Raw genomic sequence first — 141407 nt, 5'->3', positions numbered from 1 at the left:
TTCCTGTCGTTCAGTCTTAACAGTCACTTGGGCTTTTATATATAGAGATCGGCTGTCCCGCCCCTGGTGTGAACTTGGGCCAAGCAGTGCTCCCTTGGCATATGGTGTTAGGAGCCTTGTGTTTCAGGAACTGAAATCTTGTGTCATGGTTTTGTTTCCATTGCAGGTGTCTCCCAAACTCCTCTCAGCTGTGCCACCTGGGAAGGCCACCATGGGGGTGGCGCTTCTAGAATCACTCCTCGACCTGGTGGATAGGTACTGGAGTGGCTGCAAGTCCCTGCATAGCAACGAGGTGTTCCTGGGTGAGTTGGGAAGGGACAATCATCTCATTGGGTAGCATTGTGTTAGTGGGTACTTGTTCTCCCATGGGGTTCTGGGTTCCTCACATGCTGCACCCTCATCAGCTGTCGCTGTGGCTGCACTGCAGGGAGCACCCTGACAGTGTCCTCTCAGTAACTGGGGGCTCCCCTAAGGTGTAGCTTTTGGTTTTCCCAGCCACTGACTCTGGTGTTTGGGGAGATGCCTCGTTGCCTGGTTTTGTTGGAAGTGCCATTCACAGGTATTTGGTTCTGTGGCTATGTTTTCATGTGGGGATTTGGAGAGGTTAAAAAGCTGCTACTGTCTTCTTCGAACTGGTATTTGCCAAGATTTTGATGGAAATTAAACTTTGATGGAAATGACTGAGGTCCAGGAGGATGGCCCCTCCGCTGAGAGGACTTTGGTTTGCTCTCATCTGATGCCTGGGTGCAAGAGCACATTGGGGTCCCATCACCCAGAGTCAGAATGTGAAACAGGGTGCTGCATCCCCAGTGAGACACCTCTCTCCTCCTCAGTCTGTGGTGCCATGTTCAGTGTCCCACTGGGAGTGGGGACCTGCCAGCTCTCTCCTTTCAGGGAGACCCTGGGCCCTGCTTGAAGCTGCCATCCTAGCCACACCAGAGACTCGTGAGCATTTCAGAATCAGGGTGCCCCAAGAATGCTGATCCCATAAATCTATACCCTCTTGGGGTAGCAGCAGGGCTGTTGAAGAGAGTGTGGTGGGCTGCTAGGGCATTCGGCCCAATCATCCTAGTGGTAGCCTTCTCCTGAGGGGTACCTTTTCTCAAGAACAAAACTTTTTTCTGCTCTTTTCTGCCTCTCATGCTTGACTGGATGTAAAACAGCCTGAGTGAAGGTAATGTCAGTGGTACCTTCGTCCCTTTGCCAGTCCCCATGCCTATCTGTGTTTTTAAGGCATGTAGTGTGTGTTATTCAAAATGTATTGAACATATTTTGTTTACACATTCTTTTGGCATAAATGCAATAATAATACTTGATTTTTACTTCTAGCTCAGGCAAGACATGTTTTGTCATCTGTTCAAGATTTTACAGCAACTCAGGACAGTTCGACAACTACGAGTGAAGAAATTAACTACCTGACTCTTGAAAATAAATCTTTACAAAATCACCTTGTTGAACAACAGCAGCAATATAGTGAGAAGATGAGTGAGGTTGTGTCGGAGCTCAATAATACTCGGAAAGAGATGGTGAGCCACACCCTTGCGTTTCCTTTTCACAGATGGGGTAAAAACATTGTTTTGACTTCACAGAATGAGGGGAGATTCTCCATTCTGCACTTCCCCTTAGCTGCTGCCAGGCTATAGCACTGGGCTCCTCTTCCCTTCCAGGATCACAAACCCTCCCCACAGGCTTTCCCCACCTGGGGGGACTCTGGCCTGACTTTGTATCACTCCCAGACCCCACAGCAACAGCAATTTGCAGATGGAAGCATCGCCACTTCTCCCAGCTCTACCTCTTTTGACTGGTTGCCTTCTCTTCTGAGAGAGGGTGAGTGGGAGAGACAAGAGAAGATGAAGCTGGGCTTAAAGTGGGGGGTTTGTGGCCCCATGTTCCCTGGCCCAGGTTCCCCAGACCTCTGAAGAGAGAGGTTCCAGTTAGCTGTGTGATCTAGGGTTCCTGCTCCTGTCCTGCTTGCAATAGTCATAGGACCCCAGGTGTCCTATTGTGCTGGGGTCCAGCCCCAGCAGGTCCAGGGGTCCCCAAAGGTGTGGATGGAGTCGGCGAAGAAGGAATGACAGAGACAGCGTTCAGTTGATCAGCAGCCTAGCCAGGATCTCCAGCCAAGTTCTGGTCAGGATCTCCAGCCAAGTTCTGGTTAGGATCTCCAGCCAGGTTCTGTGTCCATGTTCTCTTGCTAGGTTCTCCAGCCAGGTTCTCCAGGTTCTCCAGCCAGGTTCTGTAGCCATGTTCCCTCGCTAGGTTCTCCAGCCAAGTTCTGTCTCTAGGTTCTTCAGCCAGGTTCTCTCGCTAGGTTCTGTGTCTAGGTTCTGTGTCCAGTTTCTGTCCAGGATCTTGTGCCATGTTCTCTCCAGCAAAGTTCTTCTGTCTCTAGGTTCTGTGTCTAGGTTCTTTGTCCAGTTTCTATCCAGGATCTTTTGCCATGTTCTCTCCAGCGAAGTTCTTCTGTCTCTAGGTTCTGTGTAGGTTCTGTGTCTAGGTTCTGTGTCTAGGTTCTGTGTCCTGTTGTCTTGTTACATCTGTATTTATACCAGTTGATTCCAATCCTATCAATCTCTATTCCAAAGGTTAGGGCGTCTCTTATCTCCATTCCAGGGAGTAAAGATTATGTAGCTTAATTGTGATTGTTCGTAGTTAAAGTGATTAATTACCCGCCTGGCACTTAGTTAAGGGGTTTTATTCCCTCCCTAACTTCAGGGGAAAATCCCTACCTGGGGAAACAACCTTTCTCGGAGAGGTGACCTTGGTTAAAACACATAGTGCCAAGAAGGTGAGCAAACATATTAAGAACAGTATGCCATATATGCCAGGTCCCTTGAAACAGCAAGGATGGACCGGCTCCCGGCACTATTGGACTTGAGGGAATTTCCACCACCAGGTGGCACCAAAGGGCAACAGAGCCAGCACAGCTGGGCCTACTAGCTGAGCCTAAGACTCCTGGCGGTTAGGGATGCCCTTGTCCTTTGTAACATCACCATAAGACCATCACACATAAATGTCTACATTAAAAAAGAAGAAAGATCTCAAATTTACAACCTAAATTTAAACCTTATGGAACTAGAAAAGAAAAACAAAGTAAACCCAAAGTTGACAGAAGGAAGAAAATAAAGATCAGAGCAGAAATAGAAAATAGAAAAGCAATAGAAAAAATCAACAAAACTGAGTTGGGTTTTTGAAAAAATATATATATACAAAATCAACAAACCCCTAGCTAGACTAAGAAAAGTAAAAGAGAAGAATCAAAATCAGAAATGAAAGAGGAGACATTACAATATATGCCTCAGAAATAAGTAAAAATCAGAAAGGACTATTATGAATGATTATATGCAAACACATTAGGTAACCTAGAAGAAATGGGTAAATTCCTAGAAACATGCAACCTACCACGAGTATATCAAGAGGAAATAAAACCTGAACAGACCAATAACAAATAAGGAGACTGAGCAGTAATCAAAAAGCTCCCAAAGAAGAAAAGCCCTGGACCAGATGGCCTCACGGCTGAGTTCTACCAAACATTGAAAGAAGAATTAATACTGAATCTTCTTAAACTCTTCCAAAAAATAGAAATAGAGCTAAAACTCTCACACTCATTTTATGAAGCAGCATCACCTGATTTCAAAGCCAGACAGATACCACAAGAAAGAAAACTACAGGCCAATATGTTTGATGAACACAAGTGTAAAACCCTCAATAAAATACTAGAGAACTGAATTCAGCATTACATCAAGAAGATTATTCACCATGATCAAATGGGATTTTCCCCTGGAATGCAAGGCTGGTTCAACATATGCAAATTAACATACCACATTAACAGACTGAAGGATAAAAACCACACAATCATCTCAATGGATGTAGAAAAAGCATTTGACAAAGTTCAACGTTAATTCATGATTAAGAAAAATAACTTCACAAAATAGGTAGATAAAGAACATATGTATCTACAACATGAATTCAGCCTTTTTTAAAAAAGGAAATCCTGCAACAACATGGATGGACCTCGGGTTAAGTGAAGAAAGTCAGGCAGAGCAAACTGCATGATCTCACTTCTATATGGGATAGTAAAAAGTTGGAGGCTACCTGCCCAGGTGGACCATAAAGGCCTGGGTTCTGCCTGTACTTTTGCTGTGGCGACCATGGGGCCTTCTTGGAGGAGGTAGGGCTTGAGTAGCCAGCCACTACATCTGTTCCCCTCAGCACCAGCGCTGTGGCTCCTATTGAAGCACACCCCTCACCAGCGAACATGGGAAGCACACCCCTCCCCAGGGAACATGGGGAAGGTGGGTGCTCCCTTGTAAGCTGGACTACCCCTTTTCCTGTCCTCTCTGCTGACAGGGAAGATGCATGCTTACAGTCATGTGCCACACGACGACATTTCAGTCAATGCCAGACTGCACATATGACAGTGATTCCATAAGATTATAATGAAGCTGAAAAGTTCCTATCACCTAGTGATGTCATAGCTGCCCTGACGTCATAGCACAAAAGTTGTAAAAATCACCAGGGCTGTGGTGATATGGGCAACGGCTTTAACCAGGGTGTGCCTGCAGGTGACATTGGGGAGCTCCTAAAGGTGGTGCTGTGGGACCGACTACTGAGGAGTTGTTGGAACAGGAACAGGAATGCACAGCTGAAGAAGAAGCAAGAGAAAAGGAAGCTGCAGAAGATGAAGAACCCCCAAGAAAATTCACAGTGCAGGGTTAAGCAGAAGCTTTTACAGACCTCAACAAGCTCCTTAAAAGGTTAGAAAACATGGGCCTCAACACCAAAACTTTTTCAGTAATAGAATGCTCGTGGTGCATTGTCTGCTTACAAGCAAATTATGATGGAAAAAGGAAGCAGGCTGAGCAAACCACCATGGTCATACTTCTACAAAGAGTGATGTCTCAAGTAGAGCCTCAGGCAGGTCCTTCAGGAGGTGTTCCAGAAGAAGGCATTGTTATCGCAGGACATGACAGCTCCATGCCTGTTATTTCCCTGCAGACCGTGTGGGACAAGATGTGGAGGTGGACAACAGTGATCCTGGTGATCCTGACCCTGTGTGGGCCTCATGTGAGAGTTTGTGTCGCAGTTTTTAACAAAAAAGATTAATAAATAAAAAAGTAAAACATTTTTTGCAAAAAGATCTATAGAATAAGGATATTAAAAAAACATTTTTATATAGCTGTATAGTGTGTGTTTTAAGCTAAGTGTTATTATGAGTAAAAAAGTTTTAAAAAATTTAAGTTTATAAAGTAAAACAGTTATAGTAAGTTAAGGTTAATATACTATTTAAGGAAAAGTATTTTTTGTAAATTAGTGTAGCCTAATGTACTGTGTTTATAAAGTCTACAGTTGTGTACAGGAATGTCTTAGGCCATCACTAACCACTCACTCACTGACTCACCACAGCACCTTCCAGTCCTGCAGGCTTGGTTCTGGTAAGTGCCCTACACATGCATACCATGTTTCCTCTTTTTGTAAAATATGTCTTTATTGATTTCAGAGAGGCAGGGAGAGGGAGAGGTAGACACATCAATGATAAGGGAGACTCATTGATTGGCTGCCTCCTGCATGCCCCCCACTGGGGATCGAACCCACAACCCTGGGCATGTGCCCTTGACTGGAATTGAACCTGGGACCCTTTGGTGCACGGAGCCAAACCAGCTAGGGCCCATGTTTTCTCTTTTATACCTTATTTTACTGGGCCTTTTTTGTGTTTAGGTATGTTTAGACCCACAAATACTTACCATATGTTACAATTGCCTGCATTATCCAGTACAGTAACATGCTGTACAGGCTTGTAGCCAGTGTACAGTGGGCTGTCCCATCTTGGTTTGTGTACACAAAATGATGAAATAACGCATTTCTCAGAACATATCTCTGTTGTTATGTGACAAGTGACTGTACAGCTTTTCACACTGTGATTCAGAATTCTGATACGTAAAAGGAAACTACTATCTGGTTATTTCAAAGGATTTTATTTAATTTTCTATGTGCATCTTGTTGAAATTGATTTGTCATTTTAAAATGTATTGTTCTGTGACCATAGGATGACTTGAGGCAACATTTAGACAGATCTTTGGAGGAGAATAGTAGCTTAAAGTCGCTCTTGTGCAGCATGAAAAGAGAAGTAAAAAATGCAGATGCTTCAGCTGCGTTAAACTTGCAGATCACTGGTGAGTTTATGATCTGTTTGGGACCACTACTTGGTGAAATGTACGTGTTCAAACACTCATGAGGCTTATTTGAAATTATTACCAGAATTAAGAACCAGCAAATAATGTAAAATGGGTATTGGAGCCCACACCCTTGGTTAGTCTGAGTTGCCTTGGCTCACGAATGATGCGCATGCTTGCCCACGGCACGCTCAGGTGTACATGGAAGGAGAGCTGTGCCTGAGGGAGAGGCGCCTCCCCTGTGGGCTCCGACAGGTTCTCACTGCTCCAGTCCTTTGACTCCTTAGGAGCTCAGGGATCATCCCGTGGCTGTGGCGCCATGGACCGTGGTGCCAGCCTCTCTGCCCCTGGCGTGTGCAGGGTACTAGCCTTCTGCTCAGCCTTGTCTGTCCCCAGCAGGCGCAGTGGCCTTTCTCCTTGATCGCTGTACCTTCAGACCCAGATCATTTTCATTTTCCTCTCTCCACTTCTTTGATTCTGTTTTGCCATTTTACAAAAGCCCACTCTCAATATCTCAGGTTCAGATACTGGGCTTTAGAATGAGGAGGTGTTGGTGGTATCTGTTTTCCATGGTAACTTTCTCTGGGTGAAATGGGGTCTCTTGAAAGTTTTAATTTCACTGAAGAAGGACAGGTTGAGCATCTTTCCCATTCTCACCTCTCAGGGATCCAAAAGCTTTTATTTAACGATCCAGATAGTAGCTATTTCAAGGCCTTACATGTGGCCTCTGTCCCAAGTACTTACTGTGGCCTTTGTCACATGAATGCAGCCACAGAGAGTTGCTCTGGTCTGTCCTTGCCCGTTGTGTTTACTGGGCTAGTTTATTGAGTGGTAGAGTTGTTTACAGTCTTCTCTTTTTAAAATTCTTCTTAAAGAATAGTAGAGAGAGAGGAAGGGAGAGGGAGAGAAACATCAATGCAAGAGCACAATATGGATCAGCTGCCTCTTGCACGCCTCCCACCAGGGATAGAGCCCACAGTCCTGGCATGTGCCCTTGACCAGGAATCTAACCAGCAGCCTCCTGGTGCACTGGACGATGCCCAACTATCTGAGCCACACTGACTAGGGCTGAATTTTTATTTTAAAACTTCCCCCTTTGTACCTTCTGTTTCTTTGAGATGTCATTGGCATGTTCACTGCTCTTGGGTTCCTTCTAATTCAGCCTTCATTTTGCCTTCTTGCCTGAGCTCAGCCACGCCCTTTCTAACATTGTCTGAGTCTGACTTTAGTTCATTCTGAAACCGTTGTGGTTTTGATGTGTTCTGGGTGTGGCTTTTGTTGTGCTCATACCACAACTTTCGTGGGGTTTGACCTCAGTACGTCTCTATGGTTCATGGTGAAGTGACGTCTGTTCTGAATTTCTAGAAGGAGCGGGGCCGACGCTTCTCTAACTTCACAGGTAAATATGGTGGCCTCATTTGTCCTGGACCCCTCTGTTTCTCGGCAGAATGGCCCTGTTCTAGGAGGGACTAGGCAGGTCAGCCCCAAGGGGTCATGGGTTGCTCCAGCCCCTTCAGACCGCACAGGACACCTCCCGCTCCACCCCTGGGTTCATCACATTAGAGGAGGCTGAACCCCTCATGCCAGCCGTTACCTAGTTAGCCTACGAGGATTTCCCAGGAAAACGGGACACTTGGAGGTGCTCCATCCTCAGGTCAGCTGCCCCACCGCTGAGTGCACCCACCCAGACGTGGATACCATGCAGGGCCGTGGCTGCCTCGTTAGGGGTCTTGAGGCTACCTGGTCACCAGGTGCTATAGTGTTGTCTGTGGGGTTCTGGTCTTGTCATCTAGTTACTCTTGGCGTCAACTAGTGTAGGGTACTGAGCTCTGGCCATGCCACCACTGCCCTCTTCCCAGAGGCTCAGCATGCCCTCCAGGGAGGTTTGGGTGGACACAGATTCTGAGTAAGGTTTTCTTGTCCAAGTGCAGGAGGACGCCCTCCATCGCTGGGGTGATCTTTGTGAGGACCCGCTGTCAGTGTTGGCATCCCTTTGCCATTACCTTCCCGCACTGGCTTTCTCAGTGTCAGTCGTGTGGTTTGCCAGTGGCATGTCTACATGTGGAGTTATTGTGTCCTGGTTATCCTCGGTTTGGATTTAGGAGCCAATAAATAGTAAATTTCTCCCCCGCCCCCTCCTGCCTTGAGAAGGAAACCCAGAGAGAGGCAACACCCTATAGATGGAATACAGGCACATGCTCTGTCATGGCTGGACATGGGGCCAGAGACCTGTGGCCACACTGGGCTTCCAATGGCTGGCAGATGCTTCTCCTGAAAGCCTCAGGTCCTCCCCTTGCCAGAGCTTGATGCTCTGTGGAAAAGAGACCCTGAGGCCCACTTCTGTCATCACTCGACACAGGGGTGGGTTCCTCAGGGATATCTGCAGGGCAGATCCCCGCAGCTTCAGCCCCCAGGAGGGAGCCAGAACTGGGTCCTGGGGTAGACATGGCTGGATGTGTTCACCCCTGCTTTTGAGTTCCTTACAAAAATTGATCTTTTCTAAGCTATATTCTTTTTCTTGTGTCCCAGGTCCAGTTTAAACTCGAATTGTTTTAATGTTCCAAATGTCTAAATGAATTTCACTAAATAATACTACCTATTTTCTTTATCAGGGCTTCAAACAAATGTGAAGAGGCTCTCGGGTGAAATTGTGGAGTTGAAGCAGCACCTTGAACATTACGACAAGGTCCAGGAGCTCACGCAGATGCTGCAGGAGAGCCACAGGTGCGGGCGGGGAGGGGAGTGAGGCGTGGAGCCGAGGCAAGGGAGGGTCCAGGAGCTCACGCAGATGTTGCCTGAGAGCCGCAGGTTCCGGGGTGGGGTGGGGGCGGGGGCTGTGGAGCTGAGCAGTGGAGGGTGCAGGAGCAGCAGCTGCTGGTGGCCAGTGTTCTGGGCCTGCATGTGTTGCTGTGCTGACTTGGCACTTCCATGAGCTTTTCTTTCTGCTGCAGTATTCTGAGAGGTGAGGGGCATGTGCGTGATGGTGAGTGATGATGCGGGTCTGTGTTCCCTGAGAGGTGGGACTAAACTGAGACTAGATGGAGCAGCAGAAGGAAGGAAATGAGACACAGTCACGGTACAGGGAAGTGGCAGGCAAGGCAAGATCACTCCCTGGAGCCCTATGGCCCATCTGGGGCAGGGTGCAGAGCCTCTAAGTGCAGTGGAGTGGGGTTCACCAGGAGGTGTCCACTCTGAGCCTCTGCCGGGCCAGTGGCTGTTTCTGTGGTCTAAGCAAACAGGGCTGCCACCTGCATGGGGGGTGTCAGTGGGGAGACCTGTGTGGAGAAAATGGCCCTGCTTTCGCCCATTTCTTGTGATGCCACAAATGTGCTTGAGTCATTGCTGACCAAGTGAGTAGTGCACTTTGGCAAAATACAACACCACTTTCTTTCTGAAGTCCCCTCTATAATTAAAAATGGTTAACAGTATTTAAAAATGAGGACTTTTCAATTGTACTATTACACTGATACAATGTCAGGATTTTTTAAAGGGTCCTTTATATTTGACTGGGAATTAGAAATACTTCAGTGTGGAGTCTTTTCTAGAATTAGAACATTGTTTTGCTGGCCATAGACTATGACAAGTCTTTTCAGTAAACCATGCATGGCCAGAGCATTGAGGGATCCATCTGTCCATGCTGAGTTGGATCCATTTCATGGATGCCGCCAGTGCTTGCAGGGCAGGTGATGGCTGAGGGGTTGAGTCAGACTTGCCCGCCCCCCTGGTCTGGAGGCAAGGGGCAGATGGGTAGTCGCCAGGAGAGATCAGGAGGGGACAAGTTCGTGGGCCTGGGCATGGCTGGGGCATGTGGGGTCAACAGGCAGGCTTGGCCAGGTGAGAGAGCGCTGCTGGAGAGGACAGCAGCAGAGCCGGGACATGGCTGCCCTGTGTTCTCTCCAGTTCCCTGGTCAGCACCAATGAGCACCTCCTGCAGGAGCTGGGCCAGGTGCGGGCTCAGCACAGGGCCGAGGTGGAGCAGCTACACTGGAGCTACAAGGAGCTCAAGAAGACCATGGCCCTGTTCCCCGTCGGCAGCACCCGCCTCAGTGGCTGCTCCTAAACCTGGCCGTCCTAGTGTGGCGTGCATGTGTGTTTTCTTTTCCTGGTGTAGTTGCTGATGAGAGTTGGTTCTTCTGTTTGCAGTTATCTTGTGATTTCTGAAATGGAATCAAGGCCCACAGTTCAGTTTGCTAAGACATTCTAAAAAGACAGGATTAATCCAGGCCCTTCACACGTTTTGAGACAAAACACTGACATATTTTAAGACAAACAGTTGGTTAATTTTTCATCAAATGTCTTAAGATAAAAAAAATCTTGCGTTTTTCTGCCTAATGTAAAAGAGAACTATGTATGATGATTAAAGAAAATAATTTATTATATAATAAGCAGTTCTTATTTAATAAATGAATACATTGTTCTAAAAAGTGGCTCTTCATAAATTATAACTGATTTTATCATTGAATTATTTTATAAAACAAGCTATGTACCATGGTTGGTGAGCAGAAAAAAGTAAGTTCCAGGACTTAATAAAAGTAATATTTATAGTGTGGGAAACATAAAAAAAAAAAAACGTTTTGTGATATTAACATCCTACAGTACAAATATCTACCCATGCTCTGGCTCTCTTGCTTACAGTGTATTTCTGAAAATTATGTCAGAACAGGCATAAAATTAGATTTTTTAGTTTGAAAACTTTATATCTTATGTAATATTCGCTTTCTTTGATAAAACAAAGTAATTTTTTAGAACAATGTTTAATTGATTGAGGAAGAAGAACGGGCCTCGGAGAAGATGCTGTGTGTAGCTCTGTGGGTCAGGACTCTGGGGAAATCAGGGGGGCATCGAGTCTCCCCCATAGAGGGGTTTCTGGGCTTCAGGTGTCCTTCCATTCACCTGTCCGGTCACGGTTGTGTCCAGAAGCACCAGTTTTTATACTTAGCCAGAAAATGTGTTATACCAAAAGTATGTGGGTGGAATTTCTTGTCATCAGATCATTTTTAAGCTTATTTATTGTTAATGTGGTTAATTACAAAATTTGCTAATGTAAAAATCTCTGACATAGCACAGGGTTGAGTCAGTGGTCACCTAAGTGAGGAGTGAACGGCTCTCTCTTGGGTGAGGGACAGGAGGCTCTCTGCCCTGGAAGTCATGGCTCTGCACCCCCTCCCAGGATCCCTCCCAGGGCCTGTCCCCTGTTAGATGTTGGTGCCCATGTTATTGCCGGTCCAGACCATACACTTTGAGGATAAGAGATCCACCATTTAACACTTTATTTATCACTTTTGACAACAATGTTAACAACAGCGAACACATGAGGAGCATTGTGCAGACAGACATTAGCTGTTTCACTAAAGGTTTGCAGGCCAGGCCTTGACAGCACCCCCAGAGGTGACCCCGAGCCTCGCACTCCGAGGGAGGGGGAGCAGGGCCCTCCCAACCCCACGGATGTTCCTGCTGAATGCCATTGAGACTTTCTGAGGCAGAACACCCATGACATTGACGTGACTGTACCCATCACTCTGATAAAGTGATACACTCAGTACTCCCTAACAATAAGATGGTGTAAAAATATATTGCATGTATATATAAATTTTATTTCCCTTTCCTGAAAAAACTTAGTACAAACTAGTAGTATATGATCACTTTCAAGTTTATTTTAAGTTGTGCAGGTTTCCTTTGTTTGGCTTGGTTTGGTTTTTCAAAAGTCTAAAGGAAGAGAGAGCGTTAACTAAAGCCTCTCCAAACACAGTGACCACTGCCTGCCACGCCACCACCCGGCCACGCTCTCCACGTGCCCACAGACAAAGGCCAGGCCCCTGGACCACCAGATTTCATAGAGTGTTCAGTGGTAAATCAGTGGAAGGAAACTACTCAGGGTAATCATTTCACAGTACAGCTAAATTGTCAACCTGTACTGTATTGAACAGGTGACAACAGGGTGCCCCCATACGGTGTGTGCTGCAGGACAGGGAGTAGCCCGCTTGTGTATAAATACCCAGGAGGGAATGAGCACAAGTGGATCCTCAAGGGCTCACCTGTCAAGGGCCAGATGGTGAATATTTTAGGTTTCATGGGTCATGGCATCTGTGTCAACTCCCCAAGTGCCAATGTCGCTGCAAAAGCAGCCACAGACAGTATATAAGCACACGGGTGTGGCCTGTCCCATTAAAACTATTCACAGAAATAGGCGATTGTACTGGCCCCGGGGGGTGGTGAGCCTCTGCCTGCTGCCATCGTCTCTGTCCACTCAGACGGTCAGACGGCCACGGGCCTGCCCGGAGCTCTCAGCCACTGGGACACAGCGGCGAGGAGCACAGGCAGGCAGCGAGCCATGCCAGTGGAAGGCCTCCGTGGACCTTTCCCCGACGGGTCAGCATCTGCTGTAATTTTCATCTGTCTCAAAACTCAAGCCCGAGAATATTAAAGGTGTAAAAATACTCCAGTATAAATATATATCTTACTATAATATTTTAAAATTATGTAATTTGAACTTCAGTTTTGGTAAAGCTAACTCTATTCCTGACTACTGCCCAGTTGTGTTAAATAGAAATAAATAAGTATTCCGGTATAATCAGTGTTCTCAAATGCACTCCTTCTGTTCTCTGCTGATGTTCAGACACCGTCGCACTGGCCTCCCCTCGGAACGCATCCCGTCTCCCGGGTGTCCTCCCCTCGGAACGCATCCCGTCTCCCGGGTGTCCTCCCCTCGGAACGCATCCTGTCTCCCGGGTGTCCTCCCCTCGGAACGCATCCTGTCTCCCGGGTGTCCTCCCCTCGGAACGCATCCCGTCTCCCGGTGTCCTCCCCTCAGAACGCGGCCTGTCTCCCAGGTGTCCTCCCCTGGGAATGCATCCTGTCTCCTGGGGTGTCCTCCCCTCGGAACACGGCCTGTCTCCCAGGTGTCCTCCCCTGGGAATGCATCCTGTCTCCTGGGGTATCCTCCCCTCGGAACACGGCCTGTCTCCTGGGTGCCTGCTGTGCAGTTTCTTTTGTTCACAGATAGATATTTAATTTCTAAGTGACCATGGTTAGAAGCTGACTGGCATTGCATAAGAACGTGCAGCACAGACACACACTGCCTACGTATTCACAATACTCAGAACCCGGTGGAGGGACATGCATGTGTGTCGGTTTTGTGCAGTGAAGTTGGAGTTGAGAAGCTACACACAGACGCAATGATGCACTCACCAGGCGATTAAAGGGGCAGAACGGCGAATACTGAGTCCGCATGACTTAGCCCTTCTTCCTCCTTCTCTGACAGAGAGGGGTGGGTGGGTTCTCAGAGCTCTACTTTGACCGGAGAACAATGTGTCCTGGCTTGTGCGTGAGCCTGACGCAGCCTGGGGACGGGCAGGGGGCGCAGGGCAACCGCAGCGCCTGTGTGGCCAGCGGGACTGCGGAGCTGTGGACAGACTCCCGGCCCGGCGTGTGGGGAGTCGGGCCCAGGGTGTGGGGCTCTCCCCTGAGCTTGGGTGGGCGGGGACGGGGAGGGCCACCGACGGGGAGCAGCTGTGTGCACTTGATTTCATTCAGAAAACCCAAAAAGAACCTGCTGCTATCAGGGTGAGCAGAGCATTCTGACATTTTCCTCAAGTGGGCCAAGGGTTTCCTGTCAAGTAGCTCACCTCCACCAGCCTGAGGGGGTGGGGGGGTTGGTGCTCCGCGGCCAGGGCTGCCGCAGGGGGCCGTGGGGGGTCCGGTTCTGAGGCGGCACCGTGGGAGAAAGCACGGGCTGCCATGGGGTCGGAGGACAGACTCACGTTGTTTCTTTTGCTCAGACCCCATTTCCCAGGGTGCTCCGGCAGCTGGCCCTCGTCCGAGGCTGGAACCTTCGTGTGGAGCTGTTCTCGCCTGAAGACAACGCTCTGGGACAGGACACCTGTCCTGGTGCCGGCACCTCTCTCCCGGGTCCAGCAGGCAAGGAAGGGCTGAGAAGGGCCTGCACCCATGGCAGGCCCAGGTGACATCTGCCTCGGTGGGCTGTGGCGTGGGCAGCCTTTGCCAGCGTGCATGTGGCCGAGGCCCTGCCAATTCCAGTGTCTGTGACGAGGGGAACGGGGCTGCCCAGGGGCAGGAGAAAAGCAGCCTGACCAGGAGCCCACGGCATGCCCCCATGGCAGTGCCGCCAGGCATGGGGGGAAATGTGGCCACGGAAGAAAACCTCGCCAGCGCTGGAACACAAGGGCTGTGGTTTGTGATCAGCTAATTGTCAAGAAACACTGCACGTTCAGTTGTCTTCAGACACTTTTCCACAGGTTACTCTTGCCTTTGGGTTTCCCCTAAGGCCCAGCCTGGGGGAGGAGGGAGGTGCAGGGTGGGGACTGGCATCTCGCCTGCCTTTGCCCAGCCCGGTCCTGTTTCCTCACTGCAGAGTAGCCTTGCTGGCAGCTTAGGATCCCCAAGTTAGAAACTTTCAAGACAATGGTGAGATTAGCCCTAGAAGTGGCCCTCGGAGCCTGGGCTCCATCCCCTGGGCTCCAATGCCACACGCTGTGAGCTCCCAGGACCTCCGAATGAAGCTGTCCACAGAGGCGGACGGGGGATGGTGAGGGGAGGCCGGTGTGCGAGGGGTCTGGTGGAGACACAGCTGGAGATGCTGGCCCTGGGCCTTCCCCAGCCCCAGCGGTGACCAGCCCGTGTGCTGTGGCGGTGCTGGGCCATGCTTCAGCCGCCCGTGCTGGGCCAGGCCGTGACCAGGAAGAAGTGCAGAGCAGACACTGGCTGTGGAAGCATCTTCTGAGACTGCCGTGGGCTTTTCCCAGGACCGGCTCCAGGACCACATAGCCGGAAGGTGACCCACCAGGCTGTGGCTGCATTTATGCAAATGGAGTGTTCCCTTGTGGCCACTGTGAAAGCGCCCGCCAACCCCAGCATATGTGTGGGCCTTTCGGGGAGGCCCTCCCTGGCCTGGTCTTGTTGTGCAGTTTCCTGCACTCCCAGGTCGGGAGAGTTCAGAGAGGCAAGAATTAACTGCAGAGGCTGGAGCTGCAGAGATTTGTGCTGCACTGTGAGCAAAGGGAGTAGCCACGGTGACTGCTGCCTCGAGGCCCTGATTTCAGAACAGGGATGGGCAGAAGATGCCCCATCACACACCTGTCTGTGGGGGAGCCTCAGGGCCAACAGGGCCAACAGGGAGAGAGAGTCACAGACACAGGATATTCTGATTCTTCCCTGATCCGCTCTGGGAATAAATACACAGTCAGTTTCTTCTGATTTCTTCTTTTCTTTAAAAAGCAAAAGGAAATGACCTGTCCTTAGTGTCCAATTTAAAAACTTCTAACTTCACACTTCAGATCACTTTCCTTTGGTCTCCTGTGGAGCATCCTTTCACGGGCTCACCTTCCTTCGCACACCAGCCTTCGCTCATATGACCGTCCTCGGCACAGACCTGGTTGGTGGGCGTGTGTGTGTAAGCATGTGTGTGTGTGTGGATGTGGGGTGGGGGGGGCATGAGCATGTGTAAGCATGTGTCCATGAGTGCGTGAGTGTGTGTGTGTGTGTGTAAGCATGCACCTGTGTGTCGCACATCTGAACGGAGCCCTCAGAGACGTCCCTGTGTCCTGTTCGAGGTTCACGTCATCTCCCTGGTGCTGCTGGTTAGTGCATTAGTGCATGTTGCCCTCATGGTTCCTGGGCAGGTCTGCTGATCAGGAGGTCAGCATCACCTCTGGCAGGGTCTGTCCCACCTGCTCCTTCAAAACACCCCTTTCACCTGCAAACCAGGTGGCCCGTGTGGTCTGGATCCAGGAAACACTTTGGAAATGACCATCCCTTGGCTTCCCGACGTGGGATGAGGCAGGTGCATTAGAGGAAGGTCAGTGAGTTCAGGGGCTGCACCTGGGGTAGGAGAGGAGCGTGCCGGGGCTCCAGGCAGGAGGAGGTCTGGGAGTCACCCACAGCCCCTCCACCCCAGCGTCTGAGTTCTGCCCCAGTGAGCCCAGGAATGTAAAGAAGTGTGAGGTGATGTGGGGCCAGCAAAGGAGGAAGGCCCTGTCCCCGGGAAACTGGCTACTTGCCCCCCTGCACCTTCTGGTCGTAGGTGCCCGCGTGCTTGTAGCCTGGCACGTAGCCCGACTCGTCCACCAGGTCCACGCGGCCGGCCTTGCCCTTGCCCCTGCCTGATGGGTCGAAGCGCTCCTTGTGGGAGCCTGTGAACTTGGTGGTGTCCGTGAGCCGTGACACGGTGGGCGAGGAGATGGCTTTCTGCGGGAGAGCAGGGAGAGACGTTAACTGCCGTCACGCCACAGGAGAAAGAATGGGTATGTCAGGGAGCCAGTGGGGGAACCAAAGGGGCTAGGCCCGACCACAAGGGGTGCTAATGCTCCTGGAATCCACTCTCAACTTAGCCCGGGGAGGTGGCCTGGGCCGGCCACACTGGGGATTAAGGCTCTCACCCCGACTTTAGGGCACTGCCATCTGTCCCCACGACCCCATGGACCCCATTTCCCGAGGGACCCGCCCAGTGGCCCCGCTCACCGTCACTCCTGAGATGATGGGGGCCTTGCCCTCGATGAGCCTGTGCACCTCTCGCACTGCCTCCTCGCTGCTCTTGTCCTTGAATCTCTTCTTGGAGAGCTCCTCCAGCGCCTCCTTGAACTGCTCGAACGTGATGGTCCGGCAGGACTTGCCCCTGCAGGGAGAGGGGACTTGGGCACCGGACCCAGGACCCAGTGACCTTGGGGAACCCTAACCCTGCCTGGGCATCCACTGACATCGGGGGACCCACACCAGAAAGTGAGCCTAACATTAAAACACAGAACATGCCCTTCCCCCTGCAGTGTTTACCCCCAACAGTCCGTCGCCATTGGCAACAGCAGCAAATATAAATTGTCTTGGAAAAAAGCTTAAAGGAAGCACATCCTTTATGAACAACTGGACATTAAAACAGAGCCGTTGTCTGGTTCTAAATGGGGCATGTGTGTGGCCTCCACTTGGGAGGACTTTCAAAGAAAAGTTAGGGTGAGAAGCCCGTCAGATCCGAACCACAGGGAAGAGGCCTTGGTCCTGGCTGGCAGGCAGTCTTGGGTCATGGTCACCACCCAGGGACAAGAGGGGGCACTCCCAGGATGCCTGGCAAGGTGTGCCCAGGGCCCGCACATCAGGCCCACCACCCAGGACCCTGCTGCCCCCTGCCCAGAGGCCACGCAGCCTGACCAGTGCCAGTCCAGATGAGCAGCACAGGTGAGCCACGGGGCTGGGCAGGGCCTGCGTGCAACCCTTCATCCAGACGCACCGATGACAGCACAGAGTTTCCCATGGGAGGTCAGTCCAACACTCTAACCTGGCTTTTCACCTTTTATCATTTTAACTAAAAAAGCATTTTTGCCATTTTGACTGGATCTTCCCCGATTCAAAATGGCAAACATGTTTTCCACAAAAGAGCAAAGGCTATTCAACGGAGCAAGGATCACCTTTCACCAACTGGACATCCGCGTAAAATAATGAGCTTCGATCTGTGCCTCTCACCATATACCAAGGCTAACTCAACGTGGGTCAGTCTAAACTTATTATAAACCTAAAACTATAGAACTTCTGGGACAACATCTAAGAAAATACGTATGACCTCGGTTAGACAGAGATGTCTTAGAAATGAGACCAGAAAACAGTCCATCCAAAAAAAAGGATGAATTTTATAACTATTCAAAAGACACTGTAATGCAAAGACAAGCCACAGACTGGGAGAAATACTCGCACAACATGTCTGATAAAGGACTGTATTGGAAATATATGAAGAACTCTGAAAACGCAACAAGAAGAAGAAATCCAGTGTAAACAATTGGACAAAATATTTGAACCAGACACTTCACCAAGATCAGTGGGTGGCAAACAAGCACATGGAGAGACCATGTCGTCAGTCCAGGGGAGACGCCACACACCCACAGGGGGCCCCAGTGACTAGAGGACTGTGACGACATCCCCGGTGCTGGGGAGATGCGGGGCTCTGGGGCTCTGGGGCTCCGTCCGACGCAGCCGGTGGGGACACAGCGTGGCGGCCACTGTGGAAGGCTGTCTGGCAGTTTCTTAAAGGTCACACCTATGGCATGACCCTGAGACCCACTCCTGAGTTCTCACTCAAGAGCAATGAAGACAAGCTCATGCATTATTGCCTCCCTACTCACCGTTCTGCTCATAGTCACCAAGACCCAGAAACAGCCCCTGCCCTTCAGCAATGGATGGACAAGCATGCCCCCAGCAAGCACAGGGGTTCCCTCTTACATTACACATGTGTCTGAAGACCGGGCCATGCTGATTGACAGGCCCATGGGCAGGAGACTGCTGATGGGAGGTTGCAGCCCAACCTCACCCTCAGGGAGACCATTCGGGCAGGAGGGATGGGCCCTCAGGCACATTCAGAGCCATGTGACCCGAGGGCGTTTGCATGGACAAGGACCACAGGGCAGGGGCTGGGTAACGTGCTGGACTGGGGTTTCCTTAGACCCACAGTGTTTGGTGGTGGGTTCTGCCCCTCAAAGCTCTCAGATAGCATCCACAGGCACGAAGTCTGTGGGCACGGAGGGCATTCCAGGGAAGCTGCCCTCAGCCTGGGGTGCCTGGAATCGTGTAAACACAGACTCTGGTCTTACTCCTGACCCTGCTGTTGGGTAACCTCTGGGGCCCGAGGGGGCCTGTTTGTCCTGGGCTGTCACAGGCACTCCTGTCTCCTATTCACGGCCTGCCCAGGCTGGCATGTGGACACCAGGCCTGACGGCTGGCCCGGTGACCAGCCGCTAGAGCGCACAGCCCTCTCTGGGCACTGCGGCACCAGGCGCCACCAGGGTGAGTCACTCCGGCCAGGGTGGGGGGATGGCCCACAGGGACTCCCGTCAAAGGGCGCATTCAGATTGGGCTGACACACTGGTCCAGGTCCCTGACTTGGCCGCTGCACCTGGCTGGGCCAGGTGTCCCCCAGGATACCTCTGTGGCCGATAGGTGGGTCTTGGAGCCCTCCCCAGGGAACCTGGTGCCCTACTGCTGAGAGAGTCCCCCGGGAGTTCTACAGTGACAATGCTAGGCGCTTCCCCGGGGACGGGATCACATCACGCTGCAGTCCACACAGAGCGAGCCTGTTCCCAAGTGCACACAGCGGTGTCCCCACAGCCCTCCACCCCCATAGCCCTGCTCAGAGGCTGTTGTTCTGCTGGAAAGCCAGACACGAGGCCCCTGCGTCCCCTGGGCCTCCAGGCCCAACTCAGGGCAAGCAGGGAGGGGCTGGGCGAGCTGCTCCTGAAGGCCACCTAGGGACACGCGGGCCAGTTCAGCCCTCCCAGGACAGACCCAGGCTTGTGTGTCTCCAGGGCCAACACACAGGATGCACCCAGGATGGAGCACCCACTGTGACCCCCATGCCCTCCTTGCCAGCAACTTCGAGTATCAGAGCAAACTGCACTCTCCCAGGCCCTTCTCTGAGGAGCAGCGTCCAGCCTACTGGGCCATTGAGGGTGGAGGGGTGGGAGAGCCAGAGAAAGTGCTGGTTCTCCCAGGCTCCCCTGACCAGCAGCAGCTGGGACCTGGCGGCCTGTCCAGAGAGCAGCCAGGATGCCACTGTGGGCAGGAAGTGGGGTGTCGAGGGGAGATCTAAGGCACTGATGAAGGTCAGAGAGCTGGGAGCCTCGGTAGCATCCCCATCATCCCCTGGGCCAGCGAGATGTGGGGGCACCTGGAGGAGCTGTCTTGGGGGGACGCACCCCTCGGGAAGCCCTGCCTGGAGGATTGCTTACTATGCTCGTGGAGGGCTCTCCTGGCAGACCCTCGCCCTCACCCCTGCCCAGGGCCACTTCCTCCACTGACCACCCTGCCTGCCTGGGCCCCAGCAGGTGCAGAGTCAAGTGCAGGCCCAGCTGATAGCCACTCAAATCGTAGGTCTGGTTGCAGATGGCCCTGACCTGCCTGAAGGGACAGCTGTGACCTGCCCCCCCCCCCCCCCCCCTGCCCACCACATTCAGCTACTTCCCCTAAGGAGGAGAAAACACCTTCAGGGTTCTTCCTAACCCTAACTTCGTGTTTGCCTGGTCCCAGCCTGAGGTAGCTTGGACTTACCCTGGGAGGGGCAGGGCCCAGAGGCCCGGTGGACGCCTTGCACTGCTGCCAGTGGTCACCAGAGGGCCCCACAGAGAAGCACTCCCACCACAGCCACCCTGACACTGGGAGACCCCAACACGAAGCTGAAAGCACAGTGGGAGGGACTGGGTGCACCAACCCCAAAGCCCCAACTGCACCGCCAGCCTGGAGGGAGGGGCAGGGGCTGCCCTTCCTCCCAGAGTGTGGCCATATCAGCTCTCGGTGACACCCCACCCCACACTCGAGCTTTGCTGGGGCTCCTACTATGGGTTCAGCCTGCTCTGGGCTCTGGACACCACTGGATGGCATGTAGGCCCCAGGCCTGAGCTTCTATGCTGAGCCTCTGGGGTGCACACCCACGGCCCAGGAGCCCCTGCTTCAGACAATTGCCGTGTGTCCTCGCTCTGACTGTAGCGTGTGTGGCAAGAATGGGGCAGCTTCCCAAGTCTTCAGTGACAGGGAGCCCCGCCCACCTGCTTCCTTCTAACCTGAGACCCAGATGCCAGACACAGGGGCTGAGCTGCCTCCCTGCACCAGTGTCACGAGAAACGGGTTGTTTTCTCTGCGTGCACACAGCACCCACCAGACAGGCATGTGCATGGGTCAGGAGAGGCTGCAGCAGAGACCCCGCCGTCCTCTGCCCCCTTGGTCTGTCCTCTCCACCTACAGGGTGGGAACCGCATGCCTGACCCCACACATGCATACAGGATGGAAGGGGATGGTGCCGTCCATGGCCCCCCAAATGGGACTGTCAGGGTGACCCTCCTGCTTGTGCATATGAGGTCCTGATTAATTAATCTTTCAGACTGACCATCATCTGTCCTTTGGGGCGTGGAGGATGTCGGAGTCTTTGTCTAGGTAACAATAGTCTTCCATCTAGACCTGGTATAGAGCTGCAAGAAATTTGTTTAAAATTTAACACATAGTAACATCAAAACAAACAGGCACTGCCATGGCGACAGGATCTAAACAAAGGCTGCAGATACCCTGGCTGGCGTCACCGCCCAGAGCCCTGGCAACCACCCCCAAACAGAAGAGCTGCTCTTCTCTACCAAGTCAGCAACTTTGAGGTCTCGGCCCGTCCTGCAGGATCCTGTGACCCTACCCAGGGCACTGTCCACCTCTCCTACCCAGGCACAAGGGCGTGAGTCCCTCCTACTGTAACCTGTGGTATCCAGCAAGCCACCCAAGCAGGGGGTTTCCCGCTCCCTTCTGGGGGCCCCTGTGGCCACCACAAACTGGTCTTCACTGTGTAGTGGCCACAACCCCTCAAGGGCCAGGCCACAGTTACCCATTCTCCCATTCCATGTCCCCCAAAGTGACCTGAGGCAGGGACACCAGGGGACCACGAATAGTCCTGGGCTCTGCAATGGGAGGCCCATCATGCCCAGGAGCTAAGGTCCACGCCTCAACCTTGAGTCCAAGCAGCAGACATCCTGCCTCCCAGGATCAGCATGGGGAGCAGATGGAGTCCTTCCTGGTGCCCACTCACTCCTTGAAGCCAGTGCCCCCCATGTGGGTAATGGGGTGCACATGCCTCCTGCACACAGGGTTTCTGGGCTCGTCCAGGGCAGCTGTCTTCTGAACGAGCCACCACCACACTTGCTACCTCTCCCCCTGCAAGGATATGGGCAGCCTGAGTTCTACCTGTGTGCACCTGCATGTATTGTGCATATGTGGTGTGTGTGCGTGTGTGTGTGTGTGTGTGTGTAAGCGCGCACGCGCACTGTGAGCTCATGTGCACAGGCAGGTCTGTGTACACATATGTGAGCTGTGTGCACATGTGTGTACATGCCTGCATGCAATAGCTTAAAGGCAACTTACTGCAGAAGGAATTAAGAGCGAGGAAAGAAGAATTGTCCCCACCTGCCCCAACACTTTGCATGTCTAGACCAGTGCCATGGGTGTGGGAACCTGTGGCACTCCTTGGTGGGGTGACCTGTCCCTGGACACAACACTCATCTCACCTGCCTCCAGCCCTTCCGTAACATCCCCCCACAGACACAGCTCTCGGGGTTCCTTTGCTCCTGGGTCTGTCCCTCTTTCTCTCCTGGACACACTGGGTTTACAAAGACCAATGCTAAAGGCCTGGGGAACCTGCCCAAGAATTGGACAGAGGGCCCATGCTGGGCCTCATCCCAGGCCCTGCCACAGCTCCTCCTCCTCACCTGGCCCAACTCCTGCTCCACCTCACAGGTTCCCACCTCCTCTTCCCCTCCACACCTGTGCCCTCCTCCTCTTCCTCACCTGCATCCCACCTCCTTACCTGCATCCACCCCTTCCTTCAATTCCTGGCCCCACACCCTCCTCTAACCCTAGGCCTTGAGAAGGCACAGGCTCACAGGAAATGGGTCGTCCACCAGGATCCCATACCCTGTGCTATTATGTTGTTGGGGCTCTGGCCCGACTGTAGTAAATCTGCAATGTTCCTCCACCTGTTCAGGTGAGACTGAGAGGCCGAGACCCTCGACCTGGTGAATGCCAGTCTCCTGTGCTGGTGGTGACTAGGTCCTGATGGCTGGCCCTCAGGGACCACTTGTGGGGACACCTCTACACTGCCCCAGCCAGGCCACCCCGTGCAACCTCCCACTTGGTGGGAATGAGCCAACCCCAGGAGGGCTGTCCCGTGGCTCCATGGTGACTGGCCCGTCTGCCTGGCATGGCTGTCTGGATGGTATGTCAGGCTGGGGAGTTGGGGAGACCTCACCATGATGGAGATACACCAGACATTTCCACAAGCAAAGTGGGGACATGAAGTCATAGGCTCTGGGGGTGCAAAGAAAAACTCTTTTTCACTGCCTCTGTGCTCAGAGGAGGATGGAGGGAGGAAGGAGCCAGGCCATTAGCAGGGAGGGCGCGGGGGCATCTGAGATGAAACATGGCAAGGTCACAGCAACAAATAACTAAAGGATCACACCAGCCTCGATGGACATAGGACAAAAATAAACTGAAATAAAGCCATTTTCTAGCAACAAGTATGACCTGGATAGAGAGGGCTGGATGCTTGATGGCCTTGGGGGTGCTGTTAATTTCCCCACGTGTGCTCATGGGTGCGGAGGGCAGGAGAATATTTTCATGCTCCAGAGATGCCCGGTGGAAAGGGAAGCGGGTGTGTGTAACCTTTCCTGGATACGCTCCCAATGTCCAGCAGAAAGGATGTGTGCAGGAGCACATGTACATGCACACACACACATGTCTCCACAGATGCACAGGTACATACACCTGCATGTACACAGATGTATGTGCATACGAGGAAGCACACTGCTCACAGTCACTGGGCCACAGCTGAAGGCTCAGGTGCTAACTGCTCTGTCACCCACACTCTTCTTCACGTGCCTCATTCCCAAAGGAAAGGGGAGCCCCACAGAGGGGCCGCGGGCAGGGGCAGGCAAGATGCAGGTCAGACCTGGGGGACAGGCTTCAGAGCGGCACCTCTCAGGCTTAGCCCACAGTGGGCCAGGAGCTCTGCCACTGAGACCCCTCCAAGCTCCCGAGGGCAGGGCAGCGCCCCCTCCCCCGGTCCCAGCTAACCCCAAGGCAGCCTGCTCTGGTTCCAATCCCTGGGCATCTGATTCTGGGAAGGGAAGGATCTTGAAGCATCACACTTCCTCACAGCCCGTTAAGATACAAAATCCACCAGCAGACCCTGGATTGCGGCCTGGCTGACCACAGGCCTTGGGGAAGCTGGCTGTGTGGTGAGAGAGCCCAGCTCACTTACTTGATTTTGCTGAATACGATGTCCACGTCGGTGACGGTCACGTTCTTCCCGTCGATCACCTGGCAGTCCTTGCACAGTTTCGACCAGTTCTTGCCATGCATCTCCTTCCCGGTGGCTCTGGTGTCCCCATGCACCGCGAACCGCCGGAAGGCCTCCTCCAGGGCACTGAGCTCCTGGGCCGAGGCGGCCGCCCCCTCGTTGGCACCTTCTGACTCCAGTGACAGCCTCTTAGCTGCTTTGTCCTTGGCAGAGTCCGCTGGGGATTTGGGGGGTGTCTTGTTGGCAGCCTTGGTGGGCTTGGCCTTGCTGTCGGCCATGTTTCTGGTGGAGAAAGGAGAGAAGAAAGGGGTTATTCTGTTTCTTCGGGGCCGCTACCCAAGGCTCCTCCAACTCACTCACAGGACAGGAGGCTGGCAGGCGCCTGGGATGTAGCAGGGCCCCTGGGGCCCCTTGGAGCCGAACCCTGGGCATGAGGGGGCAGAACCCCTGCCCAGGGGCCACAGCAGGATGGTGAGCACTTGTCCTGCTGCTGAACATTACCTGCCCCGCAAGCACCAGCACCCTGACAGCCATTGCTGGGTTAAGGACCCCAAATAGTCAAAGCCATCTGCAATTGGCAGGGCCATGGTAGTGCACCCAGCTCAGACACCTGGGGCTCAGGGCCCCTTCCTTGTCACTCCCCCATCACGGTCTCCTCCCTGGGCCACACCTGCTGGGTGACTCCCCAGAAAGACATCCTTCCTGGGGTCCACAGAGTGATGCCATCCTTGGGGAGGGGGTATCCAGAATTGGCTGCTACCCTCACCTCAGGGCTGAGCCTGCTGCCCCCCTGCGAGTAGGAGAGGGACACCCCAGGGAGTCAGCCAGGTGCAGGGGGGGGGGGGACTGCATGCACTGGAGGAAAGCCACCATTGAGGGTCCTCTGTGTGGGGAGATGGGGAGTCTGCACTGACCTTCCCATGAGGCTCTGCCTCTGTGAGGTGCCAGATCCCCAAAGCTGGGCTGGGTCCCCGGGGGCTCAGAAGATAGGAGCCCGTGCTGCCTCTAGCGGGTTTCATGAGCACAGAACGCAATGCAGCCATGCAGCCTCCCATTGCATCAGGCCACGGCCAGGGCAAGACCCCGAGATGCCCAGCCCCATGTAAGATCCCCATGGGTCCCTGAGGAGTGGCTCATCTCTGTCTACCTCCCTGAGAAAGGTCACTGCTGGGGCTCAATGAGAGGTCAGAACTCGGGACCCACTGGCGCACAACACACAATCCAGGGGTAGTCTGTGCAAGCTTGCTCACAGCTCTGCCATTCACTGAACATCCCCATCAATCTATCTTCTCAACACCCTTTACGACAGAGGAAGATGGGCGACTGGGCATTGTAGGGGGGCCTGGTGGCCCTGCTGAACTCAAGATACTACAGGTTCCCAACAGGAAGAAGTCAAATGCCCTCCGCCATTGGACTGGATGTTCTCAGGGGCCTCGGGGGCTGTGGTCCCACTCTGTCCCCCATCCTCTGTGATGGCGCAAAAAGTGCACCTGCTGCTGAGAGAGATCCTGGACCCCTGGTGATGGAGCACAGCCTGCTCTGGGTGTGAGAGCTGGACAGCACTTCCGGTTTCCCACAGGGCTCAGGGGCGGGGCAGGAGCGCTTTCCCTCCAAGGAATCCAGTGCCAAGGTGAGGAGTCAGGTGGCGGCAGAATTGCTTCCAGGTTTATTACTGACACTATTTCTCTGTCTGAAACAGGAGTTTCTTGAGGGGTCGGCTGAGCATCTCTTCAGCACTCAGTGCCCAGGAAGGAAACATGGCTGAGCAGTTACAAGAAGCATGAGCTGACTTGTGGGAATGTGCACGTGCATTCAACTTGGTCAAAGAGGAAGAAACCTCCTGCGATGCTTCCAGCTCAGTGCATGGTCCAGGAAGCGCCGTATCGTGAGAAGAAAGCACCCCTGAGTGCATTGGGGATCGCTGGCTCTGGTGTTGGAACTGTGGGCATTCTTCTTGTGCTTTTCTGTATTTTGCAACTTTCCTAGCAGCACTATTTTATAGCAAGAACCTGGATGGGGGAAGCCAGGGCTCCTCCCCAAAGTCCCCCCCCCCACCCGCCCCCCAACACACACCCCGCTCAGTGTCTGGGGCTGAGCCAGCCCTCCAGGCAACCAACAGCAAGCCCCACTACCTCCAAGCCATGTGTGGCGGGACTGAGCACCCCACCAATGGCAAGAACAAAACGAATCCCTGTGAAGTGCTCTGAGCACATGCTGAACAGATACACTGATCCTGGAACGCAGAGTGGGCTCTCTGAGAGCCTCAGCCCCCAGGGATCCCGAGGATAAACGACACCAGGGGCGGCCGGGAGGGGGTGAACACCAACCTGCTCAGGCACCGCACATCCCTCGGCCCAACTCGTGCTGGGCACGGGGCTTTAACGAGTCCATGAAAAAGTGAGAGGGATGGAATAAGATGTGAAAAAGTTCTGCTGTCATAGCTTTACTTTCCAGCTGGATACGGGCAATAAAGAGGTAAACAAACATAAATGGTATGACATCAGGTAGTGAGAGGTGCACCGAGGAGAATGAAGGCCGGTAAGAGGGCAATGGTGAGTGTGATTTTAGACGAATTGGAGGGGGAGCCTGAGTGGAGGCTGGATCCGCAGGAAGGCGCCGGCATGTGGCTGCTATGCATGAAGCGTCTGCCACGGATGCTGCCCTGAATCCCACCGGACAGTTGAGGTTGCTCCCAGACGGAAGACCCCACCTGGTCTCCATCTGCTGCCCTGGGCAGCAGAAGAAAGGGGCCCATGCTTTAAAGGTGCTGAAGAAAAGCCCTTTCAGACCATGGCCCCCGGGGTGAGGGGCCGGATGGCTGTGCATAGACGAGCTGGGGGCTCTGCCACACTTGTCAAGCAGGCTGTTGGTGGCAGTCAGGCGGCGAGAATCCACGGCTAACCCTGAGGAGGGCACAGGAGGCCCGCCCAGAGTGGATAGGCAGCACTGGGAGGGGGACCTGGGGGGAGAGTTTGGGAAGAGCAGAAAGACAGGGTCAAGGAGGCCAGGAAAGTCCAGGAAATGAACAGAAGCCTCTAACCTCAGCCCTGGGGGTGGCAGGCCCAGGGCCTTTCTCACCAGGTGGCTGGCGGCTTCAACCTGCCATGCTTCCTTCTGGAGCTGTGGCTGCAGGCGGCGTGCCTCTGCCTTCAATGCCATTTGAGGGCTGTGTCTGTGTGTGTTGATGGGTTGTCACTTAGGATCAGCTCAGAGATGTTTGAAGGGATGGTGGACAGAAGGGCTCTGGAGCAATGACCCAGGTGGGAGGTGGGTGGAGCAGGGCACCTCCCCTCCCCTGCCACACCCTCACTGCCCCTGCTGCCCTCACCCTTGCCAACCATTCAGTCTGTGACCTTGAAGCTGCAGAGGTAACTCGGCCACAAGACCCAAAACACAGCTCTGGTCTGGGTTTCCACTTTGTTTTACTATGAAAATGTGTGATCATAGTAAAATATTTTAAAATTACTTTAACAAAAATAATAGAAGGAGCTAGCCCCTATGTGTGGTGGGGGAAGATCTCCAAGACTATTGTTTGTTGTGTGGAGACGCAGGGCAAGGGAGAGCAGAAATCACGCACCCCACTCTGGGAAAGCCGACTATGGGGACTAGATAGAGAAGCGTTGGAGCTGCTAGGAAGACTGAGGGAGGCTGGGCCTGAGGGGAGGGGTTACATCCTTCTGTTGTTTGAATCGCCCCAGTAAATCCATGTGCTAGTTCCACAATGATCTACACTAATAAAAGAGAAAGATGCAAATTGACCACACCTTCGCGACACCCACCAGCTAATCATGAGTGAGTATGCAAATTAACACAACAAAGTTGATGGGTTAATTTGCATACACAGGTGCTGAGCAGGCGTTCTGCACCACCCCAGCTGCTCTGGGCCTCTGGGCAGCGTGGGAAGGCAGAAAGGCGGCTCTGGGCCGGAGCGTAGGCGGAAAGGCGGCTCCAGAGCGAAGGCGGTGCTGGCAACCAGGGGAAGGAAGGCCCATTCTTGCACGAATCTTCGTGCATCGGGCCTCTAGTGTAATAATAATAAATTTAATTTAAAAAGTAGCCGAGGGCTCCAGCAGAGGTCTACTGGGATACAGGGGTGTCCAGAGAACCCTTCTGTACCAGTGATGACAGCCTGCATGCAGGGGCCTCCCTCCAAGGGCCAGCCTCCAGCATCCCACCTACCTGGCTCCTCTCCTCCCCGCCCCCTTCCCATGGAGGCTGTGGTTCCCCTCTGCTTTCCTGTGCCCACAGTTTCTGGGGAGTGAGGTGAGTCTGAACCCAGGGTGGCATTCCATGCCCATTCCCACCTGTGCCATCCACTTTCCACATAATGAAAACTAAAGTCACTTAGAGGAAGAGGCTGCCAGGAGGTGAAAATGCCAACCCACCGAATGAAGCATACTCTGAGGTGTGGCCTGTATTCTCAAGTGGGTACTGTGTTTCCAGGTGTGTACTCTGCACCCCCAGGTGAGTGTCCTGCCTCTCCAGGTGTGTGTCCTATATGCCCAGATGTGTGCCCTGTATGCCCAGATGTGTGCCCTGTATGCTCAGGTATGTGTCCTGTGTGCCAGATGTGTGTCCTGCATTACCAGGGGAGCTGACCCCTCCCTGGCCAATATTTCCCTTACGGGCACAAGGCAGTGTAGGTAGAAGTGGAGACTGATCAGGTATCACTCCTACTGGCCACAGACATGGCAGCCTCGATGCCCAGCAGGCTCTGTTCCTGTTTTTTCAATGTAAGGATTTTTCAACAGCTCGGGAAAGCCCCAGTGAGTCAAGGTCTGATTTATTTCATGGTCCATGGCCCCTGGCTCCAGGTGAAAACCCAGTCTCTCTCCTGGGCCTCTCTCATCTGCTTCCCTGGAAAGGCCCCCAATTCGTAGGGATGTTGTGTGTGCTTGGGGGGGGTGGAGAGGGAGGAGGAGGAATGCACAGAGGGGCAGGGAGGCCCCTACTTTCCCAGCCAAGAGCTGGGCTCCCTTGGGACCCCTCTCCTGCTGGCCTCGGGGGTCCCTGGGCAGGAGAATGAGAGCTGTGTCCCTCCCCAACCCTGGGCCTTTGACCAACCAGCCCCCACAGGACCCCTCCTGGCAGGGACCACACCAGCAAGCCCCTCAGCAGCTCTGGGCTCTGATGGTGTCAAACAGGATGGCAAGGGGCAGGGAGAAGAGTAGGTGGGAGGCAGGTGAGGTGTGGGAAGCCAGTACGTCCAGTTCTAGGGGAGCCATTAGCCTTCCCCGGATCCTGCTTGAGGCGGGGCAGGCGATGTCCTAGAGGGGTCAGGAGGGAACTGATACACTGGGTGTGGGGCAGACTGTGTTACCGGATTTGCATTTTTAAAGGAGGCTTAGAGAGGGCAGGGCAGTCAAAAGGTGGAATTACAGACCGGAACAGCATGAGATACAGGGGCAGGCGCTGGGTACCCAGAAAGCAGCCACCCAGGAAATAGTCAAACAAAAGCTCCTGGCCAGGTGACCCACCTGAACCTGGGAACACCTGCCCCTGGGTGTCCACCAGGCTCCAGGGGCTGCCTCACCACTGGGTGGGCTGTCTCTCAGATATCACATGGTCTCCCTGGCCCCACACCTCCTCACAGGGTATAGATGCTCTAAAGACGGCCATGACAAGGTCCCAATTTCCAGCATAAACTAGGCCCCATTTCAGAATGACTTTTCCTGAACATGCTTGAGACTTGACAGCCTGAGGCAAAACCTATAGAAAAGGTGACACAGGACACACCAACAACAGGTGATAGTCACAGTTGCCACATAACATTAGCACACAGCACCCCAAACAGGAGGAATGAAAATTTGTGTTAGTGGCATGCCTGCCAAAGGACCCGGTGTTTGTGAGCAGGACCAGGTGTGTCTGTGAGCAGGGCCAGGTGTGCTTATGAGCAGGGCCAGGTGTGTCTGTAGTCAGGGCCCGGTATGTTTGTGAACAAGGCCAGGTGTGTCTGTGCCAGAGGCTAAGACCAACAAGTAGTTAGCATAATTATGCAAGAAGTCCACTGGAAGGCTAATGGACTTTGGTATTCAGCAAGGCCTGAAAATCAGCATAATATTGCCCTGCTTTGGCCAAATGGCTGAAGGCAATCCCCTAAACCAGTGGTCCACAAACTGCGGCTCGTGAGCCACATGCGTCTCTTTGGCCCCTTGAGTGTGACTCTTCCACAACATACCGGCTCTTCCACAAAATACCGACTTCTGTGCATGGGCCATGAAGTTTCATTCGCACTGTACGTGCGCGCCCGCATGTGGTATTTTGTGGAAGAGCCACACTCAAGGGGCCAAAGAGCCGCATATGGCTCATGAGCCGTGGTTTGTTGACTACGACCCTAACCTGATATTGTTTACCATTGATATGCCTGTTTGCTTTGCTAAAGGGCAAATGTGTATTCTAGTAAATAAAAGCAAAGGGGACTGAGAAGTCAGAGAGCCTCTCAGCTAGAGAGTAAGGTCTCCATCTGGCTCCCCATGCCTTCTAAATTTATATTTCTTGTCTAGTGTATCCATTTGTGCACAGCCCCTTCTCCAGACCTTGAACCTTAGCCCCAAATGAATGAATAGTTCACATGTCTGTGAGCAGGGCCAGGTGTGTCTGTGAGCAGGGCCAGGTGTGTCTGTGTGCAGGGCCAGGTGTGTCTGTGAGCAGGGCCAGGTGTGTCTGTGAGCAGGACCAGGTGTGTCTGTGAGCAGGGCCAGGTGTATCTGTGAACAGGGTCAGGTGTGTCTGTGTGCAGGGCCAGGTGTGTCTGTGAGCAGGGCCAGGTGTGTCTGTGAGCAGGGCCAGGTGTGTCTGTGTGCAGGGCCAGGTGTGTCTGTGAACAGGGCCAGGTGTGTCTGTGAGCAGGGCCAGGTGTGTCTGTGTGCAGGGCCAGGTGTATCTGTGAACAGGGCCAGGTGTGTCTGTGAGCAGGGCCAGGTGTGTCTGTGAGCAGGGCCAGGTGTGTCTGTGAGCAGGGCCAGGTGTGTCTGTGCAGGGTCAGGTGTGTGTGAGCAGGGCCAGGTGTGTCTGTGAGCAGGGCCAGGTATGTCTGTGAGCAGGGCCAGGTGTGTATGTGCAGGGCCAGGTGTGTCTGTGAGCAGGGCCAGGTGTGTGTGAGCAGGGCCAGGTGTGGTTTTAAAGGGTGGCAGCAACAGCAGCTGTGCTCTCCTGGTTCCCTTCCTGGACAGAACATGGCTGTGCCCTGAATGTAAAGATGGGTGAGAATCATCTCCACTCTCGCTCCCCCAAGCAATGCCCGCAACTCATTGCTGATGCCCCATGAGCTCCCCTGTCCCCAACCTACACCTTCAGCTGCTGGCAGTTCCTGCGGTCTGACCTGGCCAGTGGAGCTGACCATCTTGCCTTATAACCAGGTGCCTTCTGGCTCCCAAGGCCCCTCACAGCCTGTAGCTCCCTCCTCCCTCCCCTCCGTCCTCGGGTGCCATTGTCTGTGGCCTGCTGGGCATTACCAAGCCAACTGACACACTATCCTCCCCAAGTAGGAGCTGGGTGCACCCAAATGGCTGACCCTTACTGGAGTGAGGGCCTGAGCAAGCTGCATGAACACTGGGCGAGCAGCCAGAGAGCGTGCGGAGTGGGGCAGGGGGCAGGCCAGCAGCATGCATGGGGCTGGGGACTGGCGCCTGCCGTAGGGTTCCCAGAGCTCACACGGGACCATCACACCACCTCATAGTCCCATGGCCCTACCTGGGACTGACCCGCGAGACCCTCCTGATGGCCCCTTTGCCCAGGGAGCCTCTGCCTCACAGACAGCCTCCCCGGGGCCGCCTCTGGGAAATGCTGGGCCTGACCAGCCTCTCCTCCCCAGGAGCCGCATCCTCTGCCCGAGGCCTGCTCTGGGCCCTGATCTCAGGCTCTCAAGGGGGAGCCTACAGAGAGAGCCCTGTGGCCCCAGCCCTGCCCAAGGGCATGTCCGCAGCGGCAGCCACTGTCCTCAGGCTCCATTCTGCCCAACTCAGCCAAACTGCTGGAAACTCAGTCCCACCCTTGAGAGGGACAAAACCCCGCCCCCACCACTAACCTTCCTGAGCTCGGAGCACGTGGTGGAATGAAGACACCTGTGCACTAAGAACCCGCTCTGCGGAGAAACGTCCTGCAGCCAGGGCCACCTGATTCCACCATGAACACAAGAGAAACGTTCTCTGCCAAATCACCAGGTGTAGGTATCTAACTCTGGTGAGACATCACACAATCCTAACTCCGGAACCTTCTGGTGTAACCAGAGTTATTCAGCAATCCCACTGGAGAAGTCCCCTTTTCAAGAGAACAGGACCCTTGTGATTCAGACACCTGTGGGCCTGGATGGGAAGCCACACCTGCTGAGCTCCTGGCGAGGCAGCCGGCCTCCGAGGAGGCTGCTCCCGGCAGTGGCTCTGCTGTCTAAATGCAGGATCTCGGCTTGGGTTCTTGACATTAACCTCTTCCTCTAATGGCACAGCGCCAACCCCCTCGGGTGGGCTGAGTTTCCTGGGATGCACATGTTGCAAGCTCGATTGGGAAATGAGTGGACGGGCCCCACCCACTGTGCTCTGCGGGAATGGGGTGTGTCTCTGAGGCTGGTGACAGATGCCGCCACAAGCCCTGCAGGTAGGAAAGGGCTCCCAGGAGAGTGGGCATCAGAAGGAAGCCGCCCAGGCTCCCTGAGCTCCTGCCTGGGCGTCACTGGTCCTCCACCCCATGGACTTCTGAGGGGTGGGTGTGGTGCCACCCAAATCCTCCGAATCTTTTTATGGTTTCTTTCTCTTTCTTTCTTTCTTTCTTTCTTTCTTTCTTTCTTTCTTTCTTTCTTTCTTTCTTTCTTTCTTCCTTCCTTCCTTCCTTCCTTCCTTCCTTCTTTCCTTCCTTCCTTTTTTTGTTAATCCTCACCTGAGGATATTTTCCCATTGATTTTTAGGGAGAGTGTTAGAGAGAGAGAAAGGGAGAGATAAACATCAATGTGAGAGAAACACATAGATTGGTTGCCTCCTTCACAAGCCCCGACCAGGGCCTGGGCCGGGGAGGAGCCTGCAACCAAAGTATGTGCCCTTGATCGGAAATGAACCTTTGACCCTTTGATCTGCAGGTTGACCCTCTATCCACTGAGCCAAACAGGTTAGGGCTGAATCTCTACACCCACTGGGGGTCTGAGGTACCTCTCACCACCAGGACTAGGAATCAGAGCCCTTGGATCGTCACTGGGACCACTGCTAGGATCCCCAAGGCCCAGGGTCTGTGTGAGAAGCCCCACAGGCCCTGGAAATGCAAGCATTCCTGAGGGTCTGATAAACGGACTCCCGTGCAGACCTCGATGGAGGTCCTGACACTTGCAGGGTTGATCGGCAGCCAGGGAGCAGCTCTGGTGATGGAGCTGAGCTGAGGGCACCTATGGGGAGGCTGTGGGCGCAGGAAGAGCCTTTCCACATGATGCTGGACTCTCAAAGGCAACCAGGGAACTCCAAACAAAGTGTGCAGAAGGAGAAAAAAAAAGTAGAGAGAGCCTGTGCCTCCCTCTCCTCAGAGACCTCCACAGCAGGTGATCCTGGGACCCAGGCACCAAGGACCCAGGAAGGCCCTCCCAGGAGTGCTTCATGGGCACCATTAGGGCCTGGTCCCAGGACACTGATCTGGAGGGAGAGGGTGTTGGGGGGGATAATGGCAAGAGCCCCCAGGTAAATGCCACAACTGCCCCAGAGGCACCGAAGGAGGCTGAGGCCTGGCCAGCAGGTCTAGGGAGGTCTGCTGCTCACGGAGGCAACCCGCCAGGTTCCCACAGGCCCTGACCTCCTGGGTATTCAGATATGTGTGTGTGAGGCCCTCAGCAAAGGCAAGGTCAGGATGGGACAGTAAGTTCAAAAGCCCATAGGGACCTGAGCCGGAGGCAGCTGGTGTCTGTCCACCTCCCCCTTCCACTATCATCCCACCAGAGGCTCAGGCCCCCAGCGTCCAGGTCTAGGAGTGTCAGTGCTGCCCCATGGACAGGGCACCCCCTCCAGTAAACAGCCCAGGGGAACAAAGGCCATCAGAATCCTGTGGACCCCCCCAGGGCCAGCCCAGCCCTGCCCCCACCATCTTCAGCTCTTTATTTGAGTCCATTTGAGTACAACACGGCCCTTTGGCAATTGTTCACATTGCTAATCATAACATGGCCACCCACCCCGCGGTGCCCCGGACACTCGATGTCAATGGCCACTCGTCTACCCGAGGGCCGTCCCAGGCAGCGGGAGCCTCCAAGAGCTGCACAAAGCCGCCTTTCTGAGTCCACAGGCGCCCGCCAAGTGCACGGGGATGGTCTCAGAGCCCCAGCTCGGCGTGGAGAGCAGCCCTGCAACCCAGCTCCCTGCCCTTCACAGTCCTGGTATTGAGCAGCCTGACAGGCTGGGCTGGCTGGACTATGGCTGTGTGAGTGGGATGCAGCTCATGTCCTGTCATGTAGCCTCAGGCTGCTGCCCAGAAGGCCCAAGGGTCCAAGAAGCCTGAGAACTAAATCACACCCCTGCTATTCCCTGTTCACAGGTCAAAGGTAATTTCTCCCGGACACAAGAGAAGAAAGAGCAGAGGAGGCAAGCTTCCCCAGGTCACCCAGCCACCCGAGGGCCGGGGCCCATCCTGTCACTGTGTCCTCACCCTGGGTCCCCCAAGGACCTGGGCAGGACAGGGCTGGGTGGAATGGGGCAGCCACAGGACAGGCTGTGAGCTCTCCAAAAGGAGGCTCATGGGCCAGGAAAACCAGGGAAGGTGGAGTTGTCTTTCCCTACGGCTCAGAAGAATTGGTGTTGCAGAAGCTTCTCCAGCACCATGGGGTTGGTGGTTTCAGGGGGACTCACCTCCCAGGAGCCACACTTTGCTGCAGCCCCCAGAGCCACCCTGGTATCCGTCAGCATGTTTCCTGTGAAACCCAAGCACACAGCTGGCCAGCAGTAGCCAAGGGGAGCGCTGGGCACAGGGGGCTAAGAAAATGAGGGTCTCACAGGTTAGGGAGAGCCCTCCAGGGCGACGTAGCCACCCCACTCTGAGAGGGGCCTCTCAGGGCCCAGGACCGCAGAGCAGCTGGAAGGAAGGTCCCCCAGAACCAACAGGAACAGAAAAGCAAGGAGCTTGCTGCTGCCTGCCCAACTCAGGGACCTGAGGCTTCTGGCCACAGAGACGTGTGTGAAAGGCCCGGAGAAGGCAATGCTATCGGGTGTGGCACAGAGAACCCAGGGCAAGACCCAGCAGAAGGTCCCCGTGCAGTGGATTCCAGAGGCCCTTGGAGGTCACTCCGAGCCAGGATGAGCTCTAAGTAGGGGACTGCCAAAGGACACCTGTCCTCTAAGATACCCACTCTGGCTTCGGGCTGGAGGTATTTGGGCAGGAAATAAAGGTGGGTACACATTCAGGGCGAGGAAAAATACTGGTGAAGCACATGAGACCGGGACCGGAAACATTTAAAATCGGGGCAAAGATAAACATGTGCGCCTGCGGCTGGCCCCTGCCAGGGGGGGCCCTTCCTGAGGGATGAGCTGGGGCCGGAGTCGCTCCCCAGGGCTTCTCCTGCTTTGGAGCTGCCCTGGCCAAACCAACAAGCATGGCAGGCAACTGAGGGCGGGTCATAAAGAACTGGGGTCTGCTCAGGCCAGCGCAGGGACAACAGGGACAACAGGAATGCGCCCAGAAAGGACAGAGGGCCTGCGGGAAAGGGCTGCTGACCAGGTCTGCCTGGTTCTGTGTGTCAGTACCTTTAAGCCTCAAAGATCTCCTGCCCCCAAAAGCAGCCAATGTGGGAAGAGACTGACAGAGCACTGTAGTCAGAAAGGAAGAATGGAGGACTGAGCAGGGCCCACCTGAGGCTGAGACGCTGAGGAACCTGGCGCAGCTGTGAAGTGCAGCACGCCTTAAAGAGAAGTGGGAGTGTTCCCTGCAAACACCATCTTCACCTGGCCAGGCACTGCTCAGCCCAGACAGCACACGGGCCACCCCTCAGAGTCAGCTGGGAACTTGGAAAATACGAATGCTGCACTCCTACTTCCTGAGATGGAACCAGCCAGGCCTTCCAGCCCACAGGGCAGCGAGGAAGAGTGGACAATGAGAAAACCCTTCTTCCTCAATACACCCATGTGCTAACAGGAGAGAGAAAGTAAGCAGCCTGGACCCAGGAAGAGGGAACCCTGGACAGGCCAGCCGTGCACTCAGCCGTTTCTCTGTGGGCACTGGCTGGTGCTGGAGAGCTGAGCACACTGTTCACAGCTGTTCCTGGAGGGACGTGCCGGGTGAGCTGGCAGGAGACCGAATCAGCTCAGCTTCTCAACCCACAACTTGGATTCAGGAGACTCTGGATTGCTAATGCCTTGACATGCCAACAGGACACATATAAAAACTCTCTAGAGAAAGAGATTGCCATCGAGACCATAGAATATTTCTATAAACATGTTTTGATTACAATATCTAGTACACAGTAAAAAAAATAACCAGGCATATGAGGGGGAAAAGTGCAGAACAAATGCAACAGGAACAATCTAGAGGTTCCAATTATTGGCACTTGATCAGATACTGGGGTTGAAGTAACTATGCATGCCATGTGCAAAGATGGAAAATTCCAGCAAAAACTGGGAGCTATAAAAATGTAGATAGCAACTTTGGAAGAGAATATGTTAGAAATTCTAGCACTAAAAAACACAATAACTAAAATTGAGAACTTGATGGATATATTTAACAACAGAGCAGATTCAACACAGCATTAACAAGAACTCATGAATTGGAAATACCCAAGAGAAAACACCTAGATGTGATGTAAACGTGTGTGTGTACAGACATGTATATATGGACAAAAACAACAGAAATAATAAATATAAGCACAAAATTAATAAATTAGAAAATAAATATACACTACAGAGGTCCAACAATATAAAAAGGTTGTGCCTTAAGAGAAAACTCCAGCCATGGCTGTCTTTGTCAGCAGATCCTACCTTATATTGAAAGAAGAAGTAATGTCAATCTTACACAAATTCTTCCAAAGAAGAGTACAAGATGGGACATTCCCAATCATTTTATAAGACTAAAATAATCCTGCTACCAAAACTTAATAAGGGTGTTACAAGTAAAGAATAATTTATGGCCCTGGCCGGGTGGCTCAGTTGGTTGGAGCATCATTCATGCACCAAAAAGCTTGTGTGTTCGATTCCCAGTCAAAGCACATGCCTAGGTTTTGGGTTTGATCCCTGGTTGGGGCTTGTACAGGAGGCAACCAAATGATGTTTATGTCTCACATCAATGTCTCTCTCTCTCTCTCTCTTCTCTCTTTTTCCCTCTTCCCCTCCCTCCCTCCCTTTCTCTCTCTCTAAAAAAATCAACAAACATATCCTCGGTTGAGAATTTTTAAAAAAGAATAATTTATGTCAATATCACTTATGAATGTAAATGCAAAAATCCTAAACAAATATTAACAAACTGAAGCCAGTAATAAATAAAAAGAATCAATACCTTACAATCAGGTCAGGTTTATGCCAGGAATGCAAGGTTGGTTTAACATTAACATCAATCAATATCATTCATCACACTAACAGAATAGAGGATAAAAATCATATTATCTTCTTAATGAATGCAGGAAAAGCATTCAATGGAGTTCAGCATTTATTAACCATAAAAATTCTTAGCAAATTAGAAAAAAAAAGAAATTCCTTAATTTGATACAAACCATCACACTTAACAATAGTGGTCCTGACACAAGGAGAGAAATGAACTGATGAGACAGAATGAAGCCCCAATAGACCCAAGCATATATTGACACATTCAGAATGACAAAGGTGGCCCTGCAGGGAGAAAAAAAAAAAGGGAAAAGAATGATTTTAGTCAGTGGAGATGGGCTGATTGAATGGACACATGAAAAAAAGCACGCTGGGTCCTGACACCATCAGCTCAGGCCTATGGCAGACTGAAGCAGGGAAGGCAGGGTAATGAGGCTGCAAGAAGATAATGCACAAGAGCATCTGATGTCCTCAGGGCAGGGGAAGATTCCTTACCCAGGACACAAGCATCACTACCCCCAAAGGAAAAGCTTATCAAATGGCACCGAGTTAAAATTAAGAACTTCTATTCATCAAAAAATATTATGGGGGGAGTGAAAAAGCAAGCTACAGGGAAGGAGGAATCAGCTATTAATAATGAACATAGGCTCCTCTCAGTCTATGAGGATCCCGGTTCATCAACAGGAAAGAGACAACCGTCTCTAGGACAAGGGCAAGGACTTGGCCCAGCATTCAGTGAGAGCACACCGGATGCCCAATACACGGGGAAAGTGCAAAAAAACCCAAGGCAGATACCACCACACCCTCCAGAATGGCGGACGACTGAAATGGCGGTGATGCCAAGTGCTGGGGGATGAGGAGCAACAGGGAACGGTGGGGCACATGGTTCCAGCTGCCTTGGCAACGTGGACTGCAGGGGGACCTCAGGATAAACGAGGGCCTACACTCGTCACCAACAGAAACGCTCGCACATGTGCTCCAGAGAGCATCACAGGAAGGTCAGGCAGCTTCATTCACAACGGCCAAAAAATGGAAGTGCCCCGCACCCATCAGCCACACCGTGGGTAAATGACGGTGGTGGGCTCCCAGCACGGCACATACACACTGGACACGTGAGACCACACGAGAGAGCCGCTCACACAGCACTGACAGAAATAAGCCAGCACGGAAGAATGTGTTCTCCGTGGCTCCCTAGATATAAAGGTTGAACACAACTACAATGGAAGGTGGTAAAACCACAGCGAAGGCACAGGGGCCCCCAGGAACAAAAGAGCAGCCACCACATCTGGCCTGGGGACAGCTGGGTGCCAGCATCCCAGGGAAGGCAGGGCGGTGATGGGAGGCTCAGATGACCTCCTTCATCCTCCAGCGCCATTCTGTCCACAGCCTGCCCCCGACACAGGCACAGGGGCTTGAGGCCAACCCTGCGCCAGAGGCAGGTGGGACATTTGGCACATGCAGCACCATGGCGGCCACAGATAGACGCCATCACTGTCTTAACTCCTGGTTTGGGATGGGTGTGGAACAGCATTAGAAAACCAGAGCGGGTGGGAAACAGGGAGGGGCCGAGAGTCATCAATTGGACAGTGGTGAGAACCCTGAGGCACGCATGGTGTGTGAAGCACGCTTCCTTAGGGGCACCCTGCAGGCTCCTGGGAGCTCACTCCAGTCAGATGTGAGGGGGCATCTGAGTTAACACCGACTCTGGGGCTAGCCTCCTGGGTGTGAGGCCCACATGCACACACACCCCAGGGAAGCTCAACCTGCCCACCTAGCTCATCCTTTGCCAAGAGGAGATGAGACAGTGGGGAGTGTGAGGCCTAAATGAGGTCACCTAGAGGACGCTGGCTGTTTTGTGACATTCCAGCTAGAGTGAGAGCTCCCCAGGGTGGAGGCCACGCCAGCTTACCTGGCACCTGGCAGGTGCTCAGACATCTGCTGAACAAAAGGGTGCAACAAGGTTACAGGATGAGATCTCGAGAAAAGTGGCCCAGGGCGGGGGAGATCACGCGGAGCCCACACGGGATGCCCCACTTAGCATGCCAAGAAAATTAGAGACTTGGGCCCGACGGAGACAAGCTGGGGACATGTGGAGACACTGAGCCCCAGGAGAAGAGGGCATAAAGGACGCCAGGGGGGTAAGGATGTTTCACAAATCTAATTTAAAAGAGAAAAAGTCACCCAGCTGGTGTGACTCAGTGGTTGACTATCGACCTATGAACCAGGAGGCAGCCACGGTTCAATTCCCAGTTAGGGTACCTGACAGGGTTGTGGGCTTGATCTTCAGTGGGGGGGCGTGGAGGAGGCAGTCAATCAATGACTCTCTCATCGTTGATTTCTCTCTCCCTCTCCCTTCCTCTCTGAAATCAATAAAGATATATATATTTTTTTTAAAGTCAGCGTGAATGTGGTCTTATAAGGATGAGCTCACAGTGCCCACAGCTAAGAAGCTCAGGTCTCCGAGCGTATGGGGGGGTTGCAGAAGACATTTTAGTGTGGTGCAAAAGTCAGAAAGCCATCATTTTCTTATACTTTGTGAAAGATTTTTTTACATTTGCTCTCCAGAGAAGGTCCTGCATTTGGACGTTTAGAGAGTCATTCACAGTCACAACTGAGCTGCCATTACAAGTCTTTGTACAGTAAAGGGAAAATATGGAAGTGAAAACCAGTCTTAATTCCTCTATCAGGAACCGAGATTTGGACACAGTTCCTGGATTTGGATGCTGTGTTCCTGTGGGGAGCTGCCCTTCCTCCATATGCAGTTCCTGGGGGCTGCCAATGGATCAGAGACCCTGCAGCCTCCCCCAGTGACCCCAGCAGGGCCAAGTAAAGCCATTGCCAGGAACTGGCACTTGAAACCTGCCCAGGAGGCTCTGCGGAGGTGAGATGCCATGGTTAGGGATGGCATGGATTATGACACGGTGGCTACCTCCCCACCCAAAGAGGAAGCTGGTCTCCCAGGAGGGGGCTGAACAATGGTGAGGGCTCACATGGGATTTGGAGACCCAGGTAGTGTGGGCCCCACCCAGGCAGCTCCGCTCCTTCCTTCCCACCTGTTACTTAAGCAGTGTCTGTTCTCCTGCCTCGTCCCAGCATCTGCCTGGTCCTGGGTTTGTAGGCTCAGGTGGACTTGGCCCCAGGCCCAAACCACCCGAAGTCCAGGGGACATGTGGAGACACTGTGCCACAGAAGAAGAGTTTCTGGACAGGAGCTCAGGGCCTGGATCTCACAGCCCGGGGAGGACCTGATACTTCAAGGTGCCGCAGGGCCCCTTGCTCAAGATCCCCAGATGGCATCTCTGTGCATGCTCCTCCAGCCTCACCAGCAACATCACCAGCTAAATATAGGCCTGGCTCCAAGTCAGCACAGCCTCTCCCCAGGAAGCCTTTCCTTAAAAAAAAAAATCTTTCAATTACAATTTACTTTCAATATTGCTTTGTTTTGGTTTCACGTGTACAGCATAGTGGCTGGACAATCAATACACTTTACAGAGTGTTCCCCTCGCGACTCCCAGTGCTTCTCAGCCTCTTCCACAGGGAGCAGCTCTGCTGCCCCCCGGGAGGGAAGCCACGAGGACGCGACGGCCCTGAGGACAGTCTGGCTGCTCAAAGGTTTCTCTTAAACCTCCATCAGCGTTGAGTAGCTTTAATTTTCTTTATCAAATGTGTGCATTTTCCACCATTAGCATTTATAACCATGTACATAGTTATTTGTTGCAACTTTAAAGGATCCAGGAAGATCAGCCAAACAACGCAGGAGAGATAAGAATGCAGCACAGCTTCCTCTAATCTCCATCACCTCATCACTCCATAGAGATGCAGATACATTTTTTTTTTATTGTAGCCCTTAAATTGTGGTACCTTTCTGAGTCAGACCCCTTTGGAAACCATGCCCACAGAACCCTCACTGGCATGCATTTGCAGACACTCCCAGCTCCCAGGAAGTTCCCCAGCACCACCTCCCCCCACCACCTCCCATCACTGAGCCCTGTGAGTCCCACTGTGTGATGGGAACAGGGGCTGGTACCAGAGACAGGACCTTGGAATCCAGTTTAAGGCATTGGGAAGCCTTGAGGCCTGATTCACCGCCCACTACACACACCCCATTTCCTGCCTGTTTGCAGCTCTCCCTCCCCAGCCCCATCACTTCATCCCCGGATGTGATCCCTGTGCCCTCAGAGTTCAGGTCAGTTTACTGCTCACTTCCTAAAGGCCAGGGGCTGGTCTAGGCTCTGGGGACAACCCGGCTCCCGCTCCCGCTTGTGCTCTCGGAGAGGGTGGCCGTGGGGAGTGCCTGGAGGCGGTGGCGGCCAGGGTTGCTGGGTCCTTTTATCAGCGTCCCCCAGGGACGCCGCAAGTATCTAATAAATGTCAGGGGAATCAGCCAATGAAATGCGCAGGTGGATGACAGCATAGCCGGCTCGTCCCAAAAGGTGTCGGATCCTCGGAGAACACACGACGCCTATCAAAATAGCAGTCCCAACAGGGAAGCGCGAATTAATCCCCACCCCCACCCCCCCCACCCCCCCCCCGCGTCGCAAGGCTTCTGGACAAAACCGAAACCGCAGAATGAAGGGTTTCTCAGGACTCGCTCTCAAAGGCGGGCACTGGCCGCAGAGGTGCGTGGGAAATGCACCGGCAGCAACCTCTTTATCCTGCGGGTTCGGTGCTCACAGGCGATCAGAAGACGGAATACCCCTTGGGAAGCTTCGATTTGCAGACTGTAGGCCTGACACTTGGCCCGGGAAAGGTGACGTTTGTGCCGGACCCATTGGGCTGGGACCCTGAGAGGGGCAGCGCAGCCCTTGCCGGAATCACGTTCATTCCGGGCCCCTGGACACAAACGGCCGTTCCGTGCTGTAGGGCAGCGGCTTCATTTCAAACCCGTTCAGTCCTAATTTCCCACTGTCTCGTGGGGAGCGGCACCCCAGGCCCGGGCGTCGCTAAACAGCGCTCCTGCGGCTGGACGTGAAGGGCGGGGAGATACACCGCCGCGCGGCGCAGGAAAGAAGGCGCAAGAGGCACCTCCGTGAAGAAAGGCCAAGGGCCTCGCTTGGGGCCCAATTATAAACCTCCTGTGCTGTGCACCGCCAGTCCCTCCCGCCCCTCTCCCGTGCCTCCCTTCCCGCACCCTGCACAGCGCCGACCGCCGCGCAGCCCGGGCGCAGGTGGCGGGCGGCGCAGGCTGGTCCGAGGCCCTGCGTCCCCGAGGGGTGTCCGTCAGCCCGGCGCCCCGGTACCGAGCCCCGCGATCGCTTACCTCGCAGACGCAGGGACTGCTGCCGCGGCGCCTCCGCGACTCGGCCGCGCGCAACCGAGTGCCTGGCGGTGCGCTCGCGCCGCCGCCGCCCGGCCCCGCCCCGGCCCCGCCCCCACTGGTCTGCTCACGCCCCCCCAGCCTCGCTTCGCCGGCTCCACCGCCCCCCCGCCCCGAGCGCCCCACGCCCCCCGCGCGCCCCAGACCCCCACCCAAGCCTACCGCCGGCCCCGTCCACACCCGCCCGAGGTTGCCTCCAGCCTCGCCCCGGCCCCCACCCCAGCCCACCCGGGCGCTCCGGGCCCCGCCCCCGTCCTCCCAAGCCGGGAGAGCGCGCTGGACGCACGGAGGCCGGTCCCAGCGCCGCCTCTGCCTTACAAGGCCGTCTCTGCGCAGGCCACCGGCTCTACGCCCAGGGCCGTGGGAACCTCGCGGGGCAGTGCCCGTAGGGCCCGCAGCCGGGTCTCCGCGCCACCTCCCACCAGGGCGCTGGCGATGGAGGGTGGAGGCGGAGGGAAGATGAATGGGTGCGCAGACGGGCGGCCGAGAGCACTGTCCTCTTCGCTAAGGCGCTCGGGCCAGGAGGGGCCCGGGTTGGCGGGGGGCTCGGACCCCACGGAAGGTGGGAAGGTCAGGGAGCGGGGAGTGGGCCGCGTCCGGAGAATTGAGGAGCGGGCACCCGGGGGAAGGGATGTGCGGCGAGCACCTGGGTGGAGCAGCGAGGCAAGGCAGCAGGTCGTGCCCAGCACCAGCAGCGGCAGCAGCACCATGGGCAGCTGGCTCGCCTTCCCCGGGACAAGCAGCGGCTGCACCACCAGCTCAGCCTCCACTCAGCTGCGGCCTTCCTTCTTCCTATGGACAAAGTGGGTCTCCCCTGGTTGCCTGTGTGAAAAGCGTCACCCTGAAATCCTCTTCCAGTTTCTTTGCCCTCCCCTCCCCTTCCCTCCCCTTCTTTGGGACACCTGCTGCCTGTTCCCCCCACCTGGCCCGTACTGCCCAGGAGAGGGGCAGGTCTGCCTTCAGCAGAAGGTTCTCCAGCCAGGATGACAGGGAGTACTGGCCGGAGTGCTGGGACTTGGGGTGCAGGGGTCTCCCTCCCACCCTCCAGGACCCTCCAGTGGAAGAGGTCTCCTCAGGCTACTGAGAGGCTCAGCCTTCAGCGGGGAGGGTGGCCCTGAGATCACTTCTAGCTTCACTGCTATGGTTCCCTTGGAGCTAGCCAAGGAGCCCCACCCCAGGCTCTGTCTTCACCCTCCTGGCTAAAGACCCCCGCCCCCATCACCCCCCCCCCCCACACACACACACGCTCTGTCCTCTCTCTCCCAGCTGCAGACGCCCTCCCTATAAACACTTCTAGATTCTATCCTCATTCTCCTCAATGAAGATCCCCTGTGCACACATTCCCATCCTCCAGGTGTGTCCTGTCAGCACCTCAGCTGACCCACAAGCTCCGGAAGCAGGAGTCAGCCTGTGGGAGCACAGCTTCCAGGCTCACCGCAGAGTCCAGCCAGGTCAGGGAGCCTGGCAAAGGCGACAGAAGAAGTTGGGGTGCTGAGCCTGAGAAGGGGTGATAGGTGTTGGCTGTCTACCAGACCATGACTGAGAGAACATGGTTTCCTGATGCTCAGGGAGCCATGGTGGCTGCTGCACAGCCCTCACGGTGGTCCTGGGTCCCGACGCCTTCCTCTCGACCCCGCTGGTTTCTACTTCCGCTTAAAACTGGCCCAAGGATGGGCTTCTAATTCTCATTCCCCTGAAAAGTTCCATACCCCAGAGGCCAGGCAAGTCCGAAAACTTAGAGTTGGAGAAACAGGGAGAACTCAAGCAGGTCCCCCGAGGCCCCGCTCTCCGGACTCACGGTTCTGTTCCATTTAGACTGAAGCTGGACTGTGCCGTCTCTGTGTCCACACAGGCCTGGAAGTTATTAACAATGCAGATGAAGAAATGAAAAACACTGCTAGTACGTTCCCATAGTTGTGTAAGCCAGGTGATGGTTTAATTCCATTTTTCAAAGCCAGCACAAGGGCTCTGACATAAATGCAGTGATCTTGCCAGCCTCTTCCTCCATCTTCATGTGCCCCACCCCCCTTTGTCCTCTTCCTGGTGTCTCTTATAACAGCACTCTCACTGGATTTGGGGCCATCGGATAATCTAGGATGATCTCATGTCGAGGTCCCTAATTATATCTGCAGAGACCTTTCTCCAAATGAAGCCACATTCTGAGGTTCTGGTGGGCTGTCACCCAGTACAGATGCTCTTCCTGGCTCTCCGGCAGAGGTCATCTCGACCCAGCAGCCATGGCAGGTCGCCAGTAGATGTCTCCAAGTCCCTCGCTGCCTGCCACTGCCAACCACCCCCCCCCCCCCCCCCGCCCCCAGCCCCTGGCTTCCTGGGCAGGTTTTGTGTCACACAGTGGGGAGCATGCAGGACAACCCTGCACCTGTGTCTCGGGTAGTGGTGGCAAGGGAAGGGTCCCATCTTCCTGACAGCCCTCCGCTGAAACAGCCACCCAGCAGCCAAAGATTTAAAATTACCAAGACTGATTTTAAGTTTACTGCCATTAAAATTAATTTTGATTACTTCCTATAAAACTTTCTAAAGAATGCTGAAGAATTTCTTTATAAGCTACTTAAACTCATAAACTTATCAACGTTACTAACCAACAAGAGTAAGCACATTGTACCAAGTCCATTTTGAATTCACTTTCTTCCTTGAATAACGTAGACATGTTTAGAAAACTATGAATGTCTTTTAAAATATGGTTTCCAAACCGAGTAAGTGCAAGTTCATTAAAATCACATGTAGCCAAAAAAAAAATAAAAAAAAAAATGGAGGAAATAGGTGTTGGCTGTCTACCAGACCATGACTGAGAGAACATGGTTTCCTGATGCTCAGGGAGCCATGGTGGCTGCTGCACAGCCCTCACGGTGGTCCTGGGTCCCGACGCCTCAGCTCTCTTAGAAAGAGTGGAGGCCTTGCAGGCAGAGGGGATTGGTGGGTCTTGGGCGACCCTTCTGGGCACTGGAGTTAAGGGTGGGGAAGGGAAGGGTCTGGGAGATGGGTACACATTGATTTTCTTTCTTTTATTTTAAACACCTTCTTGGGCCAGTCCCCTCCAAGCTTCAGGTCATAAGGCACCATGGTCAGGGGTGACTCTGGAGGAGTGTCTGCTTCAACCTCAATGAGCAGCTGAGCTCCACTCTGGGGCCCAGGGACAGGTTGGTCCTGATCCATCCCTGAGGGGTGTGGAGGGTTAGGGATGTGGAGGCTCACTCGACTGAACCTCCTGGCCCAGCAGAGTCACCTCCTGTTTAGGTTCTGGAAGTTGGTTAGGCTGGAAGGGCACTCATCCTGGGGGCCTGCCCCTCATCTAGCTCCTTCACAATGATGATGGTGGGAGGCGGCACACTCTGGAAGGGCGGCCTGGGGGCTCCTGAGGTGGCACTTTCAGCAGGTGAGTGGCTTAAAAAAAACTGTGGGACATCTACACAATGGAATACTATGCTGCTGTAAAAAAGAAAGAACTCCTACCATTTGCAACAGCATGGATGGAACTGGAGAGCATTATGCTAAGCGAAATAAGCCAGTCAGAGAAAGATAAATATCACATGATCTCAATCATTTGTGGAATAAAATGAATAACATAAACTGATGAACAAAAATAGATCCAGAGACAGGGAAGCATCTAATAGACCCACAAACCTCAGAGGGAAAGCAGGGGAGTGAGAGGGGGTAAGAGATCAACCAAAGGACTTGTATGCATGCATATAAACATAACCAATGGACACAGACACTAGGCAGGGTGAGAGCCTGTGCTGGGGGCAGAAGCGAGCAGGGAGAGGTCAAGGCGGGGGGTGGGGGGGGGGGCGGAGGAGACATGTAATATTTTCAACAATAAATAATTTAAATAAAAAAAAAAAAGTTTGGGCATGGCAGCACCAGCTTGGTAGCAAAACCCTGGGAAGCATCCCGAGGCCCATCCACAGCAGGGGGGCAGGTCAATGTGATGTGGAAGGACATAGCCACAGAAGCAAAAGCAAATGGACTGCAGTGACACAATGTGGACAGTCTTGGCAATTTGGTATCAAGTGAAAAAGGCAATTCCCCAAAGATTCAAACTTTACATACACACAGTATCCCTTCTATTAAAAAAAAAAGGCAACCAATGTATTGCATGTACCTTTTAGAAATATGTGTAATCTAGACTACTAAATTAAAAGGAAAACATGAACATGAAGAACATGGGTAGGGTGCAAGGACTTGGAATGAGGGCCACATCAGCAGATGTAGACCATGTCAGGACCCTGCCTTTTTTTGAGTGGTGGTCCTTCTTCTGTTATCAAAATTAAATAACTAGCCCTGGCTGGGTAGCTCAGTTGGTTAGAGCATAGTCCTGATGCACCAGGTTGCAGGTTCAATCTCTGGCCAGGGCACATACAAGAATCAACCAATGAATGCATAACTAAATGGAACAACAAATCTATGTTGTTGTTTTTTCTCTCTCTCTCTTTCTCCCTCCCTCCCTCTTTCTAAAAAAATTAAACAAACAAACAAACATTAAGTAAACTTACAAAGCATGTCATGCTTAGATCAATGATGAGTCTGTGTACCCAAACCAGGGTTATGATTAATGTAACTCTGTGCACCAAGGTGCAAAGCAAGTGTGTGGTGGAGATGGGGCAGCTACTGTTTACTGAGCGTCACTTTGAGCCGGACACTGGGCGGCCGTGCTCAGGATCACTCAGTGGGTCTTCTCACGCATCCTGCTCTGGGAAGTAGATATTAATACTCCCTTATTTCCTCATGAGGAAATATGGACTCAGAGGTTTAAGAAGCTTACTCAAGGTTATCTAACACCAGCAACACTTTGCCCTACATCCTTTATCACCTAACTGTCCACCCATCACTTTATATTTGATGCACTGCCAAGCTGGAGGCAGATATCAGTACACCTCACAGCAAGCATATGATGCTTCAGTTTTAGCAACAACCATTTTGTACTCTATCTGCTTCCATCTCCACAGTCACACCTCCTACAGTTAAGAAAAATTTTGCCCCTCACTTTTTCTTCCATTCCACACTCACCTTTGTTTCCATTTCAGTAGCATCTCTGAGAACACTGTAACTGCTTAACACATCAAACAAGCAACCCAGAAGTCCTAACCTCAGTTCCCAGGTAGCCTTCGACCCTACTTGCCTCTTACCCTTGCATTGGAGGCTCAGTAACCAACAGTTCTGGCTTACCTTCATCTTTATTGGTGGGGCGCTCTCTGGGCTGACGGGAGTGATGGAGCTCGGATTCGAGCACCTAGACAGCCCCAGAAACTCCTAGGTTCACTCACTCTGCAAGGTTGGAGCAGAAAAAACACACGTATCAACAAAGAAGGCCCTGGCTGTGGGGTCGAGCTCACAGAGGCCGCTGGAGGCTGCCAAGTGCCATACAATTGCCTGGTTACTGTGGTTCTCCTCTTACCTGCATAGTCGCAGGGACAGGCAGCTCCTGGGGGGTTGAGTGCTTGAGAGCTTACTGTACAATAAGCAGGCCCACACCTCGCGTGGAAAGGACCCCGCATGCTTGTCGGAGGGATGGCTCAGAGATGCTCCCACCCACCAACAGAAAATTAGAGCAAGCCACATGGTGGATCTCAGCTGAGAGAAACTCCTTTAAAATTAGACAAGTGGCAGCTTCATATGAGTGACTGATCCTACTCCCCAGTCATATGTTCATTTCATTGGTCAGCACCATGGTTTCTAGGCAACCATTCGTTAATATCCCGTAACATAAACAGACTAGAAAAGAAAAAAATAACTCCCAATAACTTTGTCTGATAACTACCACTAGAGACAGACACTTTCTAAAGTCTAAACAATGTTTTACAATAAAATATGCCCATGATTAACACCCTCTCACTCCACAGACACTCAGTGAGCGGACTCTTGCCTGTTGGTGTGGTTCCGACAGAGGCCTGGCCTGCAAGAACTGAGACCCAATATGCCCAAGGGGCGCTGGATGAACAGCGGTTGAGTTTAGAGGGTGAGAACGCCATATCCACACGCTTAAAACACAGGAAGATGCCTTATAGAACTAGCCTTCTAATGACAAAGGCAGCCTGTGGTCATTGTGCGATCAGGTAGATACTGTGGGGAACCAAGAGTTTATAATCTACATTCGTGTTGTGAGTATATTTCTTGTTACTCAATTTGAGAAGAAGACTTGTAGTGGCTGTATACAGTTTTGTCACAAGGACAAAGTATACTATTTAAAATGTGCGCCTGAATCTGTGTTATGATCTTTATAATGGGCAACTTCCTGCCTTTGTGATATTAGAGGTGAAAAGTCATGTGCACTCTGGGTTGGCCTGTGTGCCTTGCTCTTGGGGCAGAGCTGTCATTGCGAACGTGTTTACTTAGCATCTACTTGACTCCGGAATGAGTAAAGGACAAGCCCTACTTAACCAAACACAACTATAAACCATTGAAAGGGCATCCAGACATAGAATGTTGCAGAAAGACAGAAGAGAAATGAGCACTACTTACATTGGTGCCCGAGTTCAGATGTTAGTCATGAAGAATTGTTATGATTTTTAAGTAAGGTAAGTGCAAAAGCTACATAAATGGCTACTAGTATCAATAATGTTAAATGAAACCAGTTTATTTTTTATTTTGTCATCACAATATTTTTAACTATCTCGTTATATATGAATTATTTAAGCAATTTTAGTTAAGAAAAATACATAGCTTTTTTTCTGAAAGATAAAACAACTCCAGTAAGCTTGTAAACATACCCGTGTGCAGGGAAACTCTATTTCCTGTGAGGGCATATATGATAATTCATAAAATGAAAAATGAAGTAGTTGTTGACATTGAGCTTGTTCTTAAACAAAATTCAAGTCCAGGGAAAGGGTCTCTGGCAGGCGGTAACGTCCTCCCAATCCTTGTGTTATGGTCTGAATTGTGTTCCCTTCAGTTTCATACGTTGAAGTCGTCTCTTCAAATACAGTCGCATTCTAAGTGCTCCGGAGTTACTGCACAAGGGGAACCCCCCAGAAAAGGGAGCAGGGAAAAGGTCACCTTGGGCGAGCGGGCGGGGGCAGAGGGAAGCAGTGAGAGAAGTTTGAACAAGAGTGGGCAGAAGCCCTAGCCGGTTTGGCTCAGCAGATAGAGCATCGGCCTATGGACTGAAGGGTCCCAGGTTTGATTCTGGTCAAAGGCACATGCCTGGGTTGTGGGCTCAGTCCTTAGTAGGCAGTGCACAAGAGGCAGCCAATTAATGATTCTCTCTCATCATTGATGTTTCTCTCTCTCTCCCTTTCTCTCTGAAATCAATTATATATATATATATATATATATATATATATATATATATATATATATATTGATTTTTTTTTTTTAAAGAGGGGGCATGAAGGGTGCTGCCACGTGCATCTGTAGGTCAGGAGGAGAGCCAGGCCAGCAAAGGCACCGGGTTTGGCAAGAAGGAGGTTTTTAGGATTACCAAGAGTAATGATGGGAAGGTAGGCCATGGTGTGGTAGGCTTACAAACTTACCCAAGGGTTCTCATTCCTTTCCCGTATGAGGAAAGGGGGTAAATGATAATTCACAAAATTAAAAAGGAAGTTGTTGACACTGAGTATATCTCACACTAAATTCAAGCCGATACTTAGTTGAGTTTGAGTACTGGTGTCTCAGAATCTCTTGGGTCCTAGAAAAGGACCTCATTGTGGGGACAGCACCTGTCCTCCCGCCTCTTGTGACATGTGTACCTGTGTTTTCTCTTTCGTAAGAAACTGGGAATGGGGTTGCTGGCTCATATGATAAATATGTATTCAGCAAACTGCTTTCTAAAGTGGTGTGGTTTTGCCTTCCCACTAGCTATGTGGGAGACTTCCAGTCTCTCTTCAGCTTCGTCAACACTTGGTACTGCTGGTCTTCTGATTTTATCCTCACTGTCTGTAGTGGTACCTTCTACTGTTCACCGCATCCCCCCAGTGCCCAGTGAGGCCAATCGCCTTTTCACGTGCTTCTTTGCCACCCATAGTTCCACCTTGGTAAACAGCTTGTTCAAATCTTTTGCCAATTTTAAAACCTGGGTCATTTTTCTCATACTTGAGTTTTGAAAGTTCTTTATATTTTTCTGGATACAAGTATATGATTTGCAAATATTTTATTTGTGGCTTCTATTTTTATTTTTAAAATATATTTTTATTTATTTCAGAGAGAAAGGGAGAGGTAGAGCGAGATAGAAACATCAATGATGAGAGAATCATCGATCGGCTGCCTCCTGCACGCCCCCCACTGGGGATCGAGCCTGCAACCCAGGCATGTGCCCTTGGATGGAATAGAACCCAGGACCCTTCAGTTCCCAAGCCGATGCTCTATCCACTGAGCCAAACCAGCTAGGGCTATTTTTATTTTCTTAATGGTGCCCGTTGAGGAGCAAGTGTTTGTAATGTTGATGAGGAGTAGCCCAAGAAATGGGCCTCACAGGGAGTCAGCCCTGCTGGCGGGATCCCAGGCAGAGCAAGTGCAGAAATGATGTAACACAAACATGCACACCACACACACACACACACACACGCACACACACACACTCCGCATCGCACACACAGAGTCATGCCCACACAGAAGCAAAGGACCGTGACTAAGTGGTCCTAGCCACCAGGCCACCAGGAGCCTTGTCCCAGCTCTGGATAAACAGGAAGGATGTGGCACAGGGACATCTGTACCTGTCTGTGGCCATCCTTGTATTTAAAAGGTAAGATTTTTATTCCTCGATGAGGCTTTTGACCTGTTGTGTGTGGCCCCGTCTCATGTAATCAAATGTACCCGTCCTGTTGGACACTGGAAAGGAGAAGAAAGGCCAGGGCAGTTTCCAACCTCCCACTATGACTCACGACCGAGGGCTCCTCCCCAAGGTGTCGGGCTGGGTCCTAACCCAGACCCTGGGGAGGACAGCCACTCCAGCCCACCTGGCCCTTGGGCAGCAGGAGCTCCTCACACTCGCCTGAGGCCTGAGGCCGGATGGGCCCCTGTCCCTGGGGCTGCTGCCCTACCTGCCTCACAGCCATAGTGTGAATGTGGACCGTGGGAGTGCTGTGCACAGCCTGTGGCGGGAGCACCAGGGCACTGAAAGAGCATCTGAGACGCGTTTGTCAATAGAAAAGCAACATCAGTGAGAATGGGTTCTAGCCTGTTTCAGCCATGTGCTTCCGCGGAGGGGCCAAGCTTTCGTTTCTCTTCCCCTAGAAACTAACATGAGAACAGATGGTTTATAATTATTTCTGGAAAGTGAAAAGGGCCACCCACTGAAGCCTATTTGCAGCTCGAGGAGCAGGAGGAGGGGCCCCCAGTGACACCCCCAGCTGCTCGCTCAGGTGGGGGGAGCTCTGTGGAGCAGAACCCCATCCCCTTCCTGGGCAGTCTTGATCGAGTGCTTTTGTTTTTGTTGCCTTTGGGCCTGGCTCTCTTTCCTGATTCACTCGACCTGGCTCTTACTGCATTCTTCCACATTCCCTCCGAACCTGGGTCGCAGTTGGAGGATATAAACGTGCACGTGTGTATATTCTAGTGGAAATATTCATCCTTTTGCGTGGGTTTGCTCGAATGCCATCAAAATCAGCTTTAAAACATGTCCTGTATGTCTCCCAGGGCTCACACTCATTCTGAGTTTCATGTAAAACATTTAGGTCTGACATGATGAAGCGGAGGAGACACAGCCCAGAACTTTAAACCTACCTCACAGGCGAGGAACGTGGAGGCCAGAGTGCAGTGTGCATTAAATGGACGTCCACCGTGCTTCCTCCAACATTAGCGGGGGCAGTTTGTGGAATCCTGCTCTCCCTTCGTATCATCCAGGATGTGTTTTGTGTTATTTTCCGCGGGTGTGGCTTTTCTTCACACCTCTGCAGTGGGCACTCTCCCTGTCCGGCCGTCTTCCCCGGAGATCTCACCCTCACCAGTGTCACTCCCACTCATGTTCTGAGGACTCTTCAGGATGCTCCTGTCTCCAGCTTTAACACGGAGCATCCGATGGCCAACAGCCTTCCCCGTGTCCCCCGCTGCGCCCTCCGAGGGCGTTGGTACCTTGTGGACTTTATCCTCTGGAGTGCGGGCGGCTTCTAGTGACTCACAGAAAAGGCAATGGGACGCCACCTCCACGGCTGGTTAGAGAGGCTGGCTTCCTTCCCCCGCTGCCCCCTCTCATGTGCTCAGCTGCCCTGTTATGACAGGCTCCGCCATGTTGGAACATCGATGTGGTGAGGACTAGAAGGAGGCCCCTGGCTGACAACTCATGAGACCACCCCTGCCCACAGCCTGGCGATGAGCCTGGAGGGGCCCTCCCAGGCGGGTGAGACCACAGGCCCCGCCAGCACCTTGATGAAGCTTCTCGAAGACCCAGGGCCAGAGCACCCAGCTGAGCTGAACTGGACCCCTGACCCGGACACTGGGAGGTAATAAGGGTATTGGTTTAAGTGGCTGCATTTTAGGGTAATTCTACTATAATATCCCAACGTTTTCCTGGAAATCTGCTCTTTGATGTCCAAATGCCCTAGGATAGACGTGTTTAGTCCTGAGCTCAGTATGCGTCTTCTCCTGTGAGTCCCTACTTGCGGGTTCAATGCCCCGTTAGGGCACATCAAGAATCAACCAATGAATGCATAAGTGAGTGGGACAACAAATCTCTCCTCTCAAAACCAATAAATTAAAAAAAAAAAAAAGTACCAGCTGCAGCAGAAGCAGACGTGGCTCAGAGTGGGCAACTGTGGCCCTGACAACACTGTGACCAATGCCTGTCCCTAAGGTGCAGGGGACTCGGACGGCCCAGGTGGCTGAGGACAAATGCCTAAGTGTCCCCATGGCGTAGGCAACCTGTATGCTGCCCCGGTTGCATTGCCAAGCTCAGCCCTCTCTCTCCCCCTCTGTCCTTTGAACATTTCTTTCTGGAACTCTAGGTGACATCACTGATTTGTGATCACCACTGACCACACTTATAGCTTTATGCTGCCTCACAACATACAAACATGACCTCATTTAATCCCCACAAGATGTTGCCAGGAGGGGGGGGGGCACCCCCAGTTCACAAATAGGGAAACTGAGTCTCAGAGATGGGGTGTTACCTGCCCAACACACCTGAGTCCACCTAGAACGTTGGTACAGCCCACAGACCACCTGCTTTTCCCTGCTCCCTCTTATTCAGGCCAGAGCTCCCTCCAACCTACAACTCCCTCGGTCCCCCAACCCTGAAGCCCTGGAATCATGAAAAATGAGCTTTCTGGGCTCAGCCTACAGTCAGGCAATGACCTTGAACAGAATCAGGTGGTGGGGCTCCTCAGTGCCATGCTACCATCAAGGGCCCCGGGAGGGGCACAGAACCAGGAGTGCACCATGAAGGGTGCCCAGACCACATGCGGTGCCCACAGGCAGGCCCGGAGGAGCTTGACCCCTTTGTGGCCCATACACACATCTGGGCCACAAATGATTAGGCTGTCTCGTGTCTGTCCTCAAAGGACATGGAGAATGATCCGTCTACCCAAAAAGTAAATTCTGGATAGCACTTCTTGGAATATGCTTTCACAAAAATATCTTCCTTTCGTCCTTGTGCCATTATAATATTAAAACACACACACACACACACACACACACACACACACACACACACGATTCCTGTGCATTTTCAATGTTAACGTCTTGTTCACTGGAAATGTAGGTGATCCCATTTTTCTTTCATAGATCTTCTTGAAGATTCTTTACACACATCTTTAGGCGGAGGGTTAAATGTGAGTGTTCTCAGAGGGTCAGGTGGATGTGGAAGGGCGCCCAGGGTAAGACGTGGCCTGGAGGTGGCTCCACTGTCCCTTTGAGGTGTCACTTCTGGGTAACCCTGCGCAGGATGACTCTCCTGCGGGAGTGTGGGTGCTCCAGGGCCTGTGCCCAAGACCCCACAGCTGTAGAGGACACAGGGTATGGCCTCCCATACCTGGCTCTAGTCTCCAGGAGCCCGAGAGGTGAGAAAGCAGGAGGTGGGCCTGCCCCACCTACAGCTCCTCAGGGTCACCTTGGTCCCTGCAGAACTCCCTCTCACCTGGTGCAAGAGGCAGACCCTAGGACGGAGTGGGAGTGGGGGTGGGGGTGAGGGTTCAACCAAAAGGTCCAGCTTGTCATCGTCCTCTCCCCTCAAACATTCACAAAGAATTGTCTCCTCCCTTGATTCCTGTATTATTTTTGTACCACATCTCTCTCCAGCTTTTAACCTGGCACCCTTCCTCATTCTCCTCTAGTCCTGACGATGAAAGACACAGCCTCTCTCGGGGCCTCTGTTATATATAATTTGAGCCACGTTGTATTTTAAATGCTGCTTTCCTCTCTGCCCTACAGTTGAAGGGAATGGGGGCAATTGGAGACAGATGTCGGCGTGGTCTATTCCCACCACTCAGGGGGCAACGGCCCTTGCTCTCAGTCTGACCCAGTCCCAGTCTTTGTGGGCACAATGCCCCCTCCCACTGTGTGCTCCTGCCGAGGTAAGCAGACCTCTCCTGGCTGTGTGCCAGCACCTGGTCTGTCCTGCCTACCCTGCCAGGGTTGTGGTTAAGGCTCCTTTGGAAGGGAGGGAGGTGGGCGGTGGGAGGAGGGCTCCCAGCTCCCTTCCAGGCATGCAGTTCTGCTTGGATTTGTCTGATTATGAGATCTTTGCATTTCCTTCTGCTTAAATCATGAAACTTCCTTTCATGCAGGAACAAGTGCTGTATTTCCCGTGCGGTCTCCCGCGCGTGGTGGTGGGAGCTCTGTGCAGGTTTGCTGTCGAAGGTGGGTAGGCAATGGAGCCCCTCTTCTGTGCTGGGAGGCCATGCGACTGCCTGCAAAGGCTTCCCTTTCCAAGTCCTGCATGGGTTGGGGGAGGGAGCACTGGTGTTCTGGCGACACACAGCTCCCTAAGGCCAGCAGAGCTGACAGCCCTGGTAAGGCCACAGCCCTGCACCCAGAGCTCACAGAGGAAAGGCCTCCGGTCATGGCTGGATGCTCCCTCCTGGCACAGACCCCAGCCCACATCCTATGTGCTCAGGGCCTGGCAGGCGGAAGGCAGAGGGACCCAGGCCAAGCAGGCCAAGGACTCGTCAGCCTGGTTTGTGTCCTGTGGATAGCGGCTCCTCATCAAGCTAATGAGGGTCTCCAGCGACTTACTTTGTGAAGACGGGCTTGACACGGCATGTCCAGGGACAGCTCCATCCAAACCCGTTTCAGAACCAGACGAGGGGGCCCGAGGGACACTGAGCACCCTGTGCTGGGGGATGAGACACCGCCCCCAACTGCCCATGGCCCCCAGCTCTAACCCATGAGGCCCGGCCCACAGACCCCTTCCTGGGTCCTCCTCCTCCCTTCGCCCTCCCTCCTCCCAACCCCCTCATCAGTAATTCCCACTCCCAATGCGTCTGTTGAACCATCTGCAGTGACAGTCAGACCCTCGGTGCACTTGTTTCAGGTGCTACAATACTAGTACTTGGCTTCCGTGCTGCTGGAAGGAACAATTTGGGAGGAGCCGCCTGTTAGCCACCTGTACAGGTGAGGGATGGGGTCAGAGCCCCTCGTCTATAAGGGAGAACCAGACAGGACCTGTGCCACAGGGTACCAGGGTTTGAGGCCTGGAGGCCGTGCTAGGATCACACCCTTAGCCACTGGGCCTCCACCCAGGCCACCCATACATGTTCCCCAGGACCGCTAGAGACCCTGGGGTCCTGATCAGCTCTGCAATCCAGTGGAGGCAGAGGGCTCGCCTGAGAAACCCCAAGAAAGACATGCTCTTCTACTCCTGGATCAGCATGAGGCCAGGGGTGGGTGGGTGGGTGGGGTGGTCTGTGTGTCTGAGGGCCACAGCACCAGTCAGCTGCATGAAAACAGCCCCTGCTCTATGAGGAAACAGTACCGCAGTGGCCCTCATGGGCAGCTGAAGAATTAAATTTGGCTGCGTACCGAGTGGGTGTAGGGCCATCGGTGTTGCCTGGCCTCACACCCCAGCACTCACACGGTAACCTCACAGAGAGCAATACGGATCCTGGATGACATGACGGTGTTAGGATTGGTTGAAAGGGACAGTGGTTGACCAGTCATCATGTCTAATGCTCACTTCAGCCAGGTCAATGGAGACAGACACCAAGTGCAGGATGAGATGAAAAAAGAAAATTCCCAAAGAGAAAAAAGAAAACTCCCCAGTCACCTGCTATCGAGGAATAACTTGCACAGGGTTACCCAGAAGGGACACCTCAGAGGGACAGCCGGAGGTGTCAGCCCTGGTGGCTGGTCTGGCGCTATGAGCCCAGCTAGTGGCAGGGACCGAGGGCGATCTCTCTTGCCCTCCATTCTCCTTCAGGAAGGACGAAACAGGGCCTGCTGGAGGGAGGCTTGCAAATTGGAGCCCTGGCCCCACAATGGGCAAACACGTGTTCCCCTAAGGGCGCAGCTCCCACACACTTCTAAGGGAAAGGCCTGTGTGCACTGGTGGGAATCAAGCCCGTGCAGAAGGTTGGGGGTGGGGGTCTGTGGGCAGCAGAGACCTCTGAAAGCATGGGTGGCATTAGGAAGAAAGTGTATCATCAAGAAACAAAGGAGGGAGGGGATAGGGAGGATTCAAACACCAGCCAATGAGCTTTGGGGTGAGTGGGCCGGCTCCCCCGCCCCCCCCCCCCCCCCCCCCCGCAACACCCCCCCTCCTCCACCTCAGGGCTTTCTCCAGCTCTCACTCCCTGCAGGGCTCAGAAGTAAAATCAAGCCCTCACATCCCACCTTTCCACCTCCTCTCCCCTGGGGACCAACACAACATCCCCATAGAAACCAAACAGAAGGGGGCGGAAGCACTGGCGTGGCCTCTGCATTAGCCTTGCCCTGCTTCCTAGGAACAAGCCCTGAGCCAGGAGGAAAGGAAGGGCCCAGGGGTTACAGGCCCATCTCCAGGACGGAGGGCAGCCAGCAGGGTGGGAGACGCTGCCTGCCACAGGGCGTCCTTCTCTGGGCCTGGGAGGGTGTCATCGGACTCACCACTGTGTACAGAAGGCTCTACAGCAGTGGTTCTCAACCTTGGCTGCGCATTAGAATCACCTGGGGATCTTTTTAAAATCCTGATTTCTGGGCCTCATCCTCCGGAAATTCTGTTTCTTTGTTATGGAGTGAGGCCACAACATTAGTAACAAAGAAACAGGATATCCTGGAGGATGAGGCCCAGAAATCAGGATTTTAAAGAGAGTCCCAGGTGATTCTAATGTGCAGCCAAGGTTGAGAACCACTGCTCTAGAGGGTTTACAGAAGGGCCAACAAGCAGGACAGGTGCTGGACAGGGAGGTGGGATTAGGGCTCCATCCTGTGGAACCCCCTTCTCAGGGTCTGCCTGGTCTGCTGCTCGGCGTGCAACACTGGCCTCAGTGTGGAGCCAGGGGGCTCTGGGGCCCGGGTTTCTATGAGTGGCCCTGTCCTGTGAGGTCCAGTCACAAATGTCCACAATGTGCAGTAAGCCTGAGTGGAGCCTGGTTCTGGCCAAAGCTGCACATTCCTCCCTCGACCTCTGGCCTCCAGGTAGCGAGTGCAGACCCAGGGTCCTAGGGCCCACCTGGTTGGGGTGCCCTGAGACAACCCAGGGTGGGCAGATGAGAGGGAGGCAACAAGAAAGTCAGATAGGGAAGCTGGGAAGTGGGAGTGGGGAGATGGCTGAGAGCCAGCCATCCCCTGGGGGATGTATGTGTGTGGGGTGGACAGAAATGACCAGACCTCTCTGGTGCCATGTGGGGGACAAGGTGACACTGAGGCCCTTCCCATAACCACCAGACCCTGCAGAGCTGGGGGTAAGGCCTGAGCCTTCTCTACTCCGCTGTTGAGCAGACTGAGGCCAGGCTCCTGTGCAGGGTGTGGGGCCGTAGGCAGGTGGCCAGCGGCTGGGCCTCACTGTCACAGCTGGTAATATTAACAAGGTCTTGGCACGCTGGTCCCCCTGCACCTGGTCCCTGAAGCCTGAGGAGCCTGCGGCACTGTTTGTGTGGTTACTGGGGAAACAGGAGCATGTCCTGAGTGGCAGGACACAGGAGGGTGGCAGCCAGTGAGGACAATGAGACACAGCAGGAAGTGGCACCGTGGCCCAGGTGCAGCCCCTCCTTGCAGAGCAAAAGTAGAAGGTCTTTTGTCAGAAACTAGTGGGTGGGATGGTGGAGGGCAGGGGGGGAGCCAGCGGGGCCTCCTCCTGGGCCGCAGGTGAGGCTGGGACTGGCGCATGTGGCCCATGCCTTTGCCCCATTGTCTACACTTGCCTCCCCGCCGAGACCACTGTCATGGAGTGTGGCGGCAGCAGAGTCTGCACTAGGACCCTCAGCCTCAAAGTGGAGGTGCCGGGGCACCTGACCTGGGCCTGCCTGGCCAGCCCTGCAGAGCTGCCTGTGGCCCATTTCCCAAGCCGTCCCAAACCTGCAAGGCTATGGACGGGTCACCTCTTGGATCATGTCCCCTAGGAACAAAGAGGTGAGGCTTCCAGGGGGAGGGGACCCTGAGATTCTAGGGTGGTGTCCTGCCCAGACACAGTGGCAAGCTGCCCGCAGCCCCCTTGGACAGCTTCATAGCTGTCCAAACCAAGAGCAAACAAGCACACCTTGCCCAGCGTGAGCATCTGAGCAAACACCTTGGCCAGCACTCAGCACTCAGCCAGGTCTGAGCTGCCCCTCAACACACAGATCACCCACAGGGATGACTGCTGAGTGGAAGGTGGTCGCACTCTGCCCAAGATGATCTGGCCATTCACACTCACTGAACTTCACTGGGGGTGAGTGAGCCCTGGAATGCAAAGGTCACAGGGTAGGAGCTGCACCTCAAGTTCCCTGCTTTCACTTCCAGACGCAATTTCATCTTAGGTTCAAGTTTATAATAAAGAGAAAAAAGAAGGGGGTTTGTGATCACACTTCCATTACAAATCAGGAGCCGCCTGACCAGCCCTGAGGGTTCGCAGGAGCTGTTCTGAGAATTGGCTGGAAGGTCCCCTAGCAACAATCTCTGTTTGGTAAACAAACAGCACAGAGGGCGCCAGCCCAGGACACGCCCTCGTCACACTGTTAACCTCTTGTCCTTTTTGCAGCAGGAAGGGGAGGAGAGCAGGGCCCACAGCAGGGTTCCCACTGCCACAGTCACATCCTATCCCCCCTCCTGGGCCAGCCCTGGAGCCAGAGCCGATGCTGGGGGTGCCAGCTTCATTGTCCTCACTGGAGGCTTCTCCACCACGTGCCCACGTGCACTTTGCCTCTGGCCACAGCACAGGATGCCAGATTAAATGAAGTTCCATCAGATTCCAGTGCCTTCTGCACTGTGGACCACAGGGGTCAGACAGCAAGGAGAGCACTGGCTCAGAGGGTCAGCCAGTGCTGGACGTTGACCTCTGCCCTGTACAGAGGTCCATCTCTGCTGTTCCTTCCTTGTTCCCACTGGGGGACCCCACCCTGCTTGCTCTAGGGCCCTGGGCACGGTCTCTGCAAGCACCGAATGATGCTGGTGTCCCCCCAGTGGCCAGAGCATGGAGCCCCAGTGCAGCTGCTGGGGCCTGAAGGATGTCACTGGCGGGGTGGGGGTGCTATTTTGCATCCATCACTTAGGACAAGTGGGAAGGGCGGCACAGACGAGGCTCCAAGCTGCCCGGGGTGGGGAAGGCCAGGGCAGGTGTGGCAGGGAGTACAGGGGAGCCTGAAATCCTTGCTGCCCCATAAAGCACATATGAGCTCAGGATAACCACTGGACAAAGAACACGAGGCAAAACAGGGCTGAGTTCTGGGTCAAAAGAGAATAAAGATAAATGGTATAATCCAGCACATACGCAAAATCAACAGTTAGGGGCTGAACTGTGTCCCCCAAAAGATGTTGAAATCCTAACCCTCAGAACCTGTAATGTGATCTTATTTGGAAAAAGACTCTTTGTAAATGATCAGGTTACGATAAGGGCGTTAGGGTGGGTCCTAATCCATATGACTGGTGTCCTAATAACAAGAAGAGATTAGGATACAGACATGCAGAGGAATGACCATGTGAGGACACAGAGGAGGTGGCCACCCACAAGCCAAGGGATGCTTAAGGCGCTGAGAACAGGAGAGAGGCCTGGAATGGGCCCCCCCCCCCCCCCCCCCCGGAGCCTTTGGAGGGAGCACGGCCCTGCCCGTGCCCTTATCTCAGACTTCTGGCCCCAGAACTGAGAATAAATTTCTTTAAGCCGCCCGTCTGTGATACTTAGTATGGCAGTAGCCAGGGGAGCTCACACAGCCATGAGTTTCAGCTCTGACACGGCTCACTTTGGGGTTTCGGGTCTGAGATCCGCCCTGGTGGCTGTGTTCTGCAGTGCGCCCCAAAAGACATCCGTCTTTATATCTCAGTCGTCCATGTCAGGGTGGCTTGAGGTTTTGTGTTTCTTGTTCAATCCTCTTGCAACATCAGCCCATTCGCAGGCCGGGCCTGTGAGTGTCAGCACCCCCTTAGCAGCACCTCTTCCCTGTCCCTGCAGCTCCCTACCCCCAACCCTGGGGCCCCCTCGCCGCCCCCTTGTAGCCAAGTGCACTCTCTCTATACCAACCACAGGTGAGGGATAGATGCTCCTGTGTAAGCATCTGTACTTTTAGCCAGGACCCTGAGCTGCACAGAGAACAGATGTATGTATGTGTGTGTGTGTGTGGTGGTGGTGGGGCATTGTGACAATGGGGGGGTACATGGGGTGAGAAGTGGGGAGTAGGAGACAACCCCTGCAGTGACTCAGGGTAGAAGACAGGGCAGAAGGAGAGGTTCGCAGGCAGGCACTGGAGTCCACTAGGGTGGAGGAGTCCTTCCAAAGCCCCTCCCCACTCTAGGCCATAGGCAGGTGCTCCCCAGAAAAGATACTCCATAGGTGAGGTACTTCCTCTCATGTGGCAGCATGTGAATAAAAATGCAAAACGTGGCTATGCCAAGATCGCGAACACGGCCCAGGATATCACCTGGTATTGGTGGAGAGGCTTCCACTGCCTGTTCACTCTGGACAGGTGAGGCACAATGTCCACTTGGCCCTGCTGGTCAAAGGCCTGAGAGGACCCATGTTTGGCCCCTGCCACAGCAGTCCATTTGCAAGACAAAGGAGGGGAGCATGGAAGGCCTTGGGCCTCTTGCCCACAGTCCTGTGTGGCTGGGGAGACCCCAGGGTGGGAACCCACAGCCTGGCTTCGCCCAGGACCACTGTCGGTAGCAGAGGTGGCAGGGCAGGGGCTGGAGCTGGGGCTGGACGGGCAGAGGGCCCTCCACAGGAGAAACAGAGGAAATCGTGCAGCGCCAGCCAGGCCACAGCCACGGTGCTGCTGTGGAACAGTCCTTAAGGCGTATGAGGCCCACAGGGCCAAGGAACCGAAGGGGCACCCACCGCCAGGACCCCAGGTGTGAGCAGCTACCACTCCCTCATGGCCAGGGACAGTCTACAGTGATGCAGAAGGCTGAGGCCACGACTAGGAACATGGACCCAGCCATCACCTGGCAGGAGTGGCTTTATAAACAAGTCCAGGGCTTGTTCATAAATGTGCACAGACTCATCAGAAGGTCCACCAGTGTGAGATGAAAACCCGCATCAGCCCCCATCCCTGGGGAAACGGAGGCCCCCATCCCTGGGGAAACGGAGGTGATTCAGGAAAAGCAAACTCTGCCAGTGTGGTGAGGTGATGCTTTTATCCACAGAAATCCTCCGAGAATTCTCCCTGCACGTTCCCCTTCAGAACAGAGCCACAGATGTTAGCCGAGTTCTGTTATTTCTTTCCTGGAGACAAAGAAGGCTGTGACCTCTGGGCATCCTGGTGCCCAGGTAGAGCAGCTGGGAGGGAACCCTGGCTCCTCCTGGCCAGTCAGGTGGGCAGGAGCCACCAGGAAAGAAAACGACCTGCGTGGAGACTGCGGAGTGAGTGCTTGAGGCTGTGGGATTTGGCGCGAACAACGTCCCACAGCGGCTACCGGTGGGCCTTCCGAAAGCTGCCACATTGTGTCCCTGTGCGGAGCCCTTTGTTGTCCCTTCAGAATAAAATGCACAGAAAATGTCGTTGATATCAATGTATTTCTTTGGGACTAGACAGAGATGTTGAAAAGCATTCTAAGATTTTTTCTTATGAGTTATGAATTCTCTTGGGAATTTTCCTAAGAGCACTTTTGGCTGCTGCCCACTGCTTTTGGTCGTCCGCTCTGGTTCTCAGGTGGCCATGGGGTCACAGTGGCCCTGAGCTTATTTGGGTTTCATGAGAATCTTAAGAAAACCTGAGAGAATATCACATTTATGAAACAAGAACACATAAAAACATGCTTCACAAATAAAAACAAGCAGGTATAAGAGCCAACAAACAGAAAAACAGCCAAAAATCAGTCTTGTAATCTGGAAAGTGAAATCAGAATTATTCACTTGGAGGAAAGAGGTGAAGAAGTGAAAATTATGAGAGAAAATTTCAGGACATGGAGAACACAAACTGGAGACACAATATTATCTGTTAGGCTTTCCGGAAAAGGCAATGGAGAGGATGTAAGAGGAGAAACAAAGGAAAAAAGTGAAGAAAATACGTACTTCAAGGAGATTTAAGACTTTAGACTCAAAGTATGCTCCAAGAGCCAGACAGGAATAATGAGAAAAAGAAATGAAATTACCTACAATAGATGGAAACCTAAAAGCTGTCACTGGCTTCAGATTTTGTAGAATTTTATTTATTATTTACTTATTAAAAATATTTGTATTGATTTCAGAGAGGAAGTGAGAGAGAGATAGAAAGAAACATCAATGATGAGAGAGAATCATTGATCTGCTTCCTGCACACCCACACTGGGGATTGAGCCCACAACCCGGGCATGTACCCTGACCTGGAAGTGAACTATGACCTCCTGGTTCATAGGTCGATCAATGCTCAACCACTGAGCCACGTCGGCTGGGCAGATTTTGTAGAATTTAAAACAGAGCAATTCTTCAAGTTCTGATAGTCTTTTAAACCTAAAATAGATGAAACCAAACTATCACTAGAGTGTGGGAGAAAAACTGAAAGATCTTGAAATGTGAGACTCAAAGAACACCGAAAATGTTCACGCCATCACATCTGAAAATTACCCACAGTGGTGAGCAAATGAATCTACAATTATGTCTGAATCAAATCTACAATAAAATCAAGTCGAAACAACGCCTGATGACAGAGCTATGAGTCTGTGCAACTGTCAGCAGACACGCTTGGTCGGAAGGCAGGACGCCAGCAAGATGACATATGCCAAAATGATGAGTGCGAGGCATGCACGTACCCCGGTTTCCTAGGACACAGATGATCTGCAGGCGGTGGCTGAAGCCCGACGCTTTCCAGGTGCTGTGCGGAGCTCTCCCAGGCGCTTTGCTGGGCTTTGGGATCTAAACGTTTCTTCAGAAACAGGGGGGCTGGATGCCACCCCACCCTAAGGTGCTGCACACTCTCCTCTCACCCCTCCCCTCTCAGCAGGGGCTGCGCTCATCTCCATGAATAAAAACCAAGTGTTCTTTTCACCCAGTCTGAAATATGTGCAAAAGGGAAAATGTTTCTAGTTAAAACTATTATCTCTTGGGAGATCAGATCAGTTAAAAAAAACCTGGGACCAAACACCTGGCTGTCAACAAATGTGGTACTTCCTGCTTCCTTCTGGGTGAAACGGGCACAAGTCAAGTGGGCTCCCCGTGAGCACCCCCACTGTCTCCTTGTGTGGACAAAGTGCCTGTCTGGGGACAGTCCCTTCCCCTGCATCGAAGGAATCAGAGCCTCCACCTCCAGCCACCCATCCATCCAACTTCAAGGCATTTCTGGAAATACCACTTCCTACTGAGATTCAGCTCTACCCTGCCTAGAAATCGTAGTGCTGTCTCGTCTGCCAATGGCACAGACCCATTCCTCCAGACTGCCTGAGAGGAGTGAGGTGAGGACCGCAGGGCTGGGATAGCACCGTGGAGGCCACATGCCCCAGTGACAGAAGGTAGCGGCCAGGCCAGGTTCCCACACCCAATCAGCAACAGCAGACGTGGCAGGCTCCTCACTCCTCACTGAGCCCACTTCTCGCCACTGCCATGCAGCCAAACTCAGACCCCAGTGAGAGCGAGGAAAATGCTCTCCTTCCTACCCTACCAGACACATGGCTTTGATACTGCCGCTGCATGTGAACACATACAACTTACACCACACCCACAACATCACACACACCACACCCACACATATACCACATAAACCACACACCAAACACACATGCACACACACATCGCACGCACCACTCATGGGCGTGGGAGATGGGCCCGCAGGGCTGGTGCTGAGGTGGACCTCTGGTTGTGATCAGTCCACTCTGCCCAGACACCTGGCTCATGCCCTCCCCCGACTCAGCTGGAATTTCATTTTCTCACACTGCAGCGGTGTCATTCTAAGAAATAGCACAGGAACAAAGCACCCTGGGGATGACAGGAACACTTACCCTGGAAACCTGTGCAGACCACAGGTGAGTAGGAGACAGGGCCTGAGAAGCTCTCCTGGGATCGCCAGCCTCAGAGGCCCCAGGGAATGAGGGGTCCAGAGGCCTTGTCACCAGGCCACTGTGGGGTGGATGGTTGTCTCCCAGGGCTCCTGGACACCAGTACCACCTGTGGGCAGGCCCAAGCTGGCACTAACACAGCTCTGCTACACTGACCTCCACCTAGAAGCCATGTCCAAGCGAGGTTAGAGCCCAGACACCCACAGCTGACCAGATAGCCACTCTGGCAGCTGGGCACCGCTGTCCATGGTGCTGCCCAGGCCAGGCCCTTGTTGCCAGGGTCCCATCAGGTGCCAGACCAAAGCACTACCAGAGACACAGGGTAGACAGCTGGCCTGCTGGACTGGGTCTCTGACTCTTGAGAATCTAGCCAACGGCACACAGAGGCCACAGATTGCGGAGACATCAGAGCCATGATCACGGTAACTGACCACCAGGGCACGGCACCCCTCAGGGAGGGCGGTCAGGCTAAGGAACCTACACTTCCACAAGGACTGACTGAGGAAGCCCAGTTCCTGGACGGCGACGTCTCAGTGGATTCACCTCACAAGCTGTTGATCAATGTGGCCTTCACAGTTCTTGAAAGCACTTCCTGCTAATTAAAGATTAACGCTGTCCTGCCTCGTACACAGAACATGCTTTTCTCGACACACACATGCACAGACCGTGGATGGTGCAGGGTGCTACACTACCATTACTCTAGGGGCAGATGATCTCAACACTTGCTGTCCTGAAGGCTGGCAGGCCCCCAAACAGTTTCCATGTGACACTGAAGGAGGCCAGGCTTGAGGGGTGGGGAATGCACTACCCCAGGGCACCCTAAGTCTGCAGGTGGTGGGGTTCTCCAGACTGACCCAGAGACATAGTGACCTTAGCCACTCACGCCTTTGAGAAATGACCCTACCTCATGGTCATCTTTGCTTCATGAAAATAACTTTAGAAGCTACAAAATCAGAGTACAGGCACAGCCACCTGAGTTGATCGCCCTCTTGGTGGCCACAACAGGTTCACTGTATAAACATTAGGAAATAGAGAAGAACAGGGAACCTGCAAAGTCAGGCCTCCAGCCTGGGGCCACCAGGCCTTCTGAGCATAGACACGCATACAGGGACTCAAATGTGACCAATGTTTTGTGGGGCCCACGTCACAGCCTGCTTTTGTCCCCTAACTGCAGCACGCTGTCGTCCCTTCCAACACAGATGCTCCACACTGACTTTATGGACTGCACATCTAGTGTGACTGATCGACACGCTGAAATCCAGGTGGTCCAAGACTTTCCATTATAATGCTCTGTGAACCTGCGTGCTGTTCTGCTGTGCACGTCTGAGGTCCTGATGAACGTCCCCTTATTGCAAGGGTCTACACTGCAGGTGAGGGAGGTTGGTGTGGGCGGGAGGGCCAGGAAACAGCCACAGGGGGGAGCAGAGGTAGGCACAGGGCTGGCCAGGCAAAGGTGCTCACACACAGCTCACCTGAACACTCATATGTGTGCACACACCTGGGTACAGGGCTTCCCTTTGGGTAATGGAAATAACACCGTGAAGGTGCAAAGGCCACTGAATTGTGTATTGACAATGGGCAATGGTTAATTTTCTCAGGTGGATTTTACCAAAATAAAAAGATTTAACAAAACATGAAGCCCTTGGGTCAGAGGTTCCTCCAGGCCTGACGATTCCTTCATGTTCATTCCCTGCGGGCCTGCAGCTTTCTGAGCAAAAAGGCCTTGCCCTGGGCTGGGCCTAAATTTATATTGACAAAGTGTAAGTAAATATAAAGATAAAAATATCTTTAAAAAGCTTCTTTTCTGCCCTGGCCAGATGGCTGTTGGTTGTAGCACTGTCCCATACACCAAAGATTGTGGGTTCGATTCCTGGTCAGGGCACAAATAAGAGGCAGGAGATCAATGTTTCTCCTTCTCTCAAATAAATAAAAACATATCCTTGAACAATGATAAAAAAAAAATCCCTTTTCTGCTCTCGTAAGTCATAGCTGCTTTAAAATAAAATATTTTACAAACGACAAGTGCTGGCAAGGATGTGGAGAAAAAGGAACCCTCGTGCACTGCTGGTGGGAATGCAGACTGGTGCAGCCACTGTGAACAGTATGGAGTTTCCTCAAAAAACTAAAAATGGAACTCCCATTTGACCCAGTGGTCCCAGTTCTAGGAATATATCCCGAAGAAACTAGAAACAACAATCAGAAAGGATATATGCACCCCTATGTTCATAGCAGCACAATTCACTACAGCTAAGATTTAGAAACAGCCGAAGTGCCCAACAATAGATGAGTGGATTCCATCTACACGATGGAATACTACGCTGCAGTAAAAAAGGAGTTCTTACCATTTGCAACAGCATGGATGGAACTGGAGAGCATTATGCTAAGTGAAATAAGCCAGTCAGAGAAAGATAAATATCACATGATGTCACTCATTTGTGGAATATAATGAACGACATAAACTGATGAACAAAAACAGATCCAGAGACAGAGAAGCATCGATCAGACCGTCAAACCTCAGAGGGAAGATAGGGGAGAGATCAACCAAAGGACTTGTATGCATGCATATAGGCATAACCAATGGACAGACAACAGGGGGGTGAGGGCATGAGTGGGGGAGGGATGGGGGGTAACGTGGGGATAAGGACACATATATAATAACTTAATTAAAAAAATATTTTTATTGATTTCAGAGAGGAAGGGAGAGGGAAAGAAACATCAATGATGAGAATCATTGATGGGCTGCCTCCTACATGCCCCACATTGGGGACCGAGCCCCAACCTGGGCATGTGCCCCAACCAGGAATCGAACTATGACCTCCTGGTTCATAGGTTGATGCTCAGCCACTGAGCCACGCCGGCGGGGCCACAGCTGCTTCTTGATGGTTCACTTGTGACAGGTTTTGCTTCCCTTTCTCCAAAAGGCGGAACACCTTTATCTACCCTACACAGGGCTTCAGCCAGCCCTTCTCGCCAGGCAGGGAGCGGCCAGCAGGGCCCTGTCCAGCAATGCTCATGGGCCCAGACTTATCCCACTGCCCACTATCTCCAAGTCACACACGTTCTCCACCCAGGACTGCCAACCTGGAAGGTAACCGATTCTCCACATTTGTGTTTTCACAAAAAGGGGACAGAGCAGAAAGTTGTGCAGGAATCCCTAGACATCACTGCGGGGGCCGAGAACCAGGCTAGATGCTGAGGAGATGGCAGGAAGAATGGACACGGTCAAACTCTTGTGACAAAGGATTTTTACTGAAAAGTCACACAAAAGTGGACACCTAGTAGTGCTGTAAATAATCCTATACAATTACACTCTTTGTGTATCTTATTAAGATCTTTATACTTTGCCAATATAAGCAGGCATCCAGCAAACATATCCAGAATAAAGAACATTTTATGGACATAACACTTCACCATAACTGGTAAGACAGCTGACCTCCAAGTCTTCCAGCAGAATGTACTCCCTTCTCAAGCACATGAATTAAGCACAGGGAAGCTGTACGCAACTCCCTGCCTGTCCAGGACCAGGAGGGTGCTCGACCGGCTCCCCATGTGCTTCTGTATGGCTCCCACCATGATTTGCCTCAGAAATGCGGGGATGTGGGGGGACAGTAGGAAAGAATATACAGGATCCCCAACAGACTCTGCTTCCCAAAGGCCACTTGTGGGGGACACGGGGCAGAACAGGTGCTCCCACACCCGCCGCAGAGAAGGGCTTCACTGACACCACGAAGTTCAGAGAAAGACCACACCAGCTTTACACCCCCTTTATTTAGGGTTCCCACTATTCAGGTTCACAGGACTATCTACAGAAACACTGGGTCCATGTGCGGCCAACATGATCAGAGACAATTCACCCCCTCCCTGCGCTGCTTCCTGCAGGCCAAAGGGACCATGATAGTCTTTGTCTCACAACAAAAACTCTGTACATGCAAATAAAAACAAAACAAAAAAAACAAAACAAAGAAAAACAGTTAATGACTATCTACAAGGCTAGCTCTTTGTAGAGGCTGCAGGTTCTGGAGACTGGAGAAATTCGTACGGGTCATGGGTCACCTCTGGCTGCTCACCGACACTGAGGCGAGAAGGGCTTCCTGCACGCATGGGAAAGACAAGACATTTCAGTAGATCTGTATGGTCCAGGCTCAAATCTCGTGTCTGCTGTTAGCAAAGCCCAGAGCAATGACTTCTGGGGTGCAGGCTACCCCCTCATTCCCACCCAGGGTACCACCCCCATCACTCCTGGGGAGGAGGCGGAGAGCCACTTGTCACAGACACGGCTGTAAACACCCCGAAGCTAGAGGCTGGCCCTGCCTTCTGCAGGAACAAAGGCTCCTTGGCCAGGAGTCCCTCAGACAAACCTTAGGTCCCCCCATATTCCCCTTTTACCCCCCTGGAGTCCACCAGGATGATGGAGTCCTCAGATCTGGAGCCAACCTAGGGCTCTACCTGGAACCTACTTCATGGGCAGTTTCTTACAAGGTTAATGGGACCAGAAATACTGGTTCTTATTCAGACATTTTTCGCCAAAACTCTGAAGCTGATTACTTTCCCCCACCAATTATTCTCAGAAAGAATTAACTCAATATTCCTACCTGGGAACTAAAACAGTAGCACAGACATTTAAGGTGCCACGAGGCAAATATTTGGTTCCCCTCCTGGCAGGGCTATGATACTCATTAAATACAGGAGCCCTGCCCTGACCAGTGCCTCAATGGTTAGAGTGTCGGCCCACACACCAAAGGGTTTGGGGTTTGATTCCCAGTCAAGGGCACATACCTGGGTTGCAGGTTCTATTCCTAGCCAATCAATGTGTCTCTCACATCAACGTACCTCTCTTCCCACCCCCCCACCCCCCCATCTTTCTAAAAACCAATGGAAAAATATCCTCAGGTGAGAATTACAACAAATAACAAAAAACATGGGCCCGCCCCTGGCCAAGGAAGGTCATGTGCTCTCCTCAAATAAGGAACCTGGAGGAATAAACTTGTCAACACACTGTTTTACAACTAAACATGGGAACAACAGACAGAAACAAACACTCCAATGTCTAACTCTGCATGGCTGCAGGGTCTACAGCCATGGCCTCAATATGCAGCCACCAAGGACTCCTCCTGACACATAGACTGCCAGCATCTTATGGCCAAGGCCACAAATTCGTAACACAAACTGAATTCCACTCAAACACTTCTCCTCAGTGCCCACATGACCAGGGAGGCCTGCTCTCCAAGCTCTAGGGAGCTGGAATCCCGTGAGCCTGGACTCACTGCCCACACCAGCTGCAACCCCCTAGGATCGCTAGCCTTTCCTGACAGTCACCAGCACTCCTGTTCTCCCCCCAGACTGATGAAAGATTCGGGCAGAGGTCAGGCCAGGGGCCGCCTTACCCAGGTGGTGCTGATCCCTGTCGGAGGTGTTAGACAGGGAGCTGAGGTTGGACGATGGCCGGGAGCCCCCACGCTCTGCTTGTGCCTCATGCAGATCCTGTAGGAGCTTTGTCGTCTCGTCCAAGTTCAGATGGCTGTCATCATGGTCCAGCTCCTTCTTCACTTTCCCTGTGCAAACACAGGTGAGGAGACATCGACCCAGGTCCACCTATCAAGCACTGAGTGCTGGCACTTCTGGTCTGCAATTGCAGTCTCTCACTCGTCACTATGTACATTCAGGACAATGACCCCTCATAAGTGAAGCCAGATGAGCACAGGCAAGCTTGGAGGACAGGGTGATATAATTGGAGCAAGTGGAAGGGGTGGAGAATGAAGGGAGGGGAAACGTGCCTCACAAGAAACCAGGCGCCACGCCAGAGGCCTTATGGACAGAGGCCTTGCATTCCTGTCACAAACAGCTAGAAGACAAGATGATGTGTGGGACAGAGGCCTGCAGAGACCAGGATTAGGCACAGGCTACAGCCTGGGCAGTGACCTGCAGGGTCAGGCAGTCAATGGGCTACGAGCTGGAGAAGACAGGCTGCCTGGAGCTCACAGGTCTTGGCCAAGCACTGCTCTGCACCCCGCCAGGAAGTTCAACAGCTCACACATGTGTGTGACAATCTGTGTCCCAAGCATGTGGAAGAATGCAGCCTATGGGTGGGACCACGTTCACTCCACACTGCGGCTCTGTGCCCGCTCTAAGAATTCCTCAAAGCAAAACCCAGATAGGGTCCGACAGCTCCAAGTTTCCCAACAGCCTGTTGGAGCAAGGTCCACCACAGTTTAAAGGTATGTGACCAGAGTCTCTCCAACAAACCACCGGGCAGGTAACAAAGCCCCGACCAGAGAGGAACATTGTGAAGAGATGCAGAAATGAGCATACAGGGTGTTAAAATGACAACTGGATACACACTCCATGTGTTAAAGGCAGAGAAACCAGGACCATGAGGTGAGAAAGAGACGACGACACTGAGAAGCAGAATGGAGCTAGCCGGGAAGGGAAACCACAGGAAGGACAACAGCAGGTCAACAGAGCAGAAGGGATGACGAGTGCCCTTGAGGATGCAGCATGGGACAGCCCAAAACATAGACTCAACAACAAATGGGCAGAATCAGAGTATAGCTAAACTTCCCATATTTGATAAAACCTCTAAACCAGCAGTTCTCAATCTGTAGGTCGTGACCCCTTTGGGGGTCGAACGACTCTTTCACAGGGGTCATCTAAGACCATCGGAAAACACATATATAATTACATATTGTTTTTGTGATTAATCACTATGCTTTAATTATGTTCAATTTGTAACAATGAAACTGGGGGTCACCACAACATGAGGAACTGTATTAAAGGGTCGCAGCATTAGGAAGGTTGAGAACCACTGTAAACCCTCAGGATCGAGCAGCTGAACATAACCTAGGAAGAATAAACCTAAAGAAAAAAACACATTACGACCAAACTACTGACAACCAGAAATAAGGAGAAAATCTTAAGATGCAGCCAGAGGAAAACAGGATGGCTGGTGTAGGGAAGTGCTATCACAGCAGCTCCAGACTGCTGCCTTACTGAGTAAGGATTTCAGGAGGGCTCCCTGAGGCTAAGCCTTTGCGCAAAGGCATGATTGATGCTGAACACCTGCTTTCCTTCTGGGAGCCCGGAATTTGGGGCTGTGCCATGCATAGGTGCTGCGCTGTCGTAATCACAGTTGGGGGTTGGGCACATCCCGTAAGACACACAGGGATGGGGCTCTGGAAGCTGTGACTGGTCTCCAGATGCACCCCTTCTTCCTTTGGGAAGCCTGGTTGGTGTCCTCTCACTGTAATAAACCACAACTGTGAGGACAACTAAATACTAAGTCCTAGGAATCACCGAACCTGGGGGTAGTCTTGGGGACCCCCAATTATTGGAAAAATGAAGAAAAAAAAAGCTCAGCAAGATGGCATGAATCCAATCGTACTGACAATTGCTTTAAACACAAATGGTGTAAACACACTCCAACCAAAAGGCAGAGACTGTCAGAATGGATGACAAAGCAAGACTTGACTTTACGCTCTTAAAAATGTTTGATGAAATCCACTTTTAACATAAGGCACTATAGACACTGGGCTGGGCCACTCTGTGGGGGACTACTCTGTGGGCTTCAGGTTTAGCAGCATCTCTAGCCTTTACAGGTGATGCCAGAAGCACCACACCCCGATTGAGACAAGCGAAGATGTCTCTAGATGTTGCCACATGTCCCTGGGGGCGAGTTGCTCGCAGGTGAAAACACAGGTGTGTCCAAAGTAAGAGAGAAGAAGATGTACCACGAATACCACTAGTCAACAGGGAGCTGGGATGGCAGAGTAGATTTCAAAAGATCGGATGCTATATGAGATACAGAGGGCATTTCACGGGGGCGGGGGCCAGCAGTCCATGAGGAAACATCCTGGTGGCACACACAAGCACACTAATGCACTAACAACAGGTGCCTGCACCAACAGAATGAAGGACCCGGCAATCAGAAGACAGAGCCTGAAGTCAGGAAGGAGGTCCAGGCGTACCCCATCTGGAGCCACCTGAAGGTGTTCCTGAGGACAGAGGGGCACTCACCTATGGTCACCTCACCAGGCTATGCCATCCTCTCGGGATCAAGCACAGGCAGCATTATACCAGCCCTGTGCCCCCCAGGCTACTAGTAAGTGGAAATGCAGTGCTAGGGGCCACTTCCTTTCACCTGAGACTGATGATCCGACTGCAGTGTTACAAGGGAGGCATGTGCCCAGCACAACTTACCCAGAGAGCTGAGCATGGAGATGTCCAAAGAGACGTCAGAATACGACTTCATTGACATGAAATCCAGCACAGAGCCACCATCTGTTAGGGAGTCCCCAGTCTGCAGACACAGGAAACAAAAAAAAGGAAAGACACTAAGTGGGCAGTGAACATTCACTGGCAGGACAGGCCTTCTCTGTCATGCCCAGTCCCAAGGAGTGTCCAGCCCATGCCAGAGTCCAGGGACCACGGAATATGAGCTCACGAGTGAGCCACTACCTAGACTAGTGATGGCGAACCTATGACACGCGTGTCAGAGGTGACAGGCGAACTCATTTTTTTGGTTGATTTTTCTTTGTTAAATGGCATTTAAATATATAAAATAAATATCAAAAATATAAGTCTTTGTTTTACTATGGTTGCAAATATCAAAAAATTTCTGTATGTGACACGGCACCAGAGTTAAGTTAGGGTTTTCAAAATGCTGACAGGCCGAGCTCAAAAGGTTCGCCATCACTGCCCTAGACCAACAACTCTAGACCAACACACAAAGGCTGCTGGCTCTCTGGGGACTACAGGTGCTGAGGGAACATGGAAGCTCTGTATCAGGCCAGTAGGTACACAGCACCTGAAAAGTCCACAACTGTCTTTCAGGGACTTCACTTAACAAGTAATGTGGCAGATTCCAGACCATTCTCTTTCCTTCTCCCGGTGAGCCTGTGGGATCACAGACTGCAGACCTCCTCCCCCGCGCCCCCGCCCCCCCCCCGCCCCCGACTCTCCTGGATCTCCTGGGGCACAACTTCTCTCTGGAAGTCTTCTGTGTCAATTCCCCACTCTCTCTACACTGTTACAGAAATGGCCGGCCTCATCTTCTCAGAAATACTCTACCCGCCCCCCCCCCCACCTCCCCCCATTTTCTTCCATGCAATTTGCTGCTCTCAGGCTATTAGAATTTTAGGATTAACACATAGCATATTTTAATATTTGAAGGGTATTCTCCAGTATTTTAAGGCCCTCAAAATTCTGCCAAATCACATACTCTTACATGGGTGCTGAATCCTAAGTCATTAGTAGACAATTTAGTGTCAAATGACAGTACCCTCCCCAATTGACAGGCTGGAGCGACAATTTCCTTACCAAATAGTTAAGAAACAAAAGTTCCACATGACAGGTGCTGAGTCAGTGGGCCTGGCCTGTACGGACGCCTTTTATGCTCCCCCCACTGACCCTCAGCACTCTCCCAGTACTCGGGACCTCCGCCAGCATGAACAGTAGGGAGAGGTGTCCACCTCCACCCAGTGGCTCACAGTGACTGGAAGAAGTGAGGCTCCTGCTCCCAAGCAAGGGGGCACCAGGCCTACGACCCCTGTGCCTGTGGGGCTGTCTTGGCCTTGATGTGAAACCCTCTGCCCATGGAGGCCCTGACAGCGTGTGCCAGGCTCCCAGCTCAAGGCAGCTTGCTGTGCATCCCAGGTTTTACAAGATGAGTGTGGGGATTGCACTCTACCCCAAGGGGCATCTGCATAACTGCATACTAGGCTGCAGTCTGTGATCCCACAGGCTCACCGGGAGAAGGAAAGAGAATGTTCTGGAATCTGCCACATTACTTGTTAAGTGAAGTCCCTGAAAGACAGTTGTGGACTTTTCAGAGACAGTTGTGGACTTTTCAGAACCCCTCAAGGGGTTCTGCTCAGGGACAGAGACCCTGAGCAGAACCTGACTGCCTCACGTACCCAGCCGAACTGGGCAACACACCCTCCGGGGAGATCCCATGTCACCTTCTCTGATCTATCACTCACCAAGCCTCACCTGCCTGGTACCCGATCCTTCTGCCCCAGGCAAGCCCTCCAACCACCAAGCCCAGGTAACAACTGTGGCCCAGACCCCAATGCCCTGCTCAGAGTCCTGGCATGTCCACTCCAACATGTGCTCCAAGTCATTCCCAAGAAAAGGAAAGGAGGGTGGGGGAGGAACCACAATGAATAGTTTTCTCAAACAGAGACCGTCTAAAGGAGGCGCGGTGAGGTCCCGATGACCTAGACCTGCCAAGCTGCTCTCATAAGTGTGCAGTGCACATGCACCCAGCTGATGGCACACACCTTCCAGGACTGGAAGAACCCACTGCAGAGACAGTGTTTGCTGCATGCCCTGCAGGCCCCAGAGCAGGCCCTCCCTGCCTGGCACCTGTGAATCATGAGTCTGTATTTGGAGGAATGTACTGTGGCTTTATATCCCTCACCCTAAGCCAGCGTTCTCAACCTTTTGGCCCTTTAAATACAGTTCCTCATGTCGTGACCCAACCATAAAATTATTTTCGTTGCTACTTCCTAACTGTAATGTTGCTACTGTTAAGAATCGTAATGGAAATATCTGATCTGCAGAATGGTCTTAGGCGACCCCTGTGAAACAGCCGTTCGACTGCCAAAGGGGTCGCGACCCACAGGTTGAGAACCGCTGCCCTAAGCCATTAAAAATCAGGGGGTGGAAAGAGACTACCACTTATTCTTACTCATCAGAAACTTAATCAGTTTCTAAATAAGACAATTACATGAAGCTCTTCTCAACCATCTCATTTCAAAGGCAGAGCACACTGCCTTCCTAGAACCCTTTTTACTTACATGTCCATAGAACTCACCTTTACTTCATCTGATGGCTTCACCACGACATTTCTCCTCTGCAAAGCAAAACAGGCAGGAAATCAATTTTTCCAAGTGATTTTATATAGGATAATACTCTCGGGCTGTGTTCGTTATGTTCCCAGTATATCGTGACTCTGAGCTGGGCCTGGATACTTCTGTGCAACTGGAAGTGTGAGACAGCTAACTCCACCACTGAAGGCCCCAGTCATGCAGCACCAGCCATGATTCCCAGGGGAGAGGGGTGGGGCGGCTGAGTGCCCATGAGAGCATGGGGGGAAGTCAGATGAAGGGGTGAGAGGACAACCAACCTTGTTTCTGCAGCTTTGCATGGCATAAAATAAAATAAAAAAGTCAGATGTTGTACCCTGGGTCTCCAGGGCAGCTCAGGAAAATACCAGGCCTGGTGATTTAACCTGGAAGAGCTGCACAAGACCAGCTGGAATTCTGACAGAGGCAGGGTGCCTGATGGTGCCACTGCCCTTGGATGGGCAGAGCTATGGAGCCATACACCCCTCTCCTTGGCCTGTATGGTACCTGGAAGAGGGCTTATGCTTGACTACTTCATGTGACTAAAGTCTGAATGCTGCACTGAGCCACTGTTCTATAATCTGGCAGGAGCATTCTCTTAAAAATACTCTAGTCCTACATATATACCCAAAAATTAGCCATTCAGTTTATACACATTTGTATCTGGGACCTCTTTTTCAAAATAATGTTTCTGAGATTTATTTATGTTTTTCATAAACTTCTAAGCAGAAAAATAAGTAACAAAAAGATCAGGTCATTCAGAAGTAACAACTCTGCCAAAATGAACATAAACATTCTTTAAAGGAAAAAAATGAAATCCAGACCAGCCTTGTCCAACAGAAACATAATGTAAGAACTGTGATGGATGACCTAAAAACAGCATTCTTCCCTGAGAATCCAGTTGTTTGGATGGGCCCTTCTACAGGAGTGGCACCACAGCACAGCCCACCTGCCTCAGCTGGAAGAGCATGCGGGAGTGGTCTCCGCCTGTGATCTGGTCCAGAAGGTCGTCCACCATTCTCTTGCTGTAGCTCCCAGCATCCTTCACAAACTCCTGCAGGCTGGAAAGGGCCAGGAGAGAACATGCTGACACAAACGCTATGTGCTCTCATCTTCCAGGCCCTGCTGTGACCAATGCCAGCAGTCCCGAGCAGAAGCCTGTGACATCAGTACACCTCAGCTGCTCCTCCAAGAGAGGGTCTTCCTGAGAGCTGCGAACCTCCCAGAGGTGGTAGATAGCGGAAATGGAGCAACAAATTTCATCAGATCCTCAAAGTGGTCCATGACCCAAAAAAGTTAGAAAGACCTCAATTTTTAAAAGCAAAGTGAAGAACAGTGTATATACATACACTCGATGACGTTCGCTAGCTTTGTAAAAGCACGTTCATACCTATTTGTTTTGGGTTTTAAAATACAAGTAGGTTGAGGAGATGCATAGTGTAAATAGCTCTTACTAAAGAGGGGAGGGAGCAGTTGTGGAAGCTAGGCTCCCCAAGGACACCTTTTAGTTTCACTTTGATTTTTGGGCCAGGTGAATGCTTTAAAAACTAAATAAAACTACCAAAGAATGTAAAGGAAGCAGCAAATGGAAAACCTATGCATCAAAGCCAGGCAAAGGCTCCACAGAGCCAGGAGGGCTCCTAGACAGAAGCGGCACCACCAGAGTCTCTACCAGAAACATTTTATGAGAAACCACCACACTGACTGCTGAGAGGGGACAGGGACTGGCCAGAACACTCCACTCACAGCGGGTCTGAAAGTGCTCAGGACAAAGGGTCTGGGGAAGGTGGTGTGAGGCATCTAGTAGTGGTGTGGGGCCCTGCCTGTCTGCCTTCAAGAGGTGCTCATGCGCTTTCACTGTATGGCAGACAGAATCTGTATGCATTTCAGGAACACCCTTGGAGAAGCAAGCATGGCCCAGCTACATGGTGCTACCTGAACAAAAGCTAATGGTGCCCCTGAAGAGCTGTTGAGATGCTGCCAGGTTAAGCAGGAGTGGAGAGACGGTCACCAACTTATACCACTCTCTCCTATAAGAAATTTCCTCATTTTTCTACTTTTCCTTTTTTCTCACAAAAATATGGGCTAGGTATTCATTTACTGCATGAGGGGCTGACTTTTTAATATTTCATATATTCTGTTTCTTTGAAAAATAAAACAAAGATATAGTATGAAAAGATTCTATTTCTTAGAGGCTATAGTAAAACTGAGTTACTTTTTCCATAGAAAATTACTAAAATTCTACAAAAGTGACCAATTTCTATTTTTCCACAGAAAACAAAAAATACGCACTAAACACAGTCCTAAAGAAAAGAATACTACACCTATAATGTTAATATTGCATCGCAGTCTCTGTTAGGGGCTGGAACCGAGTCCCCAAAATTCATAGGTTGAAGCCCTACCCCCTGCACCTCAGAATAACTGCTTTTGGAGATAGGGCCTTTAAAAAGGTGATCAAGTTAAAATTAAGTCTTCAGGGTGGCCCCTAATTCTGTATGATTGGTGGTGTTATGGGAAAAGGAGATCCGGACAGATACACCCAGAGGGACGAGACAACACAGAGGCCCCAGAAGCAAGCGGTTCGCTGACACCTGCATCTCAGACTTGCAGCCTCCGGGACTAGGAGACAATGGATGTCATTGTTCACTGCTCTGTCTGTGGGGCTTGTTATGCAGCCCAAGCTGACTAACACAGCCATCAAGAACCACATCTCAATACAATTGTGAAACAAACTCCTACTAAACATACAGGTAGTTACACATACACACACAAATGCTTTTTTGAACTACAGCTTGGATCACCACCTTCTTAAAACTGTGACCGAGTTACCCAATTTCATGACCAGCCTACAGCAGACCACAACAGTTTACTGAAAAAAACTTGGAAATTTCTGCTATTTGAACCTGCTGCCAGTGACTGTCTCCCCCATTTGCCTACAAATGGGCTCTGAACTGCTCAGTAGGGAAATGGCTCCTGTCACACAGCAAGCAAGAACCCCGCCCGTGTCTCTGTGCACAGCTTACCTCAGCGCACACTGCACACCCGTCTCATCTCCATAGGCAGAATACAGAAGCTCCGTTTCGTCTGATTTCAAGTCTCCAAATACAGAATTATTATGCATTGAAAGTGCAGTACTGGCACTTGAGAGAAATGTGACTAAGAGTGAAATAAAAAGGGAGAGCATAAGAAACAGCCGATTTACATCAAATTACGTCCGGCATAAGAAGCACTCCAGCTTTCTCCTTGTGTTGCTCACCCACACTCGCACATCGTATCCCCCTGCAGCACCCTTTCTCCTCTATGAAATTCTTGCTGAACTAATGAGTACAGCTGAGCTATTGGAAGCTTTGGGGGCATAACTAGCAGAAACACTTCATAACCCCACCTTTTTTTTTCCACCTCCATGACAAATGGCTGCTGTGTAAGGGAGTGAGGCTGACAAGTAGAAGGGCTTCCTGGAGCTGGCTCACGTCCCATCCCAGACATCACCAGGACCTGGGCCTACAGAGGCTGGCTCGTGCTGAGGAAATGTAAAGACTGAGTTTGGCTCAGTAGATAGAGCGTCGGCCCGAGGACTGAAGGGTCCCACGTTCAATTCCGGTCAAAGACATGTGCCTCGGTTGCAGGCAGCCCCAGTTGGGGCGTGTGCGGGAAGCAACCAATCGCTCTCTCTCTCTCACATTGATGTTTCTCTCTCTGTGTCTCTCCCCATCCCTTACACTCTAAAAATCAATGGAAAAATATCCTTGGGTGAGGATTAACAAAAAAAAAGGGGGGGGGGGGCAGGAACCAGAGGGTCGCGGCCCTGAAGGAGGTATGAGCTGGGACCTCTGCATGAATATGTAGGGAGCCAGGAAGGCTGTGTCCTATGTACAGAAGGGTGTGAAGCAGCAGCCTGGGCCTCTCCCTGCTAGATGCCAGTAGCACACCAGTATGACAATCAAAATGTCACCAGGGAACAAAACAGCTACACATACTAACAGACACTCCAGAACAAACCAGAAAGCCAACCACAAATACAAACGCAGCCAATGCAACCAAACCCTCCCTCATTCTATCCGGAGACAGTCACACACAGATCTCTCTGGGCTGCAGGCAGCATCACCACCCCTCCAAGCGGATGAAATGGAGAGTCTGTTGGAGGACATTAAATTTCCACCACAGTTCACCAGCACGTGGCCCCAAGAGTCCCTGCTATCACGGCAACAGCTCATCTGGAGAATTCCACGAAGTGCAGGGCTGAGACCCAAGAACCGATGGCGAAGGAGGAACTTGCCCAATGTCATTTTTATTCCCATCACTTCAAATGGTCTTTATTACTGGTTTCAAAATCAGAATTGGGATACAGTTCTAAAGACAGATAAGTGAGGAAGATCCTCTGCGGTGACGCTCCCAGCCGTGCTCCTCCCCATACTCACCTTTGCTTCTTCTCTCATCTTTGAAGCCCAGAGTGGTGAAGCTGAAACCGGGGAGCAGCTTGCTGGAGAGGGAGCTCAGGTCCACCGGGTGGGTCTCCTCCTCTGCAAGACCAGAGCTGTGAGCCGGCCGTTCGCGGAGCCCCCAGCCCACACAGCACCTCCAGCACTCTCCAACTCACAGTAGCTATGTGTGGGAGAGAGCGCCCGGGGCCTCTCCATAAAGACCACCTAATATCAAATTTACAAATGCCAACTCAATTCTCAAACCTTAACTGCGCTCCAATATCACTTTATGATTACCCCGAAGTCAACAAAATGAAAACCTTCAGCTCTCAGACCATGATACCAGCAACATAACATTTTCAAACTGAACACTCAGCACCTCTGAGAAATGCTGTATGTGTTCTAATAGCAACAGTGAGTCCCTGCTTTTGTACACCATCCAGCTGCACATTCCTATGCTGAAGCTATCATTCACCCACTATTCATGTGACCTGCACAGGGTTCTGCAAATCCCCAATCAGAACCTCCACCTCGTGTTCTCTTTCTAAGTTAACTGCTAGTCAACTCATCTATTCTCTTAGGAAGAACAGTAGACTCATTCTGGCAAAAGAGCAAAGAAACTGATCAGAGTTTATACTCGGTGCAAGGCCAAGAAAAGTATTTCATTTTCTAGGTGTGTGTATGTGTGTGTGAATTCAATTCAAGTGAGTTTTGCTTTTCTTCAAAGGACAAGCCTTTGAAATCTTTCCAAGCAGATTGAAAAAATATAAAAATACTTTTTCAAGATTACAAAAATGAACATACAGGTAGGATGGAACCAATATTTATGCCTCCTTCAAGATCGTCCTTGATATAATCATCAACTGGGGTTTTTCTTCTAAAACTTGTATTTGCACGGGTAGTGACCTCTTTCAAGCCTGAGAGTGGGGCAGAGTTGGACTCTGGTTTTGACAAAGGAGGTCTCAGTGAACTTGTGAGGTGAATCCCTCACACCAGGAAGCCCAGCCCCAATCCACCGCTCTGCGGGAGCACAATCCCAGTCCTGCTGGCTGTCCTAGTGACTCTTGGTCAGAAAAGTCTGGCCAACACCTCCGCCCCCACTGCGACCACCTCAGTCAGGTGTGGTGGTGAGGGGTGTGCAGGCACAGGAAACCAAAAGGACTTCTCATCTATACTTCACCACCGGTGTCGCACACTCCAGGGAAAACAGACATCACAAACAGGTTAAAATGTTTTAAAATCATTGACTAGGAACACAGATTAGAACGGCATGAAGGCTGTAAGAAGAGAACAGCCCTGAGAGGGCTACCCACCATCGGCATCGGGCTCAGCCGTGTTGACCACGCTGTAGAGCAGGTTCCCATCTCCACTCTTCTTCAGGTAGCCCATCTGCAAGGAAGCAGGCCTGAGTACACACTCCCCCAGAAGTGACAGCCCTGAGCTTCTCCAGTTGAGGTTTCTACGGAAGCTCCAACAAAATAAAGGCCTAGGAGCATGGCCTAACTTGGACAATCCTGAAAGGCCATAATGGTCGCTTGTTTCTCCATGAACAAAGACCAGAGGCCCCTCTCATAACCTTCCTTGGAGTTTAAGGCCCACTTGCAAATAAAGTGCACACGAATGCAATGAAAGAACTTAGAAAAGCTCCTTATGACACCTTCTAAAAAGGAGCTTTTGAAACAGAAAACTTTACGTAGTAACAACCTTTTACAATTGGTCAGAAGCCTCAACAAAGCAATCAGAACAAGACACTGGTCAACAAGTGTCATCTTATCAATGAATAGCCTAGAGGCTCCATCTCTAAAGCACATGGGAGCTATTTCCATTTAAAAACCAACCACCAAATAAGACTAACTCCTCCTCTGCAGGACACGAGGAGAATAAAGAAGAGAAGGCACCTGTGTCGTGTGTGTGGGGAAGAGGTAGAGAAGGGTGCCCACCTGTCCAGGTGCTGGAGCCCAAATTCAGGAACCGAATGTCTGAATGGGAGCAGCAAGGCCGGAAGGGAAAACACAGCTCAAGCAGGGTGAGTAGGGCATAAGGGATGTGACACTGGTTACTCTTGATCAAATAAGCGTATTAAGGGTAACACAAGTCAGGTTTCTCACTGTGGAATTACAAAACCGAAAAGGAGAAAGATAAAGCAGGCCTGGGGATACTGGATGGCATCTGAGGTTCAGTATAAAAACGGGTTTTGGTGAATATAAACAAAGACATCGGTCCAGGTTCCTTCTAAACACTGTATGTAATGGCCTTTCCTAGCTCTATCCTCTGAGGACCACACACAACGCCTAGGTCTGGGTTTCTGAACACTGTTCTCCACTAGGGAACAAGGGATCCTTTGGGAAATGGCCAATTCCACAGCTGAAGTGCAACAGGGGTGCAGACCACCAACAGAACAACAGCATAAGCCACAAAGGGAACCTCAAACTTTCTAGCAGGCACGTTAAAAATAACAGCCCAGCTGGTGTGGCTCAGTGGTTGAGTGTCAACCTATGAACCAGGTGGTCACAGTTCAATTCCAGGTCTGGGCAATGCCCGGGTTGCAAGCTTAATCCCCAGTTTGATTGCTCGCTATGATGTGCGCTGACCACCAGGGGGCGGCGCAGATTGAAGGAAGGCCCCAGCCAGCAGCTGGCAGCTGCTAGGGACCCTACCCGTGCAAGAATTTCATGCACTGGCCCTCTAGTAGAATTTATATAATCCAATGTATCCGAAAAGTTATCATTTCACAATTCTTTACAATCTGCATTTCACATATTTAGTATGAAAAAAACGTGAAATAGTTCAGACAACATGTTGAAATAAGATCTTGGGTATATCAGGTCAAGTAAAACATATTAGAATTTCACCTGTGTCCTTTTAACACAATTACTGGGAAGTTTAAAGCTGCATATGTGACTTGCATTATTTCTACTGAACATGTTGGCCTAGAACGTCTTCTTGTGTCAGAGAGGAGATGGTCACAGAATGGTGCAACCTCTTCCTAAGGACCAGCAGCCCCTAGAGTCTCCCACCTGCCACACTGGGTCAGACCCATGAGTGACTGCAGGGGCACCCAGACATGAGTACAGAGGGTCAGACCCATGACTGCAGGGGCACACACAGACGTGAATACACACAGGGAAAAGAATTAACCTGCAGCAGAGAAGCTGGCAGGCTCAGTTGTGGTGTGATGGAGAGTAACAAACGCCTGACCCAGGCATCTGGAGGACCCCTTTAGCCTCCATGAGATGGGGCCAGTGGCTACAATGGCCAGTGAGGACAAAGAGCTGACCCTGATTGTAGCATGTGCTCACTCCATGAAAGCAACGGAGCTTGGACTAGACACCTGTAACATCCTGACATTAACATCTTGATTCTGACGGCTGTGCCAATGTTCTGGCAGAAAACACACCCACCAGCCAGGGAGCACTACCTTGCCACCTGGAAGGAGTCGGTTGATCCTGTCCCGAGCCTCGTCTGCTGCGTGCTCCACCAAGGCCAGCACATGTTCTTCTGCTGTGCTGTCAGTCAAGCTGCAAGCATTTCCTTCTGGCTCAAACATGCAGCTACAAGGCAGGAACACACACGTCACCAGGAAGCAACAGCACACACCTCATCCCTCCCCACTGTGGTCAGTCCCTACTGCTCCCCAGAGTCACACAAAGGGCCAGTAGGAGTGACACAACGTGCACTTTTGCTCCCTTTCCTTTTAGTTCTAACCACTTAAAACAAGACCCTTTCACTAAGATGAAAAGTGTAAGCCAAGTAAACTTTCTATATTTCTCATCTCAGTTGCTTTAAGAAAAACAGAAGAAACATCACATAACAGCAGCCTCACTGGTTAAAGCATCATTCAAGGCACCATTAGAAAAAGTGGCAAAAATCCTGTGGAGGGTTGAGGTGCTGGTGGTGAGCTGGGGCTGGGAACACAAGGCTGCTTGCTGGGCTGAAGAGCAGCCCCCACTGCAAGGCACAAGGGACTCCCCAAGCAGGCCAGCCTCAGGTTCCAGTAGAGTTCTTGATTCAAAAAGCTGAGAGGTGCAGCACCGAAGGGAGACGGCCTCTGCTGTGGAAGGTTCTAGAAGCAGTGGGTGGGACCCCTTCAAGGAACCATGGGATCAAGTCCTGCCTAGGGATCCTGAGCTTATAGCAAGGACCTTCCTCCAGACCAGCATTCATAGCTAAAGGAGCAGGGAGCTCAGGGAGCACGGTGAGAAATGCATGTTGTCATGTGCATTGTCTGTCCAACGTGACATAATTTTGTTCCCTGAGCCTGGGACAGGCAAACCCAGGTCACCAGCAGGTGTCCTGAATGTAAGGAGGCTTCTTGGAAGTAGAGCCAACAAATATTCATAAATAGGACACATGTGGGAACAGCAGTGATAGTAGACATACTGCAGGGCTGGACAGATGAGCTCACTGTGTCACACCTGGGACAGAGCATGTGTGCATACAGCAGGGATTGTCTCAGCCCTTTTGTCTTCTGTGTCCATCAGTGTGACACTGACTCTCCTCCAGGACAAGTTACTATGCTCGCTGTAGGAGAGTAGGGTCACACAGCAAACCATCACTTCTCCCAGAACTGACTGTGGGGTCCCATGGTCTTCCAACACCTTCCAGTGACAATGGTGACATTCATTACCCACACACAATGGTCACCTAACTCTCAAGGTGGGCAGGAAGGATGGTCATGTGCCTCCAAACATAGACCTAAGCTTCTGAGGAGCTGTGCTCTGCCCACCAGGCTGCACAAGTAGCCTGTCCCTAAGCTACTCCAGAGATAGAGCAGAAACACAGGCCGGTGTCCCTAACCTGCTCTCCCAGGGAGCACCCGCCTTCCCAAGATGGGCATCCTACTCCACAGGCAAGCGCACTTCTCTTTACCTGATGACTTCTCTACTCGGCCTTTTGGATTTCTTAGCCGTTTCTACTTGTACAGGTACAACTTCGGGAACTGGTTCCTCAACAGCTGTGTCTTCGTTGCCCAGAAGAGCTGCCTGCTGAGAAAAATCCATGTCCTGCATAAACGACATGCTGCGCTTCAAAGCTAACAGCCGCTCCTAGAATCAGAAAGGACAGAGCAGCACGACTTTACCTCTCCCTCACAGCCAAGGCGCCATGACGATGGGATGGGATGGGGATGGCCACAGCCTCACCTGGCCTAACAGCTAACTTTCCATGCAGTGCAGCGGGAGGTGGTCGTGGGGTCAGCACCAAAGGGTGCAGCGAATTAGCTGGTGAGCGCTCAGAGCCGGCAGAGGGGAACAGGCCAGAGGGCACAGGGCTGCACCTCACCCACAGGCTCATCAGGCGCAAGGCACTGGTCCTAGACATGTGACACATGCAACATGGCTCACAGTACAGATCTGGGAAGCCACTCAGGATGGCCAGGATGTCCTGGCTGATTCAGTGAGGCAGCCATACAAAACAAACCCAAAAGGCTAGCGGCAGTCCAGAGAGACAGATATCTAGACTTGAGATCAACAGATCCAGAACTTCCCACCCACCCTAACAGAGACGTTACAGCTAGGGCAGGAGCAGAAACAGAAAGAGGAGAGTGCCTGGAGGAGAGGGACATGAGGGGGCAGCCTGGGGTGTCTACCCTAGAGCAGAGGGGTCCACGCCGTGGCCAGTGACGGAAAGATGGAAGCATGTCATTCACTGTGAGTTTCTGTTTAGGCATAAACAACGTAGAGGAGAACTCTCGTTTCTGTGGCTCCTCGCCATTAGTGGCTTTCTTACTTTGCTCATCATCTTAAAGCCTGCGTGAAGGATCTTCTTAGCTAACTTGTAGTACACAGTGTCTGGTCTGTTGTATGTCATTGCATTATCACACATCAGTTTGAAATCTGCCTGAAAGAAAAAAATCATCAAGTTTGAAACATCACCCAGACAACAGCAAAGAGTTTAGATTCCTGTCAAAGGGGCAAAAATGAAGAGCTGGACATTAGTGAGAAACAATTTAATTTGGTTCTTTGATTAAAAAATTAATTTTAAAATTCTTTCAGAGAAATTTTCATAATTGTTCATTCATCTTTAAAACAAAGCCTATACTTTTTTGAGCATAATACAGTAAACCCTCGATTTTGTGGATCTTGATTTAACAGACAAAATTTCTGTTCCAAATGTCATACTTGAAAATTAACACCCCGTTAATTTTAAAATGCTTTTAACCAAGATTTGCTTATATTTAAACAGGGTGTTGTTTTTTAAATTCACTGTTAATTTTAACAAATTTTAGCAAATAGGCCATATGTTGGAAAAAACACTGTAATTTCACCAACATAAATAAATATTACATAGCTACAGTAATAGTTAAATCGAAGAGTCACCATTCGTAAACAACGTTCAGCAAATGATTAGCACGTGATACCGCACTGCTCGCCGCAATTGGTTCTGTCGTCCCATGGCATGACTTTTTGCAGCAGTGTTAAAGCATGCAGGCCATGATGCTTCAACTAGCACTAAGGCATGCCCAGCCACGTGCATTTGTTCATTCGCAGTGACTGGTTAATGCACGCACTTACTAAACCTTTTCAGTAGAAATTTAAAATTATAATAATACATATAGGAAACTTTTCTGTGAAATTAAGCTTTTCATACATACTTAATTTTAATTATACAAATGTGTCTACACAAGCAGATAAACTAATTTGTCAATTTCTTAACATATGCACTTGGAAAACCTGCTTTATTATGTAAAGGACTTTCGGCTTTAACAGACACCCCTTGCCTGAATTAGTCCGTTATATAGAGGTTTTACTGTACCCACACTTCATGAGAGGAAGATGATGGCTCCCTCTGCTTCATTCCCATCTCCAGCCCTCTCCTCTCTCTTGGGGAGGAACTCAGACATAAATAGGAACAAGAACCAACAGCTAAGTTAAGCGAAAGTCCAAGGCGAACTGAGAGGTGGACATAATCATATGTTCTCTCTCTGTGGTTTTTCCATGGAATTTAAAATTCTGTTTACAGATAGTTATTCCAGTGCTATTAGAAAAAGACTAAAATATGGACAGTCTTATTGAACAATTTATATTATTTAAAACATCAGTATTTTAACATCCTAACCAAATTATGTAGCACACAGCTATCACAGGTGAGTTAGACATCAGGATGGACAATGACCACTGAAGCCACACACCAACACAGCACATGCTATCCAGGGATCTTACCAAGTCACTGTGCCAGTGTCCCCAGGGCTGGAACTGAGGCTATGAAGCCCCTGTCCATCACAGGTCGCAACTGTGTCAGGTTCAGAACACTCCTGACTTATCTTTCTCTGACTGGCTTGTTTCACTTAAAATAATGCACTCTCCATATCCATAAGACAAGTGCCATGTGATTTCACTCATATGTGAAATCTAACGAATAAAATTAACAACATAGAAACAGACTCATAGATAGAAAACTGACAGCTGCTAGAGGAGAGGGGGGATGTGGGGCTGGGTGAAAAAGATGAAGGGATTAAACAAACACTTTATAGACACAGATAACAGCCTGGTGATTACCAGAGGGAAAGGGGGTAGAGTGAGGTAGAGGAGGGTAAAGGTAGATAAATGGTGCTGGAAGGAGACTTGACTTGGTGTGGTGAACACAATACATTATACAGATAACGTATTATAGAATTGTACACCCAAAACACATAATTTTATCAATCAATAAAAAAACAACCACTTTCCTGAGGACAAGAGATGGGGTGAACATTGCTCCCACCGTGGCTTTGTCACTGGGTGAGAGACCAAATTGGGGGCCTCAGTCAGAAAAGGCAGAGGACTTTATGGCCTGGATCACTGTTACCACCTGCCCTCTGGAATTTAGAGGACCCTCCTGTGAAAACTTTCCTTTTCTCCTACACTCCTTCTGCTCTGTCGTTTTGTTTCTGCAGGTCAGCACACCCTTTCAGTGACGTCTCCAGTAAATAGAGAAAAGCCAAGCTTTTCCTGAAGTTGACAGACCTAAGAAAGAAGCCTAATGGCCTTTTCTAAATAGCAATACTGCCAATGTGACCAAGCATTTGCTTTTATTCCCCTCACGCTTTCTACCTCTCACAGCTGGTACTAAGAAAGGGAGTTAAGAGCAAAGCACTCAAGGGATGTAAGAATTTATTATTCTATAAAACCCAGTTGTTACAAAACTAAGAATTAGGAAAATTATATTTCAAAAGGTACCCATTCTGGAACCAGGCCAAATAAGACACATCCTTGCTTGACCTAACATGCCTCTATTATGCCAACACAGGAACTTTAAAAAAAAAAAAAAAATGGAAACGCATTTCAAATAGCATGTAACCTATGGGCCAGTTTCTAAACCAGGTATTTTTAAACACTACGCTGCAAGAATTTTTAAAACATGCAATACCTGATTAGTTTAGTCAGGGGCACTGACGTCGTTTTTTCTTCCCATTGATTTTTTTAGAGTGGGAGGGAGGGAGGGGAGGAGAAAGGTGGAGACAGAGAGGGAGAGACATCGATGTGAGAAAGACACATCGACTGGTTGCCTTCCAACCCTGACTGGGACGGAGGATCAAACCTGCAACCCGGGTACATGCCCTTGACAGGGAATTGAATCCATGACCCTTCGGTGCATGGGCCCATGCACTCTCTCTCTCTCTTTTTTTAAAATATACTTTATTAATTTTTTTACAGAGAGGAAGGGAGAGGGATAGAGAGTTAGAAACACCGATCAGCTGCCTCCTGCACACCCCCTTCTGGGGATGTGCCCGCAACCAAGGTACATGCCCTTGACCGGAATCGAACCTGGGACCTTTCAGTCCGAAGGCTGACGCTCTATCCACTGAGCCAAACTGGTTAGGGCTGGGCCCATGCTCTTAACCACTGAGCGCACTGGCCAGGGCCACTGATTTCTTTTCCCTTAGATTGTCAAATAAATAAATAAATGACATGTAATAGTTTCAACAATAAAGAATTTTTATAAAATGACAGCCCCCAACACAACAATAGCTGTCTGCTGTGAATGAATCAAAATTATAGCTATTTTTTGGTCAGATCAGCAAAAAATATATTTTTTGGTGCGCCAGAGAATTTTAATAATTAGTTTATGCATGTTATGAGATGAAAAAAATTGAAAATCACTGTTCTAGACCAAAATACAAAGAAAATTACAACCAACCCATTTCCTTGATGCTGTGTGAAAGTTCAACCTGAACACAGAAACACCTGTGAAAACTTGAAACTGGAAATGACCTAAGATGAATGAAGCATTTACTGGACATAAACTAATACAGAGCTTCCAAACAATTATTTTAGGAACTAAATTAATTTACCTTAAATTCCGTGACTGATTTGTATTCATTAGCCATGATTTTGTCTTTCATTGTGCCAAAATCCATTGGATGTTTTATTATCATTGAGTATCCAGGAGCAATTGCATCCGTGACAGGAAAAGCAAAAAACCCATGAGGATCTTTTCTGAAAACAAAAACATCTTTATTTAAACTGGAAACCCCTAAAACCTAAATTTCTGAATGATACAAAATCTTTCACAATAAAAATGTTAATTGACCAAAGTTTGTTTCTTAGCAATAAAAAATAAAATTTATGCTCTTTAAAATTGTGGTAGGTATTTTTGAATACACAAAAAATTCCAAAACTAGCATCCTGGCTACAGCTATGACATCTACATCACAGCATCTCTGACAGTCCCCCACATTGCCCACATGCTTGCCCACCCAGTCAGATTGGGCATTACCAGTGAAAGGCAAGTGTCTACTTCACATGTGATGGTGGTGAGGGCAAGAACACCTCAGACATAGAGAAGGACACCCAAATGTTCCCAAGCACAAGCTCTTTAGAAACACTCTTTACCTCTGGAGCTGGCGGAGGAAATGTTCTAGTAGTTGCTGAATAGGCGTGCTCTCATTTTCAGCTGATGATTTAAAAAGTAGAAAAAATAAATTGAACAAGAAGATTTTGATATCACTTCACTGGCGAGCTCCAATTTCACAGTACGTACTTATTTGTTTCGAGTTCCACAGCATTTTAATAAGAAGGTTCAAATAAGAACTGGATACAAAGATAAACCAGACCCAGCCTTGCTCCCCCTCCTCCCAAAGCTCAGCTGGGTAGAAAGGACACTCACACATCAGTCCCCAAAACCGAGTGCCAATACCCCTTAAAACAACACATAGATATCAGCCATCAATCTATTTCTAGCGCCTATCATCAAAGGGCCTGGTACATTCCAGACAAGGTATGAAGGGGAGAACAAAGGCTTTGGCTATAGAAGCTGATCCTGGATTAACCAACTGTCATTTCACTTGACAGTCCTAAATGTCTGCATATGCCTGCTCTTCATGTGTGAAATGGGGCTAGGAACACACACTACACGGGTTATTGCGAGCACTGCAGTTATTAGCTACCCCTCTGGGCACACTTGTGAAAACATGGCTTTTGGTGAATGTAAACACAGATGTCAGTTTAGTTTCCCTCTACAAGTTGTAAGTATGTAAATGGCCTTTCCTAGCTCTGTCCACTGAGGGCTATACCCAGGACCCAGACTTGGTTTTCTAAATGCCATTCTCCATTGAGGAACCAAGGTCGAAGCACAAGAGGCGTGCAGACCAGTAAGTCCCCAACAGTGACCCTCTTCAGAATCACCAAGAAAGCATCATGTGATCATTAGCTCTTCAGACATATGGGGGTGGGGGAAGGGGAGGGAGAAGGGGAGCACCAGTGTATGACCTCAAGGAAGAAGTCAGATCAAGCTAACAATTACCAGTGACTGTACTAACTTTGTAGACACATTCATTTAATGAAATGTTGTTTGCACCTGACCTTCTCTTCTCAACAAGCTCAGCAGCCACGAGTCCTACCCGTTCACCATGGTAAGACTCGTACAGGAGAAGGTACTGCTAGAAAACAGCACCCGCCATGACTGCGATATAATACCTCTGACCCCCTGAGCAAGAAAAGAACTCCCCGAAGAACAAGCTTCCTAACCATCTGGAAGCCTCGAGGAAAGTGACCACACACAGATCAGAGGGTTCTGGGAGCTCTCCGTTGGTGCAGCCAGCACAGCTCCCAGGTTCTGAATAACTGATGGAAAACTAGCCTCCTCCCATCTACGATGAGCTTCTTAGCTCATGTGCTTAAAGAAAAAAGCCAGGAGCAGCAGTTGGCCAAACCATGCTCTAGAACAGTGGTTCTCAACCTTCCTAATGCCGTGACCCTTTAATATAGTTCCTCATGTTGTGGTGACCCCCAACCATAAAAATATTTTCGTTGCTACCTCTTAACTGCAATTTTGCTACTGTTATGAATCGTAATGTAAATATCTGATATGCAGGATGTATTTTCATTGTTACAAATTGAACATAATTAAAGCATAGTGATTAATCACAAAAACAATATGTAATTATATATGTGTTCTCCGATGCCGATGGTCTTAGGTGACCCTGTGAAAGGGTCGTTCGATCCCCAAATGGGTAGCAACCCACAGGTTGAGAAACCACTGCTCTAGAAGTTCGAAGATGAAGGCAAGAATCTCGGATCCTGCTCTAGCTGGTTTGGCTCAGTGGATAGAGCATCGGCCCCCGGACTGAAGGGTCCTGGGTTTGATTCTGGTCAAAGGGCACATACCTCGGTTGCAGGCTCGATCCCTGGCCCTGGTCGGGGCTCGTGTGGGAGGCAACCAAACGATGTCTCTCCCTCACATCAATGTTTCTCTCTGTCTCTCCCCTCCCTTACACTCTCTCTAAAAAAATCAATGGAAAAATATCCTCAGATGAGGATTAACAATAATAAAGTCAACCCCTTCATTTAATAATAATAATAATAATAATAATAATAATAATGAAGAATCTCAGACCCAGCTATATTTCGTGTGAGACCTTGGAAGAGAAAACACTGCTCCTTCCTTCTATGCTTCTCCCCCAAAGCTGAAGGACACAGTACCAAGATCCCACACTCCAAGAAAGTCTGAAAATGCCAGCACTTGCCTGGCTGTGTCCGGCACGCGCGGACTGGCCGATCGGGAGGTGGCTCCACCTCTACCTTCTTCCCAGGATCGAAGTCATCAGCCTCTCCCTCCGTGTCGCAGTGTTCCTTTTCCCGTTTCCGCTTCTTCTCTTCCTGCGAGGCAAAGTCACGGCAGCGAGAGCAATGCAAACAGTTTTAAACCAACTGTTTCTAGGGGGAAACACAAAGCTAAGAGAGAAACACCCTCTTCCAGAGACTCTGCTCATCCAGGCTCCCACCCTTGCAAAGACCCTCCCAGGGGTCAAGGGAGAGGCGATGCTCAAAGAGCCAGAAATGAAGCAACTACCTTTGCGGTCTGTTTTGCTTCCAACAAATCACCCCCTTTCCTAAGCCCTGGAGCGCGCATTCGGTATGCCCCAACCCCCGGGGGCCGCCACCCTCCTTCACCTTCCGTTTCCTTCTTTCGTCATCGTCTAGGTATTTCTCCTTCTCTGCCTTTTTCTTCTTTTTCTTCTTCTTTTCTTTGTGCCTCTCTCGCTCATGGTCTGACCTGTCATCGTAGTAACTGGAATCGTGGCCAGATCCCGAGAGTTCAGTCACTTCACTTCCTCCAACCTTGAGAACCAGCTTCAGGGGCTTCTCCAAGGGTTTGTCTGCATACTCTGCAGAGACAGAGGCGGGCCCCAAAGGCGTGTGCTTAGAGAAAACACCTGGGGGGGGGGGGGGGCGGCGGGCCCAATGGGTGGCTGTTACAGTGAGGGATCAAGGAGGAGGAGGGCCGGCCCTACCCAGGCAGAGCAGGAGAACGCTAAACGGCGGGGCACCGCTGAGAGCAGCTGGGCGTTACTTCCCCTTCCTCTTCTAGCTTTCCCGTTACACTGCATTATCCTCAGGGAGCCAGAGAGAGGGCGACGCCACAAGGCCAGGACCTGGGACCCCGCCGCTCGATCCCGCCTCCCCCCGCCCCGGGCCACCCCCTTGTCAGCTGACGCCAACGAGCTGCTGCAGGGCCGGCGGGGGAAGGCGGGAGGACGGAGCAGTAGGAGCTTCTCCCGGAGACCCGGACACAAGACAGCTGACATGCTCGGCTCCTCTCCAGGACTTGCGAGGTGAAGCGGGCTCCGAGGTGGCGCCCCCGCCCACCGCGAAAGCACACGAGCCCGGATCCTGAGCACGTCCCCGGGCCCCTCGCCCGCCCGTCCACCGCGCGAACGCCCGCCCGGCCCGGCGTCACAAAGCGCGCCCGCCGCCTCACCCTCGTACGAGGAGCGCCACTCGGTCTTGTGCTTCTTGTGCTTCTTGCCCATGGCGGCGGCGGGGCAGGAGCGCGGGGCCGAGGGCAGCAGCAAGCGCGGCCAGAGCGTGGCCGCCGCCCCCGCGGCCCTGGCTCTGTGCCCGCCTCACCCCTGGAGGTCGTGGGGCCGCGCCGGAAGTAGACCCGAGGCCGGAACTGGCCCCGCCCGCTCGCAGGCCCGAGTGCTTCCGGGTCAGGGGAGGGCGCGCTGCGCGCGGCAGATTCGAAGTACGGGCTGGGCAGACGGTCCTTTTGGCAGCTGTGGAGGAGGCGGTGGAAGTGGACGTGGTGGTGGCGCCGGGCGTCAGGCGGCGGCCACGCTCGGGCCTGGTACCCACTGCTCCCGGCCGCGGCGGCGGTGCTATGGACCAGGCCGTGGGCGACCTGAAGCAGGCGCTGCCCTGCGTGCCCGAGACGCCGTCCGTCCATGTGGAGGTGCACCAGCGAAGCGGCAGGTGAGCCGGCCTGACCCGACCCAGTGGGACCCGGGTAGGTCCGAGCCGATTCGGCCTTTGCGTGGCCCCGACGGACAACACTCGGCCCAGACCTCGACTGGAGCCCACTGCGCCGGACACGGACCTGACCCATCAGGCCCGTCCCTGAACGGGACCCACGCAGAGCCCAGCCGGGCGCAGCCCAGGAAAGCTGGAAGTTAGGATGGGCCAGATACCCAGAGCTCTCGGTTCCAGGGGAAATATAGATATTGCCATTGGAGCCGGCGTTTCTCGGGCTCTTCCGTGCCAGGAGGCGTACCGCAGTGATCGCACACCTTGGTGTGATCTCAGCACCAGTCAGCGTGGCTGTCAGGTGGCAAGGTGGGCGGAGGGGAGCCTTGAATGCCAAGCCGGAAGTGTTGGGTTTTCTCAGTGTGAATGCCAGGCCTGGGGCACTTGTTAAAATGCAAACTCCTGAGCTGACCCCACAGCGGTGGGCCGTCCTTCTTTCATTTATTGAGTGCGTACTCTATGCCAGGCATTGTCCTAAACACTTTGAATGTATTGACTAATCTCCAAAGTAGCCCAGTGTAGCAAACACTGTTGCTGCTGCCCCCTTTCTCTGAGGAAGAGCGGAGGCTCCAGGTGAGCTGCTCCCCAGGTCCCGCCGCGGGCAGGCAAGGGGTGGCTCCAGTTCCATCCCCAGGCAGGCCCACTCCCTCCTGTATGTACTCTGACCTACTGCACTCCTCATGTATGCCCCCATTTCTGTTTTTGTTTTTAAGCGTTAAAACCTTGGTGTGTGTTTTGTAACTTAGAACTGATCTTTGTGTTTTGTTTATTTGTCCAGCACGGCAAAAAAAGAAGACATAAAGCTGAGTGTTAGAAAGCTACTTAACAGACATAATATTGTGTTTGGTGACTACACGTGGACTGAGTTTGATGATCCTTTTCTGACCAGAAATGTGCAGTCTGTGTCTATTGTTGACACGGAATTAAAGGTTAAAGACCCACAGGTGAGTTACTAATTCCCTGTGCCAAGAAACAGGTAACCGTTAGCTACATAGAAAGTTGTTGCCATGACTGTCCGCTTGCTGCTTTGATAGTGTATGTCAGAAAGTGGTTTGCTTTGCTTACCTGTTGGTTTGACGATGGGTTAAGTACTGGTTCTCTGGCAGGGGCCAGGTGCTGGGAGTAGCCGTGGCCCCACTGCCAGCCTGCTGTCAGGACAGGCGGGGAGAAATCGGAAACCAGGAATTAGAAGGCAGCACCAAGAATAGTGGGCTGTGCTGAGGAGGCCTGTGTGCCTTCTCTCTTATTCTTTCAGGCAACAAAATGTATGGGGTGCTCAGAATGCATTAGGACCATAGGGCATGCCGGGGCAACAGAGATGAGGAGATGGGCTTGTTTTCTTGAATCTCTTCACCTAGTCCAGCGTATGGACTGCCTCACCTGTTCATGTATGGGAGCTAAGAGGAGCTTCTGTTAACAGTGTGGATGCACTGGGGCAGTTCTAGCACCAGAGTAAAAACAAGACAAAGTGTGTGCTTCACGTCACTGATACCTGGACAGTTTCTGTCTTATAAAGAATCAATTTGGAAGAATTGATATGACACTAAAATAACTCTTATGTGGTGGACTTCTTCGTTCTTATACTAGAGGCCCGCTGCACAAAATTCATGCCAGGGGCTCGGCCCTCGCAGCTGCAGCAGCTTGCCTAGGCCCTTGCAGCCCCGGCCCTCGCAGCCCCGGCTTCATCTGGAAGGACGTCTGGAAGGTTGTTTGGCTGTCCAGTCTAATTAGCATATTACGCTTTTATTGTTATAGATTAGGACCAACAATTGTGGGGGTTGTTGGAATTTTATCCACACTGAGATTTGATGTCATTGTACTCAATTTTGGCTAGCTGAGGGGAACTGGAGAGCTTTCCAACACTGTTGTGAAGGGACAGGTAGCACAGCTTAGCTGGAACACATGGCTGCTAACCACTAAACATTTTAATGTTCTCATCTTTGACTACAGATTCACCTCAAGGAATTTATCTTAACATAATTATGTAATTTTGTAGAGATATATGAACAAATATTGTTAATAATAGCTAACAATTTGAAATATTTTAACTGTCTTTCCAATGTGTTCTTTTTTTTTCCATTTGAATTTTTTTAAAAATGAAACCTTTATTGTTCAGATTATTACAGTTCCTCTTTTTCCCTCCCATAGCTCCCCTCCACCCAGTTCCCACTCCACCCTCTGCCCTTACACGCCCTCCCCCCCCCCCGTCCCCCACTGTCCTCATCCATAGGTGTATGATTTTTGTCCAGTCTCTTCCCGCACCCCCCACACCCCTTTCCCGAGAATAGTCAGTCCACTCCCTTTCTATGCCCCTAATTCTATTACATTCACCAGTTTATTCTGTTCCTTGGATTATTTATTCACTTGATTTTTAGATTCACTTGTTGATAGATGTGTATTTGTTGTTCATAATTTGTATCTTTTCTTCTTCTTCCTCTTCTTAAAGGATACCTTTCAGCATTTCATATAATACTGGTTTGGTGGTGATGAACTCCTTTAGCTTTTTCTTATCAGTGAAGCTCTTTATCTGACCTTCAATTCTGAATGATAGCTTTGCTGGGTAAAGTAATGTTGGTTGTAGGTTCTTGCTATTCATCACTTTGAATATTTCTTGCCACTCCCTTCTGGCCTGCAAAGTTTCTGTTGAGAAATCAGCTGACATTCGTATGGGTACTCCCTTGTAGGTAACTGACTGTTTTTCTCTTGCTGCTTTTAAGATTCTCTCTTTGTCTTTTGCTCTTGGCATTTTAATTATGATGTGTCTTAGTGTGGTCTTTGGATTCCTTTTGTTTGGGTTTCTCTGTGCTTCCTGGACTTGTAAGTCTATTTCTTTCACCAGGTAGGGGAAGTTTTCTGTCATTATTTCTTCAAATAGGTTTTCAATATCTTGCTCTCTCTCTTCTTCTGGCACCCCTATAATTTGGATGTTGGTTACGCTTGAAGCTGTCCCAGAGGCTCCTTGCACTATCTTCATATTTTTGGATTCTTTTTTCTTTTTGTTTTTCCAGTTGGGTGTTTTTTGCTTCTTCGTATTTCAAATCTTTGATTTGATTCTTGCGATCCTCTAGTCTGCTGTTGGGAGTCTGTATAATATTCTTTATTTCAGTCAGTGTATGCTTAATTTCTAGTTGGTCCTTTTTCATAACCTCGAGGGTCTCACTAGATTTCTTGAGGATCTCACTAAATTTATCAGCGGTTTCTAGAAAATTCTTGAAAAACTTTATAACCGTGGTTTTGAACTCTATATCCAGTAGTTTGCTTTCCTCCATTTCTGTCACTTGTGATCTGTTTCTTTGTCTCCACATTTTTTATGCTTCCTTGTGTTGATAGAGTGGCTTTCTGTGCTAGGGGTCCTATAGGGCCCAGTGGCTCAGCCTCCCCAATTACCTGAGGTGGACACTCTTGGTGCACCCCTTTTGTGGGCTTTGTGCACAGTCTTGTTGTAGTTAAGCCTTGATTGTTGTAGGTATCACTGGGAGGAATTGACCTCCAGGCCAATTGGCTGTGAGAATCAGCTGTGTCTGCAGTGGGAGAACTTCTCTGCTGGAGACACCCTTCTGGGGCAAGACTTGCTTCAGTGGGGCTTTAGTGCTCACTGAGTGTGTCCCTTATGGATCTGAGGAGTTGTAATCTGGATGGTCCCACTCTGACCGCTGGTTACACTGGCTCTTGGATCTCTAAGGAGGTGCTAATTTAGCCTCTGCCTTTGGCTACCCAGCAGGAGCTATGGAGAGATTCCTCTTCTTTGTTTGGGGTTTGGAGGTGCCCAGATGAGGCCCAGCTGTGAAGCAGTGCAAGCTGCTGTGGGGCCCTGGGCCTTCTTTTGGAAGTTCTGGGTCTCTCTGACTCAGCTGCAGTTTGTTAGGTAATTTTCAGATTGCAAAGGGCCAGGCTTTCATATGCAAAAGCCTCTGTGCACAGCTTGGGTGGGGCGGGGTCTCAGGGGATCAACAGGGCGGAGCAAGCAGCTATGGCTCCTCCTTAGTCCTACCCTAAGAGGCCCCGAGTCTCAGTGTCCCAGCAGTCGCTGCAAGCACCTCTGAGAGAAAGCCGCCCTTGAGTTCTGCCCACTGCCAAACAGTTCAGTTTCTCCCGGTATGAGTCTGGGTCCCCAGAGACTCGCCCGGAACTGGAGTTCAGAGCAGTCGGGAGCTTGAGACTCCCTCCCAATTGAAAAAGACAACCGTGTCTTCAGTTGCCAGCCCTTTCCATGTGCACCTCCGTACCTCTGCACTTTACTTCCGCACCTCCTCTGAGTCTCAGTGTGCTTTTCCCTTTCCTTCTAGGTGTAGAATTTCCACTCAGCCAGCCTTTCTGTGGTTCTGGATGATGTCCGTTTTGTCTTTTAGTTGTATTTTTGAAGTGGTTTTGCGAGGCAGCAATTTCTGGTATTTACATATGCCGCCATCTTGGTTTCTCCCCAATGTGTTCTTTATTTGTGCAATGTCATGCTTTATTTCTGTTTTTATAGTTACTATATCTTTTCTCATGTTGTTGAGCATCTTTACCATCATTACTCTGAACTCTTTCAGATAAATTTCTTATCTCTATTTTATTTATCTCTTCTTCTGGAGAATTCTCTTGTTCTTTCATTTGGGTGTTGTTTATTTGTCTCCCCATTTTGGCTGCCTGTTTGGGTTTGTGACTAGGTATTAGGTAGATCTGCTACACCTCTCAATCTCTAGTGCAGGACAGTGTCAAATGCTGTTTCTGACTAATTAGATCAGGCAAAGACTCAAAGCCTCCAGAGACAGCCTCTGCCTACCAACTGATAGAGTGCTGACTTGAATTGCCTCAGGCAATCATCCTCAGGGGTGTCTAGAGTTGTTGTTTTTTCTCAATAGGGTGGGGCAGTTGCTTCTGCCTGGAGGCTGTTATTTTTAGTCTCTTAAGTGGCCTCAGGGCAAGGTGTTTTCCATAGGGTGGGTCACCTATCTGCCCCCAGGCAAGGCTGCCTGAATAGCAAGTGTCTGTGTGGGAATGGTGTTCTCCACTGCGTGAGGGAATGACTCAGCACAGGAAACCAGGAGTGTCTGCCTTCTGAGCTCTAACCCTTGAGTCCCCAACCCTGGGTTCTGCTCACACAGCTCCAGTCCACTCTGCCCTCCCTGCCGGAGCACAAGGTGGGTGGCTCCACAGGGAATTTTGTGTGTTGGCCCTTTAAGAGGATGCTTGAATTTCCAGCCATCGCTCAGTGGCAGACAGCAGCCCTGCTGCTTTTCACACCCAGATGTTATGTGGCTACCCTTCTCAGTTCTGGTGCTTTCTGCTGGGCCCAGCTTGGGGATTAGATCCCAGAGTTCTCAGTGGCAACCCCCCACAGCTGAGATATCTCTCCGGAACTTCAGTTGCTGTCTGTAGGCGCCCAGCCAGCCCTTTTGCGCCTCCGCCCCTCCAACAGTCTCTATGCGGTCTCCACTTTCGGTCCTCAGGTATCAGGGTTCTCTCCAGCGAGTTTTCCGTTGATTATTCAGGAAGTTTTTCTGTATTTTAGTTGTAATTCCAGTTTGTTCCTGTAAGCATGTCTGTGCAACATCCACTTACTCTGCTGCCATTTTTAATCTTTTAGATAATGGGAAACATTTGAGTAACGTAAGATGAACGTGAGCTAGATTGTGGAGAGCAGCAGGCTCTAGCTATGGCTCCAGGACTGACTCCCAGGATATGAACCCAGAACCACCCTCCAAAGAAAGGGCTTCCTCTGCAATTGTCTGGATGCTGGGGAGTCAGGAAGGCCTCATGGACACACTGGTTCCAAAACCACACCACCTTAGCTATCAAAATATTTTAACTTTATTAGAGATTGGTTAAATGTCTGACATATTCACACCAAAGATGCCATAACCATGGAAGAGAATGATATTTCCATCTACTAATGGAAAATGTCTCCTAGATCTAGTAACTGGGAAAAGCATGGGTAGAAAACGGGGATAGAATCAATTTTGGGTCCGATATATGTATGGATGTATTATAGGCTAACATCTGTGAGGTTGGTGTAGGGGACTTAGACATATTTTTTTTTTTTATGTTTTTTATTGATTTCAGATAGAGGAAGGGAGGGAGAAAGAGAGAGGGATAGAAACATCAATCATGAGAGAGAATCACTGATCGGCTGCCTCCTGCACGCCCCATGCTGGGAATCAGGCCTGCAACCCGGGCATGTGCACTGACCTGAAATCTAACCGTGGACGCTCAACCACTGAGCCATGCTGGGCAACTTTGACATTTTTCATTTTGTAATTGCAATTTTTAACAAGTGTGTTACTTTTATAATTACAAAAACAATAAAGTTGTTTTTTCAAATAGCTGTTATACACCAAAAGGGGAGGGAGGGATAAACACATTTAAAAGAGCTAATTCTGGTGCTCGCTTCGGCAGCGCATATACTAAGATTGGAGCGATATAGAGAAGATTGGCTTGGCCCCTGTGCAAGGATGACACGCAAATTCGTGAAGCGTTCCATATTATTTTTTTAAAGAGCTAATTCTGAATCTGAAATAATAGACTTTTTCTATTAACATCACCTTCAATCTTTATATTTGGAGTTTAGGATTCAAATTGGATATTAGAATTGAAAAGCGAGTGATTTTTCCATTTGTGTAGATTTATTTGGTTTTCCTTCTCATCACAGCCCATCGATTTGAGTGTATGCACTATTGCACTTCACATCTTCCACCTAAATGAAGATGGCCCCACCAGTGAAAATTTGGAAGAAGAGACAGAAAATATAATTGCAGCTAATCATTGGGTTCTGCCCGCAGGTAGGTGTGATAGCAACAGTAGTTAGAGCATGCTGAGTCCACAAGGTCAGAGGATAGCATACATCTCAGACTTTCCAAGTCAGCTAACCAGAGAGGTTTTTGTTCATTTGTTTTGTAGGATTTTAAGGTATTTTATATCTTATGAAATGAAAAGTATATCACCAAAGAGGGAAGTAGAGAGTTCCTTTACACTGGATCCTCACAGATGGTGTTCATTGAGAATGGGACCAATTGCTTCTTTCCTGCCTACTTAGTCAGTCCTGCTGGACCACTCCTTCCTCCTACTGTCTCAATGCTTATTCGTGGACTAGCCAATGTGTTCTTGCAGGCAGAGTCCTGGGGTTAACTTAGTCATCTAGTTTTATGCCTGATGTCCTAATGGCTAGACTAGACCCGCTGGTCTGCCTTGCCCAAGTGTTCACCTATAGCGGTGATGGCGAACCTTTTGAGCTCAGCGTATCAGCATTTTGAAAAACCCTGACTTAACTCTGGTGCTGTGTCACATATAGAAATTTTTTGATATTTGCAACCATAGTAAAACAGATTTATATTTTTGATATTTATTTTATATATTTAAATGCCATTTAACAAAGAAAAATCAACCAAAAAAAATGAGTTCGCATGTCACCTCTGACACGCGTGTCATAGGTTCGCCATCACTGACCTATAGGGAGAGTGGTGGATTAGAGTCTGTGTTGTGGAAAGCGCAGGTCCACAAAAGATGGCTGTATGTAACAACATGATAAAAAGTAACTCTTACCCAGTTAATTACCTGTCAAAAATCCTACATAGCTGACATTTATTTTACATATTTAATTTTAAGACAATTTTTAAAAATTTAACTTCCCTGTAATCAGAATCTTAGCATGCCGTGTGTGGAGCAGGGCAGAACATCAGTGGCTCAGGGCAGATCTAGCTGGTAGGTGTAGTGCTTGCTTCTTAAAGTTAAGTTTTTGTTTCATTTTGTCACAGCTGAATTCCACGGGCTGTGGGACAGCCTGGTGTATGATGTGGAAGTCAAATCTCACGTAAGTTGCACTTTTTTCCCCAAAAGGCCCCATTGTTTGAAGTAGAGTCACTGCTGTGTTGCTAACAACTCAGAGCTCTTTGACTCAAGTAAGCTTTTGGGAGCCACTGCCCGCCAGCAGCTGATATCCTGGATGCCTGTCCTCTGAGGCTGCTCCCACGTGGAGTTGGTCTCTGGGGCGTCCCCTGCGGGGGAAGAGGGAGGGTGCCAAATGTGAAGACAGCTTCTGTGGGGTTTCACTCTTAGGAACCATGGGGGCTGAGGGGAACACTGCAGGCAGAGCAGGTTGGCAGAATGGAGCAAGTAAATGGAAATCTTTATTCTGGCCTCCCAGGCTGCTCTGGGCAGCCATGGCAAGAGGAGGGAGTCCTGACTGTTACATTGTAGTGAGTGTGCTGTGTGCTTGCCTACTGCTGTGTCAGCCCAGAGGAAGGAGCTTAGTCCTACTTGACAAGTCCCTTAGTTATTTTGTGTAATCTAGGCATTCAAATATTGTTTATCCTTTATGCTTGTAATAGTAATAGCCAGCAGCTATCCTCTTCTGCTTTAAGTTACCTTCTAAAATGAAAGCTTGTGATACATCCAGGAAGCGTCTGGTTGTGGCGTCTCTGGAAGGCTGCCTTGCTCCTGTCCCTGCTGCTCGTGCAGGAGCACACAGGGTGGGAGCCTTTACCTGTTAGCCTCTTTATCTGCATTTTCCTTTCTTCACTCAGCTCCTCGATTATGTGATGACAGCGTTACTGTTTTCAGACAGGAATGTTGACAGCAATCTCATCACCTGGAACCGGGTGGTGCTGCTTCACGGTAAGGCATGCGAGGTTGCATTTGACAAGGTAGACTGTGATGCCAGGTTTTACTTGTACCTTTGTCCTTCTGGGAGAAGTTACAGCAGTTTTGTTCTGGTGGAGCCAGAGTTGTCCTAGAATGTTCCTTCTCCGTGAAGCTGATGCAGCTGACATTACTCTGGGCATTTGTTACTTGACTCTTTGTCTGGCAGCTACCCAATTACTGCCTTGTGACTTTTTATATTATTATTAAACATTTCAATTAACTCTTATTTCCCCCAATTGATCATAAATTCCTTGGAAAAGAAATTGCCTTGTATTTCTTTGTAGCATTCTTAGAGCTTTGCTTTGTGAGCAGTAAGCTGCAAAACCATACTTTACAGTACAGAAAGTTTGTCTAGTTCTTCTCAGAGAAAGATAGGGGGTATTTTTTTTAGCCCTGGATGGAAAGAAATCTAGCATTCCCAAATTACAATGAGGTAGGAGCTCAGAGTAACCAGCCTGTTTATACCAGTTAAGATTGTACATTTGTATACACCTTTTTAAAAGTGTCTTTTAAATAGCAGATACCTCAGCACATTATCCTGATACCAGGTTCAGAGTAGGTAATCAATAATATTTCAATTATTTCATTTAGAACTTGTTGTATATTTCCTTTTTCATTATTGAAAATGCTTGCAGAAAATCAGTTGAACGTACCAGCATTTTCTATTAGATGTGCTTGTTCTTCTACATTGGACACCTCAGAACTTCTGCAAGGCATGTTAGGTGACACACAGAGCAAGAGGCTGTACAATCAAGGGTCCTTGCCTTCATTCATCCTCTGGTTTAGTATGGTGTGCAGGCCGGTGTAGAAATAGCCATAGTGAAAGACGGTGCTGCTGTGGGCTGCAGACACAGAAAGCTTCAGTGCCTAAGAGTCCTGATGATTAGCAAGAAAGGTAGTTTTGACTTTTTTTTTTAATATATTTTATTGATTTTTTACAGAGTGGAAGGGAGAGGGATAGAGAATTAGAAACATCGATGAGAGAGAAACATCCATCAGCCGCCTCCTGCACACCTCCCACTGGGGATGTGCCCGCAACCAAGGTACATGCCCTTGACTGGAATCGAACCCGGGACCCCTCAGTCCACAGGCCAACGCTCTATCCACTGAGCCAAACCAGTCAGGGCTGGGTTTGACTTTTGAAAGATGCCTTAATTAGTAAATTTCATAGATGACATGTGGGGACAAAGAGAGTGTCAGTGAAGACAAAGACCAGGAAATGCAGTGCTCACTCAGAGAGCTGAGCCAGCCCCTCGGCCCGGAAGCAGGGCTTGTATCAGGGGCAGTGGAAGCTAAGACGAGAAGCACAAGTTAAATTCAAATTAGGAAAAAAGACTTTTAAAGTGTACAGTAGTGGTAATATTTTATGGCACTTTGCTAGCAAACTTCTTTGTGAGTTAATAAGCAGTGCTTGTAATAACGTTCATGGTATTGAACTCTCCTCTTCTTATTTTGTATTCTGTGGAAGATGCAACTGCTGTTGTTTTAAGAAATTTGTCACAACACTGACTTAAATACATATTTGCTTAAATTTTGTTACAGGTCCTCCAGGAACTGGAAAAACATCCCTGTGTAGAGCCTTGGCCCAGAAATTGACCATTCGACTTTCAAGCAGGTAACTGGTGATTTGAGAGAGGAGAGTAGCAGGAATGAGATTCCCTGCTTTTCCTTTATAATAGCATAAGCTGTCTTTTTAATAACTTTACATGAGTAGTAGGGCCCTCTCTTTCATTGTAAAATAATTCCTCTATACTCAACATAGTCTTGAGTTATGACTTCAGTCTCTTTAAATTTATGGAGACTTGCTTAGTGACCAGCACGTGGTCTGTCCTGCAGACTGTTCCATGTGCACTTCAAAGAACATGTTTCTGAGCACCTGAATCTTTCCCATTCTTTGCTGCTTTGTGCTAGTGTGGGGACAGATGGTGCCACAGTAAAGCAGAGGAAATCCAGACGGGTTGTTTTTCATTTGTCTTGCGGCCTGTCTCTACAGCTCTGCCACACTTTCTCCCTGAACTAAGGTATTGTGAGGATTTTAGAGCTGGGGTGAGAATTTCCATCCTGGTCTTAGAAGGAAGGAAAGATGAGTGGGAAGTTTGTTTTTCCATGTTTTGCAATTTGCGTCATTTGCTTGATTTTTCTTTGATAATCAAATCAACTGAGTTAGCAGGATAAGTATGTGAACCCTATTTTAAAGTCAAGGAATTTGCTCTAGCCAGTTTGGCACAGTGGATAGAGCGTTGGCCCGGGGACTGAACGGTCCTGGGTTCGATTCCGGCCAAGGGCACATACCCGGGCTGCGGGCTTGGTCCCCAGTGGGGGCCGTGCAGAAGGCAGCCAATCAATGACTCTCTCATCATTGATGTTTCTATCTCTTCCTCCCTCTCCCTTCCTCTCTTAAATCAATAAAGATATATATTTAAAAAAAAATGTGTTTCTGCTCTTGTTGGGTGGAATGCTTCATGGATGTCAGCTCAGGGTACTTGATGTCCCTGCTGATTGTCTGGTCTGATGTTCTATCACTTACTGGAAAGGAATGGCCAAGCTTCTAATGGTGAATTTGTCTGTTTCTCCTTGAGTTCTGTCTGCTTTGGAATTTGTGGTCTCATCATATTTGGAAAATAGTTGGCCCTTATTTTCTCAACTAATTTTCCTAGTGTCCCCTCGGCCCCTTTTCTGGGAGCCCATTAATTTGCATCTTAGATTGTGTGATGTTATCCCAGAGGCCACTGGTATACTTTTTTGTTTTTTCAGGTTTTAAACTTTTTCTGGCTGTGTTTCACTTTGGATAGTTTCCCGCAGTATCTAATTTGCTTTTAATTCCGTTCAGAGAAATTTTCATTTCGGATAGTGAATTTTTTCTCTCTGAAGTGCCATTTGGTTCCTTTTATACTTTTTACTTATGTTCTGTTAAAATCCTTGATCAAGTGAATAATAGCTGTTTTAATGTTCTTGTTGACTAAATCCATAATTGTTATTTCTGAATCTTTCTATTGGCTGGTTTTTCTTCTGGTTACAGGTCACGTTTTTTGCTCTTGGCATGTCAGGTAATTTCTGTTGGAAAGCAGACATTGTGGTCTGAAGTGTCTAGGTTCCCCAAAGGCTGTTGGGTCTTGTTCTGATAGGCATTTCCGTTACTCGTGATTTGTTGTAATCCTTTTGAGGTTTGTTTTTAAGCTTTGTTAGAGAGAGGTCTAGGTGAGTCTAGTTTTAATTCTCCAGTGGGCCCCTCCTGGGGTCTCAGTTGAACACCTTGAATGAGTAACAAGTATTCTCCACTTTGGCTGTTGGGAACTTGAACACAGCCAGTCTGTGTGAGCACTGAAACCATTTAGCTCATAGGTCTGGAGAGCCTCATGGATTCCCCTGCTCATAGATATCCAAGTGTTCAGTGAAGACTTGAGGGAACATCAGGATGATTTCTGGTGCTTTATTTCTGAGAATCTTCCTGCCCTCTGGACCTCTGCTCTGCCGCCTCAGGCTCTTTAAACTCTGACCTTTGTCTCCTCAATTCAGCCCCGTGGTTGTGTTCTTCCCATGTCTTCTCCACACAGAGAACCGGACGATTTTAGCGCCAATTTATTTCCCTTCTCTCAGGTCACAGTCCTCTGGTGCCTGTTGTCCAGTCCCCTTCATAGATGTTGCTTCATTTATGCGGTTCAGTAGTCTAGTTGGTGAGGGCACAGTGTAAATCTGGTACCTGTTTCTCCCATTTGGCTTTAGAAAATGGAATTCTATGAGATTTACTTTTAAATATCTACTTTCTTTTCAAAGTGTTTTGTATTTTTTCATAGGGAAATTGCTTTATTTCAACCCTTTATTTTATGCTTAGCAACTTGGCCTTTGTCTTGACATATTGAAATGCATCTGTGTTTTAAAGATCTCTATGGGCAGTTTCCTAAAACACCATAGAGTGAAAATGTTGGTACAAGAAATAGAAGTTTTCCCAGTACTGTCATGCATGGTATGACTACTTTTTGGTCAACAACTGACCGCATAAATGATGATGGTCCCATAAGGTTATAATGGAGCTGAAAAATTCCTATTGCCTAGTGACATTGAAGCCATCATGACATCAGAGCACAACACATTACTCACATGTTTGTGCTGATGGTGGTGTAAACAAACGCACTGAGCTGCCAGTTGTATAAAAGTACAGCACATACAGTTATGTACAATACATAATATTTGATAATGATAATAAACAACTATGTTACTGGCTTATGTATTTAGTGTGTATGCTTTTTGTGTTATACTTTTTATTTACAATGTACTCTTTCTACTTATAAAAAGAGTTTGCTGTAAAACAGTGCAGTGTGTGTGTGGTGTTTTGCTGGGTCATACATCTCGTGTTTACCAAGTCTCTTGATTGCATCATTTTCTCTTGTGCTTGACTTAATCACCTGTTGTTTGGCACGGTAAGAGGCTGTACAGGCTAATAGGCCAGGAGAGGAGCACCAGGCTGCACCACAGAGCCTAGGTGTGCAGGGTGCTGTGCGCCCAGGCCTGTGTAAGTGCCTCTGTAAAGCTCTCACAGTGAGGAAATCGCCTCACTGTGCATTTCTCAAATGTATCCCCTCATTCAACCATACGTGACTGTACAAAAATATGATAATGTATAACGCTGTTTGAGACTCAACCCAGTCTTTATTTTGTTACGTTGTCTGTCTTCCCTCTCCTCTCTTTTGTGAACAGAATTAGTAAGTGGCCTTTTTTTCTTTTTTAAATGGAAAGTCTCTTTTTTCAATTTGAAAGTAATTCTTTTCCTTCTGTAGACTTTCAACATGAAAGACACTGGAGAGGACCTGGGAGTCAGCTCCTGTCCTGCCTCAGTCTGGCTTCCTGTGCGATTCTAGCCAGAGCTACTGGTCAGTGTGTCAGACCTCAGCTGCCCCCTGAGTGGCTGCAGGATTACTGCTGATGTCATTCAGTTTGTGTGTTACGGTTCGCTTTTTGCCATCTGAGTATCCACGGTGCTAGAGCTTGTGCTGGAAAATAAATTGTCACAGTCGTTAAGGTTTTGTGGAAGGAGGAAAAAATATTCCGTGCCAGACAAAACTTCTGATGCTTGTTTAGATTTGTTTGCTTATTAGTACCAGTAGTACTTTTAAAAAATAAATATAAATTATAAGTAGATTAAAAATGAGAAGAATTTTACTGTTGTTTTAATTCAAATGAAGATATTCAGTTTGAAAAACTTAATTTGCTTCAACCAGAACTGTTGGTTGCATTCCTTTAGATTTTTCATACTGTTTAGTATACAGGGGGGCCTTGACTTATGAGTTTAATTCGTTCTGAGATTGAGCTCGTTAAGGAGCTCGTTAACTCAAAGTACTCTATCAACTCAATGCAAAAAAATCGGCCAAGAGACAGCTGGTATCTCAAAAAACTTGTTAGTCGGGACACTCGTAAGTCAAGGCCCCACTGTACAGACTAGTAGGTACCTTAGTTCTTTGTCAGTAATTATAATGACTTGTTAGTAATGCTCACCACACTGGGCAGCTGAGAGCTGTTGTATTTAATGAGCAAAAGTGCTGCCACTGGGGTTGCCAGAGGACTAATTTGTAAAGTAATTGTCTTAACTCCTTTTTTTAATATATCATCCTAGGTACCGATATGGCCAACTAATTGAAATAAATAGCCACAGCCTCTTTTCTAAGTGGTTTTCAGAAGTAAGTATTAATTCTCTGGATTGTCAACTATATAGTTAAAAAGATGGCCTGTATCTTAGGCAGACTTTCTGTGCATCTGACTTTGTGGTCAGAGGAAATTTTCAGAGCTAAGCAGTCACTTGGAAATAGTGTGAGGCCTGAAAGCCTGGGTACAACAGACCTTTGACTGTCAACTTTGTCTGAAGAGGGAGGGCATCCTGAGTTCTAACCTGGACTGCACCCATCAGCTGAGCATGCACTCGGAGTTCTGAGCCTTTTTTCTGCCATCTGTGAACTGAGGGGCTTGGACAAGGTGACATTACAGGTATCCCTCACTTCTGAAGTGCTCTGCCGCAGGCAGCCCTGTCAGTGAGCCCTTCTGGTAGGTTGGAGTGGGGACAGGGAGTGTCCGTAAGGAGTGTGACTGGCTGGTTTGCATCTTGGCACCCATGATTCATCTCATTCCCAGTCGTGGGGACAGCTGGGGAAGGGGAAATAAGAAGAAAGCAGACAGGTGAGCCGTGTGGCCCTGGACAGGAGTCTATGGGCTCAAGTGTCAGTGTCCTGGCACATGAGGCAGGGAAAGAGGGCATTTGGCTTTACCTCCACCCCTGCAGACCTGGCTCCTCTGATTTAGGGAGTTCTCCGAGGGCTGTCAGAAAATGGCAGGGGTACCTGGGGTCAAAGTGATGCCGGGTGGGGACAGGTGTGCACCAGGCAGCATGATGAGTACAAGTCAACACTGAGTGTTTTGGTTCCAGAGTGGCAAGCTAGTAACTAAGATGTTCCAGAAGATCCAGGATCTGATTGATGACAAGGACGCTCTGGTGTTTGTCCTGATTGACGAGGTAGGCATGTTCAGGCATTAAACCTGTGGTGGAGGAAATTCAAGACTGAGCGCCTCTTACTGCTGCCAGGGCACGGCCAGCCCCTGGCTCAGCCCAGCCTCCATCAGGCGGTCGCTGTCTCATGCAGCCCTGTCTTCCTTGCCATCCCACATGTTAAGCTCCTGGCACACCCGGACACCTGACACCCATTCATTTGTTCATTCACTTGCTCAGTTGACCTGTTCTGTGGCTGCCCTGTGGGGCCAGTGCTGTAATTTTTTTTCCGTTGCTCTGTCCTCTCAGGTGGAGAGCCTCACAGCTTCCCGCAATGCCTGCAGGGCAGGCACTGAGCCTTCAGATGCCATCCGTGTGGTCAACGCTGTCTTGACCCAAATCGATCAAATTAAAAGGTACTACAGTCATGTGCCACTTAACGATGGGGGTGCATGCATTGTTACATCATTTTGTTGAATGAACATCATAGAGGCACTTACACAAACGCAGATGGCATAACCACTGCACACTTAAGCTATATGGTACAGCCTTTTGCTCCTCAGCTACAAGCCTGTACAGCAAGCGTGTCAAACTCCCATCCCTGCCCTCGTTTGGCTCGCCCTGTTCACCCTGGGAGGGCTGCACACCTGTTGCCAGAGTCCAGGTGAAGCTGATCTTCCTAGGGGCTCCCCTGGCCACACAGCTGCCTGTGAACCATCTGTATGCTGACCACGGTCCCTGAAGGCAGCACTGCCCCTGTGCTCAAGCCTAGCAGGCCGGGAAGCATGCTCCCAGGGCACCTTGTGCCAGCCTAGGTCGGAGAGCAGAGTGGCAATGGTGGCTCTCTTGGAATTTGGAAGCTAGAGGGGAAAGTAGTTGGCGAAGGGGATTTTAAGTCTGCTCCATGGTTGTTGATAGCTGTGTGATGAGCAGTTGTATGCTGTGCCCCGGCAGACGGGGTGTAGGTACTGGGGGAGGGGTCAGAGATGGAGCAGTCAGGGATGCCCTCAGATTAGACCTTTACCACAGTTGAAAGGAGTAAGGGAACAACCAGCAGGTGTCTAGGAGAGCTTTCCAGAGGGCAGAGAAGTGACCAGAGCAAAGGTCCCCAGAGAGTGGGCCTGGCATGCTGTGTGTGACCAGGAGCTCAAGAGTTGCAGGACCTCAGGAGGCCTCATGGGCTGGTATTGGGATAGGAAGGATAGCTAGCTGAACGACAGCTAAGTGCCCAGAGCCTGCAGGCAGCTCCTGACAATCCCTGTGTAGGGTAGGGAGTCACAGGCATGGGGTGACTGGTCCTCGCTCCTCTGCCTCCAGGCACTCCAATGTGGTAATCCTGACCACTTCCAACATCACGGAGAGGATCGACGTGGCCTTCGTGGACAGGGCTGACATCAGGCAGTATATCGGGCCCCCCTCTGCGGCAGCCATCTTCAAAATCTACCTCTCCTGTTTGGAAGAGCTGATGAAGGTGCTTTGATGTTTTTTCTCTTACTAACAAGTAGTTTTTTTATATTTTTATAATTCCTTGACATAGCTTAAAATCGTTTGAATATACCTGGTAGAGTAAGGTATTTTGACAAGGAATTAACCATTTCTTTAGATTGAAAATTTCAGTTTGTTATGTCTGGCAGGTTGCATTAATGGTCAAAATCATGGCCACTGACTCAATATTTTTTGCTCTTTTAGCACAAAATTACCATCATGGTTGTTTGATTTACCTGCAGGCAATGAGTGGGTAGGAGGTGTGTGGGCTGTGGTCAGCATGCCTGGCAAGTTCTGGTTCTGACGGCCTTTGCAAGTGATCCGCTCTCCGGGCCTCATTTTCCTCCCCTGAAAGAAGAGCAGTAGAGGCCCTGGTTGACAGGGAGGTCATCTGACAGGAGGCCCTGGTTCACAGGGAATCATCCTGACTAGACAAGACGCTCACAGCCTGTCATCGGCTACGGTGTTCACGTCCCTTTGGTCCTGTGTTCTGGTGATAGCAGTGAATGCAGCAATGTTCACAGTCTCTCATAATTCAGCCTAACAGGGACCTGACCTGTGCCTGGTGCCAGGAGCTCTGGGCACTGGGAGGACATGGGCTATAACCAAGCCAGCTAACAAATGGGCATTTACATGGTGATCATAGTAAGGCATCATTGTAATTACTGATGGGGTGGAATCAACACCCCCCAACCTTGCAGCCACCTCCTGACACCACGGATCTGGAACCCTAACATCCTCAACAAGGATGGCACAGCCTCTCTGGCAGGGACAGGAGAGCTGGGCTCAGCACTGTCCTGGTGTGCACATTCCATCCTACTTTTCTGGGGAGTGGGAGAGGCAGAGAGGTCCTAGGGAGCTTTGACTTGAGACCCCAAGTGGCCATCAGAAGTGTTGCGGCGCAGTACTGCTGCTAGGCAGCCAGTGCGGTGGCGGGTCCTGCTGAAGATCGCCGAGTGCCCTCAGTGGGTTGTTGTACTCACACTTGTGCTGTGAATCCAGGGATGTCCTAAGGTTCAGCCAAGTGCACGGAATTTTTCTGGGAGCTGAGCATGTGGGCAGGGGTAGTTCTTACACAGATTACAGGAAGCTAGGGTATTCCAATGCTGCAGTGATTAGGCTGGTCCTAAAAGCTGATGTGTGATTGTGCCCTCTCTGTCAAGAGCCTGAGGTCTGCCATCTCACACCAGCCTGCAGGACGGTGCCTGTTAATGGAGGGGTCGCAGGGGCAGCTCAGGAGGCTGCACGGGAGCCTGAGGTAGTCAGTCACTTAGGCCGGGGTCAAAATACATCGAGCTCAAACCCTGCCTCTTAATTTTACCCACGACCCTCATCAAACCTCCAAAATGTGCGGAGGAAGCCTTTCCTTCATTCTTCTCTCCCCTGGTTCCCAAATCAAAACAGTTCATGTTGAAATTCATTCAGTGGTGGCAGTCTGACACCCCAGCGTGGCTACTTGGCAAAGAACATCCAACATTCAGGCTTGTGGTCTACAAGGTGCACTCTGACTCAGATCCTGGGTGTGTCATTCTACCAAATGAGAGTCTTATCTTAAAAACATCAAACAGACCCTCCTTGAAAGGCAAAGTCCTGGCTCCAAAGCCCAGCTCTGCCATCTGTGGATTGTGTCATGTCCTTGAAACCAAATATCAGACTGAACTTCCATGTTGACACGTGACATGTGAAGACACATTTTGACCAAAAGCATAGAAGAGGCTGGGTCACTGCTGGTTTCTGAGACGTGTTTTGTTGTCTGTATTCTTGCCTTTGTTTGAAGAATCGGAGATGTGTGTTGGGGAGGAGTGAGTGTGCGTGCGTGCTCACGGGCACCGGCGAGAGATCGGGGAAACCAGCCTGTTTCCCCGTCAGCTGTGCTTGTTAAATGGCCCATTTGCGTTTTATAAGATGTGATGTGCTTGCTCTTTCCATGCTGTCCTGTTGCTGACATATGCATTCTGCCCCTGTCTTCCCAGTGTCAGATCATATACCCTCGCCAGCAGCTGCTGACCCTCCGAGAACTGGAGATGATTGGCTTCATTGAAAACAACGTGTCAAAGTTGAGCCTCCTTTTGAGTGAAATTTCAAGGTGCGAATGGACCTAATTTTTGTAACCAAGAAAAGTCCATTTGCTGTAGTGATAGGGAGTCGTAATTGACTGTAGCCGTCTGGGGTCAGGGTTTGGGGTCAGAAGATAGAGAGTTGAACCCCAAGTCATCATACACAGGCTGGGGGAGCTTTGGGAGCCCCCGAGCCCCGGGTTCCTGGTCCAGGGCTGCTAGAGCTTTTAAGTTCTCAGACGGCTTTGGGGATCAAAGGTAGGTGGAGAAATGGGGCAGAGCCTCCAAGGACAGTTAGAATTCAGGGTAAACTGGAGAGAAATCTGCGAGGCTGCAGGCACCGTGTGTGCAGGGACCTCAGGTGGGTTGTACTGCCAAGGGTCAATTCCAGAGAACTTCTGAGTTCTCACCAGAGTTTGAACTTTATTCTGAGGTCATGAGGCGTGTGGAAGGTTTTGAATGAAGGGATAGCATAAAAAACAGTATTATTATTATTTTCATATATATATAATTATTTTTATACTTTTAGAGTGGGAGAAAGTAGAGGGGGGAAGAGAGAAAGAGAAACATCGGTGTGATAGAGATAACATCGATCAGTTGCCTCTCATACATGCCCTGGTTGGATTGGAACCCCCAACCTGGGTATGTGCCCTGACCAGGAATCTAACTGGTAACCTTTCATTGCACAGTACAGTGCTCCAACCAACTGAGCCACACTGGCCAGGGTAGGAATAGTACTTTTTAAAGACTTTAAAAAAAAAAAACTTATTTCTGAGAGAGAAAGAAAGATAGAAACATCAGTGATGAGAGAGAATCCTTGATCAGCTGCCTCCTGCATGCCCTCTACTGGGGATTGAGCCCACAACCCGGGCATGTGCCCTGACCAGGAATTAACCGTGACCTCCAGGTTCATGGGTCAACACTCAACCACTGAGCCACACCAGCTGGGCTAAAGGGTATTTTTTTGGATTATCTGTTGAAGAAATTTAAACCAGTTGAGATGAAACAGAGGGGAGCAGTTCAGAAATTTGTGTGAAGATTAATAAAGATATGAGGTAATCCATGCCGCTGGGCAGGCGTTGGGTCCCTGAGCACAGCGGTGCCTGTAGGTGGCAGGCACATCAGGGCAGCAAGGACCCTTCCCCACCTGGAGCAGTCGCTGAGGACTACTCGAGGGGTGTGGGAGAAGGGACGTTCAGAGATGGGTAGGAAAACCAGTCCTAAAACACAATTGTTCACTTGACATCCCCAAACTTGGCTTACATTCATTCACAGGAAGAGCGAGGGCCTCAGTGGCCGTGTCTTAAGAAAACTCCCTTTTCTGGCTCATGCCCTGTACATTCAGGTAAGTCTTCCACAGCCACTCTCCACCTCTGGGTACTTTTCTCTTTACCACCCACTCTGTCCAGCAGTGTGTGGCCTTGTTAGGAGTCAGACTTAATGCCATTGGGATAGCTGCCTTATTTTACCTCAGTTTCTAAAGGCATAGGCTCCTGGGGCTTAGGAGGTGCTAGCCTTGGTGCCTTAGTGGTGGGGCCCCGCCAAGCCCTTTGGGAGGAGGTGGCCATGCTGTGTGTCTCTGCTCGAGCACATCCAGAGCTCACATCCAAGCCTCCGAGAGGTGCTCATGCCCCTCGGGTCTGGGCCAGCTCACTCAGAACAGCTGCCCAGAGTTGCCTCTCTGGCAACTCTGCATCATGGAAGGGGTGAGTGCTGCCAGTGGCCCTCAAAGGCGAGGGTCACCCCTCAATTCCTTCGTATCTATCCTTCCAGGCTCCCACTGTCACCATCGAGGGCTTCCTCCAGGCCCTGTCTCTGGCGGTGGACAAGCAGTTTGAAGAGAGAGAGAAGCTTTCCTCTTGTGATTGATTGAGCAGGGCTCCCCGCCTGTGGTTTTCAAATCATGCATGCAACCAGTGAGGTCACTTCCCCAGAAATCTGTACAACGTGGCATAGACCTGCAGGGCCAAGCATTGTGAAAAGAAAGCGCTGTATTTATATATTTTAAAATGCATGTTAGAAGACAGGTGGCCTGTCATTTTCACTGTTTTAAAGGGAGATAGTTCAAGTTCTGTTATCTCTTTGTAAAGACCTGTCTAGATGTGTTCCATCCTGCCTGCGGTTGATGGGACACAAAATGTTTACAAATTTTGTTTAAAAATGATGACTAATATAGGTTAGAGAAACAAAAGAGAAATTACATTGCCATAAATAAGAATCTGGTCATAGCATTAAAAATGTAAAAATCACTCAAGATAGAAGGTGGCACTTGCTACCTGCAGTGAGCTTGTTTTACTTAGTGCAGACATTGCAAAGACTATTTAATGCATAAGAAAAAGCTATTCCTGTGTTACAGAAATCAAGAAAAAATTATAGGTAGTGTTCTTCACAGCAGTCAGACGTGGCCTCCTTGTGGGAAGGCAGTCCTCGACGTTCCTCCGAACGCCTGTCAGATGCCCCTCAGCAGCTCTCCCTGCGTTCAGTGCAGTAGCGTTATCACAGTTCCAGTGAAAATTCACGTTAACAGATGTGAAACAACTGGCCATTAATTGGTATATTCCAGAGAATATTATGTTTTGCTTTTATCTCACGCTAAAATAAATTTTATATTAGTGTTTTGTACACATTTTTTAAAGAACGTGTTACCTTTTGTTATATAGCTTTTTTTAAGTATTAAAACTTGTGTGTTTTTTCCAGAATTTTCTTGTTTTGTTTCTTTTATCTCTCCCAGGCTCTGAATATTTTTTAAAATTTGCTCACACGATTACTTAACTTTTAGCCTGTTTTATGCTTTGGGGATAAGGCAGAAGAGTCTGTGCCTCTTGTATGGGAACTGCACACACAGCTGTGGGGAGGGTTTCAGGCTGCACGGTGGAGGACCCCCAAGGCCATGGTACACTCTGCCATCTGCCATCTGTGGCTTCCTAAAGACCCTATAATGGGGTAAGGTGGGGTCTGGGTACCAGGACAGAAGGGGGTGGGATGCTCCACACCCTAGTATTGGGGCAGGAGTAGGCAGGGACCATGAAACAACTTCATTTCACAGGTTTGCTGCTGAAATGCCCAATGTCCAGGTACCCAGGTGGAAGGAAGGGGTCTGGGGAGGAAAGGGAGAGCCTGGGGCGGGGCACGGTGGATAATGAGATAGACAGCAAGGGAGGCAGGCATGGGGAAGAGAGCCCAGAAAGATGGGGTGGGCAGGGCCTTAGAGCCCAGGCTCTGCCGGCAGAGGATGAGAGATTTGGGGGTGGGTGGGGGGATTGGTAACATTCACCAGACCTAGACCCATTTCCCAGAAAGTGGGTTCTAGGGGTTTGTGGGTGCAGCTGACACATCTTCCCATGGGCCACTAGAGGGCGACACCACTCTGTGGGATGGGATGGAGGGAGTTCAGGGCTCACCAAGGCCCCAGATGGAAAGATGGTCAGCAGAGGTGGCCAGCCCGGCCATGTGTCCCTGTTCAGGCCCTGCAGTCCCTCCATCCTCCCTACAAGCCATGTTTGTTCATGAGCTTGCATGTGTATGTATGTGTCTGCAGGGGACGGGGTGGGGCAAGGCATGGGAACTTGCCTCCTCAGGACCTAGCTCACCAGACCTGTGTAGAGAGAAGGGACATAGGCCATTCCCACACCCACGCATCCTTCCAGAGGAGGCCTCTGCTTGAGATGGGAGGGCCAAGGTATGAAGAGGGGGTCATGCCTGGGGCCCCAGGCGAGGACACAGAACCTGCGCGGGCTGTCATGGGCACCTTCTGGGATGCAGTCAATCCCTGAGATGCACAGGCCTGACAAGGCTAGATGTTCCCACTGCCCTGCCTGTGAGAGTCAGGTTTGTGAAGGGGTGGGTGTAACCATGTTCCTGTGCTGGGCCACTCATTCCCCACTGGTGATGCAGACCAGAGCGCTGTCCCCAGCAAGTTCAGAGGGTCATAAGACGCAAGGGAGGGGAGCGTGAGCCATGTGTGTGACTACACCTGGTCCTTTCTGAGTCCCCTGGGGCACTGCAGCCATGAGGGGCAGGGACATGCCGAGGGAACCACTGGTCAGCCAAACCTGAGGGCGTCTGTGGTCCTGCCAGGGTCCTTGGTTTCTGCAGGGCCAGGTCGTGAGTGAACGTTGAGAATAGGTGTACCCCCCACACGCTGCTCCCCATGTGGGGTTGGTTTCTGAGGGTTCCACTTGGCCTTCCCCACTAGGATGGCTCTCATCCCCAGGCTAGGACCCACTGTTGGGATGGCCCGGACTGCCAAGTGTGTCAATCCTAATGACCCAGGGGCAGGGGATACGCCACATTCAGCTCCAGGGAGCTGCCAACTGTACGAGGTTCTAGCCGCACCAGCTCCTGTTGGCCCAGCCACGGAGGAGACCCCAGGCCCCTCTGCACAGGCCAGAGGGAGTTGGCACAGGGCTGTGCATTTTGAGGGGAGGCGTGGAAAGGCCAGTGCCTAACTTTGGGAAAATTACTCTGGGTTGGTAGCCCTGGGGGCTATCATGATGAGCTGATGGCCCTAACCCTGGGAAAGATGAGGCGGCTTGGAAGCAGGTGGAGATGCAAGATCATGGCAGAGACGGTGCTCCCCAAAACCCCACCCCTGATCGTTCGCTTCCCCAGCCTCCCTTGAATAGGTGTGGCCTGTGGGATTGAGGAGTGGGATACAAGGAGCTTCCAAGGCAGATGACCGGCTCCCCAGGGGGAAAGCAGCCCCCACACTGCCACCTCCCCCACAGGGAGAAAGCTGCCCCCACACTGCCACCTCCCAGGGGGAAAGCTGCCCCCACACTGCCACCTCCCCCACAGGGAGAAAGCTGCCCCCACACTACCTCCCCCCAGGGGAAAGCAGCCCCCACACCGCCACCCCCCAGGGGAAAGCAGCCCCCACACCGCCACCCCCCAGGGGAAAGCAGCCCCCACACCGCCACCCCCCAGGGGGAAAGCAGCCCCCACACCGCCACCCCCCAGGGGAAAGCAGCCCCCACACCGCCACCCCCCAGGGGAAAGCAGCCCCCACACCGCCACCCCCCAGGGGAAAGCAGCCCCCACACCACCACCCCCCAGGGGGAAAGCAGCCCTCACACCGCCACCCCCCAGGGGGAAGCAGCCCCCACACCGCCACCCCCCAGGGGAAAGCAGCCCCCACACCGCCACCCCCCAGGGGAAAGCAGCCCCCACACCGCCACCCCCCAGGGGAAAGCAGCCCCCACACCGCCACCCCCCAGGGGGAAAGCAGCCCTCACACTGCCATCTCCCCCACAGGGAGAAAGCTGCCCCCACACTGCCACCTCCCAGGGGGAAAGCAGCCCCCCCACTGCCACCCCACAGGGAGAAAGCTGCCCCCACACCGCCACCCCTGTGCTCTGAGCAAGAACGGGCATCGCTGAGTCGAGCCGTCACACCTGCACTGGGGCGAAGCTGCTCACCTGCTGTGGAAATGGCTCAGGGCAGTAAACACCCAGGACTGAAGGTGACGAGGACGTGCCCCTGCCACCGAGGCCAGTGAGGCCTCCATTCGGAGGCTCAGCCTCCTTGTGGGAGGCACCACTCATGGCCGTGGAAGGAAGCGATGGCTCTCGTGGGGGCACTGGCTGTGACTCCTGTCACCATGACGAGGCTCCCGGAAAACCTCGGCTGAATTATCCTTTTTAACCGGAAATGCTGTTTCTCTGTCACCCGAGATCATTTATGACTGACAACATCATGTTCTCTAAGACCTGGGTTATTTATGACTAGAAACCTCCCTCCTCCAAAATCTGAGCTATCACGTGACTGGAAACACTTTGTGTATAATCACCTGAATTATCATTTATGCCTGGAAACGTTGCTTCTCTGTCACCTGAGTTTTGATTTAGGACAGGAGACATTCTTCCTCTATAACCTGAGTTATCATTTATGACTAAAAACAGTTGTTCTCTATAAAACAAAGACTGGAAACATTTTGTTTTCTGTCACCTGAATTCTCATTTATGATTGGAAATATTTTACTTCCACCTGAGTTATTGTTTATGACTGAATACATTCTTGCTTTATCACCAGTTATCTTGTATGACTGAAAAATCTTCCCCTGGAACCCGAGTTGTCATTATGACTGAAAACCTTCCTCCTGTATAGCCTGAGTTACTACTTATGATTGAAAATATTTTGTTCTATTTCCTGAATTACTATTTATGACCTTGAATTTTGTTTCTCAAGTACCTCATAATTTTTTCTCTATAACCTGAATTATATTAATACTGAAAACCTTCTTCCTCCAAAGCTTTCGTTATCATATTATTGAAAACGTTTTGTGTCACCTGAATTATCATTTGTGACTGGAAATGTTGTGTCTCTATCACCTGAGTTATCACTTATGACTTGAGACATTCTTCCCCAATCAGCTGAATTATCATTATGACTGAAAACATTTTATTCTCTATCACCTGAGTTACAATATTTGACTGGAAACCTTTTCCCTCTAATCTGAATTACCATTTATTACTGAAACCTTTTTGTTCTCTATTACCTGAAGTAACGTGTATGACTGGAAATCTTTTTCTTCTACTACCTGAGTTTTCATGTATGACTAGAGGTCCCGTGCATGGGTGGGGTCCCTCTGGGTGACCTGAAGGAATCGGGCCGAAACCCGCAGTGCAATGCCGCCTGCAGCTCCTATCTGCCGCTCCGCTCATCCCGGCCCCACCGTGCCTGCCACAGGCTTGTGCCCAATCAGTCCCCATCAGGAGAGATTCGCGCTGCCTCAGGTGAGTGGCCTGCGGGATCAGGCTGAAACCAGCTCTCTGACATCTCCCGAGGGGTCCCGGATTGCGAGGGCACAGGCCAGGCTGAGGGACCCCACTGGTGTACCATCATCTAGCCGGGGAGGGACTGCGGGAGGGCTCTAGTGCATGTCCGGCCCATCTCACTCAGTCTCGATCTACAGGACCCCAGCAGCAAGCTAACCTACCGGTTGGAGCATCTGCCCCCTGGTGGTCAGTGCACATCATAGCAAGCGGTTGAGCAGCCTTAGCATATCATTAGTGTATTATGCTTTGATTGGTTGTTCGGTTGTTCTGTCATTCGGTCTATTTGCATATTACCCTTTTATTATATAGGATGGGAAACATTCTCCCTCTAATTTCATGACTTAATCTCACTCTCCCTCTAATTTATGACTTAAAACATATTGTTCTCTATCAACTGAGTTGTCATTTATGAATGAAAAGGTTTTTCTGTCAACTTATTTATTACTTAAGACAGGCAACATTCTTCCCCTATAACCTGAGTTATCATTTATGACTGGAAACATTTTTCCTGTATCATCTGAGTTGTCATTTATGACAAAAAATGTTCTCTATAACCTGAGTTACCATTTACAATGGAAAAATCTTCTTTTTCAATCATCGGAGTTAGCATGACGGAAAACACTTTGTTCTCTGTCATCTTAAATAACGTGTTTCTCTATTACCCGAGTTATCATTTATGATTGAAAACATTATGTTCTTTCTCCAGAGTTATCATTTATGACTGGAAACCTTTTTACTCTATAACCTGACTTACCATTTATTACTGAAAACCTTCTTCCACTATAACCTGAGTTACCATTTATGACTGATAACTTTTTTGTTCTCCCCCTGGCCAGGTGGCACAGTTGGTTGGAGTATCGTCATGTACACTGAAAGGTTGTGGGTTCGATTCCCAGTCAGGGCACATACACAGGTTATGGGAGGCAATTGATCCATCTTTCTCTCTCCCTTCCACTCTCTCTAAAAATCATGTTTAAAAACGTTTTGTGTCCTCAGGTGAGGATTTAAAAAATAAAAACCTTTTTGTCCTCTATCATCTGATGGCTAGGAACTTTCTCTCCTATATCCTGAGTTATTATTTATTACTGAAAACATTCTCCCTCTAATGTGAGTTGTCATTTACGACTGAAAACCTATCTCTAAAACCTGAGCTATCATGTACAACTAGACCCTTCCTCCTCTATAAACTGAATTTTCATTTATGATTAAAAATACTTGGTACTCTACCAATTGATATGTCATTAATTAATGACACTTTTCTACATCGCCTCACTTGTTATTTCTGACTGGAAACTTTCTCCAACTGTTGCCTGAGTTATCATTTATGATGGGAACATTTTGACCTCTGTCATCTGAATAATAGTTTATACCTGAAATGGTTCTTTCTCTCTCACCTGTGTTATTATTTGTGACTGGAACATTCTCCAGTTCACCTGAGCTACCATATATGACTGAAAACATTTTGTTCTCTATCACCTGAGTTATCCTTTATGACTAAAAACCTTTTCACTCTATAACTGAGATATTATTTATGACTGGAAACACTAATCAGATGTATCATTTATGACAAAACATTTTGTTCTCCATCAACTGAGTTGTCATTTATGGTGGGAGATGTTTCTTTATCACCTTATTTACCATTTGTAACAGGTCACTTGAGTTATCATTTATGACTGGAAACATTCTTCCCTTATCACCTAAGTTGTCATTTATTCCAAAAATATCTTCTTCTATAATCTGAATTATTATTTATGACAGAAAGCCTTTTTTAAAATCATCTGAGTTATCATTTATGACAGCAAACATTTTGTTCTCTATCATCTTAAATAGCATTTATAACTAGAAATGTTTATCACCTGAGTTATCATTTGTTATTAACAACATTATGTTCTCTTTCTCCAGAGTTATCATTTATGACTGGAAATCTCACTGTATAACCTGAGTTGGCATTTATGTCCTCTATCATCTGATACAATTTATACCTGAAAATGTGTCACTATCACCTGTGTTATTATTTGTGACTATAAATATAGAATATTTCTCCCTCTATAACTGGAGTTACCATTTATGACTGAAAACCTTCTGCTATAACCTGTGTTATCACTTATGACTGGAAACATTTTGTCCTCTATCATCTGAATTATAATCTATGACTAGAAATGTTGTTTCTCTATTACCTGTGTTATCATTTATGACGGAAAACATTTTGTGCTCCCTCACCTCAATCATCATTTATTACTGTATATGTTTCTCTGTCAACTGAGTTATAAATGTGACAGGAGACATTCTTCCTCTATAACCTGAGTTATCAATTATGACAAAACATTTTTCTTCTATAACCTGCCTCATTATTTATGACTGAAAACCTTCTTCCACTATTACCTGAGTTATTTATGACTGAAACATTTTGTTCTTTACCACCTCAGTTATTATTTATGGCTAGAAATGTTTCTCTATCACATCTATAATAATAAAAGCGAAATATGCTAATTAGACCGCACAGCCGAATGACCTTCCGGACGAAGCCCGGGCTGCGAGGGCCGAGCCCCTTGCATGAATTTCTTGCATCAGGCCTCTAGTGAATTATAATTTATGACAGGAAACATTCTCCCACTATCACCTGATTTATCGTTATGACTAAAAACCTTCTTTCATTTTAAGCTGAGGAATTATTCTTTATAACTGAAAACATTTTGTCCTTCCTCATCTGAATGATAACTTATTATTGGGTATGTTGTTCCCAACTTGTGTTATCATTTATGAATGGAATCATTCTTTTCATATAACCTGAGATCATTTATGACTGAAGCAATTATGGTCTCTGTCATTTGTGTTATCATTTATGACTAGAAACCTTCTTCCTCTATAACCTGAATAACAACTTATGACTGAAAATCTTTTTTCTCTGTAACCTTAGTTATCATTTATGACTGAAAACCTTCACCTGTAATAACCTGAGTCATCATTTATGTCTAAAAATATTTTGTTTTGTGACTATAAATATCCTTTATCACCTGAGTCATCACTTATGACTGAACACCTTCTTCATCTATAGCCTGAGTTACCATTTGTGACTGACAAATTTTTATATTGACCGAGTTATCATTTATGATGGAACCTCATGGTTCCCTTTATGACTAGAAAGTTTTTTCATGTTGGTTATCTTTTATGACTAGAAAATTTTTCTCTATCATCTTATCACTTATGACTGAAAATTTTTCTTTCTATATCTTTTGATTTATCATTATGACTGAAAAATCTTCTTTCTCTATAACACGGGTGGGGGACGTCCGGCCCATAGGCTATATAAGGCCTGAAAAATCATTTGGTCTGGCCCTGCCAAGGCAGTAGGGGTGAGTTAATTAAATGTTTGACTAAATATAGCAGGCTAATGTTTCAGTTGATAATTTTGTATGGCCCGTGAATGATGTTATAAATACCCAAATGGCCCCTGGCAGAAAAGAGGTTCCCACCCCTGCTCTATAACCTGAGTTATCATTGATGACTGGCTTCCTTTTTTCTTCATCCTTTGACTTATCACTTATGCTTGGATACCTTTATTTTTATTGCCTGTTATTTTTTATGATCGAAACATTTTTTTGAATCCTCGCACAACCACATCAAAATTACAACTAAACTATAGAACAGCCATCTTTCAGAACTACCTGGAATCCAGCTGAATGGAAGTCCTGCAACCACGGATATAAAGAGGAACCACATCAAGACTGGTAGGAGGGGTGGAGACAAGGAACGGGCTGGCCCCACCCCCATGTGTGTTGGATAAAAATAGGGAGGGATATCTTGGATGCAGTACCCCCCCCCCCCCATCCCAGGAGCAAGGGGTCCCAGCTCCATAGCAGGACGCCCAGCCCAGGTTTCCAGTGCCAGGAAGAGAACTCCCCATAACTTCTAGTTTTATAAACAAACTTGTGTTGTAGCTGAGTGAGACAAAGGGCTGCAGGAGTCCCAGACAGTTCCTCTTAAAGGGCCCATGTGTGGACTTACTCAGACTCACTGGCTCTGAGCTCCAGTGCTGGGGCACCAGGGACATATGAGGAGGAACCAAGTAGTCTGGCATGGGAGGAGGGAGAGAGCTGGAGGGACAGCTTTATCCCAGACAGAAGTGCTGTCAGAGGCCATTGCTCCTTTTCTGGGCCCTCTCCCACAGAGCCAGCAGGAGGGCACCATATCTGAGTCTCCATAACCTGGCTAACACTGTTCCCCTTGCCCTGGTGATTCCCTGAGACCCCACCTCACCCAACTTGCAGCCTCACCCAGGCTGCTTCCAGTGTCTTTTCCATACGAATGGCCTGCCTTGGTTTATGCTTAGAACTTCCCTAAAAGCGTGCTGCATACTTCCTACTAAGTGGCCCCAGACCCAGCTCTAGCGGCAGCTCTAGCTGGCCTTAGTTTGCAGCCTGACCGCTCCTGGGCACCTCCGAGCCCAGCACAGTAGTAGCTCTCTGCAGATTGCTTTGTAGCTCATGCTGGGTGGCCCCTGGCAGGGCATCGTTGGTGGCTCACCTTGGCCTGTACCTCTTGAGATGCCCCAGAGCCAACACATCCTATGGACAATTCCAGACCACTTCAAAATGCCACTCAACCTCCTCCATAAGGGACACACTCAAGGGGTGGACTCAGTAGGCACCAGAGCCCTGATGAATAGATTCTGCTCCATGGTGTCAGCCCCTGCACAGCTGGTCCTCCACAATGGTTGCAACTGGTCCTCACACCAATCAGCCTGGGGGTAAACCCCTCCCATTGAGGTGCCAACAGCAATCAAGGTTCGACTGCAACAGGAGGTGTCCACAGCCCACACAGAGAGTGCACTTGGAGTGCCCAGCTCCGGTGGTCAGGGGGGCTCTGCCACAGGACCCTACGGGACACCTCCTACAAGAGGCCGCTTGACCAAGCCTGGGAGACATAGCAGCTCTACCTAATAAGTAGAAACAACACAGGGAGGCAGCCAACACACGGAGACAAAGAAACGTGTCCCAGATAACTTCACTTACCTTTTATGACTTCAAACCTGGCTCTCCGTCCCATGAGTTACTATTTATAACTTGAAACATTTTTTTCTCTTTCACCTTAGTTATAATTTATAACTGGAAGCACTCTTTTTCTATCATCTTATTTATCTTTTATGACTGAATCTTTCTCTGTCAACTGAGTAATTATTTATAAATGGAAAACTTTTTTCTGCATCACCCTATCATTTATGACTGGAAATCTTCTTCCTCTATTAACTGAATTATGTATATCAGAAACTTTCTCTCTCTCTCTCACCCTATTTATCATTTATGACTAGAAATATTTCTTTTCTAGCATCTGATTTATTCTTTATGACTAAGAACCCGCTCTGTATATTGCCTGAGTTTTCTATCATGTGAATTATCATTCATGTCTAGAATCCTTCCTTCGCTATTTCTTCACTTATTGTTTATGACACAAAACCTGCTTCTCTGTCTCATTTATGAATGGAAACCTTTATTCTGTATCATCTGACTTAATTTATTGATGGAAACCTGCTTTATCACCTGAGTTATCATCTATGACTAGAAGCCTTTTTCTATCACTCATGTTATCATTTATTACTGGAAACCGTCTTTCTCTATCACCCACGTTATCATTAATACTGGATACATACTCTCCGTATCTGATGAGTATCATCAGTGACTGGAAATCTTCCTTTCCCTCTCACCTAAGTTATTATTTGTACTCGAAAACTTTAAAAAAATAAATATGTAGTTTTATTAAGACAAACTCTGGCAGTGTGGTGTGAAGTTCATATTTAAACAAAGCTTTCACAGGAACCTAGCACATGCCTAAAGAGATTCCACAGTGAGGTTCTGGATGCAGGTCTAGATGATGTCAAGTCTGATGGATCTCATGATTCAAGACAGCGTTTGGGGTATTAAATAGTTCTTAGGGTTAAAAAAGAATTCTTTTGTGTTTTAAAGTGAACTACTACCCAAGTAGGAAACTTTACTCTTCCTTTTGAGACCAGGGCTTCTGAAATATTTCAACTCTTTTTTTTTTTTAAGGATTTTTATTTTATTTTATTTTATTTTTTAATATATTTTTTATTGATTTCCAAGAGGCAGGGAGAGGGAGAGAGAGATAGAAACATCAATGTTGAGAAAGAATCATTGATCTGCCGCCTCCTGCAGGCTCTCCCACCAGGGAGCAAGCCTGCAACCCGGGCATATGACCTGACCAGGAATCAAACCGGTGACCTCCTGGTTCCTGGGTCGATGCTCAACCACTGAGCCACATCCGGTCGGGCTATTTCAACTCTTGAAGTGACTTAATGAACTTGCTGTTACCAATAGTTGCAGAGTTCAAAGTTCAAAACAGAAAGACTCCGAGAGTTTTCTACCCTAAGAGCACGGGACCTTCTCTTTACTCTCGCACCTCCTATGCCACCCTCTCCCCTCCCCAGATACCTCAGCCAGTGGCTTGGATGGGCAAGCTAATATTTATAACTTCACAACTATTGCTTCAAAAGTGTTTGGACGGAACAGACCCAGGAACGCCCCTTTCAGCCTCCAGCCAATCTCCAGCATCTTATCCAGTCACCATCTTCAGAACCACCTCTAAGACCAGCCAACACACTATTGTTGTTTTTACTGCCTTAACTCCTGGTTGCCGAACAATCATGAGCTCCCAAATTCAACAGAATTACTCCACCGTGGTGGAGGCTGTGGCCAGCAGCCTGGCCGACCTGCATCTGCCGGCCGCCCACACCTACCTCTCTCTGGGCTTCTATTTCAATCTCCATGACGAGGATGTGGCACTCCAGGGCGTGGGTCACTTCTTCTGTGATTTGGGGGAGAAGAAGCGCGAGGGCGCTGAGCATCTCTTAAAGGTGCAAAGCCAGCGCGGTGGCCGCATTCTCTTCCAGGACGTGCTAAAGCCGTCCCAACGTGAGTGGGCAAAACTCAGGACGCCATGGCAGCCGCCCTGGCCTTGGAGAGGAACCTGAACCAGGCGCTTTTGGAGCTGCAGGCCCTGGGTTCTTCCCATGCAGGCCCTCACCTCTGTGACTTCCTGGAGAACCACTTCCTGAGTGAGGAGGTGAAACTCATCAAGAAGATGGGTGATCACCTGACTCATATCCACAGGCTGGCCGGCCCCCAGGCTGGGCTGGGCAAGTATCTCTTTGAAAGGCTCGCCCTCAATGCCCTAGCCCGTTTGGCTCAGTGGATAGAGTGTTAGCCTGCGGACCAAAGAGTCTCGGGTTCAGTTCTGGTTAAGGGCATGTACCTTGGTTTCAGGCTTCTCCCTGGCCCGGGCCCTGGTCAGGGCTCGTGCAAGAGGCAAGCAATTGATGTGTTTCTCGCACATTGACGTTTCTCTCTGTCTTTCCCTCTCTCTTCCATTCTCTCTAAAAGATCAATGGAAAAATATCCTCAGTTGAGGATTAACAAACAAAGAAAGAAAGGCTCACCTCCAAGCATGACTAGGAGCCTTTGGAGCCCAGGGGCCTTTGAGGGGCCCCTCTGCATCCCCTGGTGTCTGGCTTTTCCCTGAGCCTCTCCCCGAAACTACTAGCCGTTCTCTTAACCACCCTGGAGCCCTCTCCCATGCATCAGACCGAATGGAAACAATAAAGCTTTGTGCAGAAAAAAGAAAAGAAAGAAAGAACAGCATTAAGCTCAGACAGGGAACACCAAGGCTATAAGTTTCAGGCATTCACAGCTTTTAAACAGTTTCTCATAGTCCTCATGTATTTATTTTTTTGAAAAGATAAAATATTCTGGACACAGAATCGCATCATCGTAGATCGCCTTTGACTGACACACCCATCCCACATGCCCACTGGGACAGGCTGCCACCCGCCAGCCAGCGCCCTTCCCCCACCCCAGACTCTGTGACCCCGGGTGGCTCCGTGGAAAGTTTCAGTGGAGGGAGCATTTGCTCTGACTTCATACACGTTTTCAGAACCACACAGCTGCGTGCCTGGCTTAGAGGATGCTGGGGCCTCCCTGCCTGACCAGGCAATGAGTTGGCTGAGCCCAGAGCACATCTTCAGACTTAGCAGAAAATACAAGCATGATTCTCTCTGGCCCTGTGACCCAAGCTGAGCCTGCAGCTGTCCTGGGTGCGGGTGAGGACTCTTCTTCCCTCATTTACCGTACGGACTGGTGTCACCTGTCCCTTCGGGTGGTGGGTGCATCTGTGTGAGAAGCTCCAGCCTGTGGGATTGGGGCCCTGCTCACAGGGGGCAGGTATGTGGGTGATGTGGCTGGTGGCACTCTGCATTTCACCGTCCTTGTGTCAGTCAAGAGAATCTAAGTCCAAGTTACCCAATTCTTAGGAAACTGTGTACCCACGCCCTGTGTGTTTAGTTCAGCTTTCCTCCTGAAGACAGGAGGGACTGTGCCAGAAAGACTCCAACAGGACGGACAGATGGCAGGACTTGGCTTCCACTGGGCAGGCCTGGGACACACAGACAACCACACACAATTGTATGCACACAACCACATGCACACAATCAAATGCATGTGATTGCACACACACAATCTCACACATGCACATGTGTAACCTGCTGTGTCTGCCCAGAGTCTTCCCAGAGTCTGCCCAGATGTGTTGGCCATGGCCACCATGCTCTCTCTGGTTTCGCTTAGACACACAGTGATGAGATGGCCACTCCCCATCAGTCCTGTGCATGGCTGTGGGCAGGTGGAAAGAGCTCAGAAACACCGACCTGCCTTGCAAGGTAGCTGTGGGCTTGCGGGTGTCGACAACCCAGTGTGCAGCGGCTTCTCCCTCTTGCACAGCAGGGGCCACTGCCTTGCTTCTGTTGCCGGGGTCTATGTTTTCCCTACCAGTCAGCTCCCCAGGCAGAGTCTCCGTGTCCCTCCTGCCCCCAGCCGTCAGCTCTGTCCTCCATGGGCTCAGGCCTGGTCACCGCTGACTCCACCGCACACAGCCTGTCACCCCGTCTCTCCTGCCCGTACCTGAAGTCTCAGGCAGCTCGGTCACAGTTCCCCACTTGAGGAAAAAGGGCTGATGTCTGAGTGGCCTTGAATCCCACTAGCAGGGACGGCCCCAAACCCAACTAAGAGGCTAGATCTAACTGTTAGCTGTTGCTTTAAAACAACACACACACACACAAAACATTTCCTTTTAGTCATTTCAGAAAGAGTTCTTTTCTCTGCCTCCAGGCACACGGGAGGCCCCGAATTTAGCAATTGCGCCATCAGCGATCCTGACAGCAGGAGCCTTCGGGGATGGGGAGCACCCCTTCAGTGACTCAGTGAGGACAGCAAACTGGGGCCTCCCGATCCGAGGGAGGGGCTTAGACATCCAGGAACACGAAGGAGCCATTTTCCAAGAAAAGCAAGACCAGGCTGAAACTTTACACCTCGCAGGCCCAGTCTCTGCTGGGGCCTGGCCCACCCTGCTGGGCCCTCCTTTCTGAGATGGACTGGCCGGGGTCCTCACCTCAGGGGAAGACAGGTAGCACTCGGCGAGGACGCCACCGTCCTGCCAGAATCGGCTGTTTCGGGCTCAATTTTCTTCCCTTTGCATAAACTCAGCCAAACCGGCCCAGCCTTCCTCAAGTCGCACGTCTGTACTCGGGCCTCCACACCCACTCAGCGGCGTGTCTGTGTTCTGCACCAGGGCTCGGAGGGAGGGCGTGGCCACCCTGTGCCCACCATTCAGTCCCACGCTGCTTCCTTCTCAAGGGAACAGAGTGGTCTGCTCAGAGGACACGGTGGCCACGTGGCAGGGGCCCTCATCCCTACATCTAGGCCTCCCCCTGCCCGTTACACCAGCTGCTCTAGACTGGGCTTGAGGGGTGAACTGCAGCCTTGCTGTCCACTTCGTGGAGTAAATCAGAGAACTGATGGTGATAATAAGACCGTGCAACATCATCAACTAGTAGCCCCCTCCTGGGTGCGCGGGAAGAGCGGGCTGCCCGCCTGGGAGCCGGGAAAGCCTCTGCACCTTCTGTGTCAGGACGGCCAGAGCCACGCAGGCCCAGCAGGGAAAGCCAACTCCTGGCCCACCAGCCTGCCACAGGCTTGTTATGCTTTCTACTGAGACGCGCGACTTCTTTCATCTCCCTTTGAAGAACAATTGGCAAATGTTCCAGCTAGCTTTCCTTCAGCTTCACGTTTGGAAGGGAAGTTAGGCATTTCTCGGGCTGGACGGACAGATGGAGAAACCGTGTTCGCCCGCGTCCCGACTGTGTACTTTCCCATTCTCCCTGCTCAGTGTTTACTTAGCACAAGAAGCGAGTATAATTACTGGGAACTAAACGTCCAGCCAGTGAACGAGGAGCTGTCAGGTTACAATGATCAAAGGCTTTGATCTTAAATTGTGTGTATCTACCCGGCAGACCCTTCATCTCATTTTTGTAAGAAATTGGAGTTGACGCCTTGTTTGCACAGCATAAAGCCTTCAGTCATGGAGACCCTTAAGAAGTGGGGTGCTCCTGAGCACCAAGGCTGAACCCTCAGTGACAGACCAGGGTCCTGGAGAGCTGCTCACACCCTAACGGCCCCCACACTCTGAGCTGGCCTGGCCTCGGCTGACCTGCAATGGCTGGGTGAGTCCAGGCACCTCATCTAAACGATGCCATAATGGCCTACAGGTTACTGGGGGGTATTTTAAGCCAAGAGTACATTTTTGGTGTTTTTTTATTTGTTTGTTTGTTTTTAATGTTTTTAAATTTATTTAGAGAGAGAGGGATGGATACATTGATGAGAGAGAAACATTGATCAGCTGCCTCCTGCATATCCCCTACTGGGGATCGAGCCCACAACCTGGGCATATGCCCTGACGGGGAATCGAACCAGTGGCCTTTTGGTTCATGGGTCGATGCTCAACCACTGAGCACACTGGCCAGGCACTGGCAGGTATTTCAGAAAGTGCTTCTTGAAGTGCTCCAAGGATGAGCACGGTGGGCGCAAGGGTAGCCGCCTGCCTCGTGCATCATGTTATTCTTACATGGGCCCCATGTGTCCCCCACATAAACCCTACTTGAGGTTTCCCTGTTATGCTGGTGAGTGACAGAGTTGGCGCAGCCTTGCCAGGGCCACGTGACTAGCAGCGGTGGCTCTGGGGCCACGGCATGCAGTGCACAGAAGGCCAGGTCTGTGGCCGATGCCACACGCTGTCCTTTAGGAGGCCACAGGCTTTCAAACACAAAGCAGCACTAAGAAACTCAACCCTGAGAAAGCGGTTCTCAGCCCGCCTTGCTCTGTTCTTGTCTGGAGTTGACGGGGAGTTCTGAGCAGGGTGGGGGGGTGGGAGGGCGCGCACCGCTTTTTGTCTCCCCTTAGAGCGGAGGTGTCTGAAACCCGGGGGCTCGTCATCTGTTCCCTCAAATTACAGGTTCCCATCTGCGTCACTGCCCACACTTTGCCTCTGTGGCTTTCTTTTCCTTCCACCGTTAAGAGCAGGTTTTCTTGGGCTGGTTGGAAGGTTATGCGTCATCTTTATTCTTCCTTTGCTCTGGACTTGTCGGGGTTGCAGTTGGGCTGTTGCTCTTAGCTGTTAGGACAGTGGTTACAGGTGCGGTGTTTTCCTCCCCGTGCCCTCTGGCATGCAGCGGACCCTGTCGGTCACAGTCTGGTTTCTCTTGTCATAAATCCTTTTATGTGTTTCCATGTTCACCAACATGTTTCTCTCCTCTGGGACCCCTCGGATGCGGTGCCCCTCTGTCCTCAGTGCCTTCTTCCTTCTCGCTTCTCTCTCGTGCGCCTGCACCTGGCTGGGCTCACCCGGCGGCTGGGGCCCGGGAAGCCTTTCCCCCTCTGAGTTCTGTATTTCAGCTACTGTTCCTCTCATTCCTGATGTTTCTGACTCATTCTCTTCATAACTGCTCCTTCCATGCTACACACCCCTTCCTGGTCTCCAGAGTGATCTGACGACCTTTCCTTGTTATTCTGTTAACGTGGAAGTGACACTCTCTGCTGTTGCCATGGTTGCTGTGGGGTGTGACGTGCTCCCTGGAGTCTGAACACCTGGGCCTCCGTACAGAGCACCTGGGAAGCTGCGTGCCTGTCGGTCCTCCCGACGCCGGTGCTGTCGCTGCATTCGACCTCGGACCCCGAGCCCTGACTGCCCTTTTCACAGCCACCATCTGTGTCGGCCTATTCACACATTTGGAGCTGTCAGCCCTCCTCCCCTTCCTTACTGCGATGTCGCATCTGGGTTCTGTCAAGTCTGTCTTCACATTTCTCTGTGAGGCCACAAGGCTGGTGCTCAGATGTGGGCGGGCAGATGGCTTCCCAGGGATGGCTCTGAGCATCCTCCCATCCTTGCCAGCTGACGGAGGCCTTGGAGGAGGCCCTCTTTTTTTAAAAAAAAAAAAATGTTTTTTTATCGGTTTTAGAGAGAGAAAGGGAGAGGAAAGAGATATAGACACATCGATGAGAGGGAAACATGGATTGGGTGCCTCTTGCACCCCCACTACTGGAGAGGGAGCCTGACCAGGAATTGAACAAGCGACCTCCTGGTGCATGGGATGCTGCTCAACCAACTGAGCCACACCAGCCGGGAGAGGAGGCACTCTTTTTTTTTTTTTTTATAAATTTTGGAGTCATCAGTGAGTAGATTCTTTTTTTAATGGACTTGATGGGGAAATAAGTTTTTTTCTTTTTTTTTATTATTAGTTAAGGTATTACAAATGTGTCCTCATCCCCCCATTAACCCCCAACCTCCCCCCCGCCACCCCACACACTCATGCTCCCATCCCCCTGTTGTCCATGTCCATTGGTTTGGCTTATATACATGTATACAAGTCCTTCGGTTGATCTCTTCCCCTTAGCCCCGCCCTCCCCTACTTTCCTTCTGGGGATTGATAGCCTGATCGCTGTTTCTCAGTCTTTGGGTCTGTTTCTTTTCATCAGTCTATGTTGTTCTCTATAATCCACAAATGAGTGAGATCATGTGGTATTTATCTTTCTCTGGCTGGCTTATTTCACTTAGCATAATGCTCTCCAGTTCCATCCATGCTGTTGCAAAAGGCAAGAGTTCCTTCTTTTTTTACTGCAGCATAGTATTCCATTGTGTAGATGTACCACAGTTTTCTAATCCACTCATCTGCTGATGGGCACTTAGGCTGTTTCCAAATCTTAGCTATGGTGAATTGTGCTGCTATGAACATAGGGGTGCATATATCCTTTCTGATTGGCGTTTCTGGTTTCTTGGGATATATTCCTAGTAGTGGGGAGAGGAGGCACTCTTAATGTCACTGGTGCTTTGCTGTTTTGGCAGGTGGCTGGCCCGCTAACTTGCTGCTCCAAACTTCTCTGAGGACGTTGATTATGTGCTTTTTAGCGTCACGTTCTCGCTGTCCCAGCACGTCTGGCTCAGGCTGGGCTGTTCAGCTGACATCTTGCTTCCATCCAGGCTGCACTCCTCGGGTTAGGCTCCTAGTCGCACCATGGAGTTGGGTGGGAAGGCCGACACCAGGCTTTGTGCAGTCTCGCCTCCTGGTGCACGCTCGCTGGCTGCTCCGAGAGGCCATGTCAGGTGTCCAGGGCAGGCCCATCCCTGCCTCCTGCCGCACAGGAAAATCTGTCTTCCCAGACTCCACTGGGGAAGGGGGCAATGACAGGCCAGTCTCCCCTCAGGTCCCTGAACTCACGTCGGGTCCTTGGATTTGGCTCCACGTGGGGCAAGGGCCAGACCCCAGACACTTTCAGCTTCTGTGTCTCCTCCAGCTTCTTTCCCTCCCTCCTCTCCTCCCAGGCAAACCTTAGTCTGGTGGGTGTGAGAGATGTGGGGGTGGAAAAATGGATAGCATATTAAACATATTACAGCACAGGAAAATGTGGCTTTTGAGATGAAATAACCCATCTGAGGCTGCCAGCCAGCAAGAGCCTGAGCCGGGACTGGATTCCTGAGTAGGGCAGCCGCAGGAGGAATCAACGGCTGTTCCGGCCAGGGTCCCGGGACATCTGGACCCATCCCTGGAAGAGAAGTTCTTTTCTCCTTCTTGCCAGGTTTAACCCTCCCTGGATCTGGCTTCCTGGAGTGTAGATGGTGCACCTGGTCAGTGTGGCTGACACAGCCCTTCACTCCTGCCTGTCTGGTGCCTGGATGCCAGCTGGCTCTCACCGGAGTGAGCATCACGGGCTGCCACGTGCCCAGGGCACAGACGCCGAGAGGGCGACTCGTGCAGCGAAGGTGGGCACGTGTGGCTGGCCTCCCAGGTTCCTCACAACAGCCCCAGAGGCACCTCTACGCCTCAGACAAGAGCCTGGGGTTATGGGAAATGTCAGACGTTCAACGTGGATTTGTCACAAGTGAGGTCTGGGATCGAAATCGGATTTTTTTTTTTTTTTTTTTTTATAAAGAACTCAGCTCTTCACCCCTTTGCAGTGGTTTTCATAGTTTTTAAAATCCATCAACACTTCTTTCAGGAGAAATCTCACCCAGAAGCCCAATCTGTGAATGAGGTGAACCAAAGCTTCTCTGGCTGAAGGGCAGGTGGAACCGGGGCCCTGGGCTGGTGCTGTGGCCTCTGCGTGACCTGCCCCTCTCCATGGTGGCTCCGACACATGGCCCGTCGGGAGACGTCCGCGACACACCGAGGCCGCTCCTGCAAGCTGCCTCCCAGGAAGGATACGTTCTGTCTGTCTTGTTTGTGGTGGGAAAACACAGTGTGGGAGGGCAGGCTGGGAGAGGCCTGTGCTGGGACTGGTTAGGGGGAGCAGCCACGGTTGGCTCCAGGAGAGCCCCACCTGGGAGCCCACGGGGAGCTCCGCAATCTCTTCGTGACATTGAGGGAAAAGAGAAGACGGTTGGGGTGGCTGGGCCAGCGGCCCTATGCCCTGGTTCACCGGGGCCGGCTGGAGGAGTCCTGTGGCTCAGCTGCCGAGATCCCAGACCCCACGTCCCATAACATGGAGCCCGCAGCACGGGTGTTGCTGCAGAAAAGCCATGCTGAGCTCCACGGGAGTTCCAGCCACTGAAACAGCAGGCCCCCAGGAGCCATCGACTCTGCCAAACTGGGTCTTGTCGAACTGGGGCTGGGGTGCTCACTGAGAGAGGAAGTCAGCGGGTGCTCTGGGCCCTAACAGGAAAGCCCAGAAGCAACACCAGCAACAGCCGCCAAGGGGGCCCCGGTGGGCAGGGACCTGCAGTGATGCTCACCTCTCAGGGAACAAAGCCACATCCCACGGCTGCCCCAGGGGAGCAGAACCACCTATCACTGCCAGGCTAGGACCCAGGGAGTGGCTCCAGCCGACCCTCAGGTGTGAAAACTTCCAGGATGCTCATGGGCAGTGACCTCATGCAGAATCCAATGTGGCATCTGGGTTTTGCTGACTTACATTTCCCTCTCATCACAATGCTGGTCAAAGGCAGGACTGAAGCGCCACTCCCATGCTCCTTCAGTCCTGGCCCCGCTGACCCATCCAGTGCCACAAGGAAGGTGTCTGGCTGGGCAGAGTGGCTCCACGTTCCGGGCTGGGCCAGGCCACTTCCTTCCCCTTCCCAGACCCTGGCCCAGTGACCCTGGCTCTGGGGTCAGGCAGCTCAGCAGGAAAGGGCCCTGGGAGAGAGGACAGATGGAGGGGGGACACGGAGGACATCCTGTGCACAGAGGGCATCGGCCCCAGCTGGGTGGAGACAGAAGGGGGTGGAGAAGGACGGCGGTCAAATCTGCTCCTTATTGTCCAGCCTGCCCTGTGCTCTGGTGATTCTCGTAACTTCCTGCGTCAGTTGCTTAGCTCATAATGACCCTCTTCTTTTCCAGTATAAGCATTGAATGCATTTCCCCGGCACCAGTCCTGCGGGACCCTACAGCACCCACTCCAAAGTGTTCTCACTGCTGTGTGACCCAGGAGTCACCTAGACGTATGTTTCAAGGTTTCAGAAGTATTTCAAAGAGTTATTTTTGCCACCTATTTTCTCTTCTTTCTCTCTTCTCTTCTCTTCTCTTCTCTTCTCTTCTCTTCTCTTCTCTTCTCTTCTCTCTCTCTCTCTCTCCCTCTCTCCCTCTCTCCCTCTCTCCCTCTCTCAGGCATCCCTAGGAATGCATGGATATTTGAAAATTCAGTATTTTATAATCCATTATCCTCATTTTTTTCTATTGCCCAAATGTCTCAAATGTAACCAGTGGCAGCCACACAGAGATGTGGCATTTGTCTCTTTACTACATCTCAGGGATCTTTAATGCTTTCTTAAAAAGCAAGAACTTCTGACAGAGGCCTCCAGCCTCACATGATCACGTTTTTTTCCACCTACTGCCCATGCCCCGCCTCCCCACGTTTCCTCTGGCTCAGAGAGTGGTGGCCTGATCTTCATCTGAGCTAGAGGGGCCTCGGATGGAAGGACGCAGTGGTCTTGATGGACAGGATATTTTTCTTCTGCAGGTTTTTCCGAGAAGTGGCTGTGTGCGTGCATTACAAGGCCCTCCTGGGGCCTGTGAACCTAGAGACTCTGGTCTTGAATGGCTTTGCATAAATGCTTGGCCCCATGCAAACAGATTCTAAAGGCCACATGCACAAACGTGAGCTCACACAATCAGGAAACGTGCTCCGGGACAGGCGTCTGGGCGTAGAAGTGGGGTCCACACTCACTGACTCTGCTGAAGCTGAGAGAGAGGATCCACACATTCTACAGCAGACCCCCTGGGAGCTACGCCAGGTATCACTCAGACCACAGGGTGTGACTGCAAAGAGGTCTTTGGTCCCTCGTCAGCCTCCAAAAGTGGGAGGCATCTACCCTCCCTTCCACTTCACCCAGTGTGATGTCAGCAGTGAGGTTTCCATGCACCACCACCAGGACTCCCCTCAGAAGTCAGAGTCCAGAAAGTGGTGTGAGGTGGGGCCAGGATGGCTGGCAGTTAAGGCCGGAGCTCACCTGCAGACATGGCCCACAGATGCGAGAGGCCTGGAAAGGTCCCCTCACCTGGGCCTGTGCAGCGTGGGCAGGAGCACCAGCCTCCTCGGCTCCAGCGCCATCCCTTGTGGAAGAAAATGGCACCATCTGTCCTGCTGTCTGTCAGCTGAGACACGGTTCCTTTTGTTCTGTGAATGCCTGAGCTGCGGAGCCCACGCTGCCAGGAAGCAGGGAGTGGTCGCCCCCAGCCAAACTCCGTCCCGTCTCCCCATCTCCTGCCCAAACTGCAAAACAAAAAATGCTGGGTGGGGAACCTGCCACCGACTGCCCACCCGCAGGCCACCTGTGAAAGTGTTAGCCTCTGAGGCTAACAGGGAACAAATTGTTCATTGAAACAACATGGCCCCAAACCCACGATTCCCTGCCAGAAACACACCCAGCCACGCTGGAGCTCTCGGGGCGGAGCCTGGCCACATCTGGCTGGCGGGAGATCAATCCAGTGGGAGACACAACAGACTCAGCTTTAAATCAAGTATGGCCTCATTTATTTTCCCTTTGTAGTTCAACAAAGGGTGCCTTCTCAGGCTGGGGGTGAGGAGAGGGGGCCACTCCCCCAGTTCTTCCCCCAGGCAGCTCTGGACAGGAAATAACCACAGCTGGCAGATGCTGCCTCGCCTAATGAGCGCCAGTTCTTGTTCTGAGATGCACTGCTTCGGATGGTGAAGGCGATGCACACGGAACAGGCCGGGAGCATGTGTCGGAGCGCCTCCTCCTCAATGCACTGAGGTGACGCACGTCCCTTTTGTTCCCGTGCGGCTCTTGTAATCCCAGAGCTGCAAGATTCACTGCTATGTCGTGGAAATTGTTTTAATGAAAATGGACTCCTGCCTCCAATTATAAGGTTTTAAAATTTTTTAATTGATTGATTCTAAACAGAGAGAGAAACATAGATGTTGTTCCACTTACTTATGCATTCATTGGTTGATTCTTATATGTGCCCTGACTCGAGATCAACCTGCAACCTTGGCATATCAGGAGGATGTTCTAACCAACTGAGCTACCTGGCCTTTGGGAGGTCCTTACGCTGAGTTTGCTGGCTGTCCCCACAGCTACCTGTCAACTCAGTGCTCTGCCTTTTGGGCCACAGAGTACAGGTGACCAGCCCATGTAGGGTTTGCACCCCAATCAGGTTCAAGGGCACTCACAGCCTCAGTTCCCAGTGACCACAGTTCTGCAGGCCAACGCTCTATCCAGTGAGCCAAACCGGCTAGGGCAGAGCTTTTTCCAGGCAAAAAGATATATGTGAAAAAACCCGTTCCCAAAATCAGGGGTTTGAAACCAGGGTCAGCTCCCCGGCGAGAACACAGCCTGCAGAGCGCTCCCACCAGCATTTGCGTCTGCAGAGGGCTGTGATGGCTCTGACAGCTGACCCTTTTGTGACCATGCTGCAGCTGGGAGAAGCCAGGGCCATTCTACCATTACCCAGGGAGCGGAGTCCCCCACCGAGGCTTTGCCTCACCCTCAGTGTCCACTCTGTTCTTGAGGCCATCCCTTTTTCCCCCAGTCCCCCTCATTGCCTCCCCTCCAACTACAGGCCAGGGTCCGAGGGCACTGCTGGTATCAGGAAAAAAGCCTGGGCCCATCTGAGGCTCCACCCCACCCCAGGGAGAGGCTGGGGGACGGGGGGAGCTGAGAGGCCTCACTGGCCATCAGTCCTTCTTTTCAGGAAACACAGGCCCAGGCCAGAGGAAAAGCATCCCAGGTGGGTACATGAGGACCCTCTAGGGCAGCAGTTCTCAGCCTGTGGGTTGCGACCCCTTTGGGGGTCGATCGACCCTTTCACAGGGGTCGCCTAAGACCATCGGAAAACACATATATAATTGCATATTGTTTTTGTGATTAATCACTATGCTTTAAGTATGTTCAATTTGTAACAATGAAAATACATCCTGCATATCAGATATTTACATCACGATTCATAACAGTAGCAAAATTACAGTTATGAAGTAGCAACGAAAATAATTTTATGGTTGGGGGTCACCACAACATGAGGAACTGTATTAAAGGGTCACGGCATTAGGAAGGTTGAGAACCACTAGGGCGATGGTCTGTGGCCTGGGTGTGCAGGACGATCCAGAGGGGCAGGGTGCCCCTGGGCCCAGGACAGCGCCTGCCCGGGCCTCAGCAGAGGAGTGTGTACATGCCTAGGTGCTGGCCTCAGAGCTGATGCCAGCCACCCATGTGGGGCTCACAGTCAATGTGGGGGGAGCAGAGCGTGGAGGGCAAGGCAGGTCTTCTGGGGTCCCTAATTGTCCTGACCATGTGTTCCTGGCCCTGGACCTCACTCATCCTCAGCCTAGGGCCCTAGGGGGCAGAGCTCACACTGTCTCCCCACCACAGGCCGTATAAACAAGCGTAGGCTCTCTGTGGTGGGCTTGGCAGCATCTGAAGGTGAAGGGAGAAGTCGAGGCCTGAGTGTGCCATTTGGCGGCCACTGACCGGAAATCCGCCCCCCACGGAGAGCAGTGGGGCGAGTGTGAGGCCCCAGATTGGGAACATGCAGTACTGAGAAGGAATGCGAGACAACTTTAAATTTGGGTTGCGTGCTGACATAGTAATATTTGGGGTCAAATACCATATTATTAAAATTAATGTCATCTGTTTCTTTGGGGCTTTTAATGTGACAACTAGAAAATTCGCCTCTGAGCTTGCAGTGCATTCAGTTGGACGGCCCTGGTCCAGACAGAGGACCATCTGGGCAATAAATCCCGACACCCTGATGTACTTACTGATAAAGGGTTTCAGAGGAAGGAAGCATGAGAGGTCTTGCTGAAGTTTTGTGGTCCTGCCTGGAAAGACTCATGGTACCAGTTCACCAAAAGGTAAACATGACATGATCTTGCGTAAGGAGTTGACATCGAGGCAACCCTGGCCCCGGGATGGATGGCACACCGCACACACGTCTGCCCGTGGCGTGCCTGGCGCCTTCCAGGTGCAGTTAGAGGTCAGGGTCAGGGTGCAGCTGAGCGCAGAGGCCTTGCTAGGAGGGTCTGAGGAGGTGAGCCCCCCGAGAGCGGGCCCCGCGGGGGTGCTTTCTGCCTCCTCTCCCAAGCCCTGCATGCGGGGCGAGGGGACGCTGTGTGGGGATTACAAGTTTATTTGATTCACGTTAATTGCACCGTTTCTATATTGCAACCTGTAACATGTGCATCCTCTCCAGTGACCCTCGTCTGGGTCCCTTGTCTTAGCTCTTCCAGGACTCATCCCAGGCCTGTCCTCAGGGCAGTGCTGAAGCCGCTCCAGTTGTTTTGTGGTTGTTGGAAGTTGGTTCTTTAGCAAATTCTTCAGGAAGGGCTCAGGGGGCCGATACTCCCTGAGTGCTTGCAAATTTATGACCTCTTCTGCCTTTATTCTCGCAGAGCTGCTTGGCTGGAGTCCGCCTTCTTGGCTCACATTTTCTTCCCTGGAGTATTTTTAAAATGTTGCTTCATTGTTTTCTAGCAAAGAGTTGCTATTGAGACATTTAATGCCAATCTTATGTTCTTTCCTTTGTAAACAAATTTGGGCTCTTTTTGTTTGAATGTCCAAAGGATTTCCCCCTTATCTTTAGAGTTTAGTTTGTTAGGATGTATCTTGATGCTGACTGCTTGGGACACACACACCACACGCATACACACCCAGACTGCAACCTACCCCATAAGATACTTCAAAATGAATTCAAGAAATGAAGGCAATATTTAAACGTTGAGACAAGAGTATAAGTCAGAAACAGGAAAGCTAGTGGCGATGTAGCCAGATCACAGGCGCACGTGAAATCAGGAAATACTGCAAAAAACAAAGGAAATGCAATTTCAGAAATGGAGACTAAATTTAAAAGAATCTAAGAATAGACATCATGGGAAAGCAGTCAGAAAAAAGGAACTGGAAATGACAGGAGTGAAGAAAATTGAACAGAAACAAATAAAAAAATGTAAAGGCCTGTGAGAAAGTCATGCGTGTCAGAGCAGGAAAAGGTGATGGGGAGTGCGTGTGCATGGCTTGTGTGTTTGTGTATCTTTGGGTGTGTTTTTATGGTGTACAGGGTGTGTGTCTGTCTGTGTATATGTGTGCATGTGTGCATTTATGTGAGTGTGGTGTGTGTCTGGATGTGTGATGTGTGTGTGTGTGCATGTATGTGTATGAGTGTAACTGAATGTGTGTATCTGTGTGTGATGTGTATGCATGTCTGTTTGTGATGTGTGTGCACTGTCTGAATGTGTATGTGGCATGTGTGATGTGTGTATGTGCACATGCACGTGTCTGGAAGTATGGTGTGCGTCTTCCGGTGAACACTGATGGATTTGCATGGCCAGTGATCAGGCAGCTCCTGGGAAGTGTCCTCCCAGCTGGGTTTCTCTGGTTGTTATGGGACCCAGACAGTCCTCCCCACAGAGTATAGCCCTGGTCCTTGCTCAGCGTCTTCAGGAACATTCCACAGCCTTGTTTACAGAGCGCTGCCCTTGGCCCAGCTGTGTGGCGATGTCCTCACCCTGTCCCGGCTGTCCTCATGGCCCCTCTGACCCGCCCCTTCCTCCGCCCAGCCCCAGGCCCTGCTCCCATCCTGGTCCTCTCCTTTTGGTGAGTGGTATTGGTGATTCGGAGTGCGTAGCCCAGGGCCATCCTGGGCTCTGATCCCTACTCTCCCGGGCATGCGCTGGCCCCTTGCTGGCTGTGGGATGCTGGGATAGTGTGGCCAGTCCTGAAGGAGGCTGTCCGTGGGTCTTGGTGTCACTCCATGATGGTCCCTGTGAGTTTTTAGGAGGACTTTGGGGAGACCAGTAGAGCCTGTCATGTACTCCTCTGATCCCCACTTTTTCTCTTCCCAGCCTCCTCTCCACCACCAGCAGACTTCTCCGGGCTCTGCGTCAAGCCCACAGCTTTGGATGCACCCAGCGCTAAGGACTTGCAAATCTTT

General features: G+C 50.6%; 4 protein-coding genes and 1 pseudogene across 10 annotated transcripts in view; 3 read left to right on the top strand and 2 right to left on the bottom strand.

The window, feature by feature from the left end:
• The window catches only part of CEP72 (centrosomal protein 72), a gene marked incomplete at its 3' end in the record, with an annotated part of 19947 nt that extends 9714 nt beyond the window's left edge, over positions 1–10233 (top strand). The window contains exons 7-11 of the mRNA XM_081090161.1: positions 167–302; positions 1330–1526; positions 6047–6173; positions 8786–8897; positions 10074–10233. Coding sequence (XP_080946287.1) covers positions 167–302; positions 1330–1526; positions 6047–6173; positions 8786–8897; positions 10074–10233 — 732 coding nt within the window. The remainder of the gene's footprint in view (positions 1–166; positions 303–1329; positions 1527–6046; positions 6174–8785; positions 8898–10073) is intronic.
• On the bottom strand, positions 9648–42816 carry TPPP (tubulin polymerization promoting protein). Of its 2 annotated transcripts, none has more exons than XM_081090159.1 (5): positions 42732–42816; positions 23950–24270; positions 16650–16803; positions 13934–16376; positions 9648–10330 (listed from the first exon to the last, which is right to left on the bottom strand). In XM_081090159.1, exons 2-4 carry the CDS (start codon positions 24264–24266, stop codon positions 16182–16184), a joined length of 666 nt encoding a protein of 221 aa, XP_080946285.1. In that variant the 5' UTR covers positions 24267–24270; positions 42732–42816; the 3' UTR covers positions 9648–10330; positions 13934–16181. The 2 variants fall into 2 exon arrangements, with proteins under 2 accessions (XP_080946285.1, XP_080946284.1); XM_081090158.1 differs by lacking the exon at positions 9648–10330 and adding an exon at positions 21043–21124 and having other exon boundaries at positions 15402–16376.
• A 26178-nt stretch (positions 42817–68994) lies between these two features.
• On the bottom strand, positions 68995–93827 carry BRD9 (bromodomain containing 9). Of its 4 annotated transcripts, none has more exons than XM_081090145.1 (16): positions 93688–93821; positions 92880–93094; positions 92453–92585; positions 90321–90381; positions 89780–89924; positions 86236–86346; positions 85378–85553; positions 83927–84059; positions 81822–81897; positions 80506–80607; positions 79111–79243; positions 77037–77148; positions 76057–76095; positions 73440–73539; positions 70631–70798; positions 68995–69337 (listed from the first exon to the last, which is right to left on the bottom strand). In XM_081090145.1, the coding sequence occupies exons 1-16, from the start codon at positions 93737–93739 to the stop codon at positions 69237–69239; spliced, it is 1857 nt and encodes a 618-aa protein (XP_080946271.1). In that variant the 5' UTR covers positions 93740–93821; the 3' UTR covers positions 68995–69236. The 4 variants fall into 4 exon arrangements, with proteins under 4 accessions (XP_080946271.1, XP_080946272.1, XP_080946273.1 ...); XM_081090146.1 differs by having other exon boundaries at positions 85378–85493; XM_081090147.1 differs by having other exon boundaries at positions 85378–85490.
• Positions 93445–115564, top strand: TRIP13 (thyroid hormone receptor interactor 13). 2 transcript variants are annotated; one of them, XM_081090151.1, is made up of 13 exons: positions 93923–94181; positions 95011–95176; positions 100864–100993; positions 101966–102021; positions 102734–102824; positions 104394–104466; positions 108460–108523; positions 109264–109350; positions 109633–109739; positions 110641–110794; positions 112782–112894; positions 114141–114210; positions 114639–115564. In XM_081090151.1, exons 1-13 carry the CDS (start codon positions 94090–94092, stop codon positions 114732–114734), a joined length of 1299 nt encoding a protein of 432 aa, XP_080946277.1. In that variant the 5' UTR covers positions 93923–94089; the 3' UTR covers positions 114735–115564. The 2 variants fall into 2 exon arrangements, with proteins under 2 accessions (XP_080946276.1, XP_080946277.1); XM_081090150.1 differs by lacking the exon at positions 95011–95176 and having other exon boundaries at positions 93445–94181.
• A 10735-nt stretch (positions 115565–126299) lies between these two features.
• Positions 126300–126859, top strand: LOC308518121 (ferritin light chain-like; annotated as a pseudogene). Its single transcript has one exon. The product of its transcript is annotated as a ferritin light chain-like (transcript).
• The last annotated feature ends 14548 nt before the right edge of the window (positions 126860–141407 follow it).

This window comes from Myotis nattereri, assembly GCF_964212035.1.
Source record: "Myotis nattereri genome assembly, chromosome: 4".
NCBI lineage: Eukaryota > Metazoa > Chordata > Mammalia > Chiroptera > Vespertilionidae > Myotis > Myotis nattereri.
The sequence above is the reverse complement of the archived record's forward strand: the minus strand, read 5'-3'. Positions and strand labels throughout refer to the sequence as shown.

Bases quoted from the DNA above. Each gene is read 5' to 3' on its own strand.
- TPPP (XM_081090158.1), bottom strand. From the start codon at position 24,266: ATGGCCGACAGCAAGGCCAAGCCCACCAAGGCTGCCAACAAGACACCC. The intron at 16,804-21,042 runs GTCAGTCTGAAA...CTCTCCCTGCAG, and splicing joins GCCCCAAAGGACAGATGATG to GGGCAAGTCCTGCCGGACCA. The intron at 16,377-16,649 runs GTGAGCGGGGCC...GCTCTCCCGCAG, and splicing joins CCATCATCTCAGGAGTGACG to AAAGCCATCTCCTCGCCCAC.
- TRIP13 (XM_081090150.1), top strand. From the start codon at position 93,738: ATGGCGGCGGCGGGGCAGGAGCGCGGGGCCGAGGGCAGCAGCAAGCGC. The intron at 112,895-114,140 runs GTGCGAATGGAC...ATTCATTCACAG, and splicing joins CTTTTGAGTGAAATTTCAAG to GAAGAGCGAGGGCCTCAGTG. The intron at 114,211-114,638 runs GTAAGTCTTCCA...CTATCCTTCCAG, and splicing joins CTCATGCCCTGTACATTCAG to GCTCCCACTGTCACCATCGA.
- BRD9 (XM_081090145.1), bottom strand. From the start codon at position 93,739: ATGGGCAAGAAGCACAAGAAGCACAAGACCGAGTGGCGCTCCTCGTAC. The intron at 90,382-92,452 runs GCAAGTGCTGGC...TTAAATCATCAG, and splicing joins CGCGTGCCGGACACAGCCAG to CTGAAAATGAGAGCACGCCT. The intron at 80,608-81,821 runs GTGGGTAGCCCT...CTGGTCTTGCAG, and splicing joins GGCTGAGCCCGATGCCGATG to AGGAGGAGACCCACCCGGTG.